Source organism: Pipra filicauda, unplaced genomic scaffold (genome assembly GCF_003945595.2).
Source record: "Pipra filicauda isolate LSUMZ 115617 unplaced genomic scaffold, ASM394559v2 scaffold237_size1200389_pilon, whole genome shotgun sequence".
Lineage (NCBI taxonomy): Eukaryota > Metazoa > Chordata > Aves > Passeriformes > Pipridae > Pipra > Pipra filicauda.
The window spans coordinates 375,461-519,639 of NW_024104351.1; the positions used below are offsets into that span (position 1 = coordinate 375,461).

The window sequence follows — 144,179 nt, forward strand, 5'->3', positions numbered from 1 at the left end:
AAGAAAATACTAAAGCAAAAATATTGTGGTCCTGACCAAGCCAGAGCTAAGATTAGTGTGTGTGTGAAAAGAATAACGAGGTCAAGCTGGAAAGCTGCTTGAAACATAGTTGTTCTCTGTGGCTGGAACCCGTCACGTGGGTATGCGTGGTATGTGGGGAGATAAAGAAACATCTGCCTGGTTGGAGAGCTCAGACCCAGGGTTGGAAGAGAGTCTGTATATAGGTATGGAGTAATAAAGTTATAAGAGAGTTTTTCCTGGACAAAAGTCTGTCCCGCTTGAATTCATTCACCAAAAGTATCTTGTCTGTATCAGGAACAGTGTGGCCAGCAAGACCAGGAAGTGATCCTTCCCCTGTACTCAGTGCTGGTGAGGCCACACCTGGAGTGCTGTGTCCAGTTCTGGGCCCCTCAGTTCAGGAAGGATGTCGAGGTGGTGGAGCAGGTCCAGAGAAGAGCAACAAGGCTGGTGAAGGGTATGGAGGAGTCCTATGAGGAGTGACTGAGGGAGCTGGGGTTGTTTAGCCTGGAGAAGAGGAGGCTCAGGGGAGACCTCATCACTCTACAACTACCTGAAAGGAGGTTGTAGCCAGGTAGGGGTGGTCTCTTCTCCCAGGCAACCAGCAATAGATCAAGAGGACAGAGTCTTAAGCTGCACCAAGGGAGATTTAGGTGGGACATCAGGAAGAAGTTCTTCACAGAAAGAATAATTGTGCATTGGAATGGACTGCCCAAGGAGTGGTGAAGTCGTACCTGTTGGTGTTTAAGAAAAGACTGGACGTGGCACTTAGTGTCATGGTGTAGTTGACAAGGTGTTAGGTGTTCGGTCCTGCATCAGAGGTTTTTTCCAACCTAGTTGATTCTGTGATTTTTAAACTATTTCTTGCATTCTGTCCACAATTTATTTTTCCCTCACAGTGCTGAATGCAAATATCTAGCAGAAATAATCCACTGGATTGCAAAGAAGTTATTGCTAGATGAGAGTCATGATAGTGACATTTTCCATAATGCTATGGAAATAAAAGAAAGAGGACTGCTTCCTTTGCACTGGTATTTACTGCAATGTACTTGCCAGTACACCAGAACATCAAGTTAAGAGAGGGGGTCAGAAAGCTGTAGATGGACATAAAATTGAAAATTCTCAGATCATTGCATAAAGAGTTGCTTCAGCAAATTAACCTGGCTTTTGATGAACTTTAATTTTTATAATGGGTAGAATTTGTTGTACCTGAGTACAACAAACTATTTTAAAAGACGTAGAGCCCCAACTGGATTTCTTAAAGGTAGACTTGCATCACTCTTTTAAGGGTTAAAACTAAATTTCTATTCTCAGCTCAGTTCTAAGCTACAGTCTTGAAGTTTGAGAAGGCCAAAGACGCCTTTCATTACTTTTGTGGAAGTACAGATTTCATGAACAGAGCAGCAAGTATGCTTTTTGACTTTACATGACTTTGATTGCCAGAACATTTCAGGGCCAATCCTTTAATCTTCTGAGAAGATTCTCTTGATGACTCACATTATAAGGATAGATCTCATTTACTGATCCATGAAAGTAGATGAAGTTTTTGACACTTTCATATATGCTCTTTTTTTTAATAATCTTCCTAACAAAAGAGCTTAAGTAAATGAAATATAAAATAGACAGTTAATTATGAATATAAAAAACTGCCTGAATTAAATGAGGATTGTTCCCTACGAGCAGAAAAACTTTAAAAGTTGAAATATGAAACTTTTTAAATAATTAATATTTTAAAATTGAAATTAATCAAATGGAAATTCAGTTGAAAGTTACCTGGAGAGTTCCACAGAAATTGTATACTTAGTACAGCAGATTCCTATGGAACCTCATGCATACATACTAGGCAAAATGAAAGTGAAGAGATAAAAGGTGTATTCAGAATGGACATTTTAAATTATTTGATTGGGATGAGAATTTTTTCTGTTAGTGCTGAGTGAAAACTTGACTGACTCTTTTTATAACCCTATTTTCATTTAATGTAAAAGAGATCAAGTAAATAGCTCTGAGAAGTATTTGCTTTCTGAAGCAAATTACTTTTTTCTTTTGTCTTTAGGGACATTTACAAGCTACTGAACATTAAATAAAATGTGTATATAAATGAGATAAAACAATTTTTAAAAATATGTGCATATTTTTTCTGTTTGTATTCATTATATATGTATATCTCATATACATACATACATACATATATATGTTCCTGGGAATTTATTTAAAATTGCAATTCACTGCAATCACAGTCAGTGTCCAGAACTGCTACCTGCATAACAGGTGATAGATTTCAATGGTAAGATTTACCCAGTGAAATATATGGCTGGTAGTTTCAAAGCTGCTCCTGACATCTCCAGCTGAGAATCACCAACTCATTTAAATCAGGTTGTAATCAAACAAAAAAACAGTTGGATAAGTCTGAAATTTGTAGAGCTCCATGAAGACTCTATGTTTTCATATGTATTCAGAAATTCGGTAAATCCAATGATTTGGATGAACATCAGAATAGGCATGGTCATTCTTGTGCTATATTAAAAGGTTAACTGTAGAAGCCCACAGACCTTCTTAAAGATCTGTTCGTTTCAACTCTTCTATAATGTAATGGAAATAATATTTTAAATAGAAAGCACCATTCAGAATTTCATCACAGCAGGCACAAACTATGCAGGCATCTGTAAGTCTCTGTCATGTATTGCAACTGAAGGCAGGAGGCTAAAAGTGATCTTCATTAGTTCATAAAAAGTTTCAGAAACACTATTGTTAACTGAGGCAAAGAGAGCAAAGAGACTGCTACACTTTGCACTTCATAAACGAGACGTTAACTAAGAAACAAATAGAGCTGATCATGTCCTTTGAGGATTTCACTCATTGTTTCCTTCCTCCCTTCTCCTTTTATTTGTGCTATAGAATCTAAAGGTTACTTCCCTATCCTGAGAGGGCACTGTCTGCCGCGGTCCGAAGGGGGGATGGGGCCGTGGCATAGCACGGGTCCGGGACACAAGGTAGGGTGCTGGTAGAATCCTTTATTCCAACGTGCACACGGTTTTTTATCAGCTCAGGAGGAGAAAGGGCCAGAACATGGGACGGAGCATGAGACAGACAAGCGGGGGGACAAACCAGGATAGGGACGAGGGCAAAAGGGGGAGGAACCGGAGAAGGAAAGGGCGAATGGGAGCTGTCTCCTCTCTGCAGCTTCTCCGGCCAATCAGCAGAGAAACAGGGGAGCAGGGAAGTGAACAAGCCCGGGAGATACAAATTCTTGGGAAACGTACAATGAGAGAGCATGCCCTATCTTGTGAAATGGAGGAAAAGATGGAAAAAAGAACACCAGTTTAGCAGCATATGGCCTTCTCTTCAACCATTGGTGACAAAAAGCAGTTGTCTGTGTTTCAGCACAGCAGCTAGGAATGCTCAAGGGAGTAGGAGGCTGCATGGACCTTTCCTTTCCTGCACACCCTCTGCAGGTCCACAAAACTGCATAATTTTAACCAACTGGTTCAATGTAGGGGTAACCAGATGGATTCACAGATACTTGTTTTCATAGTAGAAAAGGACATATGGTGACTGTGAGTCAGATGACAGATTAGATGATGTTCCTGAAACCAGTGCTTGATTTATATTTTTAGCTTCAGAGAGCATAATATGTTCCTTAGCATCTATTCCATTAACACTGTTAGAAATGTCTGTATCTATTCTTTCCTATGGTAATAAAACTCAGAAAAAAGCAGAGTAATAGAGAAATGCCTGTAAGTTTCTTTGAATTTGGCTGAACTATGAAGTTCTTTCTAGGCCAGAGGTGTTAGAAAGTGAGTAGTGGTGTGGTACTCTTTTCTGAGGGATGCTAACAACCTCGTGCTGAGAACTCATTACCTGCAATTCTGTATCAGGGGAAGTCCTTCGAGTGCTTGAAAGTGACAAGAAACAGAGTATGTGTTCTGAGAACATAAAAAATATGAGTAATCAGTGATATTATCCCTTGAATTCATAGGTTTCACCTTTTTTTACAAAAGTGTCTAGGCACAAGTACTCATATACTCAGAAATGTAGGAAAACAGAGACAAATCAGTTCCAGAAAGTTGCTTGGAAATTTCCTAAAATAATCCATACTACAATTGTGAAACAAAATCCAGTTATCTTGCATTTTCTTTTTGTTTATACTATGACTCTATTTTAAAGGGACAACTTTCTAAATATTATCAGCTTTCCTATAAAATCTGTATCAAAAGAGAAAAGGTTTTTAGGAGTAGAATAGAGACATATATGTGTTCTTCTTGCATTTTCTTATATTTAAGGGTTTTTTTTGTGTTCCTTCAAACCGCCTTAAGGTACTTCCAGCATGTGATTTCTAAGAATTTTCACAGTCACATACGATGGTCAAAAAAATTTGACCAAGAATGTAGTTTTCCACAAAGTAACTGAAAATTTCTTGGCAGACAAACCCTCCTAAGGACAGGCACCCTGAAGTGCAAAAATCTATTCACAAAGCTTTTTGATTAATTCATGTGAGTTTCTTCAGGTTTTTGGCAAAATCTATCAGAAAGATAATTCCACAAATTTAAAACCTTTTCCCCGTGCATTATGTTCCTGCACACTGAAGCTTACAAATAGAAGAGAAAGAATCACACAAACTGCTCATCCTAAAACTTTTGTCATCAGAACAGATACTGCTTGATGCAACCCAGTGAGACAAGGCACTGACCTGAGCACCTTGCAACACTGAAGCAAGGCATTGCTTAGTTGTTGTGTATTGTGGATGCTTAACTGTATTTTGGAGAATGTGCAAAAAGTGTGAAGCAAGCAATTTCCACTCCAGGCTTTACAGTCAGCTGTTTGGTCTGCACTGGGAGGAAGGTGAGAGAAAGGTTATTGAGAAGGCCTCTCAATGACTGTTGCTTTAATAAACAGAAAACACATTGCTGAGTCTGAGGACAGAGATGTGGGAACAAGTTATTAACTGATACACAAAATGGAGTTGTAAATGGTTCCAGGGTGTTTCATGCTTGTTGTTGATGCCCTCCACCAAGTGCAGAACTTAAAGTAGTCCTCTGGCTGCAAACTCCTGTTAATGTCAAATTCTGGGGGGCAATTATGTATGTCACACTTTTGAGCAGCTGGGACTATATACTTAACAGCCCACTTGCAACCCTTGCACTGAATCTCCAGGTTGTTGCTGCTGGTGTTGCAAATGCAGAATTTAAGAATGAGTTTTTAATATCTTTTCACTTGATTAATTTTAAGAGAAAATCTTGCTTTAATAAACTTGAGTGGAACCTAGAATTAAGATCATTTAATGACACTGTTACTTGTGGGAATAACATTGCCAGAAAGATTAATTCTCTTGGAAAATAATTGCTACTTTGGGGCATTATTTCCCATTTTCAGTTACTTTTTGTATCCAGACCAAACTTTTACCCCTCTGGGTTTGAGGATGAGAAGAAAAATATCTAGTTCTATGAGGAAGTAATTTTCAATCAACTCAGACTGTACCTCAAACAAATACAACAAGTCCAGTGTCAATGTAAACACAGAACAGCTGAGTATGGATTTTATTAATACCCCCAAAAAACCCTTTTTATTTGCACTGGACATTAGTAAAATGGACATGAGTAAAAAGAAATTGGAGATTATTAATACTAATATACTTTTTTTTTCAGACTTTCAAAAGCCATGAGTATTGTATCTTTTCAAACCAATGCATTTGTGGTGATATACCCCAAACACAATTCCATAGGATTTTTCTGGTGTGCAGGTATTAGAAATTTCTTTTATTGTTGTTCCTTCAATTTGCATCAAGTATTTGCTGTTCAAAGACATATAGTCCAAGTGGTAGAGTGTCAGCATGAGAATTGGAACAAAGGATTGCTAATCTCTGCAGCAATAAAAATCATCAGCAGGATAGCAACTCTGTCCTGAATCTCCAGCAGGTTTAGAAGAGGGAATCATGGGTTCATTCATGCCAGGTAGAAGAAAGAACAGAATCTGTCTCTATGTCTGATGAATCATGTGATCATTGCCAAATCCTGTTGTTTTATAAATCATATCCAATTCTCTCTTTATTTCCATTTAGAAGGTTCAAAATGAAATCGAAAAGCTTTGTTTTGTAATTAAAGCAAATAAGCACTTTTTCTGTGAAGGGAAAAAAACCCCTTCATTTCAACCTCAACCATTTCCCCCCAATTATTCAGTTCAGTGATTGAACTGAATAATTATAGTGCCTAACTGTTACTCATTTATCATTCAGGCCAAACTGGAATTGCAGTTATTAATCAAAATATATAATGATGGTTGGCAAAATGAATCACTGCTCTTCCAACATAAACTCTTTGTCAGTGAAAACTGATACATATGTGATATTTCAGAAAATGTTGCCATTTCTTTTGGTACCTAGATACAGCTTTAGGGTTCTAGAGGACCATTTCTGAAAATATTTATTTTGTGGAAAATACAAGCACAAACAAGTTAGGGATATCTGAATGAGATCATATAAAACAAATGTTTTCTTTTAGTGTTACTTTTAAACTTATTTTAAAAGAAACTTTTGAGAGTTTTAAGATGTTCAAATAACACATTTTTACTAAATATTTCACGTTACTTTTGCGCCATGAATTCAATGCCATATAAAAGCTTAGTTAAATGCTCATACTGTTTGTAGGTGTCCATGAGCTTTGATGAGGACAACAAAACCAAAACAGATTGTTCTGATGAACTTCTACATTTCTTAAATTAAAAAACAAGGAAAGTGGCATTAGCAAATTTTCCATTCAAAATCCATAGACATTAAAGTGTCGAAATAGATTGCACACATTTCTGGTTTATGAAAAATGATATGAAGGGAAGTAGGAAGAGGAACAGCCATAAGAATTGTTTGGGACTCTAGATAGTCGATGTCGAAAGCACCCAAACTATTCTGCTGTCACAATTTTATAGAGAAAATATATATTGCTTGATTAAATAAAGTTACACAATTTCCAGCAGAAAAAATATAATTAAATTCAGAAAAAAAAAGAGACATATCAAAAGAAAGAAAATTCATAGTTTTTTGGCGTTTTTTTTTACAAAACAAAAGAAACCCTTGCATAGATACTACTGCTTAAAAGCACTCAAATTAAAATTGACAATTTCCAGATATTAACACCTATTTCTCTCTTTAATTGAAATAATATGTGCAAGATTTTAGGATGATATCTTTAAATGCTGAGCAGTATCTCCTCCAGGCAAGCATTTGGATTAATATTTTCTTTATGGAGACTTTGCCATTTCCAAGAAATTTCTCAGAGATGCTTTTTATCACATAAGGTCTGAGGGGTTTTGTTTTTCCAAATGGTTGGAAAATAATTCTTTTTTTACCTTTTCTGTTGTTGTTTAGGTGTATTTTTTTAGAAGAAGATCCATGTCTAGTAGCTAAAATATATTATTATACTTGATATGTACTTTTTGTATGATCAGTATCAGTGAAAAAGTTAGGAGGAGAAGAACATATGAAAGAGGGGAAGTAATTACCTTCCAGGCCCATTACTCCAAATTTTGACAAAATCCTAAAAAAGAAAGTCATCTATGATTAATATTAGTTTTGAAAAATTACTTTTCATTCTGATATACTAATTTGAAATATTGATTTGAGGTAATTTGCAAATAATATGTGAAATCTGCAATTCTAAAATTTTAAACTGAATTTAAGACAGTACAGTTCCAGATGTTTTAAGATCCATCTGTGCTAAAGGACAAAAAGTGGGTAAAATGTCCTTAAAATATCAATCTGTCTCAGTGGTTTTGTATTTTGTCCAGGTGTATGATCTTTTTTTATATTTTGTGAGAAAAAATAGTGGAACTGCAGATTAGGTCAAGAGTTCCTTTGTACAGAAGAGACAGTAAGATGGAGGTCTCATGCTAGTAAAGAAAGAACAGAATCATATTTTCACATATAAGTCTTGAGGTGGAACATCATTACATTATACAGTAGGATCCTGTAAGAAGTTTCTATGAGAAAAAAACAGTTGTTCAACAGAGTGGATATATTTTCATTCATCCAATGAAAACTGAACTACTTTTTTGACCAGTGAATGACAATCACCAATTATGTGTCTCTTGTTAATGCACTATGTATAGCATTTAATTTTCTTTGATTTATGATTCAGACTTCTATATTTAAAAAAATAAACTTAGCATCCCTGATCTCTAGGGCACTGTCTTATCTCAATATAAGAAAATGAAGAAAAGCATTTGCCAGCTTCCAGTCAACTGGGTCCTCTTCATATTCCCAAAACGGTTCAAAAATCATTGATAGAGGTTTCATGATGACTTCAGCCAGCTCTTTGAGTATTCTCAGATTAAACCCATCAGGTCCCATAAACTTGGAGGGAACCAGTTGGAGCGCAGATCCCACACAAGTTAAGGGGTTGACTGCATGTTATGGATTAAGAACTTTATTGAATAGTAATGCTTTTAACTCCTGGTCAGAGAAATAAAACTGTTGAAGTTATTAATGTTGAGCTGCAGTGGCAAATGTAACCTATTTACTGAACTCGGGATAACCTGCAGAGCTAAAAGGGCTCATTAGTAGAATAAAATACCGTATGTGGGAAAACAGTAACAGCTGATCTTAGAGACAAACTACAGACTGAAGTCTCCACCTGTCTTGCCACTACACTATCAAAATAAGAAACTTCACGAAGAGGAATGATTTTTCTGAATTCAGTATTTATTTCCTAACAATGTATTTTAGTCATGCGATCAGATTCTGTGAGGCAACATATTCTTAGGCATGAAAATGATATTGTCAATGTCTTTGAGCAGGGTTCAATATCATACCTTGTTTGTTGTGCCAAACGGACAATTTTACCATTATGTATTTTTAACTTTTTTTTTTCCCCCGGCCAATGCCTGAAAATGTATTTTTATGAATATTAAAATACACAGATATGCGTATATTACAAGGGTAATTTAAACAAAATCTAAATATATTCTGGTAGCTGAATCAAAACTTTCATGTCAAGAGGATATAGACATAATTCTTTGAAAATAGATTTTACAGTTACTAGAAATATGAAAATAACAACCATTTGCTCTGATGAAGTTATTTCTTTCTTATTCAATAGCTCATCTGTTACACCTTTGTTTCCTAGTAATTTACTGTGCGTCTGTGTAAAAGGTGTTTAGACAGTATGCAAAGGCAGTATCTCTAATGTCTCAAACATCTCCTTCATATCTTAATTTTAAATATCCAATCACCTTCTGTAAATAAATACCTATTTAACTGAGGCAAGCAATTGTAGACTTAATTGACAAAAACATAGGAACTTCTAACATTTAGAAAGTGCTACAAAATAGAGTTGTCTACATACAATGTTTCAAGCCATATGGTTAAACTCCTCCTCTGTATCAAAACAAGTATTGGTGATTGGAGAATGATTTTTGCATGTACATGGAATATAGAAAAACATTCCAATTCAAACAATGGGGAAAAAAATCCTTATTGTAAAGGTGGTATTTGAGTAATGTATGATATTAAATCTTAGTTATGGTGGAATCAGGAATAGTAAGTAGCTGGTAGCATGTTCTGCTACTAGTAGTATCTTTTCTACATAGGAAATCTTGAAGTTCTGCTTCTGTATGCAAGGATAGGGGATTTTTTGCTATATTTGAATAATGAATCAATCAATAACATAGGAATATTGGCACACTGTGAAGGTGTAAGACTATTAAGGAGTCTAAGAAAACAGCATTTACATCCTTTCAGAAACTTTACATGGAAATTTTATTTTAATTTTTCTTTTCTCCCCCCCCCCCCCAATTGCTTATTATACACAATTTTTGTTGTAATTTTCCATAAATATATATGGACAAACTCGACATATTACACAGTAGTACAAGTCTGGAATAGAAATTAATGAGCAAAAATGTGTTTAAATACAATGAAATGCAATGCATAAGCATTTTACAGGGTTAATATACACTATGAACAATTAATTCTGTCAGGTCAAGAAAAGAATTTGGCATCTAGAAAGAGAATGCTGTCATTCACTCAGATCTCTTTGGAACATAAATAGCACCTCTAGCTAATAAATGATTGTCAAAAAAAAATCTAGCCAATATATTCAAGTAAAAACCATACAGTATTGCAAAATACAAAAAGGAAGAAACAATTTTATTAGACAACAACAATGGCTACTGCATGTTTAATTATTGCATAGCAATACCAAAGTCTGTTGATAAACTGCAGATACAGTGATCCTTCCTAGTAGGCCATAAATGGAAAATGCAGCTATATCACTCTGCAGGAAGGGTATTTATGTAAGTGATTTATGTACCACTTTTAAAAAACCCATCAATAATTTTAAGGTAACACTTTTTTAAAGAGTGAGAGCCACATGTAGACTTTTCATGGGCTTGCCCACTTGCAGACAAAATAAAAACACCAAAACCTCTAAAAAGGTATGATAAATTATCAGTGTTTTTAGTGACTAGTGTTCTGGAGAGTTTCCCATAATAATTTAACAAGATCTTGTTTGTAGGCCCAAGAGTATTCTCATTTTCCATACTTGTTATATCACGTCCATTGATACTTTGTACGAACTGGTCATACATACCACAATAAATGAAAACTCAGTCTATTGCAGTCTGTTCAAAGATCATTTAGTTAAGATTTCCATAGCAAAAACACCCAACAATTAAATTCACCAACAATGTAGGGTTTACCACCTACATCAATGAAAATTCTCAGTGATCTTAGGCTGCTTTGAACTGAATCATGGTTGGAAATCAGTGTTATGTAATACTGCAGCTTTTTGAATGATTTTCTACTATAAATAAATCTAGCAGAAAGTGAAAAATAACACATACCCTTACAGAAAAGCTTTAAATTTTTCTGTCATTTGTAGAAGTATTTTATTTGTTTACAAATATGTTGAATTTATCAGGCACAATATGCAACTTACTCTAAAATATTATATATATTTTATATATATATAATATATATAAATTAGAGTTTTATATATAGGGGAATACATATATACACACATACCACTTCTGCATATATATTCCCTTATATATATATGTCTATATATACATTCACAAAAGACATAAACCATTTTCTCCAGAAGAAAGAAAAAGAATGATTATACACTGCTCAAAGAAGGCTTGAAAGGAAATAGATAATTTCCTTTGGGGTTAACAGATATTTATTTGGATATTTATTTAAATATGTCCTCTATATTTTATAATCTACATTCAGAGTTTATGGTGGGATTCTTAAAATTTATTTATATACACAGACTATTAAAATAATACACATTGTGCGTTAATTTAGGGACTGATTAGTTAGGAATATGCAGGCATAGCAAATTTGCCAGTTATAACAAATTCCACATTTGCTGATACTCCTGAGATTTGGTATGGAGAAAATAAGGCTCAAGCCTCCACTGAAGCCACATCACCCCCAACATCTGATAAAGCTCTTTGATAGGTATTTTTATGTCGGCTTCAGTGGACTTTGTACTAGGTCCTAGAAGGCAAGAATGGTTTGAAGAATATCTCTGAAGAAACAATCATCTCTGGTTTTATAAAGAGCGTATGAAGAACAATCATTATTCGTGGCCCCAACCCAATATGTTGTGATCATCTCCCTCGACTGCCCCATGAAAGGAAAAACAAGCTAAAATTTGATATTATTTCTAAATTTAAAAAAAAAAACAAACAACCATTTTTTTCAGGGATACAAAATGCAAAGTGTTCTGTAATACTTTTAAAAACTGGATGTATTAACTTTACTAATTTCACTAACTCAGAAATTATAAGAAAACAAACAAAAAAGAAAGGCAGGCCAACATCTCACAGAAAGGTCAGTAGACTCCGGATATCTAAATCACACTTTGAATTTTTATACCAGGTCAGTGATGCAAAAACTTCATAAGTATGGGTTAAGTCTTTAGGCTTAATTAAGCTATGTCAATTGATTCAAAGAATTTGGTCATAGATATGCACTGCCTTAAAAATAGATCAGTAAGCAGCTTCAAATATTTGTGAGACTTTCTAATAGTCTGTACAGGTTTTACCATTGTGCATTTTGTCAACTCTATTCTTCCAGGATTGTGCAAGTCTCCAAACTTCAACTAAGAGGTAGATGATGAGAAAAATTTGAACTGCAAAATTACAACATGCAAACTATGTTGAAATCACATAGCAATGCTTATGCAAATTGTGATTAAAAAGGTGACAGTACATGCAAGAACTTTCAATGGATACATATGCACAAATATCAGAAGTGCACCCCGCAAAGAAAAATGCAGACAGCCTTGTTAAAAACTGATATGCCATCTCTGAAAATAATTATTTTTAAATTCCCTTTATATTCCTCTCTGTGAGTAGAAAAATAGTCATCTATAGAGAAACTAACAAAAGTTGCCTGATTCAGTTTTTTTATAGGCAAAATTGTCAATGTTGTCAGCATGTTCATCTATAAAAGTGGTCACTGGCTTTGTTTAGTGAAATCCTGATAGCTGCCCCAAATCTGGTTTTATGTGGTATCTGTAGCTTATTCTGTATCTCAGTAATACCTCTCCACTAATACCCACAACCTGACCTGAAAGTAGCAAGTGAAAAACATTGCATTTGGCAGCATGGCAAATGTGGCATTTCAGGAAAAACAACTACAAGAAAGCATTAAAGATAAGTCACTACATTCCTGGTCCAAATTCTCTGTGTTACATCAAAATGAAAAATGCGATGGGGTAGTGGAAGTGGGAAACTTTCAAGAGGAACAAGAATTCTCGAAGAGGAAAAATCATGTATATATTGACAAATGTTTTTAAGCACACTAGATGCTGATATGCAAAGTGATCATTACCATTCACACGAATTTTGAATCACAATATCAGTGAAATTCCTGCCATTCATTTCAGCAGTAAAAGTTGAAATTCCTCTCATAAGGACAGCATCACTTAAAAAATCTGTTTTAAGGTGAAGTAGATTTTCCCTAGCTCTGTCAAAACAGTTCACAAATCACACTCCTGAAATAAAAGCATTTTAATCTGACTATTTATGCACAGGATTTCATACAAAAAGATGCTTTTTTGAACTCATGAATGGAAATACAGAACTGACAACAATTGCAACCACAGTTCAATGCAAAAAGGTGGGAGGGGTGAAATTTTTATATGTTCCTGAAATAGTAGAGAAAATGAATAGTGAGAAGTGGAAAGGGCAATAGAGAACCCTCCAGCTAGTAGAGAGTTCTATATCAAAAAACCTAAAGAAAGAAAAGTATCTCTACGTGTTCACTACAACAACTTGAAATTTGACCTTGATGTTAAATGGGAAAAAAATATTATTGATGTTATCCACTTTCCTACTAATTTTAAAATTTGGCATTATTTTTTCTGGATTGATCAAATAAGAGCAAGAGGATAATTAGGCTTAGTCATATTGTGGCAGAGAAAAGAATGAGCTATACATGAGTATAAATGAGAATAAGACCAATTAAGGATTTGCTTGCACTGATTGACAGAGACTACAGATTTTTATAGTGCATAACAGATGCATGTGGTATATTTCTTCATCACTGGGCAGGGGAATCTCTTAGTCCTGACCCTGCAGTGGTTCAGACTGAGGGTGAGGTAATTAAAAGAAACCAGGGGAATTTAGAGAGATGGTGTATATACTCAGGTCTAATTATAAAAGCGGAAATGTAATGATGAAATGATTTACAGTACAAATTACAGGTCAGTGCAAGTAAGAGTGATATTCAGGGGTTTGAAGGCAAGTTATACTCATTTTGCTACTTTGTTGCTCAGTATATCATTGATTCAAGACAATTTATTATTATCATTACTTTTAGAAATATCACCTACCTCTACTATGAGGCAATTGCCCCCTTATGACATGTTATTTGGAAGACACAGGGTTTTAATTGAAGGCAGTTTTTGCATAGATATGGTTCCAATTTTCTCCATTAATCTCTGGATTTTAACTTCTTTAATATTCAGTAATATCAAGAGTATGCTGATGGTTTTTATTCTATTGCTAGTATTAAGATAAGTAATGAAAGAGGTGTAAGGAAATGTCTTCCTACTTTATATGCAGTTGTCTGCTGCATCATTTAGCCTTACAGGATTAAAAACTGTACATTAGTCAGTGGTGGTAAAGTAGCTCTTTCATTCCTATTATTTTTTACCACACTTTACCAGAGATGAAAGAGCAGCATCTCCGTAGAGGGTTTATAGAAATTTTTATTTCCTCTAAGATGGTAATGTAATTTTTGTTACTAGTGGTCAGGTGTGTCTGTGGCTCAAGGAACCTTGTTTTTCCCTTATTTCCTATGCCATTTTGTATTGTATTCTGAGATCCTGCATAGAACAGGCAAATTCCCTGCATATTTCCTGAGAGACTTTTTTTATCATCATTTTTACTCAGCAACAGCAACACTTAACAGCCTTCAGTCAAAAGCTGACACTTGTCTTCTACCCTGTATTCTTAATCATGCTGTTTATTTGCAAAGAGATAATAGGCTCCTACAATTTTGCCTCAGACATTTTTGTTCAGTCTCTGTATTAATCTCTTTTCAAATAATCTCTGCCTTTTTACCAGTTGCTGTAAGAGCAGACTGATGTTCCTGATGACTATGCTTTAGCTAAAATTTCTGTTCTTCTTTTGCAATCCAGTATTTATAACCGATATTCCTCACTGTATGAAAGCTTAGTGTCTATGAGAGTCCTCATCACCCTCTGGCTATGGGCACACAGGGTCTCCACAGGTCCTGGAATGCATTCAGTATGTTTGTATAGTCAAAAAAGAGAGCAATGCTTCCATCTCATGGGGTGCTAGCAGATGCAATGTATTTATTTCCTCTCTGAAGCTGGGGGCTGGGAGAAGAACTATAATTTTACTGGGACTAAATCATTCTCCTTTACACAGAACAATGCTCAAATCTGAACATCCAAAACATATTTTCTCCCAAAATTCTGAAATGCATATATTTTGCTGCTGATGCTTCTGTAAAACTACAGGACTCATTGGAGATGTCTGGTTTTCCTGAATATAATTAGGTAAAAAGTAGGTATTAACTTCCGTACCATGCTGAGAGTAGATTCATGATGCTTCTCCCCCAAAACAGTGCTGAGATAATTAAAAAGTTCAGCACTACTGTGGAACATCATAGTATACGAGAGGCTAACCCAGAAAAACTGAAATAAGCACAACCAAAATTTTTAGAAGAAAAATTAAAATAAACATATTGAACATAATAATATTAATAATATTAAGAAATAACTTCCTAAAAGCACTCTGCTAAATTTTACTAATAATTTTTTTTCTTTTGTTATTGGCACTTTAAAGTGTGTTTACCACAGCTGTGCACTATATTTCCAACTTTTTGAGATTTAGAAGAGGGCTAAAAGGAATGATATTCTTTTCCTGGAATTCAATGTAAGTTTATCCTGCATAAACAGAGCATAAATGTTTTATGAATCAGATCCTTAATTTTCACAATTTCTGAGGCATTTATATGCATCTCTCCAAAACGAATAGCACTTTTCCTTACCTAGAAATACAACAGAAATATTTTCATTTATTACCTTCGGAAGCTTGCACTTTTAGCTTTCAAATGCAATGCTAAATGATTTCTGTAAAGTAAAACTGTAGACTTATGCTTTCTTTTGTCTAAAGGAGGAGGACAATTGTGTACATTTTAATTTATATGAGTGTCTGCGTGAAATTGTACACACAAGACTAAATATTCTGCACAAAACTGATATGTCAAAGCTTCCAGACAAAGCTTCCTGCACAAAGCTTCTAGACTGGCATTGTCAAGGTGCCTTGCAGCATTTTTGCTCAAAGCAGCATTACAAAAATAAAGCAGCAGTTTTTCACTAAATTCATGCGAAAGGGAAGTGAGAACTGGTATGAAGATACCTATCTGCAAAGACCTGAAGTTAGACCTTAAATCTCCTCTCAGGAAACCATCAAATAACTAGTGACTTGCCAATAAAGCCAAGCATTTACTTTGAAGTCATTGTAACAAAACTGATTTGGGCCACAAAAGCCAAGGGTTAGTATCCTTTTAACTTCAGCAGATTCTGAATCTAGTCCCTTTAGGAAAAAGGCTTCACAGTCTGATCCAGATCATTCAGCCACATAGGAATGCATAATCAAACTAATTGCCACACTTGTTAGCAATGCAAATCTTGGGTTTAAATCTTTTATGTACAGGCAGATTTTAGCTTAGTTTGAATTAGTGAGATCTGAATGTACTTTGTGTTCAAATGCGTATGTTGAAGTACAATGTAGTCAGCTATCACAGGAGGAAACTACTTCTGGAATATATTATAAATCAGCTGTTTATTGTATTTTAGAGATGGTGCCCACTAGTTGTTCATCTTCTACCCCTAACTTTTACATCCACATTATAATTGTTTATACAGAAATGTATTTTTTATCTAGTGGGAATACAAAATACAAAAAGAGTTTCTGTGTGCTTTCAGTCAGGTACTCTGCCTCTTTTGAAACAAATCTTTGAACTTATATTCTCTTTAATATTAGTGGTAAGTAGAGTTTGGGCAGATTATTTCAACTGACTTTAACCATACTTTAAGGATGAATGCAAGTATCTTCCCAAATAAGAGTAGAAGATACTTTTGTAGTAGATATACGTTTGAAACAAAAATGTTTGTCATTGGAAGGCTTTATAGTCTGGTTTACCTGACTCTTGATTGTCCAGAGTCAAAGTCTGATGGATTCCTTTGCATGGAATCACTACCTCTGTAATCCTAATTTTGTATCGCTGAAATAAATAAACTGTAGATAGAAATTTAACTTAGAGTTTTGCCATAGGGCAAAAATCTGTTCCCATCCAATATTGTGACTGATCATTATTACCACAAAACTTGGCCTGTGTCTTGATTCCTAATGGAAGTCATAAATATTGCCTTCTGAGCTATAATGCAGATTAAATATTGGTTTCTCTTTCTGAGGGATCTTCAAGAGCTTTGTCGGCTCTGCTGGAAGCATCTTCATTCTCGTTATTTGTTAATGGTTCCACTTCCTTTGAGTCAGCATTCTTCTGAGCTTTTTGCTTCTCATCTTCTAGTTTCTTTTCTTTTGCCAAAAGCCTGTAGTTGATGGCATTGCCAATGAACAACCAGATACTGGCCACAGTCACAATCACTCCGCAGACAAAATACATGTACTGATATTCACCAGTAACATCTACTAACCAACCTGAAATACAAAGACAAGAAAGAGTATTTAGACTAGGATGCCAAATACAATCCACATCCTTCTCTTGGAGAAATATCTATATATTCCTTGGTTTTGAAGTAGGAGCAGAAAAGTATTTTCAACATGTTAAAATTTTCTAACATAGACAGTGGAACTATAACAAAACCTGTATTAGTGAAGCTAGCAATTGTCATTGGAGTCACTGACAATTATAGAATATTGAAGAACAATGTAAGTAAAGCTTAATGAATAATGACAGACAGTTTTTTAGCTCTTTTATTTTCAGTCTTTCATTTTATTCATGTTCTAATTGTTCTATTGTTTTGGAATGCCTGGTACTCACTGAGGCTGTATACACACAATAGGATGAAGAGGTATGGGCCTTCTTAGGCTGCTGTCTGTGCATCAAATGCCTGCTTTTCAAGTTTACTTTCCTGTGACTGCTGAAAGAGAAAGACTTCTCCCTTCAACCATCATGCTTAACTGATGAGTTTTAAACTATGAGGCCTGTACGTAAAAATTACGTTCACACCTCTGTGATTAACTTGGTCATGGCAAGGAAAATAAATTATAACAGTTCTTTCCATTTATCAGCCATTCCTTCTAAATTTTCACAATTCCCAAATCAACATTTGTACATATCCAAGTATTTAGCTCTGAACTCTGCTACACTATAACTGAAATTCTCAGGATAACCTTCACACTTCAATTTAGTATGTATTTAGAGGCTTTTACTGTGTTGAAGACATAATGCTAGTCTATTCACCGGATACACATTTAGAAGTCATTAAATTATTCCAGACTTTTTTTTTTTTCCACAAACCTAGTATTAGGAAAAACTCAAAATAGCACTGCAAGTGTACAATTCACTTATTAGTGTAAACAGTGCCATTTGCTGATTTTTATTGATGAGCAGTCTCATAAAACTGATGTTTAAAAATTAAATTATGAATTAGCATTACTTCTGCATAATATTTTAAAGGCTATGAACTAGTCAAAACTGGAACTTAGCCTTTCCATGTGTTCATTCCTTTTGTTGTCTCTATTTAACAAGTTAAATCAATTATTCATAAAACTATAGCACAATCAAATGTTTTTCAAAACTCCTGAAAAGCTAATATACTGAAAAAAATAGTTGTGTAAGCTATTACTCCATAAATATTAGATTTAATATCTTTAGAGTTAACACTGATTTCAGAACCTGACTGAAAAGGCTGCACTCCAGAGGTCACAGGCTCAGACCCCCCACTAGGTGGCATAGGAAGAGTCTGTGTGAGAAAAATGTATTTTGTTCAACTTTCATGAATTTGTATGCTAAATGATGATAAAAATATGGATTGCCTTGAGAAGTATTAAAAATTTACTTGTACAAATATTATTTTACTGAAACGAGTGGAATTGTTTTGGCATATTTACAATTGCACACAACAATGCTATTTTCACAGAAATACTGACAGTAATCTAAAACACTTCGATATGCAGAAATGCTTTTAGGCACACATAATCTTGCTGACTTCTGAGGCAGTGTTTATGTGGGTATAGTATATGTTCACAAAGTTGGCAATCTCACTATCTTTGTATTCTCATATTGTTAGGTTTACACTGCAACACACACACCAAGGTACACACCAATGCTTCTCAACAAGATTTGAGCGTCTATTTTTTAGTTTCTTATATCATCAGAGACCTTAAAATTATAAAGCTTACTAGCAGCATTACTAAATACTGACTAAAAAGCTAGCAAATAGAAAATATTTTACATAAGATTTCATCATTTTTGCTGCAAGAAGCCAAGAAGTTATGAATGTAGTCGAAGCTATACACCTAGGCTCTGTCCAAGCTCCCCTAACACTTGAAAGAGAGAAGTTGGTAACATTGCCATCTTTCAGTCAGTTCACATTCTGAATTGCCTTATCCATTGGCTATAGAAACATGTGAAAGAACTGAATGTGAGCAGAGTTGTGGTGTGTAATCATGCTAGGGCGCAACGCTCCATGGCACCATGATGGAATCCCACCATGCGTTCACCCTGCCTAGGCTACTGTGGATGCCCCTGTTCTTCTGACACTCCCCTGCTAGCTTCTTCTCTCTGGAAATGTCAATCCTCTCTGTGTAGACAAACTAAAATTGTTTAAGCGAGTGTAAGAGATTGCTCCTTGAGCTGTCACTAGGTTGGAGAATTTATAAGCCACTCTGTGAGGTCTTCACAAAAACAGACTCAATCAATTCAAGAGAGTAAGAACTTCATTGTCAAAGAGCAAATTTGAGATGAATATATCTAAGTCAAGGTTGCAAAACTAGCTCTATGTGCTATCAGGAAAACATACATTTACCACATGGATTTATGGGCCAGTAGAGATACGGTCTTAATCTGTTTTTTGCAAATGCACACAATAAATGCCTTTAGATTCTCATGTGAACCTGCAGCTGCAAAGCCCAAAGATACTGCTGCTACAGTACACTTCTAGTCATAGCAAAAACATTAAATAACGTTAAGAACAATGTTTATATTTATTCAATGTTAAATTTCAAGATTATGCTGTAATGTCTGAAAAAATGGAAAGAAATAGATTCTTACCTCCTAGAGGAGGGCCTATGAGCACAGGACAACATTCCACAATGGTGACAAGTCCAACCGCACTGGAAAATCTGGCAGCCCCAACGAGGTCCATCAATGTCTCAAAAAGAACGCTGCTAACCATTCCAAACGCAAACCCAAAAAATACAGCATATATCACCAAGCCAGTGTAATTTTTTGCCAGAGGGCACAAGATATGACAGACCCCATTGTACAAGACAGCAAAACTAAAAAAATACTGAATCTTTGGCCGGATAAACCTGGAGTTTGCCACGAGTCCCATTGAAGGCCTAGCAAACATGTCTACAAAGGCTAAGATAGATAGCAAAAAAGCAGCAGAATATTCATCAATTCCCTTGTGCTTGGCATAAGGAGCCAAGAACACTATTGGAGCAAAGAAACCAATAAACATAATGACATTTCCTGACAAATAGATCAGAAACCCTCTGTGTTTGAAGAGGGACAGATCTAGATACTTATTCATAGTTTGCCAACAAGACTTCTTGTTGTTTTTGTGCAAGGCAGAATCTCCTGTGCCTTTTTCAACATCTTTTTTCACAGTTGGGACTTTTTTCGGTCCAACAGGTCTCATAAGCGACCCGGCCACACAGCAGTTCAAAAGAAGTCCTCCCAGAATAAGAAAGCTTCCTTTCCAGCCAAAAGCATTAAAGAGGAATTGATTGAGAGGTGCCAATGTGCTCAGAAACACGGGACTTCCAGCCATGGCCAATCCATTAGCAATGGGACGCTTCTTATAGAAATACTTGCCAATCATGGTTAAGGCAGGCTGTAAGTTGAATGCTAAACCCAGACCTAAATGACACATAAAAGACAATATTATTGCAGGTCATGCATTGAAAAACATATTGCACCTCTTTCAAGTTATTTTTAAAATGACCACTATCTAACCCAGTGATTCTCAATAAAGATAAAAACCAACTAGCATCAGAGGATGAAATACAGTTTCATTGCCGTCTACGTGTGTTAATGTCAAGACTGTGTCATGGTGAAATTTTGTCCATTCCCCCCTGTAGCACTGCATTAAAAGCCAAAATTCCTTGATGTGTTTCAGCAATGATAGAGTCAGGGCAATCACATTGAGAGGAATTATGGTTATCAATGCCTTGACTCATCACATTTATATTTGCTAAGCTATAATGCAATTCTCTCTTGGCTCATTTTATCAAAGTTATTAAATGTCGCCTCAGCTATAATGAATGCAGGGTGTATTTAAATGCATAAATCTCCTATTTTTTTATTTCCAACCCTAATTAAGATCCAAGTTGTCTACTAAACTGGAGCTTAAAATAGCAAATTATTGTAGAGCATATTCAGCTCCCGTTCCCCATGTCATCACTAATAGTGGAAGAGTTACAGAGGACACACATCGGATCAGATCACCCATCCACATCAGCTGAATGTATAAGCTGAACCCTAAGCTGAACCTCTAGGTCTTCTCTCTCTATAAAGACATCTGGGCAATAAGACATAAGTAGCTTTGCATCTGCTTGATGGCACTGAAGTTTTCTTCTCTGATGGCCCATTCCTGGACTCTGACTTTATTCTTTCAGTGGCCCTGAGTTTAGGATATCAAAAATAAGAAATTTAAGAATTAATCACTAAATAAAGAAGGACTCCTTTAGTCCCAACATAAAGAAAGATGAGCATGAATATACAATTCATAATAATACATATTCTTATGTAATATACACTCATTTATTACCTGTCAATATTTTGCCTCACCTTCCTTATTCTGAGAAGGGAATTTAAAAAAACCCCACAACTTCTGAAAAGGAGGTTATTTAATTCACTGGCAATGCGATAACTTTAGTTCATTGCTTTAGGCAATATCTAGGCCTCAGATAGATGACTATGAATAATTTCATTATTACACTGGGCGGATTTTAAACAGAAAAGTATTGCACTGAAAGTTTATACTTTTCTGAAAGACTATATGTATGCACAAACCTAAAGAAAAGTGGTACAAGCTTTCACAATTTTACTAAAATCCTACTAGCATCTCTCAACCTGCTTGCAGTGCAACATGATAGAAAGCTAGAAGAATGAATGTGAAATTGTACACAAATGACTGTAATAAGTGTTGTCACAAGCCAATCAATTTTTATACCATTATTATAGTGCAGTGTGGAACAGTCCATACATACATCATTGACTGAATAAATTCATGAGTTGCTTCTGAATTATCAAAAGAAATAATTTAACAGCCTACCAGCTAATTTAAAGGATTAGATAGTTCAGGTAGCTGAAATTAACTGATCTTGCTACCTTCTTGGATTGCCTCTGTACACAGAGAATTCTTGATCAGTAAGGCTCATTGGTAGAACATTATTAGAAATAATTTTATATAGTAATATATGTAATGTAATATAACAACATATAATATAACAACATATAATATAACCTTTTAAACAGGACTCTTACCTCCAACCACACCAATACATATATATAGTTCAAGGACGCTATTGCAGAAAGAGCTTGCAATCATTCCAAATGAACACAGGATACCACCTGCTATCATCACAGGCCGGCTACCATACTTATTCACCAAAATACTGCTTATGGGACCTGTTGGTAGAAAGAAAATGCAATGACAGGTAACAGGTAACTCCGTCATACATGTCTTTGTATCTACAATATGTTGAAATGCTTTCCTCTTTGATCTGGGAAAGCGTTAAGTTGTTTCTGTATCAGTCTGTCTTACAAACATACTCTGTGAATTTGCAGATGCATGACCCTGGATGCGGATATATTGTCTCCATGACAATATAAATATTGATTAATTATGAAGATGGGCAAAAAGATTAAAGATATCAAACAACCAAGAAGGATTGTTACAGTTAATGAGTAATCAATACTGAGATTGGTCAGTGGAAGTTTTGAAAGTGCAAGGATGGAAGAATTTCAAGTATGAGACAGGTATCAAAACAATTCACAGAGCAGGAGGAATGAATCTCCAGGCACAGCAAACTAAAACCTGCCCTTAATACTGCAGCATGTCCTGTATCCCTACTTGGAACCATATATAAGCTTAAAACTTAAAGCTTGTCAAATCAGAATGTAAATCCCTGGCCCCTGCAGCCCATTTTCCCTTACCTCATCAAGAGGGGAGTGTTAACAGGCAGTAAGATGATTATAAGTTGTTTGGGAAAATCTAAAATGTGGTTTAGCATAAAGACCTATAAACTTTGAAAATATTGCTACAGGTCTATTTTTCAGTTTTAATTGCAATTCAGTTTATGGTGTAATTGCATCCATACTAAACAAACATCTAGTGTGCAATTTAGCATGACATGCATTATATGTTTTTTAAATGACCATGACTAGAATAGATGGTGTGCTACATATCAAGATTAAGAGGTTGTCAAGGCTCTTAAGGTAAATTTCCATAGCATCTGACTGCACTATATTTGGCCCAAACCATTATAAATAGTCTTGCTTTTGCAATAACTAAACTTACCCATTCAAAAAAGGGAAAAAAATCCAAACCAACCCAATATTATAAAACCAACGCGTTTCAAACTTAAGATAAAGTAGGCGCATGGTATAAAGTGGAATGCCATGCTCTGCAGCTGATTTCACTGCAAATCATGCACTAGCAACAGTACTGCTAACAGTAGTATTTTTTAAAAAATATCTAAAGGAATAAATGCCAGAAACTCCGTGTTTTGAAAAAGCCAAATCCAGCCAAGTTTGAAAGTGTGCTTTCACAGGCATCATGTTATTATAGACTCCACTCTTTGAATTACCTTAAATGTATTAGAGTATTATCATGGACAGACAGCAAATGTTAAGTACCACCTGAATATCAACAACAGAAGCTTTAAGGATGTGCCAAATGATCAAGTTTTAGCTTACTTCCTTATGCAAAAAAGCTTCTACAATAGAGTTGCCCTGGGCCTGCCAGTGTTTTCTAATAGCTCTGTGAATACAGAGGTCAACTTGAAATTAACTTGACTAGAAAGCAAAGATTTGAGTGATGTTTAGATCTTAGTTTGTGCATTCACTAAATAGCTTGGGTGCCAAGGAGTCGAGGGAAGGTCCTATAGGCTTCCTGCCCAAGCAGCACAGTCACTGGCCAGTACACTCAGCTTGTCACCAGTAAACGCAATCTATTTTCCTGCCCAGTTCAAGGTAGGTGGGGCATAGAGAATAAACAGTCTATTTTACTGAGAAGGTAAAGTATTCTCAGACTTAAGGCATTAGGACTCATCTCACAGACAGAAGCATAGGAGATGGTCTCAGCTGCTCACTGAACTGCAGCTGAAGCATAACCATATATTGAAATCAACAGACTTAAACATCCTCAGCATGGCATTGACCACCAAATAGACAATACTCCAGGGATTTATTAAAAGACTTTAAAACACGAAGCACTAAAACATGTAACCAACATCTTATATGATGACATATCTAACATTTCTTTACTTCCATTTGGGGGGAACCAGTGAGCAGAATGGTGACAAGGTAGGCTTTTCCCTTTGAGGTCATATGGAGAAAGCAGTGACACATGAAGGACAGAGAAGTTACACTGTAAGCACATCCCAAATGTATCACGTTTACTTCTTCTGTCTTAATAAAATTGTGCTCTCATAACTATGCTGAAGCATAACTTCAGTTACAATTTATTTTTTTTTTTATAGAGCTATGTTTGGAAAATCAGTGGTTTGGCTAATGTTTGAATTAGAAAGGAAGCCTGTTTGAAATACATAAACCACATAAATATTTTCCCTGAGTCAAAGAAAGACCCTTTTAAGTGGAACTCTTTGCAAAAAGTTTCAACCTAATATCAAATAATATTTATAATTTTGAAAATAAACCTAAGGCAATTAAAAAAAATATTTAATTGTTGTTATTGCTAAACGCAATAACAGTATTTCACTTAAAAGATATCAAAATAATGATTTAAAAAATTATTTTAAAAATTATTTCCAAGCTCTTCTTCCTGTGATGAGATGGAAATATTTACAAAATTGAAAATGAAACATTTGTTTAATGTTTGTTAACATTCCAACCTTCTCTCAAATTACCGTTGCAATAAATGTTGCCTTGCTGTAGTCTTACTTAAAATGTTCCTTTGATAAGACAGAAAAATGTAGGAAAGTGCAGTGGCAGGAGTTCAGAAACAATGCACAGACGATCAATCTGATCAAACGATGTTCAGTTTATTATTTAAATGAGTTAGCTTTTATACAGTCAGGTCCTTCCGGGTACGTGATTACAACAAAGCGATTGGATAGCTCAGTCCGTGCACACGTTTCGTGCCTTTAGTTCATTGGTCCCGATGCCCTGTCCACGCGTCCTGACGTCATTTGCGCCGCCCAAAGTCCCTCCTACCAATCCGCCTTAGGGACTTTTCAGGGGACTTTCCAGCTTTCTCTTTATCGGTCACATACACACAGTTTTCCCATAACTTGCAACCATAAACACACAGTTTCACACAACTTGCAACTATAAACTATTCTTTTAATAACCTCCAAAGTTATGTCAAGTGAGGCCTACTGCTCCTCAGAGCTGTATGGATTGTTCACGAAGTGTCCATTGTCCTGTAAATACTCCACAGGAAAGAGGTATCATAGCAGGGAAATAATTGACCATACTATTTCTAAATTCATTCACTACAGACAGGATTTGGAATTGTACCCTTACACAAATACTTCAGGTATGATGTAGATAGACTTGTCAGCAGTCTGTTTGTTTTCCCATTAAACAAAGACAGCATGAAAAGCCAGAAAGAAAGCTGTGAGAGCAAATGAAAAAGATGATGTAAAACCACACACAGATATCAAGTGTTGAAAAGAGAAGAATGACATTAGAAAAGATTGTTGTACACTATTGCTATATTTTTAGCATTTTAAATAAAATTATGAATCAAAAAGACAGCATGCACTGACAAGTTTTCCAACCATAATCAAAGCTCTTCTCTAATATTCACTCCAAGGGAGCACTGACTATAACATTAATATATTTTAATACAGTTCCATCAACCCTTCCTTTTTTCTCCTGACTTGCAGGAAAATGAGGCAGTCTTGTTTGTTTAGGGGTTTAGGGAAGAAATTTGTTTTTAGTGTTTGGTTGGTTGGCATTTTCTGAGGGTTGTCTAGAAATGTTAAGTTCCCCTCTCCTTTAAGGGAAATCATTGTGCAGACAGTTCCTTATCAGGAACAAGAAAACTGCATCTCTGCCTATCTTCACTGTGGCAGTTAGGTCAGGACCACCAGGCCAGTTACAGATCTTCAGATCAAAGTAGGCAATGTTAGCTTCACCTACAAGACCTGATAGCTGAGTTCAAATATGGATTTATTAATTTAGGTAGGCAGTTGATGAAGCCACAAGAGGAAAGGCAAAGCAGTCTGACTCTGTACTACCAAATGACCTAAATCTGGACTGTATGATGAACTGAAAGTTCCTTTAAACATAATACTCTCTTTGAGATGTTTTCCTTAAGTTAGTTATGTGTATTTACCACCACAGCTCCACTTAATTTGAAGTTTTCTTTATGTGTATTCCAGTATTTTGATTTAAAATTTGTGCATGTGGGGAATATTAATTGTTCCATAAGCCATAAAGTTAGTTTAAGTTCCCTAAATTATCTAGGAACCCTTTCAATCTGATAAGTAGGTTGAAAATTTTCTTCTGACATCTGTGCATACACTTGGGTTTGGAGTCTTATAAAACACTGCATATTCATACCTTTACATAGACGAATCTACATACATTCCAGCTGTTTGCTTGCCATCATATGTTTTATAGCCATGTACAAATTTCATTTCACATGTAATATCTTCTACAATTATTTAAGCAATACTCGCATGCCAGCATGGGTCTATATTTCTCTCATATTTTTTCTTCTTAGCTAAAGGAAGATTAAGCTGTTTATATACTCTAACACTGCCAAAATCTTGCTATACATTAATGCATATTAATGTACTGAAGCACTGCTGGATCTTGGAATCTACTTTCCCGAAGCCTGAAGTAGCAGATGTTAAGTCAGGAGACCCACAAGAATATTTATTCTGATCTCTCCCTTAACACCTACAAACCATCAGCCACAAAAGATTATACACTCCGTAAACCAAATTTAAGACCATTATCATAATATGTTAACACTCTCCCAGCTGTATTTTTGTTTTATATCTTTCCGTTTCAGGCAAATGACCAGGCTGTGAGAAGGAATAAGACAGCAACTATAATAGAATCTAGGACACTTGAATTCTTGCTGCCTTTTCTTTTTCATCAATGTTTTTCTTACCAAAATGAAAAAAAAAAAATACTTTAGACAGTTCTCCCATAAATAGTCAATACTTTCTCTGAGGGATGAAAAAATGTATAATAACTAGTCAGAATGGTTATAATAGCAGCAATTGGATACAAGCAGTATCAAACTGTCATCATTGTCTTTTACATCCATAATGAGGTCATCTTTGGATCTAATTTATACGTATATTCATTGTAGGAATGAAAGTTTCTTTAGAAGCATATAATCTATGTTTTAGTGTTTAATTTACTTTGCAGAATCATAGAATTTTCTAGGTTGGAAGGGACCTCAAGATGATTAGAAGGACCTCTGCTATGAGGAAAGACTAAGAGAATTGAGATTGTTTGGCCTAGAAAAGAGAAGGCTTTGGGATGACCTAATTATGGCCTTACAGTACCTGGAAGGAGCCTACAAGAAAGATGGGGAAAAAGTTTTTGCAAGGGCTTGTAGCGATAGGACAAGGGGGAATGGCTTCAAACTGAGAGACAGCAGGTTTAGATTAGATACCAGGAAGAAAATCGTCCTTGTGAGGGTGGTGAGGCACTGGAAAGAGTTGCCCAGAGAAGCTGTGGATGCCCCATCCTGCGAGTGTTCAAGGCCAGGCTGGATGGGGCTTTGAGCAACCTGGTCTAGTGGGAGGTGTCCCTGTCTATGGCAGTGGGGTTGGAACTAGATCAAACAATCATAGAGTCATAGAATGGCACGGGTTGGAAGGGATCTTAAACATCATGACTCTGAGCCATTGACCACTACTCTCTGGATGTGACTGTCCAACCACTTTCTTATCCATCTAACAGTCCAGTCATCAAGTCCATCTCTCTCCAATTTAGAGAGAAGGATGTTGTAGGGTACCAAGTCAAAGGCTTTACAGAAGTCCAGATAAACTGCATCTGTAACCCTTCCCTTGTCCACTGATATGGTCACTCCATAATAGAAGGCCAACAGATTAGTCAGGCAGGCCTTGCCCTTGGCAAAGCCATGCTGGCTGTCTCAAATAACCTCCCTGTCCTTCATGTACCTTAACACAGCTTCCAAGAGGATCTGTTCCATTTGTCCTAGTATGATTTCTCATTGCTGTAATGCAGTGATACAATTAAAGATCATTCTGTAATTTGTTTCGCATATTGCCAGTGCATTTATGGTTTTTATTTTTACACCTGCATTAATTTTAGTATAGAACTAGAGATGAACTTTCATGATAAAATGCTAATTTTTTAAATATATATTGACAATGTCATTACAGTGTTCACAGTGTCATCGAGCCAAAGCAACATGACTCAGTCTGAACAATATGACATTTATTTAAATGGAGTAGCTGAAAGAAGTTGAAAATAAATGCAATATACTATTTCAAATCGCACTAATGCTACATTGTAGATTCCATCCTGTCAAGTCAAGTGATTTAAACACATTTTCAGACATCTGCTTTGCAAAGTCAATGCAGATAACTTTCCATCTCAGTTCTATTTTTTATTTCTGTTTCCTACAAGCCTGGAAAAACCCAAGGTGCTCCAAGAATTAATATTAGTATCAACTATTTACTAAGATCAGTTCAACTTTCTCTTTATTTTTCTCTTTCCCTTTTTTTTCTTTTTTTCTTATTTTTTATTTACAAAATATAAAGTCCACTTGCAAAAACTCATTCAACTGCAATGGCTTTAAGCCAATACTTAGTACTGCTATTGGACTGCTATCTCTGGCATTCAGAGGAAAGGCAACTCAAAATTGATCCTGAACATGTTTAAAACCTGTTCATTAAGCTGGAAAAAACCTTCAAAACATGCTGTTTTTCTCAAGCAGGACTAAGTCAAATTACTAAGCATTCCATGACAGTCTTATCTCTAGTTCAAAAACCTTTGGCTGAATTCTTTCAGTACTCTTGGGCAGGCTTTAGAGAAGGCAGACAGAAAAAAAATATAAAAATAATATCAATAAATTTGAAAATTTTAAAATGTCATGCACCTATTTTTATGTTAGATTATTTATCATGTTTATGGGAATGGTAACTTGCATTTCTGACATATCCTATGTGTTTGTGTAACATCAATGAAAGTAACATAGTTCAACAATTGTTGGAAAGCTTTCTCTGTAGTTCCTCTGTGCATTTGGCAGAATTTTTTTTTCCATTTCATATAACATTTACAACTAGCTGCTCTGATTCCATAAACCTGGATAATATAATAACCTTGACAGAAAGCAAAGAGAAAAAAAATGCTCTTGCAATAAATACCACCAAACAGAAATGGGTTGCTAGACTATGAGTTAGGATAGCTCAGCAGCTGAAAGTACAACCTGCCAGGGAGGATGCAGTTAGTCATTCAACCATCCATCACATTTTGCTCACCACTTCTTAACTACATTTCCTTAGTGTCATTACCCTGAATGCTCACATTCTCACTTGTGCCCTGAAGGAGCCTTGAAGTCTATCAAGTTTTTATCCTTGATCTCTAATGAAGATTAATTTGACCTTCAGCTAGTCCTTAGGACGTTTATATGAAACATAGTAATTCTTCATGGTTCCTCCTCCCAAAAAAGTTACCTTTGATAATTTCGAACTGATGTGTTTAAGTCAGAAAAACATATGTCTGACTGCAGATATAAGCTGACTTTTTCCTGAAATGTTCAGAAGAAACAAAATGAGCAATCAGTGGTGCTGGAACCTGCTCTAAATGTATTGCTTTTATGGAGGAACTACAGATCTCTGATCTGCCTTGGTATTTTATGTTTGTTTTCCAGTGATACATCGGAGACATGAACCAAGGGTAGTACGTATTTTGATTAAAGCCGTTGTTTAGCTTACAAGGTTTTTTTCCTTGTTTGCTAGGGTGCGAATGTGTATGGAATTATGGGCCATGTAATTTAGAAAACATCTTCAAGTTAGCAAATTACTCTATATCTATGAATTTTAAAAAGTTGGAAAAATGCCCAGTTTTTAATCAAGGAGTAGCCAAGCTGATTATTATTTTCATGGATACGTATCAATGCTTTGTATTAATTATGTTTTGCAAGCTCTGCTGCAGAATTTTTTTCATGAAAGGCTAAAACACTTGATCACAACACAGAAGACTTTAAGAGAAATTACGACCTTTCTTTTGAAATGAGCAATATCAAACTTCATCATATTTAATAGGAAATTTGTCTAATTCTATGAGCTGCTGAACACTCAGCAGATTTCAGAAGCATATATGATCACCGACTAAAAAAGCTGTGAATGGGAATCAGATGCAGCAAAATATTTCAGCATTTTTTAACTCTCCCTTTATTCGTTTTCCTGTTACCTTCGGTATTACTGAGTAAAGTGATGCCTGTGCATAGATATTTGCAAAAAGTATAGAAAAAGGTGACAAACAAGAAAGAAGAAAGGAGGGAACAAGCTAGTGATGAGATGGAACTAAAGCACCTATAAGAGAGTTGTATATAAATAGATATATTGTAACACCAGGCACATATTTTTCAAAAAAAGATCTGCAAGCCTCTGTAATTAGGATAGGTGAAAATAGCATCAGCACGTGATATTTCATTGCAAATTATCTTCTCAAAAAAATGTTCTTTTCTTCACAGAAAACCAAAGCAATCAGCTTGTAACTTGAACGTGTAGTGTATCAATATAAACATTAGAAAATTCAGTAGCAAATATGAAGTGCTGGGAAGAATGAATGAAATTTTTCTCCAGAATAAAAACCAATTAATTTTAAAGCTTAGTATTTAACAGCAATTAACTCCTCAGGACTTCACAGGCTTGCAGGAATCGAAAAGCTCAAAAAATGTGCTGGGGATTTCACTTAAATGATATTACTGTGGAATTCACAACCTGCGCCATTAAAAGTTACTTCTTCAAATGGAAGACCAAACAAGGACTTCCTGACTTTTCTCCCCTAGAAATACAGTAAAGATAATAATACTAATATATAAATATTAATAAATGTAATTACCTATAGCAGTATCGAATATACAAGGTATTAATAATAAATTAAATTTGCATCCCTTTCAGGGATTCAGCAGGAATTTAATGACGCATAACTCAAATTGCTCATGAAAATGTGTAGTGATTTTCTTTCACAGGTCTCATCTTTGAAGCGTTATCCATTCATCAGTGGCTGCTCCTTCTTTCTCTGTGAATGGTTGCAAGGGAAAGGTTTAGTTCAATTTGGTAATATCTGTGTTTTAGCACATGTATTGAAAGAAGCATCACATTTCTGAAAATATTAAAATAAATCCTAGTATGTCTACTTTCAGGGAACAAAGAGAAATTAGTACTAATCAGAAACCTGAGGTTCACTCATAGCTATCCAATATTTCTATCTAATAGTTTTTCTGTCTCAAAAATAATCTTACTAAAAAACTGCTTTACCCAGACATTGAGGCTACATATTCACACAAACACATCCATAAAAATAAAAAAAACCCCAACACTTTTCCTCGTTCTGTTGTTGGACTCCTAATGACAAAAATGACGGGTTTTTTTCTGGGATAATAGAAGGTACTTATCCCATTTGTAAGTATTTTTCACCTGAAACCTTCTGAACTAACTCTTTCAGTTCCGAGGAACTTGAAAATTTGTAACTGAACACTTGGTGTTTAGTACTTTGTGCCCTGCCGAAGCAGATTACAATTTTTAGCTATCAAATTTGTCTTTACATTGTTAAATATGTATGAACTAGACTGCTAAACACGTTCTGTATATTCTGCTCTTACAAAGGGGACACAATTTTCTGCAGATCATAAAACTGAAAAGGAAGAGAGATTACAGTATCTACTGTCACAATTACCATTATAGCAACTTGAAAATAAGGGATATGTTGTTAATCTCAGAGATAATTGTTGGGAACTAAAAAAAACCCAAAACCTAAAAAACCCCAACCAAACAAAAAAAGGGCAAAACAACCCCCCCCCCAAAAACCCTACCAAAAAACCTCCAAACAGTTTTTTTTAATTCTTCATAGACATTTTCCTTGACTATGTTATTAGATAGTTACAAAGGTTTTCCTTCTTAATTTCTTTCTCTTTGAGGAATGACTGTCTTTTCTGAAAATCCGTGTATACATATGTGAACACAATATTCATAAATATTCATTACTCACCACTTCCTATTTATTATTCCCTATTCTCATTCACTATTTGTATATCCCTACTTAAAATTATCTCTAGATACTTTTCCTGGAAGCAGAATAATACTTTGTCATTTGGAAGCCTAGCAGAATTGTAGAGAGCAAAAAAGTCACAGAAAATACTTCAGAAGACCTTGCTCAGGCTATTTAGCAGTTCTTATGAATGTTGGGTATATTCTCTGCAACTCAAATCAGTACATTTTTTAGATAATGCATTTGCTGTGAAAAATTCAGCCAATTTCAGTTAGGATTAGTACTGTCATTTGGATTTCTCTGTCTTCTACAAATTGCCCATCACATTAATGTTCATACAATATCCCATTTTCATCCTGCACATCATCCTACAGTGTATTTGTTTTCTTCCAGAATAATATTATAACTAACTCAGCTTAGAAATTATTCCTTATATATTGTTACAGGTAATAATATGTAATTTCAGAAAAAGCACAAGATACTTGCTTCTTCCCAGTTGCTCCTTTATCATATTCCTTTCTGGTCTCAATTTTGCGCTGTATAATTAAACTTCAAGTTGAAAATACTCAGTCTACTACCCACGATGTTTTCACAGACCACTTACTGTGAATTATGGATCGTGAGTGGATCATTAAATCTCATCTACATATTTAGAATATATGTGATGAGAAGTATAAATCTAGATGAATTTATAACTTGGAAGAGTCCTGAGAAGTCATCATATTTAGGTCATTGACAATAACAAGATTATTTCTGAATGCATTTAACACATTAGTATCATTAAGCTTAAACCCTATTTTATAGAAAAAATGCTAAAACATTATTTTATAATTTTAATTATAATTTTATATTTGTACTATCCAATCAAATACGTATGGTGGTTTTCACATATGGCTAAATCTTTCTAAGATTTAGAAGCTTAAGTGTGGGAATTTCCAAAATTCCCTTACAACTCCAAAATTAGATCATTTATAAAGAACTGTGTAAGGTAAATATTTAATAATATTAATATTTAATCATCATGTCTAGGCTTCGTGAATGAAGATTTGGGAAGGGCTCTACCCACATTTGCTACAAGCGCACTGTTGGCTACAAAGGCCAACGTGAGACAGACAAGTCCAGTTGCAAAAAGCACAGCGGAAAGACTCCTTAGGTGGTATCAACAAGACACAGTTCTTTTTAACAATATAATAAATGCTGAGGGAATGGGAAGAAAGAGGGAAAGGGGAAGAGGAAGGAGCAAGGAGAAGAAAAAGGGTAAAGAAACCAGAATGGTGAAGGGAATTTATTTATGTTTCAAAGAATATCATATAAAATGGGAACTAAGCATTCTCATTAGTTTTTGGCACGTATTTAGAGTATAAATGCAGACAATGGTAGTATATTAATGGGATAATACGAGACACAGAATTTGCCTTTTCCCAGTATTTTCCAAACTACACTTAGTTTTCAACTAAAACTGAGAATCTTTGTGGAAGTTCATTTGTGGGCTTTTTTCCTGTTTTCAGATAAGTTAAAAAATAAGATGTATTTATATTGAGAAAAATATGTTAAATTATAGTATGATATGTAAAGTAACATTATCTTCCAGGTCAAAAAGACTAAAAGCAATATAAACTGTTAAATGGCTAGAAACATGAAGAAAAAAAATCAAAACTAGAATAGTGAACAGTTATCAAAATATTATACTATTGATCAAAAATAGTAACAAGACTTACATTACGCTTTCCATTTTTCAGTGCATTTTTTATTGCAACTGTGCCTAAAGCAGTAGCCTTTGTTACACCCTTAAAGAAGCGGAAACTTTGGGGACAACACAGTGAAAATGTACAAATTCTGAAAGTGTCTCACAAGTTCAGAGTATAACATCAGGGCCATGAAGATGATTAGAGGGATGGAACTTTTTCTCTATCAGGAAAGGCTGAGAGAATTGGCATTTTTCAGCCTGAAGAAGAGAAGGCTCCAGGGTGACCTTTCAGTACCTGAAGGGAGCCTACATGAAAGATGGAAACAGACTTTTTACAAGGGCATGTAGTTGTACAACAAGGGCTAATGGTTTCACACTGAAAGAGAGTAGGTTTAGATTAGATATTAGGAAGAAAATCTTCCCTGTGAAGATGGTGAGACACGGGCACAGGTTGCCCAGAGAAATAGATGCCCCATCCCCAGAAGTGTTCAAGGCCAGGTTAGATGGGGCTTTGAGCAACCTGGTGTAGTGGAAGGTGTCCCTTCCTCTCTTGGGGGGGTTGGAACTAAATGAATGACCTTTAAGGTCCTTTCTAACCCAAACCGCTCTATGACTCTGAGTCTATGACTTTCCAATTTACTTAAGACAACCCACATTTAACTGCTTTTTAAAAACAATAATATTCAGGAAAATATTTACTGATTAATCAATAATTTAAGAGTGATCTCTAATCTCTTCTCTCATTATATTTTCCTTGCTTCTCCCTAGCCTTATACAGCAAAATTCATGTCTCTGAATAACTCTATCCAATCAAATTGAAAGAGAAATCAGGTACCTTTTTTTAATCTATATATCAGAGTAGATGCCAGTTTATCTTTGCCTGTTCCCATATCCAACTCACATACTTTTTTGTCATCAGAGTTGAATTTGCCATTGAACTGTCATTTTTAGATTTCCATCTACAATAGAAAGAGCTTTACTTGACAAGTCTTTCACATTTTCAGATATTCTCTATGTAGAGTCACATGGCATTTATTCTGTGGACTCAACAAAAATTATCATAAATTATGACCCAGTGAGGAGTGAAAGAGTCATGAAAAATTAGTATAAGAAGCCTGGGACTTAAGCAGTGGAGAAGAAATATATTATGAAGGATTTGGGAAAAGGTCTTTATGGCCTTTGTGTTTCACCTGGACTAGAGAGGAAACGATGTTTATCCTGTTCTCTATACAGTCCTCTCCCTTGTACCAGCAGAGGATACACCTCCATAGACAAGATCTTCTGAAAATGTGGGGGTGTAGGAAGTCTAGATCAGGTCTGCTTGCATGAACAAGGAATATTTGATCTCTCCTGCAAAAAGCATCATGAAGTGGCTTGGTAACCTAGTCCCATCTTTTTGCTTGAAGATAGTATTTGTGTGGCTTTTGAACAAGGTGGGGGTTTTTACCTGTTGTGTTAAAAAGCAGGTTTACCTGCGTGCTGTTTCTGCCACTGGCAAAAACCTTAATCTCCACCTAGTAATGTCAAGCAGGTTCCTTCTAATGATTGTGATGCATCATAAATTCACAATAATAAATTAGTGCCCATTAAAATATAGGTTTCTCATTATTTGTATTATAGATTGTGCCTAAATATCATGCATTCCTAAAGCCACCTTTCATCTGAAGAGTTACGTTGACATTCTTCAGCAAGAACATATTAAAATAATCCAGTGAAACATACCTGCATCTGCAAGGATTTAAAATCTGTGCCTGTGAGGAGAATATTACTTAGGTTTACTGAGGAAAGGATTACTTTATTCCTACAGGAAGACCTATGTTTCTTTAGTAAGTGATAATACATCTTACTGGAAAGCAATTGGTTAGAACTTTGACTGATCTAGGCAATATGTATATCTGAATACCCTGTCAGGTAAATTTTTTGTAATATCAAGTGAAATAGTCTAGAAGAAATTCCATGATACAAATTTGTTCTTGTCTTAATTCCATTTGCCACATCAGCTCTGTTTCTCTGAGCATAGGGTCAAGTGCTTTGCACTCAGGCTACTGTTTACATTTGAGTAAGTAAATATAAAGTGCTTCTAAATCACAATGGCAAATGTTACCTTGCACACTTTTTGCACAGGTATAAACTATGGTGCTGTGTGAAAGACAAGAGAACTAATCCCATATGTATTATGTGACATGCTATTTGATTTTTAAGGAACAATACAGAAAATTAGAACTAGCACTGCATGAACCAATTTTGTGGGTTTTATTCCCAAGCTGAAATAAAAATTTCAAGTCTCAGAATTTTCAGTTAAATTAAAACTCTTCAAAAAAGTCACTCTGGAATATCTCAAACATCTTCTGCCATACAAATAAACAAATTAGAAATATAATTATGTGGCATTACCATAAACTAATTCTTCCTCTTAGCTTTTCAAAATATTTACAAACATTTTGTTTAAGGCTATTAGGTACCATATTGCATTTCGTAACCAAAGCATCTTGGAAAAATTGCAGCTCTACAGTTTCTTATTATAGTATTTTGCTGGACTGTGTTGTTCATTATTGTAAATGCAGACACCTAACACACGTTGAACCTTATTCTGAGATGAATTGCCACATCACATTCTAGGAGGTGTAGTCCTTCTGCAAGTCTAGTCCACAGAAGACAGTGGTTTCTGGTTTGGTTTTGTTGTGTCTTTTTTCAGATTTGCTATACCTTTCTATGACAATAAAAACGTGTTAAGCCAATGTGATTATTCATGTAAGGGGCCACAAGCCTCTTACAACCACCTCTAATATTGATTATATTCTCTTCTCATATGAGAATCATACGATTTCAGGTCACACCTGAAAGTGTTTCATTACAGAGTCTGTTGCTTCAATGAAAAATCAGAACAATCCTTACAGTCACAGTGTCTGATTCTCCACTCCTCAGTGCACTTTGGGGCACTGAGACTCTATGGAATCCAATAAATTAAAATTGAAGTTAGGGGACTCATATTTAAGGTCAAATTGTACCGTGTCCTTAGATTTTTATTTTCTGTTTATGAAGCAGAGATAAGCTTACTAACAAAGAAGTCAAAAGTTTAATCAAATGAGTACTTCAATAAATTGAATACCATTAGTTTTGCTTAACTGTTGTAAATCTTCAAAGCTCGCATCCGATTTTTTTTTTGGGAAAAATACATGAATCATTTATGGATCATGTCTTTTTAAGGTGAATATAAATAAAAACGAGATTTTAATGAGTGCCTCTGGGAGCACTTAAGTCATTGAAGGTACACTGTCAAGAGATCTTGACGTTACAAACACCTAAGGATAAACATATTTGCATAAATATATAAACGTTTATATGTTGACTTTAGGTAAGGGAAAAATTTTAATTTAATTTTGAACCTTATAAGATCACTAAGGTATTCAAATTAAGCATTTATTGCAGGATTAGCACCAGTGCCCATACTTGGAATGCAGTCCGAGGCAGTTATTTTACAAGTCTCTGATAAGAGCATAACATCATCAGTGAAAAAGTTCATTCTCTCCTGTTTTAAAACCTTAAGTTCCTTAATTAAATGTTTCATGGTAACAGATATGGAGTTTTGGTTTCTTATGGACTGAACAGTTCCTGAAAAGACAGTCCAGAAGTAAAACCACTTGCACTTTATTTACTTGCTGTTCTGGAAATTACAACTATTCTGATGAGGCAAGTAACAGCAGATTCAGCAATTTAATTAAACACACTTAAAGCTTAGAAATGCCACAGGAAGGGGGGATTAATTCTGCCATTTGAGTATATGACAATAATTCAAGCAATTTAGAACAGAACTCCTCTAGAAGCTTTTCTGAGTGAAATTTTTCTTCCAAGGACCTAAGATTACTCCTCCTTCTAAGGAAGGCCAAATAGGACAGCAGCTGCCTTCTCTTGTGCCAGTTCTATCCGGAAAGCCGTTGCAGAAATCCTGTAAATCTGGAAGCAACATGTGTAGGACAGAAAAGCTCATCCTTTCAAAAGAACTAAAAATTTCAGTCAAGTAAGTTCTGTTCCAGGAAAAGGAAAGGATTCCTCCATAGGAGAGCAGTGAGTAAGGTTTGTATCATGACAAAAGTGGTGCTGCAAGCTTGTACAGATAGAGAATTATTTGGGGATCTTGTTATAAAAGAGATGGAACTATATTCAACTTTCAAATCATTGACAGAATAGAAGAAAATACAACAGATCCATAGATTTCTATCAGCTTAAAATCAGCTACAAATGAATGTAAACCTGGCCAACTATTAGACAAACCAGTTATTCTCCCAGTTGTGTTTTTTTCTTAGCTGGTGAAGGAAGAAAAGGAATTGTGAGTATGAGGACAGTCATTTCAAGATGAGAGAAGATTTACTAGCTAAAAAGTAATCTTAAAATAACCAAATATTTTTAATAGTATTAAAAGTAGCACAACTGAGTCAGTGTCACTGAAACATGGGAGAATTATAACCCATGCAACATACAAGAAGAAGTTTAAAGACATAACAAGCTGAAAATCACTAACCATGGGTGCATGTCTCTAACAAGAACATTCTTATATTTTAAGGTCTCTAGGTAGCAAAATATAATGTATTAGTATAGGGCAACAATCACGTAAGGTGTCATTCATCTCAGATGTGTGCAAAATGGACATTAGAACTTTTCCTCTGGATTCCTTTAGCACTTGAAAGACAGAGAAGTCTTTCAAACATGATTCATTTGATCTGTTTTGGACATTTAACTTAGGAAGGGATGAACTAGAAATTCCCGTTTTTACTGACTGACAACAGAAGATGTCTAGACAACTGAATCAGATGTAGGTGCTTATGCTGAGGAAGACTAAACACATAAATCCTCTTCATATAATCTCCAGCTACTATTGCTAAAAAGCTGTAGTAATACCACTAATTCCTTCAAAGTTTTCTAAAAGTTAAAGCACTTAATGGCAACTGTTTCAAAGCATTACACATAGAAAAGCAAACAGGGCACAAGTTCCTGTCATCAGTGGGAAAGTGTTACAAGAAGTGTTTGAACTGTATGAGGAAATCAATGTCTTATTTCACAGTACAATCTCCTGTTTTAATCACATTCTTTCATTTGGATGTCTAGTCATAGTAGATATTCACCCAAACAAAAACCAGGTAGAACTGCACTGAAAATACTTAACTGTTTCTTGACAATGAAAAAAACACATACCAAAATTTGTGAAAAAGAAAGTTAAGTTTTTCTTTTGCTTGTATGCACCACCAAAACATATATTAGCTAGTAAAGCCGCATTTGTCTGTGCTCTTTGACAATGCAGAATCTTAACAGAATTACACTCTTAGATGAAAAGGTTCTGACTCTTCAAAAACTCTTCATATGGTATATACATTGAAATACATGTCATTTGATCTCTGCAAAAATCTTCAAAATCAGTTAATCAGTTAAAAGAATGTTTAACATAATCATAAAAGACATTCTAAAACCACCTAATTCTTTGATTTCTGTTGTTCCTCTGCCATCAGCATAAACCTGTCACTAAGTCCCTGGCCCACTTACCTCTGTTAATGACTACAGAACTACATATCTTTATGAATCACAGTAAGTCTCAGCTGTTGCCATTTGATACTGGCTTAGAATACCTTCTAAACATATCAGTACAGCTTTGTTTCCCTTGAATATACCCTTCAAAATAAACAAGGGAATAGTTCTTAGACATTCCAAAACAATGGACCACTGAAATTCTATAATAAGTTCTTTGTAAAGTGCTGGGTTTATTATTTCATTTGAAGTGCTGGGTGACTACAATGGTATACACAGACTTTTCCTTCCCCGCAGTTCTTCTCTGGTATCTGCTTAAATATCTCATGATTCCCAGTTGCACTACACTATTGTTTCATTACCTTTGAATTGTCCGACACACATTATGAACACAATCATTGTATGATCCAGTGGAAAACTATATGGGAACTCATCCAACATTAGTAGTACACACAAAATAAGCATTCTTTCGTCTAAGTTTTACAAGCCCAATGAACATATCAAAGGCGTTTGTCCCTTGATACCTTTCTCAAACAAACCGAAAGTTTTAGCCCCTTAGATGCACATTATTTATTATTGTTAGACTTTGACCTATTACTTGAAACTCAGAGGGAGATAAAAAAGAATAATTTTTGCAAATAAAAAAATCTGTCAAAATTGGCTATAAAACCAAATTAAGATCAAGACAAATACAAAGCCTTACAAAGGAAAAGAGTGATTAATTATTGTTTATTATGTAATCCACATTGCCTACTTGTTGTAAATGAGACCTGTTTTAGTAGAGAGCTCAAGTTAATCAAATATTTCTATAGAATCATAGAATCATAGAATCGTTAAGGTTGGAAAAGACCTCTAAGACCATTGAATACTAACTACTAACTAAGCACCACTGTGTTCACCACTAAACCACGTCCCCCAAGTCATTATATGCATCAAACCATTACTAATAACCTATGGTTGGAATACCAAAAGAGGTTGGTAGAAGCACAGTGGGAACTCTATGTCATATAACGTCTTTCTGACAATTACTCAAAATTAACATAAGCATACAATAAAAGACAAAAACCCCCTTATTTCTCTCAGTGTAAACATGTCTTTAACTTTGAGACTGGCTTCCTGAGTATGTCTCAGTAGATTCCAGCAAAACCTGTGTTTCATGAAAACTTGACAAAATTGGATCCCCAAAAGGCACTGGATATTTAGCAATTAGATCTTATCTGTTCAGACAAATGTAACAAGTCGTAGACTGAAAAACCATCTTGTTCCTGTACGTAGGATAACAAATCCGTTTGAAAAAAAAATGTTTAAAACCATCTACAACAGATCTGTTTCTTTTTTTTTTCATTTTTCATACCCTGATCATTTTAGAGAGTGTTTTCTAAACATCCAGGAAGGCGTCTGTTTAAAACAGCCATTGCTACTGCAGAACACTGCCCTACAAGGTCCAGTTTTACTGAAACTCAAAGCCTTTCAAGAAATATAAGACCTGTCTGTATTACCCTTCAGAGGCTTTAGCATTCAGATCTTATTTTTTAAAAACTGAACTAATATAAATTTATAATATTTTTGTTAGTCTTGGTACCTCTTTTTTTGTACTCATCTCCACTTGCTAGTAAGTTTCAAAATGCTCTATTCTGGCGAAACCTCATTATGACTCCTTTTTCTTTATCTGTGAGTCTGAAATTAACTTGACATCAATGATTTACATATATTTTAGGCTAAATGTGAAGTATTCCCTTATACCCATGAGGCATTCAGAAAGTTGGTAAGTTCTGCTTTCAAGGACACTCTAAAGGAGGTTATTAAAATTCAACACTTTGCATATTCTGATGGGGAAAAACATTTGTCTGACAACAAAGGAGATAAGTTGATTCAAGAAAGCTTCTCAATCTCCTTATCCATGGCCACTGAATTCCTCTTGCCAGTATTTGTAAAACCAAAATTAGAAAACGTTACCAGGGAGGAAGAAAAGTGTAGGAAACCAGGTCCTGTCCAAAAGTAAAAATCCATAACCATCTGTTGTTTGTGTTACATGGATTTCACAACTGTCATCTCCACTGTGTGCACCATTTCATCTTCGCAGCAATATCACCAAAACACCCACTGAGATAAAATCACAAATATTTTGAACATACCATATGATATGTTATTTTCCAAATTAACATTTGACAAAGTCAAAATGAGGACTTGTCTATAGGTTGCTTTCGTGCTGTCTCATGAAAAAATCCTTTAAGGGTTTGCTACTGCGTGGAAATACTTGACTTCAAACTTGAGTAACTTAAGCAATACAGAAGAAAGAAAAAGAGAATAAATGATTCAATTTTTAATTACAAATGTGTTTTGAAAAATTGTAATGCCTACTACATACATTTAGCATCTTTCTTTAAAAGGGGTCTAAAGATGCTTTTTAAATTATTTACTTAGAAATATCATCCAGAATTTAAATGAATCTTTTTTGTTTTCTGAACTTTACACCAGCAAAACTGTCCCACATTTCACAGCTGAGTATGGCTTGAAGAATTTTTCAGCTCTCAAGCTGATCTTAACCCAGTGTCATACCCAAAAAGTTCTTTTTGGGGAAAAAACCACAACCAACCAAAAGAAACAAAACCCCCAAACTTGGGAGTTGTCCTTGATAATTGTCCTTGAAAAAATGACAGAAAAAGAGTTAAAGCCTAGTGAGTAAACAAACTGCTTTTTCCCTGAGGAAATCTAAAACTCAAGGTCAGCTCTGTCTGAAATCACCAGACTTGTCACATGGCTTTCATAGCTGCCACTATGGCTCCCATTAAATCCACACTGAAAACAATGAAAACATTTTTACTGGAAACAGATAGAGCTCTGATAAGAGGCTCCCTAATCAACTTTGGCTGTTAATGCTGCATAAAGTGAGAGGTAAAGTTTTGAAAAAGAGAAGAATGAACTAAGAAAATTTGAGGTCAAATGTATTTATCTTTTTCTTTAGTTCCTTGATGTTTGCATGTGTTAGAGCAGAAATATGGCTCTATAAGTATATGGATACATATATAGTTCATATATATGTGAATACATACATGGACATGCATTTTATAAACGTATGTGCTTGCACACATACAGAAATACAGCCTGTCCTGTCGGTATAACTCAACTATTTCCATTTTATCCCAGCTTCTGTCCTCCAGTAACAAAAGTCTGGTGGTCTCAGTCTCGGTCCCTTGGGTGTAGGAATCCATCACAAAACTATCACCCTTAATTTAATGCAATTGACAGTCTCTGCTCAAGAGAGGCAGAAGAAGGAGTTACCATGGAGACTGAACTACTGCTCTTCTCCAGAGGATGCTTTTATCAAGCACGGGCTGAACAGTAGAGGATGTGCAACCTTGAGGCTTGTAACCTTGATCATATCACATCTTGCTTTTTGGGATGGCTTTTTAGTAAACTCTAAAAAAGATTCAGGAGATGGGTTTGAGGGGTGGGGGAAGGAGGAAGAGAGAGCTTTAAGAAAACAAACAAACCAACCCCTCAAAACACAACAAAAAACAGGATGTAGGTGCATATTGTGCCAGACTGAGAGGGAAAAGGAGTTTCATATCATTTTGATTTATCAGAATTGTCACCTCTGCCTAGTGCTTTCCTAACAGGGTGAATGCTGTGCTTGACCTATTTGCTGGAATTAACCAGAACTGCAGGAGACCATATGGATTGCCAGATGGTCTGCTATAATTTAATGCCATTTATTCTAAGCATGAAGTAAGTGATAAACATAATTAACATTCTTTTAGCTCCTTACTGGATGCCTTTTATTGGTTTTTTTTTTTTTTTTTTCTGAGGCACTGAAAGGTAAGTTAATATTTTGTTGCTGAAACACAGATGCCAGCTAATTACTGCAAGAGGCTGCAGCCTCTAAAGCAAAAAGTGTCTGCACAGACTAACTTATTCACTGACCCCAATGGGGTGATTAATAGGTTGAATGCTAAGCTCTAATGAGGATGGCAGATCTTAGATGTTTTCAGGTTACCTTAATTAGTAGTATGATGAACAGTGTTCATTGCAGATGTACGTATCACACTTCACAGTAAACAATATACCTTGTACTCATGGCCTGAACAAGTATTTCACATTGCAGCACATCAAATATGAAGGAAGAATCAAACCACTTTCAGACAATAAAAACAATGAAGTGACTTCCTTCAGAAATGTTTTTCCTGATAGCTATTTCATATTCTGCCAGTGATTGTCTAAATGGCCTATTTTTTAGGAAGTAGTCCTAGAGAAGGTATGGCTTCAAAGAGTGTTTATATCAGGCAGGGTTGTCATTCTTAGCATTTTAAAATCACGAGTCCATAACTAGATGTCCAAACAACTTTGCCTACTGTTCCTGTGCTGATAATCTTCATAGTGACTGGGGTAGGTGTTATCAGAATGAATAGCAAATAATTTTGTAATTTTTAATGTCGATGTAGAGATGAAGTTAGTATGCTGGTACTCAGAACAGTAAAAGAAGTATTAAAAAAAAAGGCAGGAGTACTAAATCCTTTGTATTTTATATAAAAAGTTGTGCACATTGAAACTCACAGATAAAAATGACCACAGCTAAATGTCCTGAGATTTGCATCTGTACTGTTAATAAAACCTGGGTGAACTCTGACCCGACAGAAACAGCATAAATTAAATGCTATTCAAAGAACATAACAAAACAGCACCTGCGCTGTAAAGCAAACCTGCTTCACATGATTAAAAGAACCCAGGTCAGCAAGTCACAGCATAGCAAAAGAAGAAAAAAACTCCAGCCTTTCAACACTTGTTTTTCCCATGTTCCAGATGGGTTCAGCACTTGTTCAGGGGCCTCCACAGTTACAAGTTACAGTCTACAGCGCACGTGCTGATGCACCCTTAAGAAACAGATACATTAAAGGGGACCTGAATGTGATGGGACATACCTGGTCTTTTACTTCAGTCTTATTTGTACTGAGTTACTTCTTCACCTGGTGAATCACTTGCCTACTGTTGCCAGTCCTATAAAATCCTTTATATTTCTCTACTAGTATATGAATAACTTATGATTCTCTACTACTATATGAATAAAAATAGATCAAAAGATCTGAACAGGAAGCTTTTGTTGATATTGATTCCTCTTGTCAAGATGTGTCTCTGTGACTGCCAGCATTTGAGAAAAGATCCATTTTTCCATCCCATCAACTGAAAAATACTTACCTGAGGTGCTTAAGCTAATGCTATGCTGGCTTCAGCTTCACTATTATAGTTAGAGGGGAAAAAGAGGTACTTAGAGAGAGCAACTCAGGTAGCCTGAATTCCTCTGTAGTAACGTTCCTCCCTTCCCTGACTGCTAAATGAGTTGGGGTCATTCATGTGTCAAAACTTAGGTAGGCTGAAATCAGTGATAAAAATTACCATGCTATGAGGCTTCATGCACCCTTCAACAGATCATTTGTAGGACCTGATAATACTTTGCTGTTACACAGATATCAGTTCTGAAAAATACTGGAGTATGCTCTTCAGTGATTAAAGAGTTTCAATCTCAATATGCTATTAGGACAATGTTTTCAGTTTCTATGTATATAGATTTATACATATACACACATTTATAAATCTATGCATTTAATTGCTCCATCATTGCAAATAGTCTGAGATGTTTCAGGTGGTTACCTTATAACATCGAAAGAAAGGGAAATGCCAGATCTATTGCCTGAATTAATCTCTTATTCAGACCTCTGGACTGCCCAAATAAGTGTTGTGCCTAAGCAGCAGCTAGCTCTCAACAATATTTAAAAAAGAAAAAAATTCTGAAAAAATGAAGAAACCAAGTAGAATTTAACAAGTTAGTCTTTGGGGCTGATAGACACAAAACCTGTCAAAGCAGGTTTGACAGTTCTTAAACATAGCTTTATACTTTAAATTTCTTTTTCATCTGTCTTGTTCTTTATTTGCTTATTCACAATAAAAAAGATATCAGCGAATTTATGTTCACTGTTCAGTCCCAAAAATAAGATTGTCTGCATCTTAGCTGTCATAGAGATGGCTTGTTTAAAACATCACTCCTGGCCTAAGTGGAAAGTAGGATTTTAGGACAAATGAGGACAAGATGTAAAATCCCTGACTACACAGGAATACCTGTGCCTGAATAATGAACCCTATAAAAATAAATTTCTATGATTAAACTCCATCATCAGATATACTGAGAGATCTCACCAAGGCAGTGAAAACTGATTAAATGTACCCCCAGACCCAGCTGAATTTACTTGGGCATTGATTTGTTGGAAAAATGATTCTCTCAGAAATTGTGAATTTAGGAAAAAATTGCAAAATAGAGTTAGGTAGAGGATCAAAGAAAAGGCCCTAAGGGGAAAAAACGCTTTAAGAGCATACGAAAAAAACCCCAAACAAACAATGGTATTTACAAATTTCACAAATCTCTTACCTCCTGCATACATGACAGCCAACATTATCGATGATATCCAAGCTATCTCACTATAAGATGTGTGGAAGATTTCTTGTATTTCTTTGAAGAACACCGTGATGGCTTTGGGGAATGCATAGGAAAATCCAATGGAAATAAAAGCCCCAAAGACCACAACCCATCCCCAGCCTCCATCAGGAGGTGGGTAATCTGGCGCTCCTGTTGCTGGTGGCATTTTTTGGTCTCTATCTCTTCGCCAACTAGGCTGGAAAAGAAGAAAAGAAACAGGGGTTTAGTTTTCCCTCTTTTCCATATCAAACTATAGTATTCAATCATCATCTGCAGGGATTATAATGAGTCCTCAGAGCAAAGACCAATTTCCAGCTTTCATGGAATCACAGAACGCAAGTACCTGTTTTTAGAAGCAAAACCTGTTCTGCAAAAAGGCTTTTGGCAAGAATATTTCCAATAGCCTATTCAACATGTGGCAACTGTTACAAATCACTGATCTCAGTCACTAAAGTTGCATTTGCAATTATTCACTTATTGGAAAGTGCTAAGTTTGTGTGGGGTAATTTACATAGTTCTACCATCTACAGTATGGATGGGAAACAATGGAAAAAAGTTACATTAAATTATAACTAAATGTCATTGTGTTAGCAAGATTTATTGGTACCACAGCAAAATCATCAGCAACAACAGAAAGGAACGAATTGCAAACAGCTGAACAGCAAGTTCTAAGCAGAGATTTAAAATTCCCTGTGTACCCATAAGTAAATACAAAATATTAAAATTCCACTTTGTACTTCTGTTTTTCAAGATTTTCATCTTCATATTAGTTATGTTGATATTATTTGCAGGATCAAAGTGGAGTTTGATGGAGTTAATTTTGTTGTTTCCACATGTCAGAAGACATCAGGAAACCTTTCCCTAATAAACCTCACAAGCTTTCCACAGCTATTCTCTAATTTAGAATTGACCATAGAGATGCCAAAAGAGCCATATCTTATAGAGGTTCTGAGATGTGTAGCCAGTGCATTCATGCAGCTCAAGAAATCATAGGTAATCCACATAAAACTCATAAGGCCTGAAATAAATGTCACCCTACTAATGTCATTTTCATATCTAAAACCTTAAGTTTTCTACATTCTGCATTTCCTTTAGAAAACATGTAGCAGTGATAATCCATTTTTTAATTCTGAGATTTTTCCACTATCAAATCTCTTTATTATTAAACACAGTCCTGGAGTACACTGTGTTTTCTTCTGTGTAATCCAGCCTACACAGACAGTATGAACTGCAAATTCCTCCTTCCTCTCTGTTTCTTTCTCAGGCATTTAGACAATTTATTATTCTTCACTGGTCTCCTGCTGTACCAGTATCGAAAGCTGTGGATGATAACAGTGTTTAAGTTGCTGTTACGCTTATGATTACCAGTAAGTCTCTACGTGATTTCTTCTGTGCCACTTACAGCATATTCCAATTTCTCGCAGTAAACTGCATTAGCAGTGGGAGTGATATGATTACCTTAACAAAAACTGAAAAACTAACTGCGTCAGCTTATATTAATCTCTTGGGATAGTGCCTGGAGTATTTCAGGCTAAATGCCATGTAGTATATGCCACAAAACAAGCAAAGTGTTGCTTTTAAGATTACCTATCACTAGGTGATAGAAACCCAGTGTACTTCTGATTCTCCACTTTACTTAAGCAACTGTAGATACCAGCTACAATCTGATGTAGCTGGCAGACCTTTTGGGGAAAGTTAAATCAAGGACTAAAATATCTGGCTTTTATGAAAGATAAAAAAAGCCCAAGTAGTTTGACTTCTGTACCATATAACTGAGATTTGCTGCTCGCAGCAATAGGTATCTATTTCTCTGTACACAGAACATATAAATCTTTTTATGCGCTTGTCCAGAAAGAACCTCTGTTTCTGCTTATCCTAGTTACAGCTTAATATTAGTTCACCAACATACACCAGAGAGGAAAACCCGGGCCTGCCACCAGGAAAAGTTGGACAAGTAGAAACAATTCTGGTTGCTAAGACTTAACTTTGGCAAAGCAGTTAAACACTAGTTTGTTTTTGCTAATCAGGACACATAGAAGGAAGAGTCAGAAGAAGTCAGAAAGCCTACTATAATTTAGAGCACACATAATAATGATCGATTGCATTCAAAAGCACAAACCTCAAACTGGCATGAAAAGCAGAACTGTTTTTAAGTGACAGTAAACAACAAGACTGCTATCTATCCCAGAAAGCAGTTGTTCTGCTCATCTGAGAAAACTTTTGGTTATTTCATGAAAAAAAGTTCAACTATTGTTTTCTACACTTCAAAGGCTTGAGTATATTTGTTTTCATATTTACTATTCAGATGTCAACACTTCTATTGCTATTACAAATTTTTGTAATGGTACACAACATCAACACATTGCTCTTCACAAAAATGGAAAGGATTTATCAATTTATTAAGGAAGCACTCCTTCTCCTAAAAATAATATACAACCACGTTGAAAAATCACAGCCACCATATTAGTCAGAAAAATGTTGGAAGTTCCTGAATGTCACTAATGAATCAATGCTTTGGTTGGTTCACTATGCCCCTTAGGGCGTAAGAACAGGCTCTGACAGTTCAGTGCTTTCCTCCCTTCAGATGCTTCACAGTAAATTAAGAAGGCATTAAGGAGCCAAGCAAAGGGGCACTGGCTGCTCCTGTTCCTCAGCCTAGAGGCTAACTGCTTCAAAGCCCACTGAAATGGCCCTGCCTGCCAACCTGCACTGGGCATTACGCTGTCACGAAGAAGAGCCTGGATCATTGTATCTCACACCTCCTGTTTATTCCACAAAGTAGAGTTAATAATAGCTTCTCTGATATTCCTTTATGATCGTCCTGGCCAATTTTAGCTCCAGTTAATAAAAGGTGAACAGGAAAAAAATTATGTTTGCAGTCAGAGGGAAAAAAGTATTCATTTTGTCAGAAACATCAAATCCAGCGTCTCAAACATTCCATACCTGCTCAGGAGCTAAAGCTATATTCTGTTGTAAAATCTGCACTTAATATCCCTGAAACTGAATCCTTCCTGAAGAAGTCTAGTCCATTAATATACCTAGCTCTAACCTAAGCCTAACTAGTAAGATTTGAGTAGTATAGGTAGTATTCAGAAAAGTGCAAAATCCATCACCAACCAAATCAAAACAGGATTTTACACGAGTGGATACAAATGTTAATAAAGGAAGAGGCACAAAATGAAGGAATGAAGCAGTGACAAGTAAAATGCCTTTTCAGAACTCTTAGTTTATTATGAGCTGGGGAGAATAAAAAGAAATATGGTAGAAATCATAAAACCACCACGTGTGATGATGTTAATGTGAAGGACATAGTGCCAGACCAAAAGAAAAAAAGTAAAAAGCAGCACTTGAGTAAATGAGGGTCACCACCACTGTTTTTAGTCAGTCATATGAATTCCATCATGTGCTTAAAGTTAGCAAGCGAGCACTGCTCATACCTATGCCTTTATAGGCAAGCAGTGGGTGAGGAATGCTCCCTGCCCTCTGCCCAGAAAAGCAGCGGGGGAATAGTGACTGAAGTGTGTCCTGAGCGAGGCCATCAATCTCCCTTCTCTCTGTCAGATACACAGAGATTGCTCAGCCCTTACATACCGAGTCAGACTGTGCAGAAGGATTTTCTCCTAAGCTCTTTCTAGTTCCCCTGTGTAAATCCCATTTACGTAAGCAGTGAACAAGAACATAGCTTACTGTAGTAAGACCTGCGTGCTTCTACTAAGAAACAATAGGAGAGAGACAAGAGGGCACTTTTAAAACATCCAATATTCAATATTTTCATTGTGTAGTTTTCAGCACATTTGAACTTAATTAGGCATATGAAAACTAGTGAATGAAAGAGAGAACAAGAATGGGAGGGAAGGGGAAAGGGAGGGAAGGAGGGAGGAAGGAAGGAAGAGAAAGGTAAAGAAGGAAAATGAGGCGGAAAAGAAAAAAAAGGAAAAAAGCACCAAGCAAACAACAAGGTCAAAACAAACTAAGAGCAAATGCTACAGACAAATAATGTACCTTGATATCATGCACTGTAGACTTCAGTTAGTTACAATCAACCTTTTCAAACTGCTCTTGTACCCATGCTTCATTAATATTCTGCAGTTGCCAGCTGCCAGAATCAGATATCAATAAAACAGCTTGTCAAAGACCCTTCTAAGAAGGGGTTATGTTGCTCTCTTGTTTACAGAGACTCTGATTTTACTGGGAGATTTAGTTTTGTTTTTCTGCAATATTAGAGTAACTGTTTGCTTTCCAGCTTGGATTTTGTCTGCCTTGTCCTGAATGTGCCCCATCACCACTTGACTCAGTAGCCATTTGTCCCAAAGTAAAAGAGATGGCATGTGAAAAATCTGTCCCCAATTGCTGTAGGATAGTGGGAATACTTGGCTTGAGTGCACTGCGCACAGTGCACAGTTCCACACAGTAAGCCAAGAACCACAAACAGCTTTGCAATTTTGACCAATATCAGTCACGTAACATCCCTGTGGGTTGACTGAGTAGTATCATCCACTTTTAGACATGGGACACAAATGTAATAACAGGCTAAGTAACATAAGTCCTGTCCCAGATCAGTGGCAGAGCTGGGATATGGAGTAATGCCCAAATAAGCTGTGAGTTATGACTAAAATTTTTAAGTAATGTGTGTTTTAGAATCTCATTAAGTAGTAAATTCAGATTAATTGTACTGCTTATACTAGAGTTAGGAGCACAGGTAGGGTACTACGTTTGCTTTACACATTTGAATAGTTTGCGGCTCCAACTTACCTTTAACAACTGTTAATTACACCGCTGTATTTGAAATAAGTTAATTTGCTTTAGCATTAGTAAAATAATGAGTTATATATGAATGATACTCCTATAAAAGATCCTTGCTTAAAAGCTGCAAAATTTCCAATTTTCTTATTTTTATTAACAACTCTAATGAATTCCAAGATGGCAGAATAGCAGGTATCATCTCATCCAATGGTATTGCCTCAACAAGTCCTACAAGTTATTGTCATTATCTTGGAAACAATATTCAGTTTTTGAAGAAAAACATACCTTGTTAGTTTTGTGAGACGGTTTTGTTCTTACTCGTTTGGGTTTTTTCCTGGAGAGAGGGAGGACGCGAAAACACTCTGACTACAGGGTATCAAGAGAGCCGGTTCTCTGCTTTTAGCTCTAACTATTCGGATCTGAAGGCAAAGTAGCTCCTAATGAGCTCTGGTACCTAGCCTTAAAGAATGGGCTAATTTTCCTGAAAGAGGAAAATAGTCTCTCCATTTTGTCTGTATTTAGAGATTAAGGGGTATGTGATGAATGAAACCCAGGCAGACGATACACTCAGAGTTTGACTTCACTGCCTTTTTTCCACTAGGGTCTAGCCTGCAGGACAAATACACCAAAACTGCTAAAAGTGTGCCTAGGCTACCGAGCATTTTAGAAAGATCCTGGGGCTTATAAAGTTTCTCCAGCAGGCTTCAATCAAAGGATTATGTCTATGAATGCTTTCCAGACTTCTATGTGACAATAACATAAATTATATATAGTATATTATATTAAAATATATTTATGAGGATTATGTTAGGATTTTATATTTTTGCTAAAAGTTTTGCTAAACCCCAAAACAACAAAATCACCTGCTTTATTTAATTTTAAAGTCTTTTTCACTTTAGTCTTTAATAGCACAATATCCAATAATATTAAAAATATTACTACAAGTATTTTAAGTCTAAAGCTACATCTTATTGAGAAAAAAAATTAAACTTTTTTTTTCTTGAAGAGGAGATGAAGGAATATGGAGTTATTTACAGTTAAGAATAAGAATCAGTATTGTGATATACTTTGTAACCCACTGAACCAGTAACAACACAAGTTCTTGAAGACAGTGTGGGAAAGTAAGAGCCTCTCATACATCCAAAGCAAACATTTATATCACTGTTCCAACTGTCTAGGAGGTTGGCAGAGGCAGGCTCTGTGGAGGGAAGCAGAAGGGAGGGAAAGGCATATGCTGTAAGACAAAAATAAATAACCAATCCAAATAACTTTCTTTCTTCTTAGGGTCTGGCATTTTAGTAGGCTGATTCTTAGTAACACCATCAACTGGGCAGATAATTAGATGTAAAAGCAAAAACTGTTTGCTAAACAAGGATGATTACAGATGTGAGCTCCTGACGGCTGTGGAAATACGGGAACGCCTAATTCACTTTTATCAACAAGACTGGAATAAAGGCACATCATGTAATTCCTTCTTCCTGTTTGAGGACTCAAAATAGGATTACTGACACAGAAGTGATCCCTGTTAAGATATTGCCCTATAAATAGCAAAAACATATAAATTATGCTGTTATTGTAATTAAAATTGCATTTGCACTAAGGCACTACTTCATCATGGTTTAAACAGAAGCTGAAGCCAAAACCTATTACTGTCAGTCAGTGAGGCTTTTACAATACTAGAACCCCCATCTGAAAAAATTATATTGAAAATATATTGGAATTGTTACAACATTTAAATCAGATTTTGAGCACCGCTGAGTCAGTAGTGAGATGACAAATATAATATGTCAAAACTAATATTAGTGTAGCATTTATAATTAATTTGATTTTTGTTGGGGTTTTGTTGGGTTTGGGTTTTGATTTTCTTCTTTTTTTTTTTTTTTTTATTTAAACTTCATATGTTGTGCTGCCACACATTCTCCTAGGGAACCATTACCTGTATTCACAGTCACAGTCATGAGTTGGATTTCCATTCATCATGTCTTCTGTTATTTCCTTTTTTCACCTATTTTAAGGGAAACCTAAATGACTGGTTTACTCTGGATGACTAAATACTTATATGACTACAGTTAAGTGAAATGAATTCTGACCAAAGTGACTGCAATTCTGTTTTAATTACTTCAAAAAAACCAGTCAATACAATATCTAGCCCAAAGAGGTTGGCACTCTGCTCAAATTGAAGTGCACTGAAATTAAATGTTGATGGCTAAATTGAGAATGTCAGTGATTCAGTCTGAAGAATTAATCAGTTTTAACAATAAGTTGATTGAAGTTGATGAAAAATTCTGCAGAACTGAAAAAAAATAAACAACCAAACTAATCAGTCTTTCAAAAAAGCCAAACCAAAACTTTGTTCTGCTATTAAAGGACTAGTTTTAATAAGCTCAGCTAAACACATCCTCTGCAAGTCAAAGTCTTAGCTCTCTGTACTGCAAGAACATTGATCCACTTACTAATTAATTTCTAACCACTTGTATCATCTTTTAAATTCTAGCCCTACTCCCTCATATTTAACTATGGTAGTTACCAGCTTTACAACTTGTAGATGCTTCATATTTTAACTCTTTATAGACCAATTTTTAATCATTTTTGGTAATATTTGCTTTTCCACTACTTCAACATCTTCTCTAAAATTCACATTGAATAAATGTTATAAAAAAAAGAATTCTGTAAACTTTATCAAAGTTACTATAGGCTCTTGAGATTAGAATCCAGCCCCTGGCTATCTTCTCTGCTCCAGTGTTATGGCCCAGCGCACTTTTTGTATATGTCCTACCACTTGTCTAAATCCTGGCCTGGAAGCACCATCGCACACATACTGGGAAAATATTTTTCTTCTATTCTTGTGCAAACACATGATTCCCATGGGTGGAAATAGTTACTAATGCTTAAGTCTCAGTGACAACTTAGATTATGTAATAGGAAGTAAACTGATCTGGATTCTGTTCCTAAAAGCATATGACAGGGAATATATGGCAGGCCAAGGCTGGAAAATAACTCCAGAAGGCAAAAGTTTACACAGGGTTCACATTTCATTTATTCCTGCCAGTTTGGAAACTGTTACTAGTTTAAGAATTTTTTCTATATTATTAATAAAATGGAAAAACTTAGGAACGCTTCTGATGACATAGTCTTTCAGAAGTGTGAACTGGGAAAGTAATGAATTATAAATCATCTGTTAGCAAAGCTACAGTTAGCCTAGGTACTATATAGAAAATTATATAAAAAAGGCAAAAAGGAAAAGGGTAGAGCTACCAAAAATTACAATGAGGTAAATAGCTTTTAAAAGAAATTACTTGGTGACTATGACATCTCGGAAAAAACATTTCTGCAATTGTGGGTATCCAGTCCAAAAACTCCCCAGGATCTAGGTCATAAGTAAGACACCATTCAACCGATGTAGATTTTAAAAACTGTGTGACAGTAGAGAAGTAAGCCATCTATTTGTATGAAATAAAATTAAAAACATACAGATAATTCGAACTGAAAAATCCACCTGATTCAGCTGTGCCTTTAAAGGCTTGATGTGCGAGCTCTTTCTGCCAGTAAAAGTTAAAATGTGAGCCATTGATTCCAAGCACAATATAGCCAAAAAAATAAATTAATCCAGAAATCCTTCTAGAATTACTAAAACATACTAGGTTAGGAGAGAGAGAGAGAGAGAGAGAGAGAGAGAGAGAGAGAGAGAAAGAAAGAAAGAAAGAAAGAAAGAAAGAAAGAAAGAAAAAGAAAGAAAGAAAGAAGAAAGAAAGAACTTCATCCAACTTAACAGAATTTAGCAGATGTAAATTTTTTATACATTTATAAAAGCATTTTTAGAACTGAATCAATGTTAGCTTTATAAAACAAAGTGGAATAATTTTAAAAATGGCAATACTTTTATCACAGACATATCTGAGAATTTTCTCAAGTTAGAGACATTAATTTTCATTTGATTAATCTCATGACCACTGATATCCATGGCTCTGAAAAAGCAAAAATGACAGCAAGGTTTGCTCCTCTCTCCAACTGTCTCCAGTTCCAGGCAGATAGATATGGTAACACAGTGCTCATGTTTGAGTCCAACCAGGGGCCATCCTTGAACATGCACTTGCCATTTCTTAAGTGCAGAAATCAGATGTTAACGGTACCTTGAGAGCTGTGCAAAGGAATGTAACATTTCTAACCACCTACCATTAAAGTTGACAGCTATGTCTACAACACTCAACTTGCAGTCTTTCTCATGTTGATATTTATGCTGGTAAAAGATCATAAAAGAAGGTCTATTCCTATTTGACAATCCATAACTTTGAGCAGACACTAAACAAATGGGGAGGCATACATTTACAGAGGACAGTGTAGTACTACAGAGGTACACTAGTCATCTCTTGATGACTAAACATGGCTAAAAGGAACAGATTAGCTATGTTAACCCAGTATCTCTTTGAGGCCACTTAGCTCTAATTGAGTATCATGGCACTGTGCTACGTAAAACAAGTACACATATGATGTTTATTTACCCAATCTGGAACACGATGATAAAAAATTCATTTGAAGTATGTACCAAAACTAATAAAATTTAGGCAATGGCAATGTTCTAGCACAAACAAATAGAGGGAAGGAAGAAGTTATGATTGCATTTGATTTCCATAGGAAGGAAGAGGATGTTTAATTACAAACTTACTATGTACTTTGTCCAAGTGTTAATGAGATGACCTGCTGATATATATACAAAACAACTTTAAAGATCAAGATGGTTTAATCAAATTCTGACATGTATTCCTCCACCCATTGTAAGAAATTGAACATGGGGAGATCAAAAACCCTCTCTTGACTATTACAGAGGACACTTTTTCCTAACACAGTAAGTACACAACACCCAAAGAGTACAACACACTGCTGTACCTCTCAGAATGGAGTTCTAAAATGCTACAGCAAAAAATAACCTTCAACTAATTTCCAACAAGCTTTAGAATTTATCAAGAGTTCAATATAAATAATATTGTTTGTACATGTATCATTTGCAATTTTTTATTCTGCCATTTACTAAACCCTCATAGAACACCCAAATATATACACAGAGCTTGTGGTTCTGCTCTGGTGCAGTGGCACTGAAAAGTTGTTTAGTGCTTGTCAGTACACTCAGAAGAGATGACCAACCACTGCAGGATGCACAAGAAGTGCTAGATAATTCTCAAATCCCTCCTTTCTCATGCTGACCTCAACAATTTCTGAAGAATCTAGAAACCAATTTTTTTTAACATTTTTGGTCATATTTTTCATATTTGAATCTCCCATTACAAATTTTCCACTTAATGCCAGCATTATGCATTTAACTTAATAATATCCGTTTCTTCCCTTTGCAGTGGAAAACATAAGCCTTCTGGAACATAGGCCTTTTGACATTAACTTACCAGCTATCTCAGCCTGGTGTGAAAGTGCTCCTTTCAAACATTAAGACAAGAGGAACTCCTTTTCTTATTACGGACAAACCAAATGCACCACTGTCTGTGTTGCAGACCCAAAAAGCAGACCTGAAAACTGAAGCCCTGAAGTGCAACGGTCTGCTAATTACAGGATATAAAATTGCTATTGCATTAGTTTTGTTTTAGCTGGCAAATTTGTCATTTTGCTTGACAAAGAATACAGGGTAGCATTGTTTCATTTCTCAAAAGCAACCTGATAAATCCAATACAAAAATTTGTTTTTGTTGATTTATGTTGGACTCTAATTGTAAAACTTCTCCCATGTACCAAAGTGCTTTGCTCTAAATAACCCTTCTTTGCCAAAGCCATGCCAATGTAAACAGATTCACAAGCATCAGCTTTTACATTTCTGTAAAATATGCTGAGTTGGAAGGGATCCACAAGGACCATCAAGTCCAGCTCTTAGTCCTGCACAGAACCATCCCCAAAAATCACACCATGTGCCTGAGAGTATTGTTCAAATGCTTCTTGATAACATAATACTCATTATTCTCATTAGATCAAAAGAATTCAAATCCTCAAAATTTCCCTATAATAGCTACATAGAAACAGTAATACAGTTTACAAAAGTATATAGTAAATGAAACAAGTAATACAAATATCTCTGTGGCATTTGCAAGCTTCCAATTAGCAAAAGGGCACAGTAAAAATATTCACAGAAGAGACTAGTTAAATCATATTTATCTAGAAGCTTAATAAACCAAGAGCAAGGCATATCGAATGTAGGGCAATGAGCACATCAATCTAAGAAAAGAGTCTGTTGTCCCTTTCAGGACAAAAGTTTAATCAGTTTAAAAACTCAAAACAGAGTTGTGGTTTTCCTAGTAGAAAGCAGATATATGCACACATTTCATTGTTCATATGATTTCTATTAAAGGTCAAAATTTCTATATATAAATTTGTTCATTATGTGTAAAAACATGTACAGCACACTCCACATACCTATTCATTTTGTCTAGGAAGTGGCAGCGGAGTTTTGTAAATCTCAAGGTTTGTCCTTGAGAATACAATAAAATGCTGGGATTCACAGTCTAAGCATTATACTCCACTGAAGATTACTCTTTCAATCTTCAAGACAGTAATCTTTTTTGAGTACAGAACACTGAACTCTGGAGTTTATATGCTTTTCTAAAACCTTTGAAGACCCCTCTTTTACTCATTTCCATTGAAGTCTCAAACTATTATCCTACCTATGCATAGGTATGCATAGACTATGCATAGACTTCCTATACATAGACTTTTACGTACAGCCCAACTGACTTCAAAGCAGAGTAGATGGATTTAAATTCCAAATCCAGGTTTCTAATTGTTGTTTATCTAGATCCTTTCTCAGTCTGCAGAGGAAACAACAACCACCTTCTGGAATGACTGGGTTTAAGTATGTTTCTTTTTCTTTGCAGATTCTTCTCCAAACACACTTTTCAATATTTCTCTTACTTCTCAGATTATTACTAGACACCCTGTGAGCTGTTACCAAGAGGAAGTTGTACTTGTTGTAGTCTGATTCAAGCATAAAATCTGTTCAACCTTAGCATTATTATTCCCTTTTCATGACATTTTGCAATTTGAATATTAAACATGGAATTTTGGGTTTGCTCTTTTTTTTTTCTTCCCAGTAAGTTATGCATGATGAGATTCATTAGTCAACAAAATGTTTTTACTAAAATAGAACAGTTGGGTAAAATGAAAAATGAGCCCTGATGAGCTCCAAATAAATCTGTATGGCTTTTATGTGTTGAAAAAGCATGGATTGTTTCTTTCTCTTCTGCCTAGTTATAGTTTACTCATTCAAAAGCTGTCTGTAAAATGCCACTTATATACTTATTTCATTGTTTACATGATAAAAGAAGCATATGATGGAAAAACATACCTAACTTGTGGTTTTGTGCCTGTGCATCTTGGAACATATACTTATGAAATGAAATTTGAATGCACGGAATTTTTCATTTGCCCTTTGTGGGAAAAACTGTGATTGGCCCCTGCAGAATAAAGGTGACTGTTAAAAAATGCAGCACAGATAAGTCTTAAATTTTTAGGAAGTAAGAAAGGACAGTGATAGAATGTACCTGTTCAGATTTCCTGAGTAAGTATCAGAGAGTACGATAAAGCAAATAGTGTTGTTTTCATCTTCAAAATGTGAGTAAAGCTGTAACTAATTTTCTTTGCAAAACAAAGACCTTTCCTTTAGAAAAGGGCTTTGGGGTGGAGTACCTGAGATGTCATCCAGCTCTGACTATTTATGACTTTTTCAATCGGCTCTAGCTTCTATCTGTTACACATTTAACCTAAACCTGCTATGAAGGGTTAGCTGCATTCTTGCACACATTTGTGGTACATATACATTACAAAATAGATATTATTATTACCTATGACGCTGTGCATATTTTAAATGGTAAATTAGCACTGAGTACTGTTTAATTTTTCATTAATCAAGAGAAAATATTTTTCTAGCATCATCCCTAAATAAGACTATTTTAGGATTTTTTCATATGTCAGTTCATAGATTTTTTTTTACAACTATTTAAAAGAAAACAACATAGACATGCAATGAGAATGCACAAATTCTGTACATAAATGAATAAAAAAATATTTTTTAATATACACTTCTTCAGTCATATTTCTGGAAGAGACAGAGTGGTGATTCCATACACCAATTCAATAAAAGAGCAGGAAAACAATGGCATATAATGCAAAAGTCTGCTTTTGAATGATAACAAACTTTTACATATTTTTGTCACTTCTCACGTCACATCTGAACATGCAGGTGGTGGTTTCTAACAAGTGCATGTTTACATATCTATGTCCTGCAAAATAAAATGAATGCTCACTGAAATTAAAAGAAAAAGCTCCCTTGAACTTCATTTGGATTTGACAATTACTTCTGAGATGGAAAGCTGTCCCAAAAAAATAAAAGATTAAACCTTTTTTAAATAGAACAGATACTGTAATAATTGAATTGCTCTTAGATATAAAATGAACAGATTGAAGCTCTGCATTCAGAATACTTGTTCTGTTATACTTAATCTGTATTATTAGAGAAGTCAAACATAGAGTTACAATATAGTTCTAAATAAGAGAATTTGACCAAAATTGTGTCCAGAAGCACTTTAAAAAATAAATAAATAAATAAATAAACCAACCAATCATCACTGCTGTCATGTAAAGCTGCATCACTTCTGTGATCCAGAAAAAAAACATGTAAAACAAAGCACTCATCTCCTTTGAGGCACATAGGATAAAATTACATGTAAAAAAGATACTAAAGCAATACTTTGTTAGATTCAAGGATAAGACTGAATGATTACTCATTACTTAATGCATAGTAGATGTATTTCAGATCAGTGGCTGGATCACCTAATATAAATTGTGCTGTTATAAATGCTTCTGTTTATCCAGATATCAAAAATATCAAGAACCCCCTCCCCACATATTACAACTATCTGCATATTTCATTGCTATGGGTTGCTCTTATGTTGCTCATATGTTAATGTAAATACTATGGAATTATTTAGTTGATTTGGTTTCTTTTAGTTACAATAAAAACATTTACAAGTTAACAGTTTGAAAGAAAATCTTTACAAACAGCATATTTCTCTAAAAACCTAACAAAGTGAAATAGGACAATAACCTCTGTCCATAATGATTATATAATGTCAAAAATTATTCAAAATTGTGAAAATTACATAGACATAGTAATGATGTTGACATAAGCTAGACAAAAAAATTGTACTTGGGCCTCTGTCCTATTCACATAAGGAAATAATAACTTACAGTTACATACTTCAGATACATTATATCTCTACAAGTCTTTTTGATGAAGCTATGTATAGCTTCACCTTCCTTGAAGAAAATTATTTTTTTGTCGGTTAACAAAGCAAAATGATGATTTATTTAATATATCCTACATACCTGCTCTGATGTGAAATAATGTAATATTACTCTGCCATTTGCTGTCAAGTAACTACAAAATCATTGGCAATTGCCAATAAAGCATTTGAAATAAAGTGCTTATTTAAGAAATGCAAAGATGGCTCTACTGCATATTTTCACCATGGGACTGACATAAAATGTCTTCTTTACAATTTGAGATGGAGTCTTTATCCTTATTGATTACAAATAAAGATATATTTTATTAACAAACCACTATCCAAAACAGTATTATTATCTGCATTCCAGGATATTATGCTTCACAGAAGAATGTAACATACAGATAAATTTAAATATAATTGGCTGCAGATTATTTTTCTTCTGGATATGAATGCTGAGTAGCTGAATGTGAAAAATAATGTTTATTTTTTAAATAGGTTGATGCACTCAGCACAAGAAACATGGAACAAAGAGATGTTTAAAGTCTTCCAAGCTGAAAGAGCTAATGTACACCTTGAAACATAATTCCATCCCAGTATGAGTTGATTGGTTTGTATCAAGTTGACTGACACATTTAATTCCTCCTTTTTTGAAGCTTCTTGCTTTTCCATAGATTCCATTGTATTTATTCTTTCATCTTAATGATGAATTTTTCATTGTCTGTATTTGTCTATGAGTGTACAAATAATATAAAGTATATACCTGACTATTTTTAACTATATGCCTGACACAGAAGCACTGTCTTCTAATCAAAGGCAATTACTTAGGTTTCATGTGACCTGGACCCATTCTCTCATTCTGCATCAAACTTTTCTTCTAATTTTAGGCAAGCCTTTCATGTCTCAGTTCAACAAAGAGCTTAATAATGTGCACAGATCCATTTGTATTTCAAACAAAACATTTAGGCTCAAGATCTTTGCAAGGTGGTTGATGGTTACAGGTGTCTAACGTCTGTAGTGGAAAGACAATCACTTCAGGAAAATCCAAAGTGTACATATCCATCTCCAAAGCAGCAATTTCTCCTGCTTAGGTTAAGAGTTAGTACTTGCATTTTGTTAGTACTTGCATTTTCAACAGCCAAGGAATATGTATTTTCTCCAAAATAGAGCAATTTTATCAAGATGAACTGACAACGGCCTCCTGAATAGTCTCACAACTGAAGAACTCTCCTGAAATGGAAAAGATGTTGGCTAGAATCTTCTTCCATAGAAGATGTTCTTAGGAAATGTTCTGATCGTTGTGCAAGTGTCCAAAAAGGAAGTACCAATGTCACTTAACACAACCAACAGTGTGACTACCTATTGACCAGGTAACCTTTTGAAATGTAGAACAGACCAGAGCTACCAAATGACCTCGTGTTATTTACTTAATAGATCCCAATGGAAGTAAGACATCCATCATAATAAAGGCTGGGGCATTTCTGAATGTGCTAGATATGCAGAACTTTAGCCCTCTGAATCAATTAGAAAAAGAAATTTAAGGGCCTTCACTATCATGCAGCAGCTCTTTGAGGTTTTGATTAGTGAAGTTTAAATGTATGCTTATTTTTACTATCATGTATGTATGAAACTTATATACCAAGCTTACATATGAAGCCTATACTCCTTTTTGTATCAGATTTTATTGTAGTAAATTAAGGGATGACGAGAACTGGTCCAATACATGTCTCCAATGCAAACAGAAACCAAGACAATTATTCTCCAGTCATGAAAAGTTCTCCATTTATATATATATATAGTCAGTGTTGTTATCTCTGTTTTGGACATTATGGGAATACAGTGATGAGTGGGACTGTTATAAGGGATATTGCCTATCAGCTGCTTCTTTCCTCACTCAAGTCTTTAGTGTGAGACCACATGTATTCTATTCAAAGCAAGGTCTTCAACACTGTATTATTTTTGCCCTTTAAAGTTGCCTTTTGCACAGATCAATGTCAAATCTTATTTAATCTATCTGCATTTTTAAAGCATTTATCACTGTTGCACTGCCACTAGAGTAGTGTACATAGATTAAAAACCAACAGGTAAGCTGTCTGCAGGTAGGCATTAGAACATATGTGTTCAGAGTACTGTGATACCATGAAGTTTCTCTTGAACAATCAAAGGGAAACATAAAAAAAATTAGGCTCTGCGTAAAACTTTCCAAAATGAAAATGGTAGCGGGGAATCCCAAATTTCACGTTTTTTAATATATTTATTTGCCCATATTCATGGAAAACCATCAATGGTTTATTTATGCAAATAACCTTAATCGTTGGGAAAAAGGTTATTTCAGAAACATTCTTTCTCACTCTCTCTTCCAAAGTAAATAAAATAAAATAAACCAAACCAAAATAAAATAAAACAACAGCAACAAAAAGCATGCAAAAATTCATAAAATGCCCAGACTTTTGAATGCAACTTTCTTATTTGGTCTAGCACACTCATTTAAGATTTATAGATATATTTTGCAGGGTGAACAAGTCTGTTTTTAGCTGAAAAAGAGATAAAATGCACTAAAGTCAGTATTTCGAATGAGGGGAATTTTTAGTGATATGTGAAACCATTAAAGATTAAAGGCAATTTTTCAGTCTTTGCAAAAATATTTCCCTTTGTCTTTAGTACAAACTTGCCAATCACATTTTTAATTGTGAGTGAATGAAGCCTAGTAGCAGTGTAAATTTGTTGATTACATTCTAGCAACAGTCTCTTGGCAGTTCATCCCATGTTTTTCTTTCTCCTAGGCAAAGAAATATATATTTTTGATTATCCTGAATACAATGGATTCCATCTTCATTGGAATGGGCCAAGTGGAAATCCAACATCCGAGTTCTTCTACTGGAAACATATGACATCTTGATTTTGAAAATCTGAAATCATAAAGTAGCAATAACTTCTTCCTTTTACTTATTGCAAATGAAAGAAGCAACCCATAAAAGACTTGTCATTCATCCCAAAATATAAGGGTTCACTGGGAAAATTGAAGTCAATGCTGGCTTTGGTGTTATACATCACTGAGCTGAAACCATACATGCAAAATCTACGCATTCAGCCTAGTCAAGTTATTGCCTGTTTGCATTTTGCAGCATGAACAGGTCCTTGTTTAAAAGACACACACAGAGGAGCAGATTAGCATATTTTCTGTGCCAAAGTAGAATTAACTCATAAAAAAGAAAAAGTTGCCATAAAAAAAACAGGAAAGCATTCTGGGGGATTAGCATTGCATGCATAACATTTTTTGAAGGCTTGATTTCATTTTGCCTTCTGTATAATCACATTTATCTTTTATTTCTCCAATATTATAGTATCTGTGCTCATATTCAAGGATCTCTCAGAAGGCATCAGCTGATATTTGGCATCACAGCAGAAGGTCACCTTTTAGCTTCATGACTAGAGCTTTTGGATCACCCTCACAGACCTTGCCTCTACACCATATTCTGAGTTACGCCATGCAAGGAGATGGGAAGGATTATGCAAGAAAATGTGGGCAGGCTCAGTAATGTGTATAACCTTATGCACTTCTTAGAAAAGAAGCATTTGACTCTCCGCTCTCAGTAAGGTTTGTATCTCTCTGTGGTCTTCATTTGTCTCTTTCTTTCTGGGCTCTTTCAGTCAAGCCAGAGAAAAATTCTGTCTTTCACACAAGAACAAAGGTACACTATGGCACAATCATAGGTATTTTAGAAAACTATTTGTGGCTTCCTAACACCCTGCAGCACTTTTTCCAACAGCTATTCTCACCTCAGCTGACCAGCACAGAATGCCATGGTATTTCTGGAGAAGAACTGCCACATCAAGCAGCTTTCAACTGAGAAGTCATTCAACAGATTTAGGAAACAATATAACCAACTGGGCCAAACTGCTGGGTTTTATTTGAAAGAATTTAACAACACAGAATTTCAGGGATAGTTAACTGTTGATGCTTTCTTCATAAAGTGATTAAACATTAATTTTACGAGCAAATATAAAATAATTTCTATTCTCTGTAACTGCTTTCTTACTCTTCAGCTTGTTTCCTGGCATCCAGCATACACAATTCTTTCTTTGCAATGATCAGATTCATAATCTCCTGCAAGAAATGCAGATGCATGGGCTTGATCCTGATTTCCAAAATACTGCTGGCCAACAGAGCAGTACAAGAACAGCCAAAGATCAGCTACAATGAAGAAAATACAGCAGTAAAGATGTTTTTTACCTTGAACAATCAGATCCTGAACCAAATTGGAGAAGAACAACAGCGGAGTTAATAACTAGGGTCAGAGGATAGGAATATCTACCATAAACCTTTTTTTTCCTTCCTTAATTTCAGAGGTCTTACACACAGGGGAGGGAGGCAAAGAGGGTAAAACCAACCAGCTTTTGTTATTAGAGCAAAATTATGTAAAACTTTTCAAAGATTCCTTTAATAGCAGTTTCCAAAAATTAAACCTATACGGAACTGGGGCTTTGGGTTTGTTTTTTACCCAACACGTCTGAGACAAAAGTAATATGAAATGTTAATGTTGATGCCAAAGTAGTTGAAGAAAAAATATTGATTGAAATTGTTAAACAAACAAAATGAATACGATTTTAAACCCTTTTGAATTAATTCTCCAGATTCATTCTGTTTGAAGCGTGTCTGTCTTACCAGTGCATGAAAATTTAAAAAGAAGCTTCTCTAGAAAAAACACAAGCGCTTTCAACAGTTTAGCTTTCAATGAGACACAGAAATTAATATTTTTTAAAATGATCATTTTTTAATGAATCTCAATTTCTGAGTATTCAACCCATGAAAAAGAAAAGATTTATTTTCAGAAACTGTAGAGTTCATTTTCATACACACTGTAAAGTAACATGGTATAGTTAGGGTGTAAGGCAATAGAAACCTCATTCCATATATGCAAGGCACTGACCAAATGTATTTAGAAATTACCTATTAAATCAAAATTCATTAAGTAGCAATGCTGTTCGTTTCACTTTTCAAACGCAAAACTAAAATTTTCTTTCTAAGGAAATACATGAAACTTCAAGTTGATAATGTAAATGAAGAATAGGATCAGAATATTTCATATACAAGACATTGATTTATATGTAGCAAAACCAATTTAAGCTGTCACACATGATATGTAGTATTTTATGAAACACAAGCAACAAGACAACTAAAGTACAGTGAGAAACACTTGAAATTATGTCAAAAGGTATAAGATCAAACCAAAACCAGCCTTACTTTAGTTCTTTTCCACATAAGGTCAGCAGTAACCCTACATTCTACAAAACTTGTTGCAAGACTTAAACTACAAAATCCTTTGCTGCTACTTGACAAGGGTAATTAATGATCCATCACAAATGACAAGGAAGTAAATTTTATATTAACAGAAAACGTGCTGAACCACCGTCAGCTGACCAAACCCAGATAAATGAACCAAGTCATGCCGTACCACAGCACAGCTTAAGTACAATTTTCCTAGTTGCATGGTATGCCTGTGACAAATACAGCCTGAGGTTTCCAACAACAGACATGCTGTTATTATGGCAACTGCACAGGGTAATAAAAGAAAATCTGTGAAAACCTCATGCGATAAAAATTGAAAGTCACCGTAAATAATTGCTTCCCTGAAGCTGGGCCTACTGCTATTCTCTTAATTATTAACATGACTGTTATTCTGTACATTACAATAATTCTGCAATAAAATGATTTTTACTAGCATTACAGGTATGTGCATCACATTAAACACTGAAATGAGAAATTTGTAAAGCAAGCTTTAGGCTAGAAGAATGTATTGACATTCAATTATGATATCATGATAGCATCAATTCATTATCTTTAATGGACTTCATCCTCATTTACAGGGCATAGGAAAGAAATAGAACCTTGGTTCTCTATTCATAAAGATGTTAGGATGATCAGAAACTGAAAAAGTTGAATGTGCCTTTCAGATTTCCATGAAACATTTTATCCTAATACCTGTTTAAATAGGTAAGGCACTTCTGGCTATTAATATATATGTGTGCAAATGATGAAAAAGAAATCAAGGTGAAAATAAATAAAGAACAGATTAAAAGATTAAAATAAGCACAAAAAATTTTGAGGAAATGTACTGATATAACAACAGGTAGCTTTGAGGCAAAACATACAAGAAAGAAAAAGAGAGAGAAAGAAAGATGGATAAAGAGATACCTGAGAGAGAAAAAGAATTAACTGGTTTTCATAACCCCGCAATTAGCTCAGTTGGTTGGAGCATGGTGCTGATAACATCGAGCCACAGATTCAATCCCTGCACAGGCCATTCACTTAAGAGTTGGACTCCGTGGTCCTTGTGGGTCCCTTCCATCTCAGAATATGGCAGAAAAGGAGAAACATTTTCAACTTCTTCAACATAATGGTTAGCAGGGAAAGAAAGATGAGGAATTTATATTTAGCTAAAAAACTACATTTCCCCTAGTGTTTTAAGAAACTTAAATGCATACCTACATTTCTATCAACTTAAGCTTAAATTGCCTTTCAGACGCCTTTCTGTTAGAAATTAAATGCTCTTCAAGAATAGATATTAACTGTTACCCCAGTCTTTAGAAGCAATTTGGTGACTCAGCTGATAGAATAGTTGCAATAACTAATGAAGCTGCATTTGTGTCATTCTATTTTATTGTGACATGTATAATGCTTCTATTTGTGAAGGACTTGCTGCTGCAATTTCATTTCAAGTCTTCTGTTTCAACTCTACAACAACCACCAAATCATCGGCCTTACAGTATGATTTGATTGCACACAGGGCTAGCACTGTTTTCCTGAGTTTACATCTAATGGTTGAATTTTAATAACTTTTATTTTGGAACTAATTGTATTTTCCCGTATTAACACTGTCTCTGCTGTGTCAGTCTGTTTAATAAGCATTGTACAAGAATACTGGACCCTTGAGCCTAAAATTATGTATATTTGCATGCCATTTTCTTCTCTTACTGCTATCGCATGACTAATTCAGATGTGGCCAGATGTTAGTACATACTGTTGATCTATATCATTCTTGCCAAGTCAAAAATTAATAACATGGCATCACTTTCAACCAAGAAAATACTTACTGAGGGACAGAAAAAAATGTATCTTATGAGAAAGATGCAATGCATCTCACAATGGTTTTTTATAGACTGCAGTTAACGCTTTAATATTTTCATACATTTCCTCTCTCTTTTCCATTTTTCTTTATTTCTCTATCCAGTGTGTATCCACTATCTTTAAGTGCCTGTTTTGTGGGGATGAAGGTGCATAAAACAGAAAGTTGCTTCCTCCTCACACTATGCCTAGTCTTCTGATTTGCAGAAGGTGTAATCTTGCTCTCATCCAAATAAATCTTTTCAAGTGTTGACTTCCACTCTTAAGATTGTAATAAAACTACAGGGAGAGAAGGGGGATGGCTTTTCCTCTTGCAGCTTTAAGATTTCCACATTTGAGTAGATAAGCTCAGCTAACTGTGCCCCAAAACAGCTGATTTTCTTTCTTGTAGCCCCATTCCATTGTCCTAATCCAGCAAACACCAAAAGAAAAGGGAGTTTTGGCTGCTTCTCATGGAGCCTTCTTCATGATATATATCACACATGCTCTCTTCATCCCAGATACCTCCTCAGTCCTTTCGCCTTTCTACTGCAGGTTTCAAGATTTCACCTCACTTCACATCTGCCATCATTCCCTTTATGCAAAATGACAAATATTAAGGGGCTCAAAAAGACTTTCTTTCCCACAGGTCACCTGTTCTAGTTTTGCTTTTCAACCTCCTTCTCTGGACCTAATGCACCCCCAGAGTCATTCCCTGTGTTGTACACCACCATCAGGCTGTCAGCTGAAGTTATACTGACCTCAGGTTGAAGTTATATCAACCTGCCATAATCTAGATTCAGTTTTTCTTCTCCTGGCACCCAAATTCAGATGTCTTCAGGCAAGGCTCAGCCAGCAGCTTAGGCACGTGCGCAAGTTACCTCCTAACTCCTAGGAGCGCTGGCTTCAGTGTGCACCCTGCCTTCCTTCCCACCAGAAATCTGGGCAGCCAGGTTGAAACAGCCTGTCTCCATCTCTGCATTCCCAAGGAAGCGCACTCTACAAGCAAACACACCAGCCAAAACATGGTTATCTAATGAGGGGTTTTTGCCATATCCATTTCTATCATACTCTTCTTTCACAAATACCTGAGGTTTACTATCAACCAGGGAAAGTGCTTCAGCCTTAATGAATCTGACAGCAGTGAGGGAGAATGGAAAAATGAATTAATACTTCATAAAGCCACCACAGATAGCCACCCAGAATAAAGTGAAATACATCAGAAGGCTCTTCACAATCAATTCAAAGATGATGTAATTACATCAATCACATATTCTTACTGCTCTGTGTCTGTGACACAGTGAAATCACAATGACATAGAGAAGGATAGTAGCTAACAACTATGTGCTATTTCTCATAATAACAAGCTACTCAAATAAATGATAAAGCAGATTCTTTAATGTTGCATGTTTTTAAGGCAAATCCACAAAGAGTGAATTGTATTTCATTCTACTTCCCGAAATAAACTTTGCACCTTGCCTGAAACCTAAGGAAAAAAAACCCAAACAAAACCTCACTACCCTTCCCTTAGAAATCCTACTCCTCAAATATTCCTAAAAGCCACATACTCATCCCTTTCTCTCTGAACAAACATTAAAGTGGTGTTTTCTTGGTATTTTATCCCTCTGCCTCAGGTCAAGATTTCAGAAAACATTGTGTAAATTGCCATATTTGCAGCCACTGTTAGAGTTATTTCCTCAACACGTTGCAAAGTTAACCATTTCGAAAAATGGAAAAGGAATTCTTATTTGTAAATGGGAAATCCTAAACTGTCTAGCAACTCCTTAAGCAATTCAGTCATTTATAGTCCAGATCTGTTGTTTGTGCTGAGAATTAATTAGTTCCTTAAATTCTTTTTTTTGTTTCTTTGAGATAAGGTGAAAGGTTTTATGAACAGAAACTGATATACCTGTTGACAGTTTCAGATTTTTTGTCCTTGAAGAAGAAAATTATTTTATTTTCTAATGACATGATAGATGCAAAAAGGTCATCATCAGTTTCCAGTCACCACAAGGATGATAGCTTTCAGTCATTCTGCTTTATGGCAACACTGGCTTTGACTATCAATTGACTTCTAAAACAGTTAAGCTGCATTAAAATTAGACTGTTGCTATTGAAATTTGCAATGAACTGGATTTATCTTTTATTCATTCTCTTAACTTTGTACAGACACCAAGAGTTTAATTTTGTTCTTTTGATATTTCAAATTAAATATTGCTTGAAAGTGAAAAAGGAAAGCTCATTTGAAAACTTAAAGAAACAGAAATGAAGATACCAGTTCATTTTGACCTTCTGAGTGGAAAGAAATGAATAAATGAAACATTCATGACACTTCTTATTATCAAGGTGTCTGGATGTAACTGTAGGGAGCTCATTCCACTATGCAAACTCACCCTGACCCAACTAGTCATTGTGTGTCAATATAAAGAATTATCATCTCATCTCCTTAAAATAGAGATACCGTCTGCTATGATAAAGTTAACTATACCATGTAAGACAGTATTCATTTGTAGTGCTGATTCACACCAGGGTTTAAATTACAAGGCACTAATATAAATTAATGAAAAAGCAGGTTAAAGGGGATTACAAAATAGGATTTGGCTGAGAAATATTTCTTTTTTGTACTGTGTACAAAAAGTGTTATAACTTCACAGGGTACAACAAGAGACCTTAAGTTCATACTTGGCAGATAATTAGAATTTCTATGCAAAAGACGCCTTTATGATTCTATTCAGATACAGAAGCATTCAATGGGATAATTTTTTTCTGTGTTTTTTCTCTTTTCAAAAGGCTTTCAAGTAAAAAAGATGATATATTAACCGTGATGTATAAACACAACTCTGCAGTAAATCCTTTTTAAGCACACAAATTACAAATTTAGAAAAAGGGATATGGTCTAATAGTCATTAAATGCCATTTTTTTTATTATGTATTTCCTTTTTAAACTGAAGGATTTGTTTATAGAAATACGTATACAGTCTGAATTTCTGAAATAGCTCCTGACTTCAAAGAAATCTGTTTTCTCTTTTTCTGCAACCTCAGAATCCAACCTTTTCCATTTTCATGGTCTTTCTGTTCTTAAATTTGAGGCCTACAGTGCATCATCACCTTATAAACTGTCAAATATTTTTTAACTTATTATTAAAAGAGAATTATTTTAAGCTATTATTTTCTCTAGTTTCTTCATACATCACATATTATTGATACTCTTTTACACACGTCCTATAATATTCATGTAAATGACAAATCATGTATCAAAGTTCAAAATCTAATCTAAGTGGACAAATATAACTATAAATGTATATAATTTTCATCATTCATATAATTGGGTATATATGGTATAAAGCTCTTGTATCAGCAGATATCATATACACTGACAGTTTTGTGATTACTGAAATGCATTAATTATGATCTACTGCTGCTAAACATATGATATTAATTTGCTGCAGTACAATGAAAGAATAGAATTTTAAATGGAAATCTGACGATGGAGATAGTCAAATATTTTGTCAGTTTTAAGGATCTTCAGAGCCTAACATCACATATGGCAATTTATTTGAGGTTGATGACCAGTTCTATTTGTAAACTACAAGAAATTGATTCCTTCAGTTTTGTATTGTTTTGAATCACCAGATGGTACTTCTCCCTGTTCTAAAGACTTATCATCTGAGCATGTAGGAGTAAGATCTGGGAGAAACATTTCCATCTGAACTGAGATGCTGTATGGATGTTGAGACCCTTACCAGTAATGAAGCACTTATCTTTTTTCAATCCCTCTCCTTAGCTGAAAATATTCTTTCTCAAATTAGTTGCTGTAGACAAGCTACGTCTACAGAAGTGAAAAAAAAAAGTATTAGAAATCCCCCCACTTTTGTCAACACATATGCACTGCCCAGAGACATTTTTTAAAGGTATTCTTTCACATTCTCCACAAGACTATACTTAAAGCTGCACTTCTAACTTGAATAAACTAATATTGACAAAACAAAATAAAACCGCATTGAAAAGTTTGCCCATTTCTAAGCAGTATTATAATTTTACGGCTTTTATTCTGGTTATATTCTTCAAATAATTTCTCTCCCCTGCTTCCCTGTGCAATCCACAGGTAGAAAAAAACCCAGAAGTGTAAGCAGTGAGGTACTACCATGATTCATTTTCATCACATACTAATGGAACATCTCAGTGGAAACACCATAAAGCAGTGTTTAAACATCATGTACTGATTGTTTTATAATGTCTGTAAACAACCTTGCATACACATCTTTCACTCTCCTGCTTTCCTCTCTTATGTGGATCAAACATCTTCCTTTTCTCTGTGACTTTGGGGAGAAGAGACAGGCTGATTTGTTGGGGGTTTTTTTCCTGCCTCAATTTCTTTCCTTCTTGTAGCTGCTTAAGGGAATAGGGAGTTGTACTGATTAATCAATTTTGTGTGACAGTTGAAAAAAACAGGTTTTTCAGGAGGTAAGTTCAAACATAAGGAATTTTCCTCATATTGAAACCTCACTAAGGTTGCATGCAGCACCATGAAAAATCATTTGTTCAAGCATGACTCCTTACCTAAGTACCCGGGGACTTCTCTACCATTACTTTGTAGGAATACCTTTCTGTTATCACCTGTTTTTACTAGCAGGCAAGTGAATATTTTTAGTGTTGAAGAGTTCCAATATATCAGTTCTACACAAGAGTGGGACCTCGTGCATATACATCAAAAAATATTACCTATTTTTGACCTCCCCAATATTTTATTTTTAAAAACAATTTATGAATAATGTCTCATGTAGATTTATTGAGAATCATATAATGAGCAAATACAAATAAAAATATATAAAAGAAAGGTATAAAATATCTATTGAAAATAAGTGTGAAAACTGTCACCACTGAGGTGTTTTGTCTTTTGGGTTTTTTTACAGTATGACCCACTTAAGTCCACAATCTTTTTATCTGATAAGCCTCTACAGTGCTTCTGACATCAGAAGAGTCATGAAGACGACAGCCAAAACTCTGGCCTCTAAGCAATCAGCCTACCCCAGTAAAATCAAAGACAGCTTAGCACTCAGTTTTGAGCTCAGTAAACAAAGAATTAGACCTTGAGGCTTCAAACTTTGATAACAGGGATAACAAAAACAGCACCAAAAATCACCAGGTTATCTCCATGAAATAAACTCAGCAAACTTCTCCCCAAAATTATGTATAATCGTTCATTGTAAAACTGCTAGTGGACTAACTATTGGCAAAACCTGTTTAGGTTGGCTGGAGATTTTAGAGGGGCTGTTATATATGAAAAAACAGAATTGGAAATTACTTTTGCACTTGATTCTCAGGAATCTAATAATTTTTAAGTGTCTACAGCTGAAAAGAGGCATAGGACACTGAGTCAGGAAATTGCAAAAGACCGAAACAGAGTTACTTGTGTCAGTAAAATACAACCCCATGTTGTCATGTTGTTTGCTTTAAAGCAACCTTTCATCCTTTATTATAAAAATCTCTGATGTTGCAGAAGAACTGTCTGTGTAAGTCCTCAGCAAGGTTGAATAGCCTTCATTCCATCCCTTGTTTTCATGCAAGGGGATTATGTTATTGATGCCCTCCTAAATTCTTATGAAAATAAGATGTTTATCATGAAGACTTGTAAGTAAAATTGATGCCGCATTTATAAATGACATGTTACTTCAAAACACGTAGGATTAACTCTCCCTATCTGATCTGAGATATACTGATGCTTCCCTTTCTTTTAAGTTTGTCTTTAGAAGACTCTTCTTTGAAGTCTTTATTTTCTCAGAAATGTTGGCAACATATATGAACAAAAAATGTCCATCAAATCTATAAAGCCTGGTAAGACCGGGAATTGTCACCATTCAGTCCTTAATCCTTGTTAGAACTTTTTAGGAGTAGACAGAGTATAAGAATATTTCTTCTTTAAAGTGCTTCAGACTCTTTCATCAATACATGTTAGATAAGCATTAAAACCCAACAGCAAATATTGTGTAACGCGCTGGTGCATTGACTTGTCTTGCATTTAATTAGTCAATTAGTTTTGCATGAATTACCACAGTAATCTAAAACTACCTATTGCTACTAAATAAAGCTAAAAGGGAATAGAAAAACAGCACATTACCTGGCAGAGAGCTGCTGTCCAAGACAATAATCTGAATTTGACAGATACAGAGGCGTTGTTCAGTTTGAACATTTAAAGACTCTTTGGAGACCTGATTGGCTGATTACCACACATGATGTTTGGATGGTTTATTTTGTGTGACCAATTGCCAAACCAACAAGCATCTCAAATTACTGAGGCACAAGAGGTTATGGTGAAGCTCACCATTCAGAACACAATTGCACAGAAGGGCATCCTTGTTCTATAAATGCTACATTGTCTGTTTAGGGTTTTTTTCACAGTTTCTTTGTCTGACATGAAGGATTTTTCCTTATCATCCTCAGTGCAGATTCAAAATTTTTTTTAGATGCTATAGCCTTTAAAATGAGTGCTAATATCTGGGGACCTTGAACATAGTTTGTGTCTAATGCTACGGGAACTCAGCATGTATGGTGATGCTGGTTGTGAACCTGCCTTTTAAAACCTACAGTAATTTAAGATCAGCATTAATACTATTTTGTTCAACAAATTAAAAATGTAATAAAAATGCTCTAAAGACCATGAGAAAAAGCTTAAAAGTAAAATTAGAGGCATTCACCGCAACTAACTAACTAACTAACTAACTAAGTCCAATTTTTTTCTCATTTAAACAAAATTGTCCAGTAAATAACAGTAAACAAGCAATTAACTTAAACTTTTTTAGGTTGCTCCTTTAACAGTCATAGTACAAAATACTGCACTAGGCTTTATAGAGTAATTAGAAACTTTGTATTAATAAGCAATGCTAATCAGGACAGTATTAAAAAAGCTGTATTTTGCTGGAGATAATGCAGAATTTGCTGCAGAGCTCCAAAAATTATTTTCCATTATTTCTTCAATTTTACAAAGACTCATTATTTTTGTATAGAAGAGAAAATGGAATCATCTGCAAAACTGATAAAATAAATGCATATTTAGAAGGCAGGTTGTACCTTATACCAGATCATACATTCATTCAATAATTATGAGCAAAATGCTTTTTAAAGTTCACATCAAAAGCCTTTCCTTTTTAATTACAAAAGTGACCTTAACTATTTTGTTAACAAGGTATATATGTCCTGACAACTGTTATTTTTCATCAGTCTCACACACCATACTGGCTTTGTCCCAAGAAATGCTGGAAAGGATGAAACTGCCTGGCCAAAGGAAACAGAAAAACATTTTGATGACTTAGGTTGGAAAAAATTAAACTTTTTCTTGTCCTAGATATTCACTGAACAACTGATATTAAAGCCTCAAAGCTCTTAGAAGTGCTTTGTTGGAGAATTTTGGCAGTGTCTGGGAGAGATTTTATGTAACAGCAAACTGCTGTTACTTTCACTGCCCACCACTTTGAATGTTCACAGAGAAAAAGAAAGCAATTCTCACAATATATTTCTTAGTTTATCTGAAAATAATGATGCTAATGATGATCTGCATTTCTAAGGGCTGTGGCAGTCTCACATTAAAAGTGAGATGAGGTCTTGAATTCCTGGAAGCTCACCCAATAGAAAGTTGCTTAAAGAGAAAGACCAGCCTTATCATGAGAAAGCATTATCATTTAATTGATCTCTGTATTGTCTAAAACTTTAATTTGAATCTGAAACGGTTCCTTCAGAAAGGATGAAATATACTGGAGATAATGCATGGGAGTGATAGGTGAGCCTCTAATGCCAAACTATGGGGAGGACTACTTGCAAGGGGTGTTCATCTCAGCACTGAGGACAACCGCAGGAAGGAACGTGTTTGCTGACACAAGTACATAAGAAGAGAACTACAAAGAAAGTAAACATGGGTTGCTGAATTCTGACAGAGACCCTGTGGTGACAACAATACCATGTTTCCTATTATTGGAGAGAAGTAGGAAGGGAGGCATTGTTATTGCTGGACACCTTCTGTTAGATTTTGACAACTTGTGTTTAGTCCCAGGTACAGCTTCTCACTCGTGTCAGCAAAGCCGCTCTCCCCTGCTGTGCCCTTCAGTAGTAGGCCCTTCCTTCCACAGGATCCCCATCCCACCCCAGGAAGGGGAACAGAAAATCATCTCTGGCCTCAAGATTTATGAATCTGTGAGAAACAACCACAGAAAGAGGGATAACTAACTGATACCATGGCAGTGTTCCTGGACAAGTGAGCCTGCAGATGTCTTCTAGGGATGCTGACCACATGGTCCACATGAACGAGCACAGCACAGCACCAGCTTGGTATCACGGTGAGGGACTATAGCTGTCTTTTGTCCATCCACTTCAGAAAGCAATGAGAAGGGCTAAAATCTGTGCCTACACCAAAGCTGAGCTTCTAAATTCAGGGAACTGAGTATGAGGTAGAAGGTCAGAACTAATGCTAAAGTATGCTTCTGAGTGACAGTGCTAATTGGCACAGGGCATGCCAGTGGCAGGCAGCTGGCTTGCAGTTCACTGTCAGTTTGAACTTGACAAAAACAAAAGTTTGGACCATTGTCTATAAAAATGTATCAATACCAAGAGGGCTATTACTCAACTCACCATATCATATGAGACTAATATTACAGTGTATTTGTGAATAATAATGGCAGCGGAGTTTTACATATAATACAAATCCAGCTACTCAAGAGCTCCTCTGAGAAAGGTGCCTAGAGGTAGCTGGTTTACTGAAGCATAGGTACATATTAAATGTACCTATTCCTTCCTGGAAGGAGACTGAGATTTTCTTCCAGGATCATGAGATTAAAGTGGTACAATTGAAGTAAGCTCATCATAACCATTTAGTCTGGATGCTGATCTGAACTTCAACTCAGGTTTTCTCCTAACTAATATCTGTTTAAGTACAATGTCTGTTTATTAATAGACACTTTAAAATAAATAATGTTTTTTGCATAAAGTCAAGTGATACTGTTAATATTGCAGTACAATTTTTATTCGAAGCCTAGCCATGATACTGATACTGATACAATTTTTATTTCAGCTACAATCCAAGGATGTTGGTCTTCTTGAAAGAATGCTTTACGTTCGCAGTGGCAACAGTACCTAAAGCTATATAGAGCTTTGTTCTAATAATGGAGGCTTGATTGTAAACTGTTTTCTGTTGGTGTGAATTTCTAAATGGTTTTTTGGTCTAATCCCCTGCAAGACCTCAATTTTTGGGTGATAATCTCCATTTCTCCTGTTTCTCCTACCAGTATATACTCTAGCTTTACACAATTTAGGGAAGATTTTAGCTTGTAATACAGCTCTGCAAGATATTCTTTGGTTTACACACAATTTGTGACTTTGTCTGATTGAAGGGCGGGACTCATCACAGCCATATTTTGACACTGACAGTGCTGACGTCTGCATGTGATCTGGATACCTAGATTCCACTTACAGTCAATGGACAGAAGTGAAGTTCTGGGATACCTCTCACTAACCTGTTAAAGACATCTAATCTATAATGAAATGATATGTGGCCTCCAAGTGCCTATATCTCTCCATTATATAAAGTATATCTAGATAAATTGCTCAAGTATAGATACACATGATACTGAACTCTGTATTCAGACGAACCCAGCCCTATATGTTCATAGTACGGCTTCTCAGTACTGCAGTGGACTGAAAATAGTGAGCCAGTTCCTTCTTTCATTTCAATGCTTTTAAATCTTAAGTGTTTTGGGCAGGACAAGGGTTACTCTGTTTGTTTATTTAGCTCTTACGAAACAAGACAGTGAAAAAAAATGTATGTTCTGGATTCTAAAAATGTTCTTTTCATTTTCTTTCGAACAGATCCACAGCTTAACAGCATACTGTTGAAATCTGAAACTTTGCAATCTTTTCTGTATTGCTGAGAAAAATACGTTCAGTTTAGCTGAGTAATGAGTCTCTGAAAAGCATGTGCTGCAATATCTATATTTTGTCTCTGTGTTTGTAAAATGTGCAACTCAGGAATGTTACATCACAAGCATTTTTGTAGCTATCATGGCTGCACAGAAAAAAATTTATGGAAGGTGCAGATAAACTGCTTTATTTACATATCATAGACAGTTAATACTATCTTTTTTGAAAGTAAATATTCAAGTCAAATCTTATGTAAAAAAGCATAAGAAAGCAAATCTATGTCTTGTAAGACAAAAAGTGACAAATTTCATATGTGCAATTTTAATTCACAATTTAGTCAACTACTTCACTGCATAAACCATCCAATTAAAACTTGAAATAACATTCAATGCCTTACAGAACAACATAGAGGGCAGCTTATCTTATGTAAAGGCTGGACAGTTGCCCAGAGCTTTAGAAGTGGAGAGGCAGCATTTTTAGAGCCAATTTGTGACTGTACTGATTAAATTGTTAAAAAGACATTAATTTTCATAATGATAAAATGATAAATACTACTAATGTCTCACATTTTTATGGAATTCTGTGAAACTGTATTTTATAGTATCTGAATATGTGGCATTCCAAAGTTCTATAGAAGTACCTGGTATGAAATACAATTTATTTTTGACAGATGTGGAAAAGAGGCAGCAGAATATATTTTATTCAGGCAACAAAATAGCTAGGGCTGTCTCTGATGATGTAGATACCAAATATGCATCAGAGACAGCTCAAAACTTACCAAAAAACCCAGTAACTGCTTGCCTAAGATACTGCCACATCTTTTTGAATAAGCTCAAGTATTCCATAGAAGATCCATTTGCAGAAGAAAGGGGGAGGGGGAGCAATATTAATTTAAAACCTATTCTCTGTGAATTATTTGAAAAGTATTATCATGCAGGTCTGAAGTTTTGTTGACTTAGATAACTGCAGATACACAAGAGCTTGAGTAATAAGATATGCCGTAGGGTGTGACAGTGTGTGTTAAGTATGAAGGAAATTCAAATCAGAAAAGTATGTTGCATGTCACATTGCCCAACATGCCAGCTTTTGGGCTGTTTCTTACCTGTTTCTGTGTAAGCATTCTTTTTCAGTGGGTAGACTCGAGATAGTAAGGAGTGAATGGAGAAAACCGTAAGGAACCATGAATGTAGAACAGCAGACCAGACCTGCTGTACCTGGGCAATGTGAAATACAGATTTTCTCATCAGTCTCCAAAATGGCAATAACTCCCCTATTGTATACCACTCTTCAGAATTATCCAAACACACTGATGGGTTAACAAGTTGCAAATATAGAGGTTAAAGAGCAATATCAGTAGTTTCCTTCTCACCATCTGCACATTAGCTCTCATTGCAATGGTACCGTAATGAAAACACATGCTTCCCCACCAGTTCCTTAGTCTGCCAGCCCTCCCCAATGGCAGACACTGCTTCAGCCTGCTCCATGGAACACCCACGGCCCTCCCTCCACCCCTTCTCCCTAATCCCCCAACCTAAAAGGCTGGTGGTCTCACCCCTCCTTGCTCTGACAGCTGCAGTAACTCAAAAACATGCCAGCATACAAAGTCCAAGGCAAGGAAAAACTACTCCATAAATGACTTACGGCTTATTCATCACAAAACTGGTATTTCAGGTTTCCCCTGGTTCCTTGATTTCCCTTCAGCTGTCCTCACTATCTTGTATTTAAATGTACATATGTGAATACATAGATAATCATACATAAAATAAAGAATGCAATACCTTAAAAATAACTTTTAAGGCTACTCTACCAGGGCAGAGTTTAGCTGTGCTTATTTGAATATCACCTAAAGCTTTAAATAAACAAGTATAAACTTGGCCACTAACATTCTCAGTTCTTTAAAACACTGAAATAGTTCATGAAGACCAAATATGTCCAAGTCACTAATATATGACTGTAAGTTTTCTGTTTTCCTCAGATCACTTCAGATGCTTGTACCAAATCCATTCCCTTGTCTTTTACAAGTTATCTGTGGGAAAGCATTCTGTGAGAATACTCATAGTATTTTTTTTTGAGTAGAAAAATATCTTTTTCTAGTCAGATCAAATAATGTATGTGAGCCTAGTTCAGTGAAACTGAGTGCACTCATGAGACTTACTGAGTATTAGAAACTAAACTGTGTTCTTCAGGGGAGGGGATGAGGGGAGAGGATGCTATGAGGACATTGCAAAATACAAGTGAAAAGGATAATGAACCTGAATGCAGTGGTACTACTGCCTTTGTTGGCATGTTGATTTTTAATGTTAAAAATTGTGAAAGCCTGTAACTCTTACCTTCAACTTAGCACTCTTTGTTGTTGCACAGTTACTATGTTAACCAAAACTACTTGTTTCCCACCTGCAAGAATATATTCTCTAACTTGAAAGTTTATGATTTATGTACAGATATGTAAGTTGCTAATTATGTGTTATATTTGTTGGAGGTACACTCAGCTTTTAATCTGGATTTGGATCATGATTAAGAGAGGGATTTAAAAAAAGTAAGCAATAAGTGTAGGTCTATGTTATAGTCGGAAAATGACTAGGGTATATATTACTTAAACATATAAGCATAGTGATAAAAGTACTGAGCAATTGATGAAATAATTTTGTTTAACAACAAGAAGGAGATATAAACCCTAGCGGTTAAAGAGTGTAGTATAATGTCTTTCTAGTTTGCCTAGAGAGGCAGCTGTTTTGGCAGAAGCTTTCACCCCTGAGGGATCAATCCTTTACTGTAGTATCTACAAGGGTAAAGCAGGCTTCTTTTTATGGGCAGAAATCCACACAAATCCTGCCAACTGAGGCTCCTCAGGAGACAGATACATCTTATGCAACTCCCAGCAGGCCTCAATACTGCAACAGCAGCACCTTTCCCTTACAGCTCACTTTTTTTTTTTCTCTCTGGACTAATCAGCTTCTTTCAAGCCACTCTAAGTATGTGTATTTGAGACAAATACAACACTTTAAGTTGCCACAGCTAAAAGAAGCAGATCAACGTACAGTTTCACTGTAGCTCTACAGCAGCTATTTTATGCATGAGGTTATTTCAAAGATGGTGACCTAGCACTAACGCAAACCGTCTCTCAAAAGTCAACCCAACGTCCACAACAGAACTGTTCAATCTATTCTAATTATCCTGTTGAATTTTAGGATTGAAATTAAATGCAGTCCTTTGACAGCCTCCACGTTGAGGCACAGAGGGTTTTTTAGGTAGCTTATGCTGCTATGGCTCTCCTAAAAAGCAGGGTAGAAAATGAGTCAGTATATTGCTGGACTATCTTGAGGATTAAAGCCCAACAGTCTGAAACCTTATATCACCTTTCTTCTTCCTCTACCTTCAAGACCTTGTGTCTTCTCACTGCTGTCACCAGCCTTCCCTACTGCTGCTTAAAAAAATCACTGCTACATGCTCTAAGACAGGAAATTACCAGTTCTCTGAAGGGAAAAAAAAATAATCAAAAAAACACCTTGGATATGTCCTTCTCTCTTTAGGACGAGCGACAGTCTCTCATGGTTCTCATGCAGCAGCAAGTAGGCAGCCCATTTCTATACTCAGAAGGGCCCAGATAAACAGTTCTATCAAACAAAGAAACAAACAGGGATTCCCTCTGACAAGGTCACAGGAGCAGATGTAAATGAGCCTGGGAGCACGAGTTCAACCAAATACAAAAGGTTCTGTGCTCAGTGGGGTTTGGTTAAATAATTCAGGTCCGATCTCTTACGAAGACAAACAAAACCGATTCCCTTCTCAGTGGGTTAACAGAAGCAAACACACTTAAGTTAATGAACACAGCAGGGATTGACCAAACAGTTCAAACTCCCCTTTTGGAGCAGCATGAATTCCTATGAAGCAAATAACCTTAGCCACTTGACACATGAAAACAGAACCTGCTCTGCTTTGGTTGGATGAATGAAAACTTCCTTGATTACAGAAGTCCTTCAATATTTAGGGGGGCTAAATTTACTATTAAATGCTGATTCAAGAATCATTCTTTTGTTTCTGACGATTCACATGCCAAGTCAAAGTAATGGTACCGAAACGTCTTCTTCAAGCATTCAATCCCACTGTTTCTTGTACTGCCATCACCCATCTGTATCCACTATTCTTTCTATGCAGCTGGTCATAGAACTGTTCCTAAGAGGTCAAAAGGATCATATGGAAAATACATACACATGTATATATGGTACCCCTGGCAGATCACTATAGGATGTAAATACCATACTGCAATACTAGAACCTCCCAAAACATCAAAGCAATATACAGGCACTATCTCTTCCAGTGCTTTCCTCATTTCCCCACTTCACCTCCCAGTATGCACCATGTTGCACACAGTTCTTCCTATTTTCATATCACCTTGTGTACTTGTATATAGGTATACACAATTATTACTATTAGAAAACTGTCTACTCACTTTTGTATATTCAGATGCCATAATGAGATGGAAGTAGATGTTTTCTTGAGACAACAGTAGAATGTAAGATTCTCTGCTAATAAAACAACTCTAACTGCTGTTCAAAGTACTTACAAAATAGGCTGTTCAGCATACAGTTATAACTTCTGGTTTCATCCAGTACATGTTGGTTAGTAGAGAGGATTGATTTAAAAGTAGGATTTAAGCTTCAGTTATTAAGAGATAACAACCTACTTACCCAGGATACAGTAACACAGAAATTAGAGATCCTAATTTAGGTGGCTAATTTAGGTATCACAAGACTGTAGTCCTGCCTGTAAAAATTACTGTAGCTATACATTAGGGATAAAACTGCTAAATGGGGGGAAAGAAAAAATAGTAAGGAAAAAAATTGTAACTACCTTATTTAAGTTAAAAACTTAATATATCCTAGATCCTTAATAAAACATATCATTCAGTGCAATTAAACTATCAATATAAGTATAATAATTTCAAAGTAAGTTTGGATATGTCAACCTACAGTAGCTTTGCTAATTTTTCAGAAAACAGATACAAGAAAATAAAAGCATAGTCTTAAAGCTAAAATACATTCGCATTGAGAACAATATTACTTAAGTCACCATTTTACATATACGATATTTCAGCAATGCCAAAGTGTATCCAGAAATCCAAGCTTATTATCTAGTAAAGCAACATCTTGTTTCATTAACCCCTTTCTATGCTATTCCATTCCATTCAGAAGAAGAATCTACTTTAATTGTGGAAATAACAGGCTTTTGTATCCTATTACAACACAACTATTCATCAGCAACAAAAACCTTGCTATGGCCTACAATTAGCATACAGAAGTCATAACAGCAAAGGCCAGCATTCTCTCTGTTCCTTTCTCAAAAACAAACAAACAAAAAAATTAAAAAATCTGAAGACAACTAAAACCCACTCTGAAAATATAACACGTCATTCCACTTCTGCTAGCTTGAAGATATATGCCTCTGTGAAATTCTTCAAAATAATATTTCCTTAGGTTAATGTCTCTCCCTTCTACTCTGTTTTCACCTTCTACATTTGTCATTATTCTAAGGTTACATTTTTTTTGTACCTTAATAATGACAACTGAGAGGCAGAATTAAAAACCAGAAGGATAAAGAATGCAAACATTTATAACTCTAAATATAAAAATAGCATGGTAAAATATAAATATTGGTTACTATGGACACATTAAAGCATTTATTTCAAACAGAGAAATCATTTTGATAATCATTATGAAAAATAATTTCCATTTAACCTAATCAGGCAAGTCAAAGCAAGCGATCCAAAAGACTAACTAACTAAGTCTTGAGAAGCAGTCAAAAGAATCTCTTCAGCCATTACTGAGTGTAAACCATGAGTTACCCCTTTTAACCCAGTGGAACTGCACCAGAGGAAGCATGCTCAAGCATGGACCTGGAGTCACAGAAACAGAGGAAATGCCAATCAAGCAACACTGACATATTAAGTGACTGAGAGAAAACACCACAGTGCTTTTAGATGTCAGTTATAAATGCCCTTCCTGGATTTCTCTACCTTACGTGAGCTTGGCCCTTATATTCATTAGCTTTGTTTATCAACCCCTTTCATTATACTACTATAGCTAAAACCGAAACAGACCACAGTCTATGCATGGGACTAATAATGCTCTAGTGTTGTTATGTATGAATGAGGAAATAAGTTAAGTTGAAATAATGCACCCCCATATCCAGTATAACTACATCAAAACATCTCATTTTGAATAACTACATCAGAAAAACATAAAAACAAAAAACTACCTTATGACCTTAGCCAGCATAATTATATCTGCATAAGAACAAGAAAACAGAATCTCTTTTTTCTTTATTCTTCACGAATACAAAGCATACTCCGTGTTTTGTAAATGCAGGGTATTACGGCATATTCTTTTCTACCTATTTTCCTTAAATATATAACCCAGAGGTAAAAAAAATACACAAGCTTTTTTCATTCCTTGCTAAAAATATGATATTGTGGTTTCTAATAATTGAGTCCCCTGATTCACCTTTTGTAGTGTTGGTGAGAAGGGAAAGAGGCTGTCTAACGGAAGATGGGGAGTTAGGATCCCATCTCTACTCTACAATGAGTAGAGATCTTAAAAAGTCCTCAGGGTAGAAAGGAATCCTTTAGTTTAATATTATGTACAAATTATTATAAAGATGTACATTCTAAAAATGGGTTGGTGATAGAATGATAGGCCCATTGCCTTCTTCAGCATCCAGCACCAATTTCCCTCCATAGTCTATTTTGTTCTCTCCACCTGCTCCCAACTGCAACTCCCTTGCTCATCCAGCTTGAGTCTCTGCCCTATGTACACTTTTTTCTGCCTCTGAAACAAGTCTTCAGTTCCAGGTTGCAGTTTATATCTCACCAATTTTCACTTCTAAGATCAGCAGGAAGGACTGCTGAGAACACAGGGTCCAGTACCCCGATTCAGACCCAAATCCATCCATGGCAGAGCATCCAAAAGCAGTTAAATTTGTTCAGTGGACAGTATACTCAGCAAAGGCAGAATTGGCAAGGAATTTAGCAATTCCAATTGTTAAGAAATCAGACACCTACATTACTATGGGGAGCTTATTTGCATCATTAAGTGGTTCTTTTTTTTCTTTGTTTTGTGAACTTGCCCTGAGGGCCGTATTAAGAATGCAAACTATAGGAGCTCAATTTAGTTATCACAACTCCTATGGCATTTTAATTCAATAGCATGGTAAACTCTTGAAACATCCTACATAAAATGTTTCAAATTTCTATCTCTCAATAAAGTCAGCAAAGAAAAGCAGCTATGTCTCTCAGAAGCCAGGTTCTTACAGCTGGTAGTTTGAACATAGCCTTGTGTCACTACAAAAATTCTAATCCTCACTGCCAAATACTTATATTTTTATGCCAGAGATTTTAAAAGAATGTCACAAAGCATCTAATTTCTAATGTTTAAAAAACCACTCGTTAGAGCATGCTGAAAGTAGGCACATTTCTCTATCTGCAATACTAATCAAATACAATGCAGTAGGAAATGATTAAGTTTTTAAAAAATCAAATATGCATTTTGCATGCATGCTTTTGCCATTTTTGTCAGCACAGAAATGGTGAGGGTTTTTTGGATTTTTTCTTTGAGTTTTTAATACTTTAAAATAAATGTTTCTTCTTGGTATTTCTTGATTTCAGAAAACAAGCAGTGAGAAGTACAATTCTGAAGCTGACACTATGAGTTTGAAACTAACACAAGAGACAAATTCAGATTTTGTCTTTTTTTGTCTCCTTTTTGCTTGTACCGTAAACTGCAAGAATGTCTAACTGCTGAGTGGCAAGTATGAATGCTAAAACCTTCATTAATCTATTTCTCTGAAAAAAAATCTATCTTTTGGGATGATGTACTGCTGTTCTGTGACTGATTTTACTAATTTTTATTAGTAAAACTGCAGAACACATGCAGAAGGCAATGTATACCATTGCACTGTCAATACCACCACTGCAGTGACAGCAAACCATAGAATCATAGAATCAGCCGTGTTGGAAAAGACCTGTGAGATCATCAAGTCCAACCCTTGATCCAACACCGCTGTGGTTACTAGACCATGGCACTAAGTGCCACATCCAGTCTCATCCTAAAAACGTCCAGGGCGGAGAATTCACCACCTCCCTGGGCAGCCCATTCCAATGTCTGGTTACTCTCTCCATAAAAGATTTCTTCCTAATATCCAACCTAAACCTCTCCTCACACTGCTTAAGATCGTGCCCTCTTGTCTTACTGATAGTTTCTGGGAGAAGAGATTGACTCCCACCTGGCTACAACCTCCTTTCAGGGAGTTTGTCTCCCTTGAGCTTCCTCTTCTCCAGCCTAAACAACTCCAGCTCCCTCAGCCTCTCCTCAGAGGACTTGTGCTCGAGTCCATTCACCAGCCTTGTTGCTCTTCTCTGGACCTGCTCCACCACCTTGACATCTTTCCTGAACTGAGGGGCCCAGAACTGGACACAGTACTCCAGGTGTGGCCTCATCAGGGCTGAGACAGGGGAAGAATCACTTCCCTGGACCTGTTGGCCACACTGTTCCTGATCCAGGCCAGGATGCCATTGGCCTTCTTGGCCACCTGGGCACACTGCTGACTCATGTTCAGCCTCCTGTCAATCCAAACTCCCAGGTCCTTTTCTTCCTGGCTGCTCTCCAGCCACTCTGTGCCCAGCCTGTAGCTCTGCATGGGGTTGCTGTGACCAAAGTGCAGGACCTGGCACCTAGCCTTGTTGAACCTCATCCTGCTGGAATCAGACCATCTCTCCTGCTTGTTCAGGTCCCTCTGAAGAGCGCTCCTGCCTTCCAGCAGGATCAACACTCCCTATCAGCAGGGTGTCATCTGCAAATTTGCTTATGGTACACTCAATCCCCTCATCCAGATCATCAATAAAGATATTAAACAGAACTGGGCCCAACATTGATCCCTGGGGGACACCACTAGTGCCTGGCTGCCAACTGGATGCAGCACCGTTCACCACCACTCTCTGGGCCCGGCCCTCCAGCCAGTTCTTAACTCAGCACAGAGTGCCCCTGTCCAAGCCGTGGGCTGCCAGCTTTTGCAGGAGAATGCTATGGGAGATGGTGTCAAAGGCTTTGCTGAAGTCCAGATAGACCACATCCACAGCCTTCCCCTCATCCACCAGGCAGGTCACCTGATCATAAAAAGAGATCAGGTTGGTTAGACAGGACCTGCCCCTCCTCAACGCGTGCTGTCTGGGTCTGCTCCATAGTTCTAAAGTTCTTTGTGGCTAAAGTTCTTTGACTCCAAACACATTTTGAATCCCATCACAACTCTTTGTTATATGTGCTATCCCTAGGTGCCAAACTTGGGAGTACAGCCAACAGTTTGCTAATACTGAGGCCACATAATGGAAGGACACTACGCAATGGTCATGCTTGAAGCAGGAGTCTGCCAGAAGGTGTAGCAAGATGAGCTATTTACTCTAAAGGACTAAAGTTTAAAAAAATATATCAAAATAAGAAAAGCCATGAAATGCAGTTATTTTGTGCAACATGCTTTCTTAATGTTCCCACAACACTTTGTTCATCACCTACAACTCAGTCTTCCACTGGAAAACCTTAGAGACAAAAGTGAAATAACTACCAAGCTCACTGTTAAAACAACTGGAAGTCTTTTGGGGGCTACAAATTTTCATGCTTAAAGAAAACAAACACTGTTAAAACAATCTTGCATGTTTGGACAACTCCAGTTGCAGAGTTTCATGCTTTGACCATTTTATGTGGTTTGATGCTGTCTTTATCTTTCATAGTAACCATATGAAAAGAAAGTCAAATCCACCTATTCTCAAATATTTGAACTTCTACAATGTTTAGGTATTCTGCAGTTTGTTGATAGCTGACTTAAAGTACAAGTTTCCTTACAGTCTAAAGTTATTAGGCAATTTATATGATTTACACTATTATTCAGAGCACTGCTTTCTTGTTGGGTGGAACTGAAATATATTTAATAATTTACATTCAATATTCATGACACCAAGTTGAAAGAAAATGCAACAGCACCAAATGAAAAAAAAAATAATCTAACTTAAGTTTGTTCTCTAGCACTTTCTGATTTTATGAATTAACATTAATTCCATTTCTTAAGATCTTAAGTCTTACAACCACAAAGGAAAAGAGTATATTATGATAAGGTTCCATTCTTTTCCTCCTTCATTTTTGGAAATTTTTGAAAGTGCTCTATCTACGTTAATATACTTTTGGAAATGCTTATTCATTTTTTATCAGCAAATGCTCTTCATTCACCTCTCTGATGACACATTATTGTAAGCGTCATGAAACAGGAAAGCACCATGTCCTGAAAATAAAAAAATATTAGCACAGAACTGGAAGCTTGACCTTGAAGAGATACGAATAAAGAAACTACCTAAAGACAGTGCATAAACTAAAACTAAAGATAAAATCTTCAAAAAAAGGAGCTGAACATGATCAATCTCCACTCCCTCTTCCTGACACAAATATTACAAATTAAAAATCTTAAGATTGCAAAGATAAAACCAAAATGTGACTCCTTCTAGTTTGCCAGCCACTGTGACCTGCTTAGGTAGCCCTTTGCTCTTCAATAAGAGTTTAACACTATTTTGATTATTTGATCATTAGACTAACAGCTACAAAAAATATTAGATAGATTGTAAAGCCAAATAGAGCTCCACAGCCATTTTGTCCAACATCCTCTACTCCTTAAGTCATGGAATATTATCTCTTTACTCCTATAACCCAATTACTTTTGTTTGAATACTGCAAACTTTTCTTCAAATGTCCCAAGATTCAAAATAAAATTACAAAAGTTGGCCTAACAGCTCACAAATACATTCAAGTCAAGGAATGTAGGTTTGGACTGAGATGCATATATGGAACTCAGCCAGTTTCTCATTTTCATTTGACACATAAAACAGGTGGTCAGTGACCTCCTATTTTCCTATCCAACCTCCTCCTTGGTTCTGGGCAAATATTATGCCACATATATTACACAAACAGACACAGAAACTGGTAACATTCTCTATCAATGATTTATAGTTATGACCTAACCCTTTTTTAATAAAAAACAAAATATAATTACATTTTTCTAATTATTCCAACTTTGGAACAAAATTCATTTAGCAGCACAGATTATTAGCATGGTCCAAGAACATTATTCTTGATCCTCACAGAAGAAAATTGACAGCTTTAATTCTGGCAAATGGTGTTAAGGAATATAATTAATAGAGAATTCTATTCTATTTGCTAAAGCAAAATCCTCTTCAAGAAAAATGAATCTCTACAAAAGCATCATGTGATGTTGCAGTAGGAGATAAAATCAGGTGACTGTAGTCCCTTTCCTTGAACTGAAATAGGTCCAATAATAGCCAGAGTAACTGAAAACAAAACAACCTGCCCATTGTAAAAAGAGGACAAGATAATTTAATTAAGAAACAAAGGTTACTAAAGAGGACTTTTTCTAAAATGAAGAAAAACAATGAGTGTCAGAAAAATATACTAGAAAAGAAGCATGATGTAGTGAACCAAATCCAACACAGAAAAGTGATGAAAGAAAAACAATTTTGAAAAACAATTTTAAAAAACACCAGCTCGTGATTCAATAATTGCTCTTTTCTCTCCTTTAACTTGCCTGTCCATAAATTTAGGCTGCCCAAAGGATCTCCTGCCTCCATAAAATTTGGATTCTAAAATGAGGATTTTGCCATAGTAAGAGTTGAGTGAGCTTAAGTCCTATATATACTACAGAGAAGTGACAGATGGAATTAAGTTAAGGAGCTGGAAGGAGACTTTTTTTAATATACTATTAATGATGCATTCATTTACAGTGGAAATTGCTGAAACGGAATTCCTTCACTTTTTACTGCAGCTGCAGAGTCTCAATATTTAACTACATTGCAGGGTTGGTTGGTTGTTTTTTTTTTTTTAATTTCCCTTTGTAATATTTCAAAGTCTCCTCCTTTACATGTAAAATACCTGTTCAGATTAGTGTGTCACTACACAATCTGAAGAGTTTGCCTACCTGTGCTAATTTGGTTTTCCACCATCCATGAAGACATTCCATGAAGGCCACAGTTAGTATTTAAGCTATTCTACATCTCCATCATATAAATAATATAAGGCAGTCTTCATTAACCTAAATTATTTAGAACTGCCATAAAACAAAATCCATTAATACCCAGCCTCCCTCTGCCTATTCAAAATGATCGGCTGTTTTGCACTGAAGACACTTACATTGTAAACACTGTGTTGCAAACTAAGCTAGCCGGGCCCTTACAGATACATGGAGTTACAGCTGTGTAATAAATTGCACAAATAATAGAAACATCTGGAGTATAATCTCTTCTCTGAATTTTTTCCACCATGTAGAAGGAGCAGATATTCAGCACTCATGCTCAAGTACAATATTCAGAGTTAGCAGACAATAATGGAAGGAGAAAGGAGAGAGCTGATTTAAAAATAAGAAGAGAATCACTTGTGCATTATTCCTATATTTAATACTGGTACATAAAAGAATATGCAGAATATCCTCCAATGGAATCTGCAAGCACCTATTTCATTACTATTCGATTAGTAACTTGAGAGTCACAGATGGAATTCACTATGGAAACAGGAGTGATTATTATGGAGACCAACCAAAGAAGAAAGGACATCTTCATGAGGCATCAACTTCCTTCAGTTTCTCTCTTTTTCCCAAAACACCTTTCAATAACACTTTCAGTAAAACTCTTTTACTGAAAGAGTAGGATGGCACCTGAAAGTCCAGCTATTTGCAAATGTTACTCTGTTTTGTTTTGTTATCCTATTCATCTCACTGGAAAAGCAGTGAAGAACCTGTACCAGTTCTGTGACCCTGCAGGACTGCAGGTAACGTGCTGTTCTAGGCGCACCTGGGGACACTCTGGTCTCTGGAATATGAACAGGGCAACTTCTCACTCTTTTCTAAAACTCATTGCCTTTTAGAGGCCACTTCAGCAAGCATGAACCTGGGACAATTGCTCCTCACCAAGGAGACTCTTCAGACCATTCCCTTCAAGGACTGCGTGCTAGCAGAGATCAAGTAAAGAGAATGATGGAGGAGTATTTTCCTGGCTCTGGTACCAGTTACACCAGGAGCCCTGTACAAACCATCAACTAAAGCCAGCAGTGTTTCGAGATAATAATGCTAGAGTTGTGGGGCTCAGAGCAGCCCAGAGTAGGGAAACCAGCTCTGCAGTTGCATGGAGCAACAGTAGCTCCATCCAGATCCACCTCCTCCAAGGTCACCTCGACCACAGAGCTTCTTGCAGGCCCGTCTCTGATGACGGCAAATGCGGCAGCACGTTTTCTGCTGCTCCCCGCCCATATTTCCCAGCGGAGCTCCCCGGGGCGGAGGGACCCGGACCACGGCTCCGCTCGGGGTGGGCGCTGCCGAAGGGCGCGGGGATGCGGCGAAAGGCGGCCCTGGCACTGTGCTCTCCGCCCCGCGGGGATGCGCGCAGCGGCGCGGGGGAGGGATCGCGCCTTGCTCCCCCCAGAGCTGCGGCCCCGGCCCGGCCCCGCCGCCCGCCTCCCTCCCTGCCCCGCTGTCAGAGCCGGCCGCCCGCGGGGCAGCGGGGCACGGCGGGTGTGCGGCGTCTCCCTGCGGTGGCTGCTTTGGTACCGAGGGCGGCGGCTGCGCCCCACGCGGGGTCCGTCCGTCTATCCATCCATCCATCCATCCGTCCGTCCATCACTGCGTGGGCGGCGGCTCGTGTGTGTGTGTGACTGACAGTGCGGCGCGCACAGCGCGGGGCAGCCGCCCCTCGCAGCCTGCCGGGGCCACGGCGGCGCGCCGCGGCTGCGGCAGCCCCTTCTCCGTCCCCCGGAGCCCTCCCCAGTGGGGGCGACCTCAGCGGCCTCGCTGCTCGTCCTCCTCCTCCCTCCTGGCGGGTAGGTTACGTTACCTGGTCTCTAGCTCGGGCTGGATCTAATCTCGCGGCCGCCGCCTGCTCCTCTCCCTGCCGCGGGTGCGAGTGGGGGAATTAATTTATTTATTTTCCATGAGGTGCCCTCGGCAGCGGGAGAGCCCGGGCCGGGCGGCAGGGAGGGAGGCCTGGGTGCTGCTGTGGGGCCGACGGGGCGCCCCTGTCCCGGGAGCGCTGCCGGGGAGCGGCCGAGACGCTTCAGCACCGGCGCGGGGGGGCGGGGGCTGCGGAGGAGACGCCTCTCGGGCTGCCCAACCCGGCTCCGCGGGGCCGGCGGGGGCGCGGCGCCCGGCCCGTGGAGAAGGGGATGGAGCCAGCGCCAGCGGGAGGTGGGGTGGGACGAGGCGGGACGGGATGTACCGCGCTGTAGCGCGCTGGTGCGGCCGGGCGGGCAGGGCCGGGCCCCCGCGCCACCTGGAGCCAGGCGTGAGTCCTCCCCGCCCACCTGCCCGCCCCGCGGCACCCAGAGCCGCTACATTCTCCAGAAATTCTGTCCTTAAGGCTAAAATCCTGTAGTGAAAGAGATCAACATAATCATATAATTGCATTATTAAAACCTTTACCATCATGCCTATTCTTATGCATAAAGGTTGCACATTATGTACAATATTTAAAGTAGTGTAAGGAGGCTGGAATAATTGTGGTCGTTGATATTGTGTTGCAAAACGTACAAAAGGAAATGTGATTATCATAGTATATATTTAAAAAAAACTTTATTGCACGCACTTTGTTAGTGAGAGCTTTATGAGTAGGATCTTTACAGGCATGTAAAGGAACTGAGGCTGCCTGCGTATGGATAAGAGGAGAGAGAACTTGGGTATGTACTAGTTCGCTGATCTGCTAGTGAAGGAAGGAAAGACTTGAACTTGTGCAGTTTATTTTTGTCTGTTTATTTTCCATTAATAACATTTGAATCCCTTAGCTAGCACCAGCCACAAAATGTTTAGAAAAATAATCTGGAAAGGAGCATGTCACCCTTCAAAAAAGTGGCAACATGAATGGCAATGCCCATTACACATTCAAGAATCCATCCACAGAGGACTGCCATCTGAAGCATGAGTTAACAGAAATCAGGTTTCTTTGGCTCCTTTTCTTATGAATCTGTTTCCTTTTATGTGAGAAGTGTTATCAATTATTCTCTGTTTTAAACTATAATCATTAAACCTGTAGATACCAGTAATGTAACATTTTATCATTCCTTCATTCTTTAGAATGTTATTGTTATAATTTATGTATTGTCTGTTTCCAGGGCAAGTTTTTCAGATTCAGGAGAGAATACTTTGTCACGTGTTTGTAAAGCAGCCAGGTCTCTACAGTCTCTGGGCAGATTCTGGCACTGTACTCATAAGGAGCAGTAAGTAGTTCACTGGTAGAGACAGCAAACACTGTTCTTCCTGAAACAAACTGAACAGTTTGGAATAATTTTTGTGACATTGCATAAACTAAGTAATACTTGAGTTACATATCTGAGTCCAGGGACATTTTTAGAAACAAACATGGTGACTGACAGGGCAGCTTGTGTAAGTCACAGTTACATTAATTTAGGTAGCAGTATCAGTCATCTCTTACGCAAGTGTATGAAAGGAGCCTGTGCCCAGCATCCTCACGGGCACAGTATCTGTCCGGGCAGCAGGTTGCACTACAGGCTTTGGGGTCCACTGAGGGGCCCACTAAGACCCACAAGGGGCCCACTAAACCAGTTGGAGGAAAGAACAAATGCTAAGACGTGACTCTTGGACATGCAAGCAAAGAAAACTTGGGTACCAATGCCCGTGGCCAAACTCTTCTAGGCAGGCCCACAATTACAGGGTTAAAAATGTGTAAATTATGATGAAATCTGATGAAAAGTCTTTCAAAGAAAAGCTACTAGTGCTGAAATCCCTCCCCCAAGCTGGGGGGAAGTCTTGACCTGCTAGAAGGCAGGAGGGCTCTTCAGAGGGACCTGAACAAGCTGGAGAAATGGTCTGATTCCAACGGGATGAGGTTCAATAAGGCCAAGCACTCTAGCCACAACAACCCCTGCCTGCTACAGGCAGGAGAGCAGCCAGGCAGAAAGGGACCTGGGAGTTTGGATTGACAGGAAGCTGAACATGAGTCAGCAGTGTGCCCAGGTGGCCAAGAAGGCCAATGACATCCTGGCCTGGATCAGGAACAGTGTGGCCAACAGGTCCAGGGAAGTGATTCTTCCCCTGTCTCAGCCCTGATGAGGCCACACCTGGAGTACTGTGTCCAGTTCTGGGCCCCTCAGTTCAGGAAAGATGTCAAGGTGGTGGAGCAGGTCCAGAGAAGAGCAACGAGGCTGGTGAATGGACTCGAGCACAAGTCCTCTGAGGAGAGGCTGAGGGAGGTGGGGTTGTTTAACCTGGAGAAGAGGAGGCTCAAGGGAGATCTCATCACTCTACAACTCCCTGAAAGGAGGTTGTAGCCAGGTGGAGGTCTGTCTCTTCTCCCAGGCAACCAGCAGTAAGACAAGAGGGCACGATCTTAAGCTGTGTGAGGAGAGGTTTAGGTTGGACATTAGGAAGAAAGTTTTATGGAGAGAGTAACCAGACATTGGAATGGGCTGCCCAGGGAGGTGGTGAATTCTCCATCCCTGGAGGTTTTTAAGATGAGACTGGATGTGGCACTTTGTGCCATGGTCTAGTAACCGCAGCGGTGTTGGATCAAGGGTTGGACTTGATGATCTCAGAGGTCTTTTCTAATGGGGCTGATTCTATGATTCTATGATTTCCTCCACTGGTATGCCTTAACTATTATAAATATATACTTATATAGATATAAATGTACAGTTTTTTAAATTTATAAATTTGTACTATGTATGTTATAGACAATAAATTTTACACAGTGACATCTCTGAGAAGGTAAATCACATACACAGTATTTGCTGTACTACATAGTACATGCTGCATGCTATGTAAAACAGTGCTACATACAATACAAATTGATGTATACTGTACTTACAAATAAATTTTGATTTATTATACTGCATATATTAACATCTATATAGATTATATTAGTGTATGTTAATGATTACATTGACATATACATTTTCTCTATATACATATGTGCCTCGTAGCTTCTTTCAATACCTCTTTTCAGAACACCCTCTTTAGGAAAGGTGTATTGTGGTGGTTTGAAAAACCTTTTCTCTGAGGTAGTAATGGTTTGCCCCACTGATAATACTGGACCAATCAAAAATCCACATGCACCCTATGGAAATTACATACCCACAGAAACGGAAGAGAAGGTGGTGAAGATGGTTTAGAAGGTAGGTAGCCATGATCTGAGCCAGGAGGAAGCAGGGGGCCAGTGAGCCCCTCTGGGGGCCAAGGGCCCCCAGCCCCCAGCTGAGGCTACGGGAGACCCAGTATAGTGTCAAAGCTGGACCGGGTCCCATAATCAAGAGCTGGAAGAGTTTCCTTACTGTCAGCAGCAGCAGAAGCCATTGAAAGCGACAGTGGAGCAGTCCTGAACAGAGACAACGGTGGCTAAAAGCCAAAAAGATAGCCAGTAGCAGTAAGATAACGTGAAGCTGGCTGAAAGACGCAGAGATGTTCCTGCAGGAGGGAGAGCTGGCAACAAAACAGATGAAAACTCAACAGGGCTGTTTTGGGGTAAGACTGTATCACTTTCCCAAAACCCGGAGACCTCCTGAAGAGGAGGGGTGGACTTCCAAACCCTTAGGGAGTCCCAAAATGCAGCAGCAGCTAGAGAGAGAAAGGAGCTGAAAAACTTGGAGTTATCCTGAGAGCTGAACCAGGACGGAATGAGGAGGAGGTGGCCTTGCCCTCCGCTGCTGCTGCTGCTGCTGCTTCTATCATGCTGGCAAGCTGAGACAGAGCAGAGGAGCTCTGGTAAGACTGAACTGAAAGCTGCCTTAAATGCTCTAATCCAAGAGAAGTGAAGGTCTCCAAGGAAAATCCTCCGAAGGCTCGGGGTTGGAATTTCCACAAAGTAAGAACAAAAATCCTGACTGCTGTACTTAAATCTGCTGCCTTAGAAAAATTAAAGATACTAATAAGTGCCACAAAAAACTGAAATGAAGGAACTGTGGCCTGAGGAGTGACAGAAAGAGTTTTCTCTTTTCTTAGACTTTTATTGAAGGAAAAGAGGAATTTAATTTAATGTAAATATATATATGTATGTAAATAAACATTTGTAAATATTTTCCCCTTCCCCCAATAACGAATAGTTGTGTTTTGTCTGAAAACTCTCCACATGAGGTGAGGAAGATATCAAGTCCATGCTATCACTAAACCCTCTCACAGGGGCAAATTGTGGGAAGGGGCTTGAACTTAGAAATTGGATTCTTGGGAGTTTCAAACCACCACATGTATGCATCTTAATTTTCTTACTGTTGCAGTTTTGTGTTTTCTAGTCCAGGGCAGAGTCTGAACATAAGCTGGATGCATTTATAACTGTGTTATTCTAGCCTACAATCTACATTAAGTTCAGATACAGCTTAGTGCCTGCAACTGCTTAAGGTCATAAAAATTACCATGAGCCCTCAGACTAGAAGTTAGTGTATGACTTTATTTTTTATTCTGACTTTGATTGCAGTGACATCAGGTTTTTAAAGTGAATACAGTCCTCGGTGAGTGCCTGTAGAATGAGGACTCTGAAGTAATTTGATTCCCTGTTGCAGACTGAAAAAAACTTGTTGTCATTCTGCATCTTTCCAGTGTTGGTGCACCTTTGCTGTAGGAAACCCATTATTCAAAGTAAAAATGTTCATAGCTACCCTCTTAGGGTAAGAATTAAAAATGTTTGAGTGATAGCAATTAATCATTTCTGAGTGAATTTCTGGAAGCTACCAAAAGTTCAGAGCTGGTACCTGTGTATATGAGTCTCTGTATGGGAGCGTGGCATTATGTATTTTTCAGTGAAATAGTTGTAAAGAAGAAATTAAACCACTTATCATATACACGTGTGTCTATGAAAAGAGTCACACATCTAGTTATTCATTTTGTCCATTCAATAGTGTGATAGATTTCTGTGAGGTTGCATGTTAAACACTCTCTTGTTTTGGTTGATAACAGCTTGAGGTCTTTTTAGTGATATTAACATAAAAGATTTGTAAGTGTTAGTTTTCACTAGAGAAAAAAAAATGCTGCTAGCATTGAATATGTGATGGTATTTTCTCTAAGTCTATCCACTTAGTGTTTGGGTAAGTCCTCTACTAGAATAGTCCATTTTCCCCACATGCCACTCATTTTAGTTGAAACAAGAATTTTACAGGTCATCCACTGAGCTTAGATTCCTCTGCTACATCTCAGGTTATGTCTTTCTTGTTACAGAGTTTGAATATAAAGGATGCATGTTTATGGTTGTGTGTTGTTCTGGCCTGCAGAGGATTACATTCTGATTATGTTCTGTTTTTTTCTGGATTGGTTTTGGTTCCATATATACCCAACTCAAACTTCTCTCATGTCCATAAGCAGGTGGTGGGGCGCGCATTCTCTTCATTTCTGTCTGATACACAGGACAGTATCATGAATATTATATTGGTGAATCATATAGGCCACCTTCTGTGAGCTTTATATTAACAACTAATAGTCATCAACCTGTGTCTCGCTCCACCCCCATTCATACACACAAATAGCTCTCTCATTACCATAAAATTTAATCCTAGTCTTATTAGTGAATGAAATACATATACGTCAAGTTTTGTGATAAGATTCATTTAACTATTAGAGTGTAGAATTCTAATGACAATATATAGCCAAAGTATGTCTTTCTATTGAGGTCAGTTTTCTCTATAACCATCAACCATGTCTATTCTAGGCCCAATAAAATTCTTCTCTTTTACAGCTCATGGTGACAGAGAACACAGCACATTGTAACTACAGGACTTTCACTCGACTGTGAAAGATCTCTATCAAGCCTCACAGAGAATTTGAGGCAGCTGGCAGTTATCAGCTGAAGCAGGTAGTCAGTAGAAGTGTAGAAGATAAATAGATAATTGAAAGCCAATCTGGAAACCTGGGAGAGATAATAAGCCTCTCTTCTAGAAGGGAGCCAACAACTCAGGTAGGTCACTGATGAAATCAACTCCCAGATCAGGTTGTGTCTAATACTACTGAAAATACAGTGGCAGTTCATGCCTATCATGACTGAAGTAGTAGTCAAGTTGTTGGAAATGTGGTTTGGTGTATTCAGTTATATAAATCAGTATTGCACTAGAATGAAGAAGGATCATACTGCTGAAAGACAGGTGACCAAAATCCTAGGAGCACCATGGCCCTCTGCTAAATTACAGTTGCCAAAATAGAAAAGTAGTTCCACCCCCTTCTTACCCTCCATGCTGCTTTATCTGCCATGCAACCATTACATAGTATTTCTGCCATACTGACCGTAGTCCTCTGTGGGGCAAGTGATTACTTTTTCATGTGATTTCTATTTTTATTAAGATAATGGAACTGTTCTGTTTTCTCTGCCACGAGCACAGAGAATAGAGGGGAAGGCTCATGTCTACAACTAAAAGAATGTGTTGATCTTAGTCGCTCCATTTTAAAAGTCTTAAAAGCAATCTTTCTCTTCAAGTCACTCTTATGATTCTCAAATTCCTGTCTGCAGAAAAGTGTGAAATCTTGCATGAACGTGCAAGGAAACTGGTACCATTTGGTAACTCTTCTTGCTGGGTTCTGAGTTCTTGTAGAACTATATTGGTGGTAGGGAGATGGCACAGGGAGATATTTTTGTGAGAGCAGGCACAGAGAAGAAGTCTTTGGCATATTGCCAAAAAGAAGGTAGCATTTTTCCACCAGAGAAGTGTTTGAATTGTTCTGCTGCTATGTCTTTATTTTGTTAAACAACTCAGGTGGACCACAGGAAATAGCTGATGACAATGTAATATTAATTCTTGTGGAGGTGAACAGAACAACAAGAAAACAAAAAAACAACCAACCAACCAAAGAAAGACTTCTGCTGCTCTTTGCTTTAAAAGATGCTTTTTAAAAATTTTTCTGCAAGACACATTTAAAAATCTGTCTACAAGAATTATAAATAATTCTGTGCATTTACACTGGAAGAGCATAAAGCAATACACATGCATCAAATATTTCTAGAGTGTTAGTTGCTACAGTTACAGTACTAGCTAAGAAAGCAACATATTAGATTCAAAAAATCCATTAACAAAATTTACATGTGTCCATGTTGCTGGTTGCAGAAATAATATGATTCATTCGAGCAGTCTATGTAATTCTTAAAAAGTAATGGATGTACATGTTTTTATTTTTTATGTATTGTTTTAATATTTGTTTTACTATGATACTGGACGTTAATTACTTGTGTACTTCTGTAAATTCTGCTTCTAAGTAGTGATTGTTGAGGATATTTTTCATATCTCATTCTGTGACTGCTAAAACAAAAAAAGATCAAAGTTTTAAAGCTTAAAAATGCATCAAAAGTTTAAAATTACCATTTGCTATTTTGAGCCCTAATTCATCTTTCCATTATAATCCTAGTGATAGGCTTCAGGCCAGTCTATCAGTCTATCAGTTTCTCAGTTTCGATGCAACTGTACAACTGTAAATTACCATTGTGTTATAAGACATGCCTAACTTCATTATATTACAAAACTTCTTAGGTAGCAGGAGAATTTGCTTTCTGATGTACATATTTTTATTTGCTTTTAAAAGAAGATGAAATGAAATAGCAAAAAAAATTGCTTTTTAGATAAAATTTCAGAATTTGCCTAAATATTTATTATATTAGAGTCCAGTATATCAATAATTATAATCTAAGAAGGTGTTGACAACATGTTGTTATAAACAGTCCAAATAATACCTAGGACAGTATATAAAGCCAGAACTAAGAAAGCATCACTCTCAGGGAAGCATCCTTATAACTAGGATAGAAGCAGATCTATTTTACTTTTTTCTCTCTCTTATGAATCCTTGGAATATTTCAGTCTTTTTCTGTGTTGGGATCCAGATTCAACAGGAAAAGCGGAGAATAAATAGTTCAGCTCAGGCTATGTAACTCTCTGAGATTTAGGTACTACTATAGGACGTCTCAACAGAGGAAGGTCTTAGCATTTCTTTCTGGTCAAGGTCTCTAACTGTATGTAAAAGGAGACATCCTTCATTATCTGGTTGTGCTCAAAAATTTATTCAGTGCTCTAAATCTCAGGAAATGAAGGTGTCTGTTCTATGTAGGTACATGAGTTGGATTAACTGTTCAGACAAACATCATGCTTGACTGTTCCCTAAGCTATTTGCTTTACCATCAGGGCAAAGAAAAACGCTTCCCTCTTAAGGAACTCCTCATGGATGCACTTAAACCACTGCTTGTATGAAAGTAGGGCTGCCTAAGGAACTACATATGATTCATCCTGCAGCAATAATAGTCTGAATAAGAGTAGATGGGTTTGCAGAAATATTAAATGGCAGCGTGTATACTCTCAGATAGGATCACATTCTGCACTCAAGGTAACATGAAAGCCAAACTCATCAGCTGGTTTACAGAATATAATGAACATCTTGAACACCATGAGCATATACTAAACTTCAGTACTTAATTTGTTATTCATTGTGTTGAAAATACTGGACTATATGATCAAAATCATACATGAAGAGCTTTCACTTCACGCCTTTATGTCTTCTTATTAAAATCATGGTTTACTTTGCAGCTCTCTTCTGGGATAGTCACATTTTCACAAAGTGGGTAAAACCTAAGAAATAAAAGTATGGTTGGAATACTAGTGTTCTGCATGCTTCAGAACTGTAAAAATCATCTGTATATCATGTATTTACTTTCTTTACTGATGAGGTCCAAAATGTAGTTTTGCAAGATAAAGGTATTATACAATATTTCAGTTGTAGTGAAATGTTTATGTTTTGGGGGTGGTTCTGAAGTGAATTACGAGGAAGCAGAAGTCAACTTTTTGGGGAGGAAGGTCTCAGACTGCTAATCCAAACCCTATTTTCCCCAACAAACACATAGCATAACAGCTTTGTGTTTGCACACCTTCACATATGTCTTCTTACTTTTTGGTGACGTTCTTATTCTGTAACAATTAGGCCTGATGGAGCTTCTGTTGAGGTTTTTTTCTACAGATTCAGTAATGATAATTTCTTTTTTCATATTTCCATTTTATTACCAGTCATTGTCTCATTGTCAGTAATATCTTTGCATGAACAAGTCCAATACTGACTTGGTATTGAAATATTCACTTCTTGTCAAATGGCTTGAATTCTGCTAAAATTTATTGTGGTCTAGGCTGAGGCTTTAGTGGAGATTAAGATGCCTTAGACACCTATATGGAAGGGCTCAAGTGTTAGCTATGTGTATAAACTCTTGTTCTGGACAACAGTCAGTGCAATCTGTGCACCCTATCAGTGCCTTGGCAGCTGACAAACTGCTTTGCATATGTTTCAGAGTGAGATGGGTTGTTCTCTAGTCTCCATCTGAATACAGAGAAAAAATATGGCATCATGTGAAATGTAGTCAGTTTCTGTCTTGCAGTTCTCTACAGGATGAAATTCCCAGAAACTGGAAAAATACTGTACTGTGATCATTAGATTCCTGACAAAAATAGTGAAAAGAATTTTCTTGAGTTTCTCCCAAAGATAAATTAGGATTATGTAAAATTGTCATTTGCTGTGACTCATGCACATCATACAACTCTGTACTCTAAGCTGGTAACACAGATTTGGCCAATTAACAGCAATCTTGGATATCTTCATATGCCTTTTCTGAAAATGGCAATCACTGTAATGATGTCAGTTCTTGGATCTCTTGGGCTTATTCAATACATTTAAGATATTAACAAGATTATTTGAATTGGTACCCTGGGATAATGGGAGACTGCATTTGTGGATGCAGAAGGTTATTCTGAATTTGGTGTCCAAGTGTCTTATTTACCTGTTCCATGTGAATAAAATGCTTGCTGTAAACATAGTTTTTTGTTTCTTTTATAGTGATTCTATCTATCGGGGGAAAGGAAATCATCTATCCCTTATCCTAGAAATATTTGCTTCTCATAGCACTGGGTTAAGAAGATCAGCAGCTAATATACCACAGAACAGGTTTGAATCCAACCATCAAATAAGATCAGAAAGCAATTGCAAAGGACACCATTGAAAGAATGGTCGAACTAAGGTTACACAGGGTGGCTACTGACCCAGCTACAGAGACAGAGCCTAGACAGCTGCAGAGCAGTGGCAGCCAGCCAGCGTGCCTGAACAGATGAAGATGAGGCCAAAAGGAGGAGGACTTAAGATATTAGCTGCTCTAATATAGAACCAACAAGCTATATAAGATCCTTACATACTCGGACAAGAATTACAACACCTACTTGGAAACAAAGTCCTTGAAGCTTCTTGTGCAAGTTTTCAAATAGAATTTCTCATAGCCAAAGTATTTAAAAAATATTAGCTTTTGAGACATATTTAATTCTAAAAATTGTTTACATTAGGTACATCATAAACAATCTTTGCCCTCAATACATCATATACTGAGTCATTAAAGAGAGGCCATGGCTTCACAGGCACATTTCAGTCTATGCAAAGATAATCCAGATTTTCCTTCTTTGATTGGTAATTATGATCTCTGAACCCATATATACTGTTTCTAGTATCCCAACTAGCCCACTCTTCATGATGGTATACAATGTCTTGTGTACTTTAATTGTTCTTTGAACAAACAAAAAGTTTGAAGGCCCCATTTCTCTCTGAAAGTGCATTTTTCAGATATAATGTATAAACTGTGTGCATCTCCACTGGATGAAAAGATTATTTTTCCTATTCTATTTATAAAATGTATTAATGATTTACGGAATAGTTGCAGACTGATGCAAAGGCCTGACAATTGAAAACCAAGCAATTAAACAGCTCAAAAAGGAAGAAAAGAGATGCAGTACAGAAAGATATATGCAGAGAACCTGTAGGTGTCTGCAACCCTCCCCATTATTCTCCGTAGGAAGTACTCAGGATTAGCTATGGATGTAGATGATGTCAGAACCAGTCCTCTAAACCTTTTCAATTTTCCAACATGAAAATCTGTTGTAGAACTGTGGTACTAGGTATGAAACAAACTCTTCTTTTTTTTTATTTCAATTGATTTTTTTTCATTAAATTTTAGCTTGTCTGCACTATATACTGCGTATATTTTTTCTTATTAAGCAAAAAAAATCTTTCCTGATAAGGGCATCTTTTCTGTGAAAGCACCTCTTAAAATAGACTAGCTTGATGCTCTGGATAGCACTTTGACATTGAAAAAAACCAGAAAGATGCAAACAAATCCTGGCAAGTGTGGAAGTGATGCCTGCATAGTTCAGAAATGATTTGACTCATTAGTAGATTAATAGGCTGCACAGAGACCTGGATCTTTGAAGGAAGTCAGTGAATTAAGGGCAGACTTACCCTGTAGCTCCCATTAGCCTGCATATGTGGATTAGCTAGATCTAGAGATATTTCTGTCCCATACAAATCAGTGGAACAATGGATATAGGTTTTATATAAAATCATCACAGCCATAAAATGGAATGTAGGAACATTTTACAATTACTGTAGTTAGAATGGTCAAAGCATTTAAATACAGCTTTGTCAGGATTTTTATTCTCAAGGGCCTACCTATTCAAAAATCTGAGGTAGCTGAATATCACAGAGTTAGGTTTCCTAGTATGGTTAATTTTTTTCCTCAGTAATAATTCATAAAATCATTTAACAACTTTTGTGCAAAAATATGGTTTGATGTATCTGATAGAAGCTATACCTGCTCTTGACTGAGAGCAAAGGAATGGGTAAGATGACCTGTTATCTATGACTGCAAGCCACTGTTCCTACCCTTTGTCTTTCCAACAGTGATGAGTTCTGGTGACAGACAAAGTGAAATACAGCAGTCCCTTCCAAAGGGCTTATAGTGTTCTCTGTGTGCAGGAAGGTCAGCAAGATTCCAAACACTCCACATTAAAGAGTTCAATTGCAGGGAGGAGCCTTTGCCAGTCATGTTTTGAATTTCAGTTACTTTACATGAGATATATAACACACCAAAAGAAACTTTTGCAATGTGGTAGCTACACCAGACCTAAGCATCTAGGCTACCCTTATTCTCAGTGGTTAGAAGTAGGCATCTGAAGGACACAATTTCATCAAAATGTTCTAAAAGGGGTCAGTGAAATTGTGTTCTGTAACCATTTCTTGCTATTGGCTACAAAGACAAGCCAAGGTGTTAGTACAAGTATAAACAGCTGCAGTTTAAAAATCTAAAGGTAAACGAAATTACTTAATTCCTAACTTTCCCCTTGTTTACATATTGCCATCCTTTTTCATGGAAAAAATGGTTAGTGGACTCAAACCAAATTTATCATACTGCCTTTAGCTGATTTTTGACTGCTTAATAGTTCATTATATCCTCTCTGTTTGTATCCTATATACAATGACTTATCACAGAATTTTTGCTGATACTTCTGCCCTAGGTAAGCATAATATTACTTAAGCTGAAGAAGCCACTGAGTTGCACATGTGAACAGACTTTCTCCTACAACCTTCAACACGGAGAAGATGTGGATTGTGATGTCTTCACTGATTTTATTTTAGATGTAGTAAGAGACATTTCAACCTGGTTCTGCCTGCCCATCAACATATGCACCTCAACATAAGGACTTAAAACTCTGTTGGTCAGTTGCTCACTATACTTAAACCACAGGTTGCTAAAGTACTCCATTTGAAAGTTGCTAATGTGCTCCATTTCAAAAGTATACTTTGTAACGATCCTGTAATATGGATGTATTATCCAATAGAAGTGAAAAAATGTGACAATTTTGCTGAACTCGTATTTTGTATAAGTTACAATGAATCTTCCTCCAGACGGCTTGAATACCCATAAAGCTCTGCAGAAACGGGAGTTATTTACTGACAAGTCCAAAGCTATGGCTAATGAGCCCAGGCCATCAATGCAGCTACCATGGACCTGCCAGTAGCTGGCAGCTGATCTATGACATTCATGGAGAAGATATTTTTCTCCTGTGTGAAATATCTCTTTGCCAAGTGTGTTCAAACTTGGCACAGATAGAAATACTCAATGCTAAGCTATTTTCTGCTATGATAGGAAATACTGTGTTTGGTAAGTTCTTTCTTCCCCATATGAGAGCTATATTCTCTGTTTCTTACAGCCCTCATCAAATACTTAGCTAACCGTAGTTACAAAAATACAGTAAAAGAAGTAATATTCATTCAAAATCCTAGCTACCAGTCATCTTGTAGTGATCATTTAGAATTATCAAATAAAATAAGGCATGACACTCAAAGGGGAGCAGATTGGATGTATATATAATGAATTCAATTTCCATTCATCTCTCAGTGAGAGTTTTTGAAGAAGAGAAAGTTGGAAAAATTACAGTCGTGTTTTCAGTGAGCACAATGAGACTGTTGTTTATAAACCAACGCTCATGTTTTGTTATCCATATGTGACTATACAGTTAATTTTTCATCTTAAAGAACTGTGTTTGTTTAGTACTTTTGTCATACATTTCTGTCACTATCCTGAACAAAAAGAGTGAAGATAGAGTGGTTTAAAAAGGTTTTAAAAAGCCCCAAACGGCTCCCCATCCAAAAAGAACCCAAACCAAAACAGAAGTTCCAATGGGGAACTCTTTATATTGGCATAATATTTGGGGTAATTTATTGGTGGTTTTCTGAGTATTTCGTTTTGATGATATTATGGTAATTATTTTTATTGTGAATGAACTCAGAAGTGCTCAGATTAGCAAATGAGTGCTTTTCTAAATCTTAATAATGAAAGATCAATACATGATTCTAAAATTACTTGTGACAAATCCCAGCAATAATAGAGGAATATAGCTTTCAATTCACTTGTGTACTTCAGTGCATTTATGTCAATGAGACTATGTTCAATTCTTCTGTGCAAAGAATTGATTTTTCAATTTACCTTCTAAATTAAGTGATAGAAATAATTTCTGGGTTTCTTTCTTTAGTTTGAGATCAAAGTATTTTGTGACCCTGTATAAACAATTTTCTTGGAAGACAGATAAGAAAAGAAGAAAATGGACCAGATCCAGACAAAGCTGCTGGAGAAAGCCACGTATTTCTTTCTGTTGGAGTTTTAGAACACCTACACTGTGCATCTTAGGTTTAGTTTTCAGTTCAGCTTAGGGGAATTAACTCCTAAACTTCTTTAATCCTGAATTCCAAGCTGTGAATGGTTTTGAAAAGAGGCCAATTCTAACAAAAGTAAGAGAAGTCTTATCTTCTCTGGGTTACTGTCAGAATATCCATAGCCTTGGGAAAAAGTATTAATTTAACCTATGAAATAAACTGTTTCAGATTCCTACCCTCATTCAGAAGGAGAAAAATCAGAAAGAGTTCAGACAAGCACCATAAGAGGTGGGATGTGGAGCAAATGAAGACTGGGAAATTTATAGATAGGATATCCATATGTTGGGGAAACTTCACTTTATGTAAGACATCATCACTGACTCTGAGAGAGCAATAGCTTGATAGTACAGGGTTCAGAAAACTGTTCAAGAACCACTGGATTTAAAAGCACTAATACAAAACAGCACAGTAAAAGGTAAACATGCTCTCCCATTTCTTCTTTGTACTCTGATGTTAGGATGCTAACCTAGGATCTGGGAGAAAGCTGGGAATTTAATCACTGACTGTCAAATTTTGTATGGATGTCAGGAGCACTAGATTAAACTGGCATAATGATAGTTCTATGTTTGTATGTATGTAATGAAATTTTCAGAATTCTGGTAATGAGCACATTTGGCTTGTGCTCACATAATTTGGAAGTGACTGAAAATGCATTTTTGGAGAAATTCATGCTTTGTCAAATCATCATCAACATCACCATCATCTCTACTCATCTCTCCTCATCTGACATCAGCCTTAGCTGCAGTCATTCAATGAATGAAGATGGAGCAGAATTAAAAGATACCATTAGGAACACTTAGCACAATACGGGTGTTTGATATGGGGCTACATTTCGTTTTGCATCATACTAAATGATTGCAGTTACAGGAAAGGGGAGAAGAACTATCTAGTTTGTCAAATGCACCAAGAGTTGGAGTTACAAAATAAAATTGTTTGACTTAAGGAATTGAAAAGCATAAATGAAGATTAAGGAAAAAAATTAAATTGCTGATGCGTTGCAAATTTGGAACATGACTGTATGAACAAAGGCAATTTGCAAACACAGCAGTCACTCCCTCTATTCCTCTGCTTATGGCATTTAATGACTTCCTTGACTATTTTTGACAGCTTTTGTTTTCTTTGTCATGTATCTCAGTGTATTTTATAGGTTGAACAAAGGTACGTCAATCAGAATTACAAACCATCCTATTTCATGCCATGTTAGAACCTCCTTAAAATCTTCTTTCTCTCTGTCCCACCTTCACATACACACATACAGAAAATTAAGAATACATGAGTTTGCATAATCTGATAGTTTAAAAGTTTGTAGATAGAATTAAATCCAAATTAGTAAGAGAAAATTAGGTCATTTTAACTTATAGCGTTATATAAGGTGGTTTTTGAAAGAAGAAACATGAATGATGTAAATTATATTTGTTTAAACTAAAATAATTCTTGATTATGCAGTTTCAGAGTTTCTAGGGAAGTCATTGAAGTGTCTTGCTGAGAACCTAAATTTTTTTTTGAGAAGTGTGCATGCACAGTGTTATACAAGGTTTGTTTTTTATAGATTTCAGAAACAGGATTTCAAAGGCAATCAAATTCAACCTTCTGCTATTGCTGACTATGTTGTTACAATACTTTTTAAGATTTGGACATCTATATTAAAATAAACTTTTCTTCACAGAAAATATTTTCCTCCCGAAGTTCCTCACTTCAAATGGATGCATTTTAGAGCTTCTCTTATCTGATGTCATGATCTTTTTCTACTGAAATGGGGTACAGTATCAACCACATCCAAGGTTTCTGTTCACTCTTCTTATTCGCATGTATATCTTTGCCTTATTTTGACAATGTTTTTTAGTTAAGCTCTGACTTACCTTTTTGAAGATACTTCTTTTTTTTTAAAGCTTCAAGTTACTCCCTGTAATTAATGACATATTAGCTATGTATTGACTAAAGAAAGGATAAAACTTACTCACTCAAAGAATTCATGATGTAAATTTATGAGTGAAGTATTTCCTTCACTGCACTATGTTGTTAAATATATCCACTAAGAAGTATAAACATTTTCATTAATTTATGGAGTTTACCCTGGTTCTTGATTGAGACCATTCACAACAGTAGGCAACCACTGATTTAACAATAGTTTTGGGGTGAGTCATTCACAGAATTGTTTTTGAAGCACATCATAAAAATTATGCCAAAAACAAGTAGTTGTTCCCTCCAAAGTTGATAATCTTTTACTGCATCTGCAGAGGCCAGTCAAATTCTCTCCCAGCACTTTTTTTTCCCTTCAACTTCCTACACAAACTGAGAATCTAATTAACTCCTTCAGCACTAAATTCCCTATTCCCTGCAGCTATTCTAATTCAGATAGTAGCCTTTATATTATTTTGATGGAGTGATGTCTTTCACTAAGACCTTTAAAAGTGATTTTCCATGATGTACTTAGATTAAATTTTTGGTTCTCTTCTTTCCATACCTGAAACAGATCAAAATATCTATATCTCAGAAAGCATATACTCTTCTGCTACTTCTGAACCTGGAGATGTCTGTATGTAGTTAGCCCCTCTTTGTCTATCTAAAGCTTTGTAGGAACATATACGATTGCAGAATTATTTTGTCCTGAAAAGCATTGCCTGCTCTAAATCTGAACTCCATTATGATTTAGAAACCAAAAGACTGTTTCCCAAAGGATCCAATCTAGTAACTTCTTGTTGGATGGTCTCAGGAACTGTCAACAGAGTGTTCAATCTATGGCAAGCTACAACTGCTTCCTTCAGAAACCACGGCTTGGAAAAGAGATGAGATTACTAGGGTGCATGCTGATGGAAGGCAATATACATGGGTTTAATCATCACTCCCTAGATAATTTATGTACATTAAAGTTAGCTTAGGATTGAAACAAAATAATAATGGTAATAACAACGTTATTCACCCAATATGGAGCCCATCTGAAACTAATATTTCTAGCTGAGTGCTTTGAGTATCACTGTCAACCCCAACCTAAGCAACAGTCTTATTGTGAGGAAATTTGCTTGAGATATGAAAACTATGGATTTAAGCTTGTTGGAGTTGAAGGGAAAGAAGTAATTCTCTGCAACGTATTTATATAGTGAGCTACATTCTAAGGGTAGGTAGCATCAGATGTGCCTTAAAAAAGTTGAACCATGTTTGTTTACATGTTTATCCTGAGGAAATGATTTAGCACGAGTCCAAAATTTTCAATGCAGTCTCTTTAGAGTAGAACAAAAAAATAAAAACCAACCACCCCCCCCCACACACACAAAGGCCCCCCCCCCAAAAAAAAACCAAAACAAACCAAGAAAAAAACCCAAAAAACCAAAAAAACAAAAACCCAAACTAAACAAAAAACAAACAAACGAACAAAAAACCCCTGATTGGTCAAACCCTTCCTATAAACTCTTTATTTTCTTCCATGCTCAGAATGTGTGACCCATAAATTGCTAAACCTTGAAATATTCAATGACTTTCAGTATCACCAGTAGCATTGACCTGCATCTTCACCCTGCAACAACCAGTGACACCTGTACTTGTAAACAGGGAGCACACTTCAGCTGACACAGACTGGCCACAGCCACATAATATTATTGGCCTTGGGACTGTGCCTGGGAGAGTCTACTTTGATCCAGAGATACAGTAATGTCTTGTAATTTTCTTTATTTTTCAGTTAATGTGTTAGAAATAATGAAAGAATGTTGCAGCCCAGAATGTTGTTTTCAGATCACGTTACTGAGGGCATTTGTTGTAGGTTCTGGGTTGACATAGACAGGGCTTATGGGTGTATTCAAAGTGCAAGACTTGCTTTCCAGCTGGAGTTGGTATTAGGTTAGTAAGCGATAGCAGGGTAGAGAAAGCTCTGGGTGGGGGAGTGGCTCTTGGTTCTTGCAATGCCATGCATTTTCCAGGAGAGTGTTAGATGGTAGAGGTGAAAACCACGCCAGAGAGTATGTTAATTATTAAGCAGTATGAATAGTTGAGTTCAGGATTTGAGCTTGCTCTCTAGTCCTATTTTACTTGGCACTGTAGACATAGACAAATGAGATAAGGTTTTACTGCTGGGGTCATTTTCCCCTAATCTAAAAAATGTTTGAACATGAGTAGACAAGGAGACAGAAGTAGATAACATCAGGCATCAGGCTGGTTTCAATAACAAGGATTGGACAAAGGTAGCACAAAATTCTTGGTTTTCCGCTTCACAGCTGACGTAAACTCTGCTTTTACCCTCTGCTACATACATGTTTAGTGGATTTTGTTAGAAGGGAAATGATACAGGGACACCAGAGCAGAAATGGAAAGTAAAAGAGGAAACCAGATCACAGAGGAACTATGAATATGTTATAAAGAAAGAACTATGAATGTGTCATAAAACCATAACTTTGGAAATGGGTAAAGAGGAGTCTTAAACAGGACTTTCATAACTACAAGAGATTGCAATGACACCTTCATCCTAGTCCCACAATAGATCTTTGGAAGGACTATTGACTTCATTCCTATGGTATCACATTTTATTCAGTTGTTTGTTTTAAATAGAAGATCCAAGTAATAGATTAGTCTGGAGATATGTCAGTAAAACAGAAAGACATCTTGATTTTTAAAAAGGAAATTATACATCTTTGGCCAACCCTGGTATCCAAATCAATTAGTCTTAAAAATTATTATTTTTAATTATTAGTATTATTAAGTATTAGTATTATTAAACCTTTGAAACATCTTAAGACAGTATGTCCATAAAGTATAATAAAATAAGAACTATGCAGGGCCATCCAAAATATAAACTGGAAATATGACATACTTGCTCCTTTATGGATTTTTATATTATCACTTTATTCTAAGTGATGATTTTGTAGATTTTCAAATTATTCTTATTCTTAACGTTACTATAATTTGTGTATCTTTGTTTGAAAATTGTTGTAGTGAATTCATTAACAGCAACCAAAATGAAAAGATACATTGCAGCTGGCAAGCTTATGAAACAAATAATGTGACACAAAAGAAAAATAAAATAATTCTATTGTGTTAATTGCACTTAATTATAATTATATTACAATTCAGTCGTAATAGTGTTATTAAAATGCAGAACACTGCTGTTGCTTCTTGAAAAAAAATCTCTTTTCATATAATTTTCCTCACAACACTCCATGCTGTTGGTTTTGTTTGTTATTTGTTTAAAGGAATGTTAAATCACTTTTAAAAACATTATAGGTGATCATCAGTTGCATGTTTATACTATTTATTTCAATAAGACAAATTTATTGCAGAGACTACACCCTCAAGCATGTGCATTGACTACAGTAGAAATGTGGATCTGTAAAGGGCTGAACTGGCAGATCATTCTCCACGCAGTGCTTTTACCTTTCAGTTCCAGTACGATTTTGGAGAGTTAGTGTGAGAGGTCTTCACAGAATAATGGCCTGAAGTGAAGATGTGCTGATCGAGCCTTTTGTCATTGAAAAGTAAATCATCACCCCGCTGTTTTTAAAATCTCACGGACATGGCTTTATGGTGTGACTCTGAGAAATATTATTTCTAATTTTTCAAGGGGATAAGCAAATCTGTGAGAAGTGTTTGCTGAGAAATCAAGAACCCAAGGTGGGAAGGAGGGATATGATATAATTTTAACACATTTTATTTCTTTGACTATCCCCACACTATAACTCTCTCACTTCCGGCAGGAGCACTAGCCTGTTATTTTTTAGTGCATTGACAGCCATATAAAGATGCAGAGGTACTGAATTAACTACATTATTAACTAGCAAAGATGACAGTGGGAAAAGCTTGAATGACAGCTCTATGCTCTGCAGTACCATCTGAAGATGAAGATCTGAGAACAAATCTATCACAAAGGCTTTGTACCATAAGGACACCTCTTTCAAAATATAGCGCAAAGGACTGCAGTCATATACTGATGAACCTGAGAAATCCAGGTCTCCTTCATGAGCAGGAGAAAAGATGCTGTACTTCTTCTTCCAACAGCAAATTACAAGCACAAATCCCAGTAAACTTGACTTTATAGTGTCTTGCTTAAGAAGATCTCTGAAATTCACAGATAAGATGATGATGATCAACCTTAGCCACCCAGTCAAGTAATTTATTGAAAACATGGATTTTGTGTTACTGTCTTGTGAGTTGCTGCCTTGGAGACCCTAAATCCTGAGGAAACATAATATATATTAATTTCCTCACCCTTGTGCAGTTCTCCACTTCATTCAACAGGGACAAATATTGGCCCTACGTGACTATAGAACCACCTTTTTACTCTTACATGAGAGAAATTCATCTTGAAATTAAACAACTTGCTGCCAAAATTGGTTTGGTTTTTTTTTTTCTCTTTTTGCTGGGCTTATGTGATATTTTCAGATAGCAAGAGAGACTAGTTTGTACTGTAATCAGGCATTCTCCACAGGTGGTATTATTTGCCACTAAAACTGGGAAAACCTTCCTCTGTCCTTGCCTCTTTAAAGAGAGGGAGGATGTTCAGATGAAATATACAGATATCCTTGCGAGTGAAGCAAGAAGGCCAAAATGCACTCACAAGGACTGGAAGGGATTGCTGTAAGACTTGGTGCTGACATTTGCTTTGCATTAATCCTCTTCATCAAGAAAAGAATACTCTTCCCACAACAGATATATTCAAGGTGTTGGTGAGACTATGAATCTTTTGTCAGAAGTGTGAATCATTTTTTAGAGGAGAGAGAAAAAACAGATTAATAAAAAGGAAAGAAACAGCTGAACATCAGAGAGATGTTTCTCTGAGCGGCAGAGAGCCACATTCTGGCTCTGTCTGATTCAAAGCAGAAATTAAAACACTGGTCTCATTCTGCATTTAAGAGCAGAAATCCCATTTTTGAGAAACATTAATGAAGATAAATTGTTATTTTGTGTAATTGTGTAAACAAAACTAATTATGCTGTGGACTAGTTATACTGTAGCTGAATTTGTCCCAGAGTTTTATTTAAGTAGTGCCACATTTCCAAGTAACTGGGAATGAACATCTGACTGCAGATATTTTCCTTGATGATGTGTCTCATTCTGAATTTGCAAGTAATTGTGGTAAATTACTGTCATTTTTCCTATTGATGTGTATACCCACAGCATTCATTTGATAGCTAATATATCACCTGAACTATCTATGACACATCACAGGGTTGTTTATGGTCATACCCAAGGAGAACATTTGAATGGATGACTCTCAGTAAAAAAAGTAGTGGCCCTCTTCAGAAGTTTAAGGCAAAGCTTTTATTTGTTTCCCGGGTAAGAAAACTACATTCTACAAATAGTCTTTATCTTTCTCCTCTTGGATAATAAATTTACCACTATCTTCTAGAATCTCATTATTTTTTAATTTAAATTTGAATTTCATCTTAAAGGAAAAAATGTACAGGTTCAGTAACAAATGAACCGACATTTATGAAATAAATTTTGAAAACTACAGAAACAGTAATTTATAAAAAAAGGCCTAGTTTTTCTGATTAACAAGTTAACAATATCTATTAGCAATATATTATAAATTATGTATTATAAAAGTGGTGAATGCAAAGCTTCATACTAAGCAGTATATTTTATGACACAGCTTTTTGTTAGTAAATTTTTAGCATGGTAATGGAGCTTGTAATAATATAAATTATTATACCAGATGGATAATTAAAGAAATAAAAATACCAAGGAATGGGTCCTTGGCTAGACAAATCTATGAACTAATTGTTTCCATAGTGCTGAATTTGAATAAGCAATTCCATAACCATTTTTTTCTTTCTGTTTGTGAATTATTTCTACACTCTAAAAACTCAGAGGAACATCATGTAAAGAGAAAAAAACTCAGACAAAATGCCTCTGAAGCTTATTCTGAGCACCTGCAGAATGACGTAGGTGAATGAATGTAAAAAACTACAGATCAAACTCGACACTGATAGTTGCACATAAATGCACGTAGAAAGAAAACCAGTCTAAGCTATAGATACAGTGACATGCATCAGTGTAACTGTTTCCACTTGAAAACAGATCTTGGGAGGCTTTTTCGTTAATTCTCTGACAATCTCAGTTTGAGTAGAGCAAAGAAGAAAATATAAATATCCCAATTTGTAAAAGTGGTATTTGCAAATAGTAAATATTTCATTAATTTCTGAAAATGCAAACACATAAAATCCTCCAAATCTGTAAAAAACATGGAGAATGGTGAGGTAAAAAATTACTTAGGATAAGTGAAAAATAAAATAAAGATTTTTGGTGTTTCAAATTCCAATTATTTCCCTTCAGATATATAATTTCTAGACCATGTGCTTGTCACATTTCTTTATCAAAAGGACAAATAATTTAGTCTATTCCATGACCCTTTTTAGGATTTTATGTGGTTTTTCCTAAATTAAGTGTTTGAAAAGTAGGCACTATAGTCTTAGCTATCCAGCTGTCTAATCAACAGAGGAAAATAGACACTACAGAAAAGTTTCAGCTTACCTTAACTTAGTAATCCAAAATTGTTCCAATGAATTACCCTTGAGGTGTCTAGTTCCATCTATCAATTCCAAAGGTGGTTTGACATGTCCAACTCACCTACAGTAATGTGCTACTGGTATTTCTGCCATATATATTTCTGTCTCCTCTTTGGTCTCCAACACTATCATGAAGAAATCCTCTACAATGATGAAAGGTTGATCAGTTTTCACTTTACTTCTCAGATGGCTAACTTGTCACCAACTGTTGAGCATTATTTTATTATACAAACCTTTAACAGACAAGAAATCAACTAGTTAGCAGTTTATACATTAAAAGCCTGGAAAAAAAGTCAGTAGGGGCTGCAAAACTACTTCTAGAACTCATTTACACTAGCAATGGAGAGAAGAGAGTTTGCGTATTGTATCCACTGCTTACCTCTCCACAATGTATGCTTATTTCAAAGCTTCTATTGCTTCAAGAGATGTTAATAATTACAAGGGAAAAGACATTTTCAGTAGAATATGATGATTTGCATGGAATGGGAAGACATGAAGTAGTAATAATGTCTAACAGGTCATGAGTTAATGAAAGAGTTTTTCAGTTTCCTACTTTTGAAAAAATCAGAGTGCTTAAATCTGAGTGAAAAGATTTAGTTGTGAAGATTGTAGCGAAAATATCGCACTGCATATGTGCATAGGATTTTGCTACATGATCTTATGAGTTTAAGGTTGTAGTATTTCCAGTTTTATTGTTACCTGAGAAATCAATTTATAGCACAGTTTGTTCTTGACGCTACTAACCCATTTTAAGCACATCAGATTTGTCCTTCAGACATTGCATAACCTTTCTGTCATTCTCTGGGATGAATTAATAAAATTGTTGTTGACTTTCGCATGCTTAATAGTCTGAAACATTTTTGTATTAACAGTTTGCATATTCCTGATAAAAACACTGTGAGGTATTTCACTTTCAGCTAATTGCCAGTTATAAATATCAACTCACAACATTTGGACAGAAAAGCATTTTTTTCCATGTGCCCTTATCACAAGTTTTTACTTCTTGCCATTTTTAGCTTAGCATTGAAGTTGATGTTAAATGAGGTACATAAATATATGTTTTATTGTATATTTGTGCACAAGGCAGTAAGGTTGCAAACATGAACCTTCTACTTTTAGTAGGATAATTTCAACTTAAAAATGCAGGAGTTTGATCAGGTCCAGTGAAAGCACAGTCTTATGTTAAAGGAGAAAAACAAAAGTATCAGGACTAAGTGCAGATTTTGATATAGAAGACTATTCAGTAGATTTAGTGAACATTATCCTTTTTATTCATAAGCAGTGAATGTAAAACTCATTTTATATTAAGCCATTATTATTATCTCTATCTAGCGTGAACTGTGGAAAATGTATAGTGATTTGTAGTTTACAGAAGTTATGTTTGTGTTAGAATTAGAAATATGAAATATATAGTAATTTCACTCTTGGGACTGTCCCTCTTTTTATGGCAACTATTATATTTGTGTTTTATTACGTTAGAAATATTATCTTTCATCTTAACAAATGTCTTGCATTTTTACTTTCTAATGAGACAAAATGCCTTCCACAGCAAATTTGGTTGTGAATTTTGTCAGTAGAAACCTGCCATATTTAATATTGTTCTTTTCTGGACTTCTCTGTGTTGTGGTTATTACGGCATGTAACTTTTTCTGTGATACTATTGGTACAGTGTCAGTATATACATATGACATCAACACTGGAGTGTTGATGTTTCTCTCTTCCAAGAAGTTACTGAACTGTTATGAACTCAGAACTAAATTTCTGGGCAGTAAGTGGAACAGAAGAGTATCCTTCTGAGAGAATAGTTTATTGAGTTCAAATCAATAAAAAGTAAATCAAAATAGCATATGTTCCAGATATTCCCCCATGAAAATATTTTCCTTTTCTGAAATGAGACCTGTTCATGCTCCATTTACTAATATTTTTTAAACTTTACTTTTTTTTTTTAAACCTATTATTCTCTCAAATTAATACCCCAAACGTGCGACAGCTGTACAATCAGAAAGTCATGTGTCCATGTCTCCTATTGCAATTAATTTTTCCACATACATATATATATAAATAGTAACTGAAGAAGAGATTTCAGCCTTACTAGGATCCTCTACAGAAGCAAACTGTAGTTTCAGAACAGTTAGTTTCCTTGCCTCAACCAAGAATATTTACTCAATTATATGAAGAGAGGCATCTGCACAGAGATATTATTGTTTAAGACAATCACCTGGCATGTACAAAGGGCAGATGAGTTCGGAAAACTCTCCACATATTTGAAAAATTACAGACTTCTGTATGATCCCTTTCAGGCTGATTAGCCACAATCTCCCAGTGTTCAATACTTTGTCAAGAGACTATATCATGGCTGGGTGCAGCCAAAGTCATGCTGAAAGCATGGAAAATAACCTATGTATCTTACAAATGTACAATGTTACTGAATACTGAAAAATGTGGTAAATGGTTGAGGAGGAGGTAATAATTTAGTTCTGGTTAGAAGAACAAATTAACTGAGAGTTGGTACATAACTTATTAAGAAAGATTTATAAGATTTCATTAGATTGGACCTACCAAGGTCAAGCAAGACTCTGTTGTAGACTCTGAACATAAAATGAAGGGTGGCATAACTTATGCTGTGTTTCCTCCTCTTACACGTTCAGACTGCTTAAACCTTTTCTTTTCACACCCATGTGACCTATGCATGGTCACCATTCTCCAGCTTCCTTTCATGCAAATTAGCTTAACATCCGCATGAAAAAAACAAACAAACCAAAACAGTTTTCTCCCTAGTCCTTTGTTAAACAGACAATTATCCTTAAAAATTGAATTATAATAATTTTTTTCTATCCCTGACAGGTTGCTCCATCTCTACAACATAACAATGGCCATGAACAAAGACTGGTTCATAGGTGTTCTTTTCTGCTTCCAAGGAAAAGGATGGGCAAAGGAGGAGCATAATTTGCATTGCCTCTCTTCAGAAGGGAATTTACAGCTCTAGTCTTGAGTTAAACAGCCATTTATGCTGAAGAACATGTAGCCCAGAGCTCTGCCTGTCATCTTTGTGTATGTGTGTATGCCTGTGTGCCTGTGTGTGCCAAAAGAATAGTGCCTGCTTTGAAAACCTTTGCTTCTGTCACATATTTCCTAAATTGGACATACAGGTAGTCTCAATAAAAAATAACAGCTGTCTTAGAAATATTCAGTTGCCTAGATTTTGATAAAGTACAATATCAATTCAAGAATTTTTCTTCTGTTCTTCTGAAAAACTATTATTAACAAAATTGAAAGTGAAAAATGAGTCTGTGAGGCCAGACTTGCTCCTAAATACAATTTGCTCTTACCACTCTGGTATTACTGTTATGGCTATTATGACATTTCTATGAATAAAAAATTTATATTATAAGAAGATCTATTTTCATTCCAAGTGATACTTTTTCATTTTTCCCTAGAAATATTCAACTAGAATATTGTAATAATAATAATTTACAATAATTACCTGTTTTTTATGTTGCAATGGTTTTTTTTCTGTTAGACACTCTGATACACACATTCATACATATATAAGCATACATATATATATTCATATATATTTTTATATTGTTTTGAATCTGCAAATTTGAATTAGGAAATCATATAACTGCTGCAAACAGAGCAAGCAATTCTTGTTGCATCAAAAAAGACTCAATATACAAACTATGATAATTATAATAACATTTCTTTACAGTGAAAAGATTAACATTTCAAATATTATGTTACCGTGACAAGATCCCCTTTGCAATGTGCCTTTATACACTTCTTCTATCTTTCAGAACCTCACTTCTCTGTAAAAATGCTGTCAAAGAAACAAATGCAGTATGTTTTCAAGTAACCCTGCAATCATTATGTGTAGAGCTCAGAAGCAGATCAGAGAACTATAGAAGTAAAAGAGAAAGTAAATCCTTATGTTCTTTCCACATATGAGGCTCTAGGAAGCATATGATTGAATAAAGAATCGAGCTGCAGTGATTAGATGTCAATGAGTTACTGCAGATGAGCAGAATTTCTGTAAACCAACAAGACAGTCAATCAGTTTAAGCTTGCAGGTGTAATCTCAGAGGACAACCTGTACCTCACAGAAGATTTAACCTTCTGCCATCATGAAAGTAATTCACTGGTTTATAGTTCTAGATGGTGAATGCCATAATCTTATGAAGATTACATGGAATTGCAAAATTTCACAGCAACTGGGTTTGGTTTTCTTTCTCTCTCTCTCTCTCTCTCTTTCTTTCTTTCTTTTTCTTCCCCATAGGAAAACATTGCATTTTACAGGACAAACATTAAGTGCTTACGTAGTCTAATAAATAGTTTACAGGGAAAATATTAAATCAGTTTTACATTGAGATGGTCTGGGATAGTTAGAAGACATTTACACTTGTAGCATCCTCTTTCTTTGGTGAGTGGAAAGGACTTCTTAGATACAATGTCTGAAGAAAAACTATAGAGATGTCATTAGATACAGTATCTGGAGAAAAACAGTATCTGGTATCTAGAGGAATGTCACAGTAGGGAAAGATTTGAGGAATGCAATGAGCAAGGCAATCAGGATTAGCAGGATAGCGGGCTGCACAGAACAATGCATTTTGCTGAGGTTTTTCTCAGTTGAAGAACTCCCTCAAGAAACTCAAAGTATGGCTGTAAGGCATTCATGAATCAACATTTACAATCAATACCCTTACCTGAGGCAAGGGAGCAAACCAGAAAACAAGACTGTCCAAAATGTGTGCATCATAGTAATTGAAGGAGGTGGCCAATGGTTTTGTTTGAACCCTACACTTCGAACTGGAAGATTCCTTGATCCTGGCTAGTAGAACTTGGATTAATAACAACAAAATATTGATGGCATGTCTGCCATTATAATCCAACATGATAAAAATAGGGGAAATATTGTTAAAGTTTATGACTTGACAGTTTCCAATTAACAGTTGATTATTTTGTTTAAAAAAAAAAATCTGGGGAATAAAAAAGCTAACCTTGCAAGCTTTTGAAATGCATTTAAAAGTGCTACATCATGTTGCAGGATGCTCCGGGCTGCCTTTACACACAGAGAAAAGTGTGATTAATTGTCCAGAGAGAGAGTGAAAGTTATTACAGTGGTTGGTTTGTGTGAGCAGTTTCCATCATTCTCCAACTATGTCTTGGTCCAAGTTGAATTTCAGCAATATGAAGTTTGGATTAAGTTTCATCCCAAGGTGTTGGAAACTAAACCCTTGTTTACTTGGTAGTACAGTTGTCATTAGAGAGACTGAAACCATCCTCATGGAGTGATGAACCATTCAGGAATGTTGTGCATCACAGATGGAAAGGTAGGATTGACCAACCAGAGGCCTCCTCTCAATACCCCTTCTTATGGGATTTGTAGTTGTCCGATAGTCTTGTGGAATTTAGCTCTGCAAATACCAGGTGATGCATCTGTAGACATATAATGCAACTTCTGTTATATGATGAGGTGCATCAGTAAAAGGAAGGACTATGAAAATGTCAATCAGTCATCAAGTCAACAACATTATACTGGGTGAGGGGTGGGGAGCACCACAAACTAATAGGAGAAATCAAAGATCTTTTCTGTGGAGGTAGAGAGTACTAAAGACTCTACTGATGTATTTTCTTGACTACTAAGTTGATACCTTAGATGATCAAGATAGCTGAGCTGCATAAATGTGTAAATTACTGGAATGAGTGGAGAATAAGGGTCAATATTAACAGCAGATATTGCAAGAGCAAAAGAATACCTCTGAAAGAATATTTTTGTGTTTTATAAATATATAAAAAGAATAAAAGCTAAAAAGAAGGAAGTATTAAGTATTAATCTTAAAGGATAGTGTTGTCATAAGATCAAATTATTATATATTTACCATGAATATATTTAGGCTGGAAAATTAGAAGCTGTGTTTATAAAGAAGAAAGAAACTTCATTAGACTGGTAAGTTGACTGTAGTTAAAAGTTTACTTGTATTCTTTGTATCTTTCACTAGTTTTCAGTGATGCTTCCAACAAATGCCCCATGTATAAGAAGACTTTTGATATTTATTGCAAAGACTAGGTTTTGAAAAAGAAAAAAGGAAATATGATGATATTTTCCCTTTGATGACTCATGAAGTGTTGCTTCCTAGAGCATGTGCACATTGTCAAACAGTAGACCTACTGCAATAATTTTAGAATATTTAGTCTGTAACTACTTAATTCAGTAGCGATCATACTAGATCAACATAGTACAAGAGACTGGGCTGACAAGATAGGAATGAAAGAGAAACTGGACAAAGGTTGCATGTGGATTTGAGTGGCAAGAGTAATAGAAGCTTTGAGTTTTTGCCAGGTCAGAACCTTTGACAGCATGAAACTTACTTATCCCTTCAGTATTGCACTACCTGCATCTTGTTAATCACTTGCAGTTCCTGTAAATCAGTGTTTTTCATACATCTATATGAAAAAAAACAGATAATGGATAAATAGAAACATTGTGAATAAAGTAAGGATGTTTGCCAAGCCTACTTTCATAGTTTTCCCTGGTTTCTTTGCTCAGTTTAATTACTAGAAGCACAATTCATCTGATATTTTAGGAGAAACTTAATATAATATTTTGCACTTTTTTTTCCTGTTTTTACATCTAAATGTAATCAGACATGACTGATGACCCGTTTGCTAGCGCCACTGGAAACATGTCGTAGAGCCTCCATAAAGATGCTTTCTCCCCTGAAGATACTTTGATAGATTTATATGCATGATGCAATGTCATGAAGGGATAGCCAAGTGTGTTGTGAAAGACCTAGTTTGGTTACTTGCTTATCTTGCTTCTTGCACGTCAATGCACCTGCCATCGCAGCACAAGGTTTCACATGTTATATTCTGTTGTATTTTGACCAAAAAATTCAGGTGGGGGTATTGTAACACTGAGGTCCACAATTTAGGAAAATACTGTTCCACTAGGGTCTCAGGTAGTATTTTTTGCTTATTTTTGGAGATTTTGATTTATGCAAAAAATGCACTTGTAACACCTTAAAAATTAAAAGGCAACTCCTGAAACACAGATAAAAGCTGACTCTGAGGTAGAAGATCTAGACAATGAGACTGTAAAATACTTCCAAGAGTTCTGTTCTGATATCTGTATCAAAGATCCCTTGACTTCAAGCAAAAAGAACATTCTACAAGTGAGGTCTTTTGGACAAACTGTGGAGTCCCATATTTTTTCCATCTAATCTTTGTAGTGCAAAAGATAGGTTAGTGTTATTTGGGAATTTAGATAAAGGTTATATATTGAAAGTTAATCCTCTTGCATATTTTTCCTGAATCTGTTAACAAATGTCTATATAATCTATGCCACTGGAATAAAGGTAATTTCTATGACACATCCCTTCAGATACTATTCTCCAAATTTCCCATTACTGTACATCAGTATCTTGTAAGTATCCAGATGTAATAGAAAGATGAGCATAAATTATTATGAAATTTATCAATAGGAGTATTGGGTAATGACTAGAAATCTGAAATCTACTCACAGTTATGCTCGTAGCTTTTTACAGCTCTCTGCCCATCTTCCTTTCTTCATAAAGTTAAAATAACAATCTATTTCTATTGTAAAGCTGTGGTGAGATTTCCCTATGGAGAGCTTTATCTGAATAATGGGAAGGATGGCAATGGTTACCTAACCACGTTTCTGTTGCAGACACATTTATATGCAGGTACAACTTCAATTATTTGCAATAGGTGCCATGTTTGTCTTCTAAAAAGACATTGCTTTTTTAATTCAGTGCACATATTCTCTGACAAAAGAACGTTTCATTAAATCTGAGTTAAGGTTGTCCATAGGTTTGTGCCCTACCTACAGATTAGGGTCAGTGAAATGTAACATTTTAAAATCAGAATATTCTGAATCAGAGGACACGAAATTGTTAATCTGCCACCTTTGAGCAATGTCCTTAAAAGTCCACAATACAGAGATTCACACTTAGTCTTTGCCAACAAGGTTATGTTTGAGAGGAAAGAGAATGATATCTAACACTTTTTTTAACCTTTTCAAAGGTAAAGGTGTGGCTAAATGAACTACTGTGAGTTGAAGGTATCCCCATGTGGGTTACAGCTAGGAAGTAACTCCAAATATACAATGATTTACAATCGCTTTATATATTTCCGTAAATTAAGTTGACTTTTTTTCTGCAGGATTTTCGCTTTCACAGCACTGAAAAATCTATTACAAGAGATGGCTTGAATTTCTTTGCACTGGTATTGGATTAAGACACATATGCATATCTCTTTCCTTGAATAAACTCAGTAGACACTCAGATCCAGCTCTCCTTACACTGCCAAGCTTCTTTGACTAATCCTTTCACCATTCAATATCACTGCACTTAGCACAGTGAATCCAGTTGAAATGCATGTGGATTTTTGCCAACAGGGGAGGAAGAGTAGAGTCAATACTTCACTCTCTTATTTTAGCATTCTTTTTCTTGATTTTCACAAGTTTAAGTTATACACGCATCAACTTGTTTCCTGGTTTGCGGATATATGAAAGTCACCAGATTAAACATTCTGGAAAGGAACATGACTGTACTGATATTTTAAATCCTGGTAAAAGACTTTTTTTTTTCAGATATTTATTGTGTACTACATGCTTCAGACCCAAACAAGGTAAGTTGCCAAGAAATGTTTTACACAAAGTGTGAAGAAACAGGGAGAGGGATTATGTGGCTGTTAGGAGCTGCTGTACATACTTGAGGTCATGCAAAAGTTTGTCAAATAGAGCAAAGTAAGAAGAATGTTCAGGATTCAGTAAGAAAAACAAGGTAGTCACAAGATGTTTTCATGATTTAAAGCTCCAGAGTTGGGATCTGAAGTATATGACAGATACAAAGGGTTTCTCTGTAATGCTTGCTGCTGGCAGTGATTTTTGGTGTCCTGGGACTAAGCAGTAGGAAACAGAGACATTGTGAATACCAGAGAGAACAAGATCAAGAACAGAATCTGCAAGAATTTCAGCAGACAGTTTGCCCAAAAACAAAATACAGATTTATGAATTTCTTTTGAACATGGGGATGTCTATGGCATTGTTTTATATGGGAAAAGTGAATAATTTAGTTTTCTGTTTGTCCTAAGAGAGAAGTTTGGGAGTTGGGAGAGCAAAATATTGTCAAACCACCAGTCATTCAGAAAAATATGAAAAAACATTATGATAACTTATCAAGGATCTGGCAGAGCCTTCTGGTGGAAGCAAAAATAGAATAAATGTTAGAGAAAATGCATCATTCATCTCTGGTGTGGCTACACTCATGCAATGACATTGTACAAGAGGTGATTACTGATGAGGTGATAACAGGCAGTAGGGAGCCATGAATAAAGATATCCAAGGAAAGTCATAACCACACGATTCCTAAAAAAGGAGTACCTTTAGAAACATTTCACTTTTCAAACTGTTATGCAAGGCTTCCTTGAAGAATAACGTTTCTAAGCATGAAATCAAATCAATTTCTTCTTTGCTTTTGTTAACAAAATTGATACTCCAATTTTTACCTTGGAAAGAGACTCCATAGTGAAAAAAAAACCACAAACCCCAAAATCAGACGATAAACAAACTCTTTTTGAAAAAAATTAATTGATGACTTCGCTACAGTTTTCAAACTTTACAAAATTATGCAGATGAAATGCCAGATTGCCACACAGTTTGGATCATAACATACAAGGTAGGTGTTTTCATGCTGCAGGATAATCACAAATAAATCTTCAGTTTCTACCTGCAGGAACAGCTACTAAAATTGCATAACTATAAATAACAGAATGACTCTAGCTGGTACAACTTCTGGCTGTAAGGAGAAGAAAAAAAGGGAAAATCAAAGGAGAAAACAAAAAATACAGATGCCTTTTACACATTAATTTGATTGTGCACAAAAGCTTCAGAGCTCTGGATTTTACCCAATAACCCTCTAAAGAACATTTTGTCTCAACAGAATTTTATAAGGATATGGTGGATAAAAGTGTGAATCTGAAAAAGTAGTAAAAGTATACCAGTATCAGATTTTTTAATAGTGTCTTTATTACTGCAACACAGAGCCTGCATGTGAATACAATACTTCTGTATCTGTTTTTAGGGAGCTGACTGTAGAGCTATGTTGGTGTTATCAGCATTTAACTCTGTGATTGGAATAGTGGTGCTACACAGAAAAATTATTACGAACTCCCAGTGTCTGTTGATATTGAGGATTTCTGGATAATTACATTATTTCAGATCTGGATAATACTGCATTTATACCACAACATATAGTCCATTGTCCCAGATGAGCTCACGAAGTTCGGATCCTCAACAACATATGGCTTTGGAAAAGTTTTCATAGCATAGTCTATGTGTTTATTCTTTTTCATGTAAAATATCCTTTCCATACTATAATTCATTATTTAGTAGGACATATCAACATCACGATTCAAATAACACCTTCCTCACTCACAAGAAAAGGGCATCAGGTTAATCCTAATATTGAGATCTTTTTTTTTGTCTTAGAGAATGACTACTCATCAAATGTACTTTACCCAAAATGTAAAAAATATTTTATCCTTTTCTTGTTTGTAACATCTCTAACTTAGACACCTCCTCTCATTTAAATTCTGAGTGAAGCAAAGTCACACTCCGAGGAACATGCACAACTCAAAATTTTGAACTCCTGAGTTCACAGTATCCATTGCTAATGTGGATGGATACTTTGTGCTGATACTTTGTGTTGCATATTGAACTTGAAGTTTTATTTGTTCTTTACTTTTGTCTAATCTGAGATAACTCCTTAATGGTTTTTCAGTGTTGATAACAAAGAAAAATCTGTTCTGTTTATTCTTAGATAACATGGACATATTCAAAGTTTCCTATAGCAATAAATAGTCTGAGTTCGTATTGCTTATATTATCTTTGGTTATTGTTCCATTTAGGAATTTCAGCCAATGCTTAAGATTCATTAAAGTGTATAGCAGATATGACTTACTATAAAGTAATTAATAACTAATTTTTCTAACCATTAGCAAGTACGAGCAGAAGGAAGTGGTTTTTTTACTTCATACATTTTATGAAACATTTCTGTCTTAGGTTCTAAATTATGCAAACAGCTGCTTAAAAATATGTACTTTTTTCCATTAACATCTTTGTTTACATTTCATAAATATTATAATAGCACCTAAGGAACAAAAACATAATAATAAAACTAGTGACTATTCTTAAACTCTGAAATAAGAAAATTTTTTACTTTTTTTTTAAGAAACTTTGCAGAAGGAAACATTTATTGGTTGGAATTCAAAAATCTTTTAAGACGACAAATATTATTCATGATTCATGCCAAAGAAAGAAATAATTCTAAAGGTCCTAAATCATGTAAGAAGAAACAGAAACTAAAATCCAGGCACCTGCTGAGCTTAGATTGCTTTTCACGATTACCCACAGACTAGCAGTCTTCAGAATTGAGTATATCATCACCGGCAATAGGCGATAACAGCCGCTAAAGTAAAATGGATCATGGTTGTATAGGGATTTGTAAATAATCAAGAGTACTATAAAGAGAGTTAGTCTCAGCAAACTGAGACCTCCAGGGAAAGAGCGAATGCTGAGAGAATGTGCAAGATGTTCCTTTGAATTAGTTTTTCCTTGTGTAGTGTAAGAGTTATTTCTAGAGGTTATCAAAGATTAGACAATCTGTGGTCATACATCATGTGTGATCAGAATCAAATAATCAAAATAAAATGCAACCAGGAGTGCATTAAAGAGGAGAATAGAAAGTCCAGTCTATGTGGCAAATCTGCTTATCTGTTTTGAACAATGAAGGCTTTCTACTGAGAAGCCTTTTCAGGAAATGAAGGACTTGACAAAGTCAGTGATCTATGTTTTAGCACTTATCTACATTAGTGCAAACTCTTAACCAAGATATGCACACCATTATTAAACTTAGCTTGCATACACAGACTGTAGTTCAGTCAACCTCTCCATATTGAATGAACTCAACCTTTGCAGGTAAAATGCTCTGGCAAAATGCTCTGGAAATTTCATCTTGTGAACTGGCCTCTTCAAAAGAATACTCAAGTAATGTATTTCAGGACCCCCCAGTCTTTCCTTCTGTTCTCTGAATTTTTGCATTGCACTTTGAATTCTTGCATATGATTGCATCTATTTATCCTTTGGGCAAGCATCAGTAAGGGGAAGAGAGAAACATGGGCCATACTGACTCTTCTCCCACACTGCTTTTTATGCCCTGAAAGAAAAAACAACATGTGTTCCAGATTCTAATTCATTATCTAGATAGCAGTTTGTGCACATGTACTCATTTAGGCAAATTTTCCAGCTGATTCCAGCTATTCTAGCCTGGTGAGGGATGGTATGGATAACTCATTCACAGAATCATACAATAACCTAGGTTGGAAGGGACTCACAAGGATCATTGAAATCGAACTCCTGGCCCTGCACAGGACCATTCCAAGAATCAAACCATGTGTCTAAGAGTGTTATCCAAATGCTTCTTGACCTTTGGCAACCTTAGTGCTGTGACCACTTCCCTGGGGAGCCTGTTCCAGTGCCCAACCACCCTCTGGGTGAAGAACCTTTTCCAAATGTCTAACCTAACTACCACTCCCACCATCACCACCCTCCTCAACACAACTTCAAGCCATTCCCTTGTGTCCTATGACTGGTCAGCAAAGAGAAGATTAGCAGTGTCTAATACATTAGCAGTATCTAATCCCCTTTGAGAGGGATGTTCATGGCTACAATGCAAATTACTCTTCAGTGGTCTGATGAGGTAAATGTAGGAAGATGCAAGAGAAGATGTCAGAAACAGAAGCGGTAGGGGAACAAAAACCAAGACTTCATAATGAACATGAAAAGAAATAGCCATATTGGTTTTATTCAAAATGACAAATTGATCTATTAACATGTAAATTTTCTGGATTCAAGATCTCTGTCCACTCACTAGTATACTAAAAGAGTCTTCTTTTCTCTGTAGTGCTCTCTGAGGCAATTTTACTTACATTTTAACTAAATCAAATAAGTAACAGGCATTTTAAACATCTAAAACAGCCCACAATAATTTTATTTATCTTCTCATTTTTGAAATAACTTACTTCAAAGTTCCTGGAGAGATTTCAGCCATGTCTACTCATTTATTACAGATTGATAATTACTGAAGAGAACCTTTTGAAGATTGTAAAGATGGCCACTCAAAAATTTGATGAATATCAGTTCTGTTTACCTATTTAACATTATTTAGATTGTATATGGATTTTGAGATAGTCTTCAGTGATAAAATTGTTATCAAATTTTCTTCCTTCCCAGTAAAACAGCACACTGTGTAAAAGCTCCATACAGATATAGTGATAAAGAAACAATTTAAATTTGATGTTAAGGAAGGGGGAAACACATCTGCAAAAAAAGATCTAGTTTAGTGAGGGTGGGGTCTAATATTGTAGATAAGCTGATATAACTCCTGCTTCCTGATTTTAGACTATGTGTCCCATCTCTATCATGATGCTAACTTATTGGCTTTTGTTTGTTTGTTTCTTGATTTTGTGAGAAAGATTTTTACATTTTCGTAGATTGGGTTACTTTTTTCCTGCTATTTTTTGTAATTGAATAGGGCCCTCAAAACTGTGTCATGGGCATACAGCAGAATTGGGAGTTCCATGATGGAAGCTATGAAATTAGTTTATCTTCAGACATGCTTTGAATTTTCTTTTTTTTTCTGTTTGTTCCTCTATCAAGTATAGAAAATTTAGCCTTCCCAGAGAAGGGTCCAATCCTAAACTAGAAACGTACCCCCCTTTTTAAGGAGGAAAGGAAAAATAGGAAATAGTACTAGGAAACAATAGGAAGTGTTCAGTGCTTCTATTCCCTTGGTATTTATTCCACCTAAGGAAATAATTATTGATGTCCATAGAAGATGAAACACAGGGCATATCACCTTCATAATAGATTCTAAGACCTCCTGTGTGAATAGGCTCTTCATCCCTTTTCTTAAAATTGAGCCATTCTCATTTTGCCTGTGGACATAAAAAAGAGAAGAGAAAGACGGACTGTACTGGATTATTAGGACACTCAACTGGGAGCGAGACACATAATTCTAGTTCTACCTATTAAGCATCATAGACAACTGGAGTACCAGCTGAGATATACCTAAGTATCTACAAGTATATACCACATATCTACAAGGTAGTGAAATGCTCCTTTTCTGTAAAATTTGGTTGGGTTTCTTTTAAAAAGCCAGTACACTGTAGGGCAGAATTCCTTGGTTATATAAAGTATCCTTCCAAGACATCATTAACAGAAGAGGTAATATATATCAACAGAATATAAAACAGAGAAGAGAACCTAATTATCCTGGAACACATGTAGTAAAAATAGTCCTACCATGCTCAAAAGATACCTCTCAATAATAATTTAGGTACGTTGGTGACATTTAGCATTCTAGAAAGTTCAAGAGCATGCTGAATGGATTCTTTCTTCAGTAGCTAGATTTCACTGGATGGAGATGATCACAAAGAATTTGTACAACTATGGTAAAAAAAATATCATCCCCTAGCTACTAAAGAAGAAATTTTGTGGCCAAAAAAAAAAAAAAAGTGTTCAATATTCTGTATTGCTTGTAATAATAATTTTCTTTAAAAAGAAGTTTGTTTTGTTTGGAGAACTGTGCCTCTGCTGGCTTACATTTAGACTTAGCTTTATACTTGAAGTACACTCCCAAATAATGTAAATGGTTGAAGCTGTTCGGACTATTAGTGTGTAACAAAGAGGATAGTCTAAGGTAAGATGAAACAATGTAGGAACATAACTAGACATCGAGATAAGTTCTGAAGTTGGTTCATATAGCAAATTTAAAACACAACAACAAATTCAATGCTAAAGAAAGCATATAATTAGGAAAAGTGAGTGGCTGTGGGATGTGCCAATATGATCAAGGTGATTTCTTGACCTATAGAAAGAAAATTATGAGCCAAAATTTGTGGAAAGTTATGTTTTGAGGAAAGTTTTTACCTATCCGGTTGCTTTCTTAAGGGCCTTTCTTAATAAATGAAAGTTCAGAACAGGGAAGAGATACCATCCAAAGAGGGAGTTTGAAATTCTTACACAATTCCAAGAGAAGACAATGTCCTGACATTCAAGCACAATAAGTGCCAGACAAAGGTGTCACCTGACGTTTGTAAGCAGGGCCTTCGGCACATACTTGTACAAAGACAGTGATCACTTGAGACTCAAGCATATGCTTCCAAAGCATGAATTGACTAAGTGTTGGTGTGCAAAAGTAGAAAAAGAATCTCAAGGTTTACTGCATGAAAGGAAGGAAATATGTTGCTTCTTTTACCTGAGGGAGATCAGATTTGGTAGAAAAAGGTCATGAGTTTTGAAAGATGACCACAAAAAAAGAACTCAGAAAAGGCTTCTGATTTTCAGAAACTTTTCTTTTTCAGTTTTAATTGTATAATTTACAAGCAGAGGTGGAAGAGGAAAAGTTTTTTGGGAACAGGAAGCTTTTTTTAAGCTTGGGGTAGAAGTGAAATAGGAAGACATATGAGTCTGATACTGGAGCTAGGCAAGTTTGTTCAGAAGAAGTGCTTCACAAGGTGTGACAGTCCTCTCTCAGAGGATATGATCTGTCACTGCAGAAGCTGCAACATAAAATCAAACTGGCAAAGATAGTGATGGTTGTTAATATCTTGCCCTTATAACAACTTTGAAATAGATCTTTGTGACACTGTGGATTATACTGTGTTTAAGAACAACAGGCTTTATTCTGTGTTGATTTCAGATTGTTGGTTGCTATTTTCTACATGTGTTAGAACCAGAAATACATGTTAAACATAAAACTACATCAACTAAGTTTGTGGTTAAATTAGAGTAGTATCCTTGAATCTGATCCTTTCACTGGTTCCGGTGTCGTTCAAGTGAAATCAGATCATTAAAATATTTAGCCAAAAATAATGTCATTATATACTGTTTTAAATACTATAAGAGCTTGGTGAGTGGATTTGTGCTATATACATATCTATATACATATATATGGAGGGTGGATAAAGATGGACAGAGACAGCTAGGCCCAATGTATAAATTCAGTTAACACCATGGAATTGGGTTTATATGTATGTTACTAAAATTCAAATAAAATGTAACAATATGGGCAAAGAAACTAGTGATCTTTGAGGAACTTTGCCTTATTCTGAGGAAGTGGCAGCTAAGCAAAGTATAAAGAATAGAAAACATACTTTAGAGCCTTCATCAAGAGAAGAGAGGAAAGAGGTGGACCTGTATGCCTGTCTTCTAAAAAATAAAAAGCTGGAGAGCAAAAGAATCAGAGGAGGTGCTGAGCAACAAAACACAGAGCAAATATGTAGTGGTATGCATTGCCTCTCCGTAGAGGGTTGTTGAAGGGCAAGTAATGTGTAACTTCCTGTTGCAAGGCAACACCTCTGGAACACTCTCGTCAAACTGGTTTGATGTCTGTACACAAGGAGAGCCAATTTTGATACAAGCACAGCTTCAGACCTTTCCTCTTCCTTCTCAGATCTTAGAAAAATATTTGCAGCTTTCTTGATAAATAACAGGTTTGCCTTAGAAATTAGTCCAGGACAGAAATTTCACAACCTGTGGGACAGGTGCAAGTTCAGGGCTGGTTCCCGGATCCGTGAAGGCTGTGGGAAGCTGTTGTGCCCACTGCAGCTCTTGCCCTGCTGAGATGACTGGCTTTCCTGTCAGGGAAGACTAGGTGTATTTAGTGTGTGGCCAGGTCTTGTTTTGGATATGTATTGGGGAAAATAGAAACTTGGAATGAGCAATGGGGCACACCAGCCCCTTGAGGGCCAGTGCTTAGTTCTGAGACATTAACAGCCACCTAGCAGTGTTAAGGCGACTCAGTTTCTGACTGCTTAGCCTGATCCTTAATTTTTGATCTAGTTCTAGTGAACCTAATCTGACAGCACCTATATTATTTCTTCTGTTTCATTACCAAATGTAATGAAACCTCAGCTCAGCAGCTCCACTCCCTGAAGCCCTGTTAATTACCAGTCTTTTTCTCCTTGTTTTGTTTTTCCCTTTTGGGATATTTTTCAGTCCTCTTTTCTTCTCTGCAAGTTCTGTACCACAATCTGCTCTATCATCCTTCTATTTGTTCCCATTTTAATTCGATAAGCCTTAGATTTGGATCTTGTTTCCTCTTTAGGTCAATACTTGGACTTCTTCTTTCATATTTCTTGCAGACTGGAAAAGCAGAGTGTACCACAGACAGCCAAGAAGACATAGACTCCCTTTTATTTTTTTCCAGTTCTAGCATCTGTGCAGTCCCACTCCTACTTTCCTTAATGCGAAAACTGTTAAATGAAAAGTCTGACTTTTCATATAGTGACTTCATAACTGTAGTGTACCTTTGGGTTGTACAAGCCCATTGCCAAGCCTGTGACTCACTGCAGAAGATATGAAAGAACATATGGTCGAGAAGCACTCTGAAGGTATGAAGGGACTGAGCAGAGCAAGCTGCCCCACAGATCTGGTGCCTGCACTGGCTGGTCTGAAGTTGTGATAAATGTGCTAGGAATCTTTGTTTCTTCTGGCAAGTTGTTGTTAAGCTTCTAAAGGTGTTGTCAGGCCCCTGAGAGCACTAAGAGGTCTCAAATGCCCCGGCCAACCTCACCTGGAGCCCCTCATCCACACCCTGCCCATTGCTCCAGGACTCTCATTTAAGCTCAGGCTTGCAATCCTGGTTTAAGATACGACATAGTTGTACCTGTGTTAAGACCTTCTTCTGCCCTTGTCTCCTGGTTGGATCTCTCATACAGATCCCAGCCTTAGTTCATCACTCGCTTTGTCTGTGTCTGTCTGGAGACCTATTAGAAATCCAGCCTAATACACAGCAACCACTGGGACCAATGCCACTCATAGCTTCTCAGCCCTGAGGGAGCAGCCATCCATTGCTGAGCACTGACACCCATTTGGCTAGTCTGAAGACCAAAAAAAATGTCTATATCCTTTTCCATATATTTATATGACAGTGATAAAACAGAGCAATGATACTAAAGGAGTACAGAATTATCTTCAGTTATCCTTTCTTCTGACAGAGCTTCACAGTGTGCAGCTCCATGGCAGCTTTAACATCACGAGGAAGTTATTTATGGAAGGCACTGTAGGTGGGAAAAAGAAAATTCCATCTCTTCGAAGAGCTGGCTGCTTATGCAGTTCCTTTCTGTGCTAGCTTTCTCTGGTAGGTGTTTGTCTTCATGGCAGATTTCTGTTTAATGTTGTACTACTTCCTGCAATGCACCGACTCTTTCAGCCCTGCACTTTACTTTTCTGACCTTGATCATACACTTCTTTTTATTGATAATAAGTTCAGGCTTCAAAAAACCCCCATATCATTGTACTTCCTATTCCCTGGCCAGTTCAAGATCCTTTCTCTCACAGAAAGTATTTGAGATCAGTATGTGACTTTTGGGTTTGCCTGAAAAAGTAATGAAGCATTTGGACCTTTGGCTTGTGGGCCTTTTTAACTGCATTCCTCCCTTACAGCTTGGATCATGGAGCTGGAGCTGAGGGAGCAGGCAGGCATGCCTTCAAATTGTAATTTGTCTTCAGCTGCAGCTTTTCTTGGCACTTGAATGCAGTCCCTGAGTGTCACTGCTGGAGTGCTCCCATTCATGCTGTGTCTGTAACTGAGCACTTATGGTGTACTGATATAGGCACCTCTCTTTGTTTAGGAATATATTTCTGTACAAAAGCCATTCCACTGGGTAACTATGGATTGTCTGGGGCTGGATGAGGTCATATATAAAGACACTTTTCTTCTTTCTTATTGCAAAATTTTCATTCCTTGCGCTTCTTACTCTTTCTGATTCTTGTCATCTTCCTCTCTTCCCTGATTGTCATTTTGCCTGCTTATTATGGGTAGGAAGTTGTTAGTATATTGTTTTTAAATGATGAATTTTCAAAGAAGGAAAGTCTGGTTTTTTATTTTTAATTCTTCTGTAGTTTACCTAATTTGCTAATCTTTCCAACCATATGATTCTACTGCATGTCAGAACGTATGACTGAATTAGTTTACAAATCTGTGATCCTTTTCTCCTTAAACATGAGAAGGGTAGTGTCCAACATTTAGTTGTAATCTAGTGAATAAGACCTACTTAAAAACTGGGTTTTTTTTCCTTTTGACTTGCTTTTATTCCCCCCAAGCTTTCAATCTGAAATAGCAACAGCTGTTGAAGCATAACTTCTCTTTCCACATTGTTTATATTGATAATTAAGCATGCAGTATTTATATCTGAATTTCACTCTCTAGGGTGGGATTACACCTCAGCATGATCTCAGGTGGAAGACTACGTCAAGATCTCACCCAGTATAAAACATACTTTATATATATTAAGAGGGAGTGAGGTTAGCAGATCACAGTGAAATACTTCCAGACAATAAGATGCGCCCTTGCTAATGACTGCTTATGAATTATTACATTGGGTTCCAGGGAAGAAGAAGCCTTATAAATTTGGTGAAGGGGAGTTACAGATATTGTTGAATATCTTCATTTTCTTAGTTTACATTTTATTTCATTTACAGTCAGTTAGTTTACTTACGAGAATGATAGAAGAGTCACTAAGCCATTAAAATTAGAAATTCCAGTGATTAACAAAGGTTTCTTCCCTCTGTGAATGGAGTCCTACTCCACATTCTTGCTGTTCATAAATTCAGGGGTACCTGATTTTTGGGATAGGAGTGTTGAATACATCTGAATGCAGTGATAGCTACATCAGTTCTTTGCAATCTGTTGGGTATGAAACTCAAATATGCTTTCATCACACTGGCCTATTGCAACATCTTTAGTATGACAGGTAGCACGTTATACAATGTTATTCACCCTCCTTCCCTGTTAATTCTGTTCAACCCAGTGCATCAGATCACATAGCCTAGGAAACAATGTGATAATTGTGCCTCAATGAAGAATCTCAAAAGATTCTAGGGATGGTAGCTTTTAGAGAGATTGGGAACGTCATACTTCACTAGATTACTGGAATAAAGCCAGTTACTAGCATTGACATCTGACCTCCCAAAGTGTGTATTTCAAACTTTACTTTCATTTCTCACATTTCTGAATCACCTGGTTTCTTACAGTGGCAGCTGTATCAAGTAACTGGAAAGGTTTAAGCTATCTACATTATAGGTGGGTGACTCCGAGCTTTTATCTTTGCAGAGGAGAAAAGATTTAAAATTAGTTGCCTCCATCCAGTTTCCTAGTTGCTTTTCCAATATTTGTTCACATACCATTACCTCCTGCTGTTTCTATTTACACTGCCAGTTCTGGCAATTTCTGTTTCTCTGTAAAACTCCTGTAAGCTTGGCCCATGTCTTTGCCATGTAAATCGAGCATTTATGAAGCTGAATGGTTACTGTGGTAGTAGCTATTTGTATTTGATTTTGTCTGAGTATCAGAGTCACACTGAGCAAGGTGGGAGGGTGAATCTACCCTACGTATTTGTAATGGTTTGCAAATACAGTCACATTCTCTTTCATTTACTGAGCTGTTTTTTGGGTATGGAAAGCAGAAGAGAAGCTGCTGCTCCTAAAACACACAGAAACAGCAACACAAACTCAAAGAACTAATTTATGCCCTATTTTCACTAAGTCGTGCAAATTGGAAAGTTTCAAAAGCCATAGCAATCTGATGCAAATGGTAAGATTATTGTTGGAAACTGATTTTCATGTGTATATGATGTATGTATGCTTTCAGACTGTGTACAGGCATCTATCAGCAAAAGGAAGTTGTATGCATTTATTAGTGACTAAGGACAACCTTGTTTTCAGAGAGAAAGCTCAAATAATTTTGCCATGAACAGGCATGGGTGAGGGTAAAAAGAAGAAAACATTAATTGAACATTTACTGTATGATGTATTCATGGATTTTCAGAAAGGAATCAAAAGAACGTATCTAACAAACCCTGCATACAAAACAGGATTAAAACTGACTGTCGTGATTTAACACCAGTCAACAACTAAGCACCAGCAGCTGTTTGGAATGGGGAGAGAGTTAGAACAGTCAAAGTGAAAAAACTCATGGGTTGAGATAAAGACAGTTTAACAGATGAAGCAAAAGCCACGAACACAAGCAAGGCAAAACAAATGATTCATCCACCATAGGCAGGCAGGTTTTCAGAGATCTCTGGGAAAGCAGAGATCCATCCCTCCATCACTCATAATAGTTACTTGGAAAGACAAACACCATCACTGAATGTCACCCCCTCCCTCCTTCTTTTCCAAGCTTTATATGCTAAGCATGACACCACACAGAATGGAATATCCCTGGGGTCAGTTGGGGTAAGCAGTCCCAGCTGTGTCCCTTCCCCCCTTCTTATGCATGCCCAGCTCCCTGACTGTTGGAGTGAAGTGAGAGTCAGAAAAGGCCTTGACTCTGTGTAAGCACTGCTCAGCAATAACAAAGGCATCTGTGTTATAAGCATTTTCCAGCTTAAATCCAAGACGCAGCCCCATACCAGCTGCTGTGAAGAAAAGTAGTTCTATCCCAGCTAAAACCAGTACAGTGACCTAGAAATTAATATTCAAAATGCATATTATGTGGTTGAGAGAGCTGGGGTTGTTTAGTTTGGAAAAGAGAAGGCTCAAAGGGGGGATGTTATTGCTCTCTACTATTGAGGGGTACACTCAGTGCAGGTAGATCAGTGTACAGCTGCGGGATGAGCTGCAGGTTGAGCTCTGGGGGCAGGGGCTGGACCCCAAAGCAAGAGTGTGTGAGCTGCTTAGAGACCCAGCAGGAGCCAATGACTCAAAACCTGTGCTTAGATTGTAAGGATATAAACCCCTAGGGTTTCCTTTGATTGATCCGGATCTTGTTTCTTGCTCTAGCAGACTGCACACTGTTATTCTTTCCCTTGCCCCATGTAATATCTTACATATAACTGTTTTAAACATCAGCTATTCACATACACTACACACAGTACAATCCCTACTTTAACATAATGTTGTGAAATAAGCAAACACAACTACATTGCAGAACTACTCGTACTACTACAACTAATTATGTTTATAGTCAAGACTAAAGTGCACTAGAAAGAACACTGCTTTCCAAGCAGGGTCATCTGTTGAATCAAGGTAAGAGGAAAAGCCTGTTTTGGAAAGCTAGTCACTAATTCACAGAGGGTGAAGTGCCCTTCAGATGGATATGCAGATGGAAATCAGAAAGATTAAGCAGTTAGGCTTTAAGAGTAAGACTTCATTGTACTTAGAGGCTTTGCTCACACCAGTAAATAAAACAGAATTACTTTGTGGAATCAAGCACTAGTGTGTGACTGTATGTATAATTTATTTGTTAGTACAATAACTAATTGGCAAGATTTTGAATCAATAGATATATTTCAGAAATTTGGTAAATTTGTTTCTCTCTCCCTTTTAAAGGAGAGTGTTTAAGCAGATAAATATGAACTAGAGCATAGTGGCACATAGGGTCTCAGGGTTAGATAATTGCCACAGTCTCTTTTATTTTCTTTTGCAACCTGTAACCTATAGTTACAGGTCGCAGAAAGGGGTCAGAGCATAGATAATCCTAGGACAAGATCATTGTACTGAGAAATGAGTACTAAAAAGTGTAGTCAGTCAAGGTAAAGTGTTGATTAAAGATCTGATTCCAAGCTTATTCTGCATGTTCATCACTCCTATGAAATTCCCAGGGGACATTAGATGTGTCTTTCTATGCAGTCCCTATGGGGAACAAACAGCTGCTTTCCCTTATAGTGCATCACTTCTAAGGACTAATGGGATTTGCTGACAGGAAAAAAATAATTTGCACCTGACGATGCCATCTTCAGAGCATCTGGTCAATTTAAACTAATGTACATCAATATTCAAAAAGTGTGAATATTGATGTAATATTACACTTCATTATTTATAATGGATGTTACGATGTGCCAGTTTCTTTTTGGACTGGCTAGACAGAGGGTTACTTGTTTCTTTTTACCAAGAGTAGTGTGAAAATTCTAGATTTTGCTACAAACATGTATGAAGAACACAGTTCAGATAAAAGAAAAGCTGCTGATACATGGATCAAACAAAAATTCTGATTCCAAATTACTTTTGTGTCTACAATTTTTTGTTAGGACACAAATAGTCTGGAAATATTTTATGAAGTTTAGTTTCACAAGTATTTCAATAGCTTGTCTTCAATTTCTCACGCCTTTACCAGGTTCTAAGAATTTGGAAGGAAAATTTCCATCTGAGAGACTTGTCTTAACCTAAATTCCAGTGGAAACCATCAGTAAACAGTGCATGGCCATTTCCTGGAGTAGTGCTGAAGAAAACTACATTATTCTTTCAAGTTAAAAAACAAGTAAAAGAATTGCAAAGACTCTGCTGTCAAGCTCTAGTAACTCAGTGTGGAGCAGGTGACTCAACATTGGGCACCAGAGCAGGACTCTACTTTTTGAGTGTATTCCAAAAAATAATCCAGGTATTAAGAGACTCAAAAATAGCCAAAAGAGAGAGGAGCTAACTAAAACTTTTATTCGAATTAAAGGAAGAGTTCATTAGACAATCTCCAATAAGATCTCTTAACTTGATAGAGGTTGCAACTTTTTTTATCCCTTGTGCCCAAAACGCAGGTCCCTCCCCGTTTCTCCATTGGCTGATATACTCTGAGGTTACAGACCTCCTCACACATCTACTACATGTCCCCCATTACTTGTTCATTAGAGGCTTTGAGGGTCCCCAACATTTTCAAAATGGAGGTTACTGCATATTGGTCTCCATGTTCTGGGCACTGTATTATCTTATGCTGGACTACTACATAGCTAGTAACTTTTTTATCCCCTACTACTAAGCTAACTGTGACTACTACAAATTTTGCAAGAACATTCTACTTATTTCTAATAAGTGTGTCATTTGCTGGCAAGAATCTGTGAAACCTACTGGCATAACTTGACTCTGTAGGGTAGATCAATGTGCTGGATCAAAAGTTGGTGACACTTTTTATGAAGTATGTATTATGTACAAGAGCAGCAGGCTGTGCCATGGGTGAGTTGCCAATCCTTTCTTCGATGCTTTTGAACATCAGGAGTATATTTAATGGTTCTTTGATTTTTTTTTTGGTTTGTTTTTTTCTAAATCAGAAGACATGTTTCTCAGTAAGACAGCAAAGTCAGTTGTTGAAAAGTTAGGAAATTATAGGGTTTGTGTTTATTTGCAGCCTTAACCAAATGCAAGAAAAAGTCTGAACTTGCATTGAGGCCCACAGAGATCTGTGAGATCTTCTTCCAACATCCTTATCACTTCCTGGAAATTTCACAGACAAAACTGCTGACAATGAACTTCAGATCAAGTCTTGACTTACTCAATATTTGGTTGCTTAGCTGCTTGCCTAATTTAAACCAAGAGTAGGAAACCATACACTGAAGAATGAAGCACTGCTCCCTCAGAGGGGTCTTGTCTTAGGTGGGTTCATTGCGTGGAAGAGTCTGCGCTATAATATACTTCCAGTAGGAGACTGACTCTGGCATTTCCTGGCTTGCCAGGGCTTAATTTTGCAACTGTTGAATTTTATCAGCATTTTGGAACTAAGAAATAGTCTGGAGCTTTATAATGAAAGGGTAAAACATACTCAAGTGAATCATTTTATAATAATGTACATTTTATACAGTGGAGCTTTCTTCATTTTTTTGCAGAGGTTTTTTTTACAAAAGCAGGAGAATACTTTCTTTTTGTTTATCTACTTTTATCTGTTTTCTCATCTAAGCTTGGACACCATGCGGGATAACCTTTTTTTTTAATTTGTTTGGTGCCATTCACATTTGGTTGTTCTGACCCTTTCTCCCTTCAAACCTTTCAACTACCCAACAGTTGCAGTATTCCTTTTCTGATTGAGATAGCACAGCTTCTGCTCCACAGTGTTGAGCAATCTCATTGCAGAAGAATATCAAGAGAACACCTGCAAAGAGAAGGTGAAAATAGTGAAGGAAAGAAGACACAGGAAGATGAGGCAACTGGTGTGTGCCACAGAGTGGGTCCTTCTCAGTGTGCTTGGAAGCTAAGGTGACAATGCCAGGCAGTGAAATACTGCAGTCTTAGGCAGGCCCCCCACTCCCTAATGATTGTTGACTCTGTAAAAACAAAGGCTTAGCTTCAGGTGCACTGGCCTTGCTAGCTGCTGACCTTGTCTCTCTTTGTCTGAACAACTGATTTGTGGTTTGATATTTATCTGCATTTCAACTGATTCTCAAATTGCTTTGAATTTTTCACATCACTAATTATAAAGTGTATGCACTGAAGCATAAGGTGAAAATCTCATCTTTAGCAGTTACTTGCAGACTTTCAGTAGTTCTCTTTAGTAGCTCTCTGTATGAGCATGATCATCCCATTATAAAGAGCCCTGGCAGGTTACAGTAGCTACTGTCTCTAATTCATGCCTGCCAAACCTGTTCCCTTAGCAGCAGGCGACTTTTCAATGAGAGTTTTAACAAGTCTCACTATTAGGCAGCATCTTACTGGTTCCTTCATTATAGCAAGACCTGATTTCCTTCATTAGCTAGAAGATGTCTGCTTGCGGTACAAATATTCAAGAACTAGCAATGACTTCAGACTTTCTAAACTGGCTTTCAAGCCCAATTAGAGTTGGTTGGGTTGCTTACAGGGAGAAAAAAAATAAGAAAAAATTTCAAAAATCCCCAAACAATGAAAAAAACAACCAAACAAATTCCTCCTCCAACTAATTTAAATCCAAGACTTGCTTTTTTCATTTACTGTTGTGGTTTCTACATGTTATCCCATCAGTGTAGCAAATGTAAAGAAAGTATTTGATGAGAGTCCTTTTATCCTGACAAGGTTTTGTACAAAAATCTTATTTGCTTTTTGCAGGTATGACAAGGCAAGCATTGCAGATTCTGAGTTTTGGTCCTTGGTTTATTTTATATGCTGCTGTTTTATACACAAATGAACATGAAGTAGACCAGAAATAACATGTTCAATAGAAGATGATTTTTCAAAGACAATCTATTCTGGACTGGGATCCTATTCTAGAATTTAGTATAGGATGTCAGCTGTGGGCTTAGGACTTCCTTATGATGAAAGAAACAAAAATAGAGAAATGAAGAGTTTAATTAAGCATTTAAATAACACATAATAAGTTTTCTAATGGATTATCATCTTTAGGAAATCGCTGTTTGCAACCGACTTTAGACATACCGGCATTCAATGACAGAATCCATGCGAACAAAGAGTACTGTTGAAAGGATGCCCAAGGCCCATCAGGGTGAATTATATAGCCTAAGATTAATGTATCTTGAGGTGCAATCAGTTGTATAAATATACTCAGTGTCTGACCACTATTCCAAGCAAATCTTGCTATACATTCAGAGTGCTGCTCCTTTGGTGCTCCAGTGCTTATAGATGTCTGAGAAGGAAGATATCTGGGAAAAATAAAGAGTATAGCGAATTCAGTAAGTATTGCTTGTATGGAACTGGGCAAACTTGCACATCACTTTCTTAAAAATCTCCTGCACTGTATAAGGCTTTATGATATTCACCAAGAGGATTGAAGACAGTTTAGGAGGCTGCTATGTGTTTAATGATCTGTGATGTTAAAGAGGGAATATCCTGAGCTGCCTTACACTGGAAATATTGTAGGAAATACCATAGGAAAACTAGCAAAATCAGTAAACTCTTTAAAAAATGTCGGTGTATAAGGAGGATTGCCAAAACAGCATATATTAATTGGATTTCATTTTGTTGAAAAAGGTTGAAATAGCTACAGTGACTAAGTCTAAATCATAAGGTTGTGTGGTAAATGAAGTTGAATAAAACACTAGTGCTGTTGTCTTGCATAGCATTATGTGCTTCAACAATAAATGAAGAAAAACAACTAAATCCGTTCTTTTTTATTGATATGCTTGGGTTTATTTTGTTTTTGTTCATGACTACCAGTGGCTGTCTTAGGCAGGGCTGGTAGATGATCCACTTGTTTGTATGGTATTCTTCGGCTTAATGTGTCTCTCTCACAGAAATTGTGTTTTGCAATTTGCAGAGCACGATTTGTGAGTTTTCATGGAGTGCTCAGGACTTTGGATATTCCTGTGAACATGCTCCTGTGAAATACCACATCCTATTTATTTCATAACCTTGAGATTGACTTTGTGGCATTAGTCTTTTCTCACTTTTTAATGATCTATTCAAATTCTACTCAAATATATATTTGCAAATATATTTGCAAATATCCAGATGCTAAAGTAACTGGAAATATATAAGGTTCTCGTAATATCTGACCCAAAAACTTATTGTAAATAATAAAATAAACAATAGTAGACCATTTATCTGAAGGCTGCTCAAAATATTTAATTTATAAACATGTATATCAGTAAAATTCCATACTTTTCTCTCCTGGAATATTTAAGAATTCATTCATTCATACTTCTCTATTTGCTTACACCTTAATGGTCCTCTGTTTAATATTAGGTAATAGAAAATGTGTAATAAGAATAAACTGGGCAAGGTATTCATAGCCAGAATATTGGTCTTTTTTTTGTCATACCCACTCATATTCCCCGTAACCTGAGATGGATGACATTTTCAGTTGTATTGCTAAGGCTACATCCTTGCTTAATCTTCTCTGACTTATTTAGTTCCTTGCTTTGCTTCCTGAACAGAGAAAACAATGCCTAACTTTAAATTAGTGGCTTGAATTTTAACTTGAAATACTTTCTAATATGATACATTTGTTGTCATTACCAACTGCAGTGTCATAAGTCTCCAAAACCAATTCAGGTGAAGTTGGATAGTTTTATACCTTGCCAAGGCCTGGTGCTGTAGCATTGAATTATTGTATTCTACTGCTTTGCTATTTGAAGGTACTTTAATTTCCCTGCTGGCAGGGAATGAATGATGAAGGCAGGAATGTATTAAAAGCTTTTAGTTCCTTGTAATTAAGATGCATTGGTACAGCTGAGTTAATCTGTTTATCCCTACGTAAGCTCTGGTTTTAGACATACTTCTATTTCAGTGTTATTCACTTCTCGTCCTCTGTAACACTCTGGTTGATGAGAGTATGATGAATCCTTGCATGTGCTTATTTGATATAGCTGAAACCTATTGTGGCCTACATTTGTTCTTAAGACAGGTTGCTATGCAAAGGTGGTTGAGAAACAGTCTGAAAATGGAAGAGTTAGGTTCTATGTTGTATCATAATAATTTTTCAGAAGTCAATCCTATTTCACCATCCTGGCATAACTTTCAATAAAAAGCTTGAAGGAATTGTAAAGTGTAGGTATGAAACACAACGCGTAGAGATCGACTCAGCATAAACCAAAATGTTGATACTTAATGTCTTCTGAACTGCACTTGATCAAATAATATATTAAAATTAGCAAAAACTTAACATGGCAAAGTTACTTCTTTATGAATATGTTAAGGCATGTAGAAATCCAATCTAAAATGTCTCATTAGTTCTGTTCGTAGAATAGTTTACGATCTTGTTTACCACAGAGAATGAAGAGGTTGCTTGTAAAATTTGCCCTAACAAAATTCTGGTGAATTCTAGTGATGAAAAATTACTTTATATTTGCTACTAAGTCCCCCTTATTTCCTCACAGGATTGCAAAAAATCCTGTGAGAAAGCAGCTGGGGAAAAAAAATAAATTGACATGCAACATGCAAAAACTACAGTATAAACTGATTCCTGGAATGCCACAGTTTCCCCAGATATTTACAGCTTAAATACCGTTGTTAGATGCTCCCTGGAGTGTCATTGGTCCCAACATCTCCAAAAGATCTCCTGCTTTAGATTTTGTTTGGATAAAGATACAACTAGTATGATTCACTTATCCTTATTTCCAGGGAATTTTAAATTTACAACACTTTGCCAACTGTTTAAAAGTACTTAATATTTTTAATGCCAGAATTCAATATGTGCCTTGGCTTTTAATTTGTGAGCAAAACATACCATTTACTTGAGGGAAACACGAATTCTTCCAAATGAAAACAGAAGATTTAGATAAATGTTAAATACTTTCAGTGCCACCTATTGGCTGAGAAATTGTTTCAAATAAACATCAGCTTTATAATCGTGGACAAAGTGAGATAAGGCTACTTATAGTAATATTTCTAATTTTTATTGAAGGTGAAGTCAGCATCAGGGTCTACAATCACATTTAAGACATTATCTTATCTCAAAGAATTTAAACTCTAACCACTTTTTCTTTTTCTTTACAGAAAACAACATATGAATGCTTCCTGTGGGATGCTTCAGATGTACTGTGGTGGTATCAATGTTCTAAAGCATTTAGTGGATAGGTAAGGTGGTGGGAGACATAAGAAGAGGTCAGGAAGGAATTAAAACTTATCTTTTTAGCCTGAAAATGTTGGGGTTTTTTTATCTGAACATATGATCTAATCAGTTTAACTACAATTAACTTCCTCTTTGTAAAATTTCAAGCCAAAGATACTCCTCACTGCATCTCAGATTCTGTTTCTGGAATATATTGAATTCTGTTCCGTCTCTCAGCGCTTAAGCATGTCCTTAACTTTCCACATTCATAATTTCATCAGGATCATGCGGAATACCATTCAATTCACTGGAAATACACACATGGTTAAAGGTAATCTCATTATTGTTTTCTAAAGCAAAGCAAAGTTTGCCAATTTATGTGAACAAGGCTTATATATTTTATCATCTCTAAAATGTGCATACTTCTTAACTCTCCTAACAGCTTTGAGTTTAGGATTTTGGGTAAACTATTTAGAGACTGTGTTTATACAGGGGCTTATTTGTTGCATACATAGCTAGGAAGCTTTATATTTCATTGCAGAAATTATAATTGAAGATTACAATTATTCCTTAGTTCTAGGAATACTACTTGTTCAGTATGATTTATAATTTTTTTCCTCTCTCTTCTGAGTTTTTTTGTTTGTCTCCTGGATAAATTATGCCACAGTAAAGAGATGAAATTACACCTAATAATCTCAAAGAACCTAACTGCTTTGAAAATTGGGCTTGATTATAGTGCCCTATGTTAGAAAGGGACATAGTATCCCATACAATTCTTTATTCATATTTACTGACACCTTTTCTAAGAAGATGTGAGATTTTTGTCATTTAATTGAAGAATATGTTCAAGGTAAGATTTTTTTTTAACCAGTGAAACAAAAAAGAAAAACACTTAGGGTGACAGAGAGTCAGCTTATCTCTGATAAACTAGTTATGTTAGATCAGATGTTTGGGAAAAGAGCAGAGCTACACCTAGGCCAGGAGAGTCCAACCACTGCAAACTGAGAATGGTCAGTCCTATCCTGGGAAAATTTATCTTAAAAGTTCTTTAACTACCTGAGAGTTCACAGTCTACCCAAGCTGACTCTTTAAGTTCCTTGTATAGTCAAAGACAACCTCTCCAGGCTGGCCGCTAAGAGAGAAATTCTAGTTATTACACAATGAACCAGAACAGTAAAGTATCTATACGAGATGCCTGTCCCATATCAGGGACTATACAAGGAGTGTAACCGACCTTAAATTTAACTCTAAAACTTTTTAGGAGGCTGATATTTTGGATGGGTCCTACTCTTACTGTCAAACCCTTTGACTTTGAATAGGTCCTTTGTGAGCATTTCCAGTTGTCTCAGTTTCTTAAAAAAAAAAAAAAAAAAAAAAAAAAAAGCCAGGTCTATGTTACAAAGATGATCTTGAGATAGTGTCCCCAGAAGTGGGCAGGGCAGGACCTGACTGAAGTCCCAGAGGTCATAGAACTGGCTCAGCCTGAGGAGGTCCACACTGCCTGGCCCATGGGCAGCCTC

General features: G+C 36.3%; 2 protein-coding genes across 6 annotated transcripts; one reads left to right on the forward strand and one right to left on the reverse strand.

The window, feature by feature from the left end:
- Nucleotides 1-10,871: 10,871 nt before the first annotated feature.
- On the reverse strand, nucleotides 10,872-90,984 carry SLC16A7 (solute carrier family 16 member 7). 5 transcript variants are annotated; one of them, XM_027730740.2, is made up of 5 exons: nucleotides 90,766-90,984; nucleotides 45,772-46,015; nucleotides 22,235-22,378; nucleotides 19,793-20,605; nucleotides 10,872-17,214 (listed from the first exon to the last, which is right to left on the reverse strand). In XM_027730740.2, exons 2-5 carry the CDS (start codon nucleotides 45,983-45,985, stop codon nucleotides 16,943-16,945), a joined length of 1,443 nt encoding a protein of 480 aa, XP_027586541.1. In that variant the 5' UTR covers nucleotides 45,986-46,015; nucleotides 90,766-90,984; the 3' UTR covers nucleotides 10,872-16,942. The 5 variants fall into 5 exon arrangements, with proteins under 5 accessions (XP_027586541.1, XP_027586540.1, XP_039237641.1 ...); XM_027730739.2 differs by lacking the exon at nucleotides 90,766-90,984 and adding an exon at nucleotides 73,057-73,075 and having other exon boundaries at nucleotides 16,317-17,214; XM_039381707.1 differs by lacking the exon at nucleotides 90,766-90,984 and adding an exon at nucleotides 67,820-67,887 and having other exon boundaries at nucleotides 16,317-17,214.
- On the forward strand, nucleotides 90,151-118,399 carry LOC113992955 (translation initiation factor IF-2-like). Its single transcript, XM_027730704.2, has 5 exons — nucleotides 90,151-90,751; nucleotides 92,036-92,140; nucleotides 96,598-96,816; nucleotides 106,573-106,664; nucleotides 116,243-118,399. The coding sequence occupies exons 1-3, from the start codon at nucleotides 90,151-90,153 to the stop codon at nucleotides 96,627-96,629; spliced, it is 738 nt and encodes a 245-aa protein (XP_027586505.1). The 3' UTR covers nucleotides 96,630-96,816; nucleotides 106,573-106,664; nucleotides 116,243-118,399.
- The last annotated feature ends 25,780 nt before the right edge of the window (nucleotides 118,400-144,179 follow it).

Coding starts and splice junctions, on each gene's coding strand:
- SLC16A7 (XM_027730740.2), bottom strand. CDS start 45,985: ATGCCACCAGCAACAGGAGCGCCAGATTACCCACCTCCTGATGGAGGC. Junction 22,379..45,771: donor GGCTGTCATGTATGCAGGAG/GTAAGAGATTTG, acceptor TTCTACCAACAG/GTCCCATAAGCAGTATTTTG. Junction 20,606..22,234: donor ATGTATTGGTGTGGTTGGAG/GTAAGAGTCCTG, acceptor TGTGTCATTTAG/GTCTGGGTTTAGCATTCAAC.
- LOC113992955 (XM_027730704.2), top strand. CDS start 90,151: ATGCGGCAGCACGTTTTCTGCTGCTCCCCGCCCATATTTCCCAGCGGA. Junction 90,752..92,035: donor CTCCTCCTCCCTCCTGGCGG/GTAGGTTACGTT, acceptor GTCTGTTTCCAG/GGCAAGTTTTTCAGATTCAG. Junction 92,141..96,597: donor CACTGTACTCATAAGGAGCA/GTAAGTAGTTCA, acceptor TCTCTTTTACAG/CTCATGGTGACAGAGAACAC.